We start from the raw sequence: 125,285 nt of genomic DNA on the forward strand, positions 1-125,285 counted from the left end.
GACACCTCTACTGCATTTCAGCTGGAATGGGCTGCCCAGGGAGGTGGTGGAATCACCATTCCTGGAGGTGTTCAAGAAACGTTAAGACGTTGTACTCAGCGACATGGTTTAGTGGGGAAATATTGGTGACAGGTAGATGGTTGGACTGCATGATCTTGGAGGTCTTTTCCAACCTTGGTGATTCTATGATTCTAGGTTCTGTACGCTCCCGTCTCATTTGCTGCTCACACTGACAACTAGGGCATTGCCTTCGGCTTGGTCTTCATCTGTAAGATGTATCTGAGCCTTGGAGTTAAACTGTGTGAGAGACTTCAGAGATAATGTCTGCAGTTCTGGTTAGACCACAAGATCCAATGCACATATTGAGATGCCGCTGGAGTTCTGCAAAGAAAATCTCCCAGCCTAAAAAGGCATTTGAGACTTAGCAAGGCAGTGAAGGACTTCTGTATGTGAAGTCCAGCAATGACAGCTACTGGTTGCTTTGTGTTTTTTCCCTTCTTCCCATATCTGAGGACAGATCCATAAGGAAGACTGAGCTTCCACCTTCCAGGCTAGAACAAGCAGCACAGCAGGAGAGGCTTTAGTGTGCATTCAGGCTTTACTTTCTTTGTAGGCTCCCCAGGGCAGTGGTCATGACACCAGGCCTCATGGAGTTCAGTAAGAATTTAGACAACACTCTCATACATATGGTTTGGTACTTGGGTGATCCTGTGGGGAGCCAGGAGTTGGACTCAAGGATCACTGGGGTTGCTGCCAACTTAGGACATTCTATGATTCTATGATGATCCTATGATTGAGTGCAGCTCAGAATGGATGAATGTGATCCCCCCAAGCTCATTGCAGTCATCTCAGTACATCTTCTCAAGGCCTTTAATCTCTACCTTCATAACTTGAGGTCCCATTTGAGTTCTCAGGATCTTTCCTGCAACATAACATCTTTGAGCTAGATGGATGTTGGTGTTGCTGACAGACCCCCCCCAATAAGGCAGAATGAACAAAATTTACAAGAATCAACACATGTCAACAGAATCAGAAACGGAACAGAGAAAAAGAAGATGATCGCACTGAGAAGATAAATGGCACACTTGACCTCAATGCAAGAATCAAGCCCGTGCTTGTTTTGGGCTACTCAGCAGGTGTTCAGCCACCCCTTAACCCAATTGTGACTCTCCCACTGTGCTCTCTGCTTGAGGAGCTGTCAGAAACAAGCTGGCGTGCTTGTAGCCAAGCCTCGCGTGTTTGTAGGGTTAGCAAACCATGCTAAGTGGATTCTGGCTGTGCTGTTTGTGTTGCTAAAGAGCAGCACATGGGCACATATTCCTCCACTTGGTGAGGAAAGGCTGGAACCCAGCTGCATTTCGAAACATGAGATGTAAACAATGATTTGCCAATGAGAGTAAAAGTAACTGCCTCTCAGCAGATGCTATAAACAGTCTCCTGCACATCGAATCCAGAACCGTGGGGCCATTAGACTTGCTATTGATACCTTGGTAATGAGAACTGGGAGAAACAACTGCCAAATTGCTCTGCTCTATGGCAGCTCTTATACATCCTCTCCTTACAAAGGCCATACCTCTCCTTCTTGACATAGGCAGAAATTGCCTATGGCTTTCTGCAGTGACTAGGGTTGGTTTCTCTATTGCATTTAAAAACTTGGCAAGAGGCCTTATTGAATATAAGCTGAAACTGAACCCAGTGGAGGCACCCACTCCCTCTCAGCGGAAGATCTCTCCTGGGCTTAAGTCATGGGAGCTGAACTTTTCCACAGTGCAGGAGGTTTTACAAAATGACAGAATTTTTGAGGTTGGAAGGGACCTCTGGAGGTCATCTTAACCAGAGTATTCTATAGCCAATAGCTCAGGACCACATTCAGGTGGGTTTTAAAGATCTCCCTGCAAGCAAGGCCTGATGCCTTCTGGCTTTCCTGTAGCACTCAGGGTTGACTGCCCACAGTGCAACCTCATTTATCCTTGTGTTTGGCTGTGAAAGGCAGATTGCTTTCCCAAAAGTCATTGGTCTGTCAGTGGAGGTGACAGCACAGGAGAGGATTTCACAATCAGATGTTCTCTACACTGAGTCCACATGCTAGAGCTACAGGGCTAAGGGAAGCTGCTGATTAGCTCTGATCCCTGACAGATCTCCTTTTGTTGGCTTCTCCTGTTCAACTCTAGATCACAGAATCATGGAATCATGGTATCATAAAGCTTGGAAAAGACCTCTAAGACCACCATGCTCAACCCCAAACCATTCCCACCATGACTACTAACCTTGTCCCTCAGTGCCATGGTTCTGGAACACCTCCAGAGACAGTGACCCCACCACCTCTCTGGGCATCCTGTTCCAACACCCAGCCACAGTTTCAGAGAAGAAATGTTTCCTAATACCAAGCTGAACCTCCACTGGCAGAACTTGAGCCCATCACCTCTCATCCTACCCCTATTACCTGGGAGACCAACACTCACTGCCACAACTTGCTTTCAGGAAGTGATGAGGTCTCCCCTGAGCCTCCTCTTCTCCAGACTGAAACAATCCCTGTTCTCTCAACCACTCCTCATAAGACTTCACAGCTTCATTGCCCTTCTTTGGACAGGGAATGCTCAGCTGAGGAGAGCCCACCAACATGATGAACTTCAAGGTAGCCTTCTGTCCACCTCCTGCTCTCTTCTGCAGGATCTCCATCAGAGCTGGGGCAGTTCCAAGCCTGGCAGAGAGCTCACAGAAGCAAGGGCTGCAAATGCACTTAGGAAACAAAAGAACATGGAGCAAATTGCTAATGAAACAATTCAATACAGAAAGAGACAGCATTGAATCTCAGAGCTCTGAGCAGCTCTGAAATTGTTGGATAAGGCTTATTATGACAAAAAATATCCTTAAAAAAAAAAAAGAAAAACACTGGCTTGGAGCAACCACACCATTCCCAGGAAGCTCCTGGGATTCCTGGAGAAGATGCAGGGAAGGCTGACAGTGAGGACCAACACGTGAGAGTGGCCTACAGAGACGGCTCTTCACATCTGCATTATGCATCTCCTTGCCACCGGATCATGAGGATGCTGACAGTTTATGCCAGCTCATACAAAGAATGGACAAATAAATGGGGGAGAAATTAACTGAGAACTGCTAAATGTGTAGAGACAACACCTCAGCTTGGGAAGTGTCTAAGACGACAAGTCTGGGGGCTGGGAGGATCTTGCCAGGCACGTGTGAAGGTTCTGTTCTTCTGACTTTCCCTAGGATCCTCTGGGCATGGTCAGACATAAGGCACAGGGTAAGATGAATGTTCTGACTAACCCAGCACTTACACTCCTGTATTACATAGCCTTGTCTCTGTCCAGATATGTCAATCAGGATAAATGGAAGGATAGATCTGCTCAGCCTTTGCTCCTACACAGGACTTCATTTAAACATATACGATGACAAGCAAGCCAGAGACCTTGAGACTGTGCTTAGCCAGTAGCACAAACACAGCCCCTGGGATTATGGTACTGAGAGGCCTCAGAGAAAAAAGACAATTACAAGCAATCAGTCTTACGTTGCTGGTTAGGAAGCAACACATTTTGTCAGTGCAGAGAAGGCAGGAGCAGGCTTGGTGCAGAGCACTTTGCCCAGCAGATATGTATCTGAGAACCATGAGGGACGTGGCTCAGTGGGCATGATGGTGAAGGGTTGGCAGTTGGACATGGTGATCTTAGTGGTCTTTTCCAACCTTCATGATTCTATGAACTCCCTTTCCAGTCCCACCTTCCTACCTGCGCTGTTCTACCTCAAACACACAATGCCCCATCAGCCTCGTTGTCCATAGCATCACACTGGGTGTTGGGACTTAACAGATCGACCTCAGATCCTTTTTGGTCATTGCTTCCCAGGCAGCATTGCTCACTGTATGGTCATGGTTTGCCTGATAAAGGCCAACATCACAGCTTTTTGGAAATTCACATATCTCAGCCATGAGCTTCTGTTTCAGTGGCTTTCCTGAGGTATCTAAAGCCAGCCCTCTGAGCAGCAGTATGTGCTGTGTTGTATGACCCCAAACCTTTTGCTTAAGTATGCATTTCATTCCCCTTGTTGCACACACAAATTGCTGCAAGCGTCCGTTCAGGAGAGAAGGATCACTACACAGATGTTATAGAAGTCCAAAAGGGCTCATGACTATTATACGTTTCCTCTGATTCTTTCTTTCTGAGATGGAAAGAAAACAGAAAGATAGAAAGTATAGAACCTTAGAATCGTTAAAGTTGAAAAAGACCACTACAATCATCTAGTCAAACCATCAGCCATCACCAACACTCCCACTTAACCACATCCCTCAAGAGACACATTCTTTGAGTGAGTTGAATCATAGAATCATAGAATCATAGAATCACCAAGGTTGGAAAAGACCTAAAAGATCATCCAGTCCAACCGTTCACCTATTCCCAATAGCTCCCACTAAACCATGTCCCTCAACACAACATCCAGCCTTTCCTTGAACACCCCCAGGCTCGGTGACTCCACCACCTCCCTGGGCATCCATTCCAGTGCCTGACCACCCTTTCTGACAAGTAATACTTCCTCATGTCCAGCCTGAATCTCCCCTGCCGTAGCTTGAAGCCATTCCCTCTGGTCCTATCACTGATGACATGAGAGAAGAGGCCGACCCCCAGCTCACTACAACCTCCCTTCAGGAAGGATTGGATGCATTAAGGGTTGTTTTTAGCAAAAAAAAAACTATTGCTACCTTTATACCTGAGCCCAGATTAACCTCTGCCCACACAGTGCATGTGCTCACACTGCCTTCCGCTTCCACGTGTTTTCTCTTTGCTCATCTGTTAGCAGATCTACCTCCTGCTCAGCAGGACTAAACAAAAGGATTTTCCACCCCCAAAACATGCAGCCAGAAGGAGATTTCCCCAAAGCCACATCTGTTCACAGTGAGGTCCTGTGTCTCCCACAGCCAACAGGCTTTGATTGCCAAACCCCAGGAGATGCTGCCCATTTTCAATGAAACTCACCCTTGGGCTGAGCTCATTTTGGTACCCCAGAAGAGTGAAAGGATTGTGCAAGGAATGAGGTTTGGAGAAATCCATTCATTTATTTCCCCATCTGAAATCTTCAAACGCCAGTGGCAGCTGGGGATGCAGGAAAGGGAACACTTCAAATTCCACTTGCAGGATTTTATTATCATTTGTTTATGGGGAAAAAGAAAAGAAACAATGTTATTTTCTTGCAAGTGTTCAACACGAATAATTACAGCTCCAGTGTACATGCTGATTTGTCCTGGGTGGAGGCCATGAAGACGTTTTCTTTTCCTTTCCTTTCCTCCTCTTCCCCTTTCCTTCTCTTCTCCTTTCCTTTCCTTCTCTTCCCCTTCCTTTCCTTCTCTTCCTCCTTAATTTCCTTTCCTTTTCCCTGATATTCTTTTTTTTTTTTCTTTTTACTTTTACCCTTTTTCTTTCCTCTCCTTTTTCCTTCCCTTCCCTTTCTCCTTTGCTTTTGCCTTTTCCGTTTCTCCCTTCCTTTTCCCTTACTCCTTCCTCCTTCTCCTTCCTCCCACCTCTTTTTTTAAAGAAATACCCATTTATTTCTGGCATCTGAGAGCAGCCCCTCAGCAGGAGAGTACAGCCCCTGGGGGCTGCATGCTCTGTAGCACGGATGTTGCAGAACATCTCTGTCCTCCACCTCCTGTTGATAGCAGACACCCAGGCGAGTGCCAACACCCCTCTGCTAGCAGCACGAATTCATCAGTGGTGGGTTAATTATCTGACAACCAGCCAGTTTCATTCCCTTATCTCACAGCACACAAATGAGGCTGGTGAGGCAATACTGCCTGGGAGTGGGCTTCGTTAGTGCAACATTAAGAAGCCAGCCCTGAAAGGAAAGCATCCAAGGAAATAGAAAATATGAACTCTTCCCCTGGTGTCTGCATCCTTTCTAACTGGGGTGAGAAAATGCAATTCTGCCTCTGTCTGAAAGACTCCTTAATACAAAAGTTATTTGTCATAAGAGCCCACAGAAACCCATCAGTGTGGAGAAAATGTCAATTAAAGAAAATGTGAAGCTCTGAGAAATTCATTAAATCTTACTTTTCACCTCTCCTTTACTAAGGGGTTTCTGGCACTGCCAATTGGTTTGCACCCCTACAAGCATTTCACCAGCATTTGGCATGCACAGAATTTAATATTTTCTTCTTCTGGGGCTACAGAAGAAGAAGGTAAACAGAAGGTTTACCTGGGACTCCAGTTTAAATTCTGAAGTTGCAGTAGGAGTGTTCTCTGTACAGCTGTGCAACATTGAAATGATGTGGGGGGGCTGTAAACATAAAACTGCAGTGCATGTTTTATAGACGTTACATTCATTTATAATGAGCATCAATAAAACCTGCAGGATTCAGAGTGTCTCATTCAAGGCAGGAAGAATCTGAAGAATTGGGTGATACAATTAATTCCCCCAGTCAATAGAATGGAAATCTGCTCATGTGAAAAATCATTAAGGCTGAATTTGGATCAGGACAGGGATGGAGTAGGCTATGAGATGTCCCTGCCTTTAGCAGGGGGGTTGGAACCAGATGATCTTTAAGGTTCCTTCCCACCCAAACCATTCTATGATGCTATGTTTCTGTATTCACCAGCCAAGATGTTTGTTAAGACAGCCTGGAGCAGTTCTTCTCAGCAGCTGCAGCTTTGGTGCTTATGATACAGGGAATAGAATAATCTATGATACAGGGAATAGAATAATCTCTGTCATCGCATCAATAAAACCAGCACTTGGCACAGTGGTTCCAGACCAGTCACATGAAAACTGCCCTTGGAAGATCTCTGACAAGATGGATAGCTTGTGGGCTCATTCTCAGGTGGTGAGAATTCTTCACTGGCACAGCAGCCCAAGGAATGGTAGAACAACCATCCCAGAACTGTGGAGATGTGGCACTGAAGGACGTGGTCAGTGGGCATGGTGGCATGGGTTGGACTTGGTGATCTGAGAGGTCTTTTCCAGCCTTTATGATTCTATGATGATATTTCATTCTTGCATGCATTGAGCCAAAGCAGTTCTCTCTCCTGAGAATGAGAATTTCAAGGCAGCTCTATTGGGTCTTTAATCTGCACCATGGCCTTTAAATCCAAGTAGGATGGATTCTGTTGTGATGGCTGTTGCTCAAAAACTGTCACGTTACCTGAGGGGAGCAGCTGTGGCTGTTCTCCTCCCATACCTCCTCCCCTCACTCACTGCCAGCAAACAGTTTCCCTGGAAAAGCCAAACACAAGAGATCTTTTGTCTCAAAACCTCAGTGAACTATTTGTTAGCATCAAGTCTGGCACTTTATTTACATGGCCCTGAAAAAGAAGATTTTTTTTTAAAACCGTGAAGATGAACAAGCACCAAGCTGGGAACGGGATGGAGACCACAAGAGGGTTTTCCTGGAGAGGAACTGATGGATGGGAATAAAGTTTCTAATGCAGTTCAAAGGGGAGCCCATTGTGACCCTCTTACAAAACACATGTAATAGCTCTGACTAAAGGAAGAGCAGGGAGTTGATGGTTGCTGTAGATATCAGACATAATGACACCGCAGAGGCTGTTATCATAAACCAAAAAAAATACCAGAATTTAAGAGCTAAAAAGGGTTGCATACAATGATGCACAGTACAAGGATGTGCACTGAGGGGATGAAACATAATGTTTCTCTAAACAAGCAGAAATTACAGTTTGGAAGTAATGGAAGAAAGTGTGGGTGCATGGGATATCTATAATGCAAGTAACTGAGCATGTGGGAAAATGTAATCAAGAGTAAGGAGTTTCTACGCCTTGTAAGCTGAGTTACCTGGCTTGGCCATAAGTTCCTGGCAGCAATAACATCTTCACCTCGGACATCATCTACTCTGCAAATGGTTTGTACGCATAGCTCCCATAACAAGGCTTCCTGAAGAAGGTGCTGGTAGCAGAGCTTGAGCAGAAACAAACTCTGCAGTTCAGGGTCTAAGCAAGGGCTGTGGATTTTTATTTTGTTGGTTCTTTCCATTTTTAAGGAAGGAATGGGGTTTTTGTTTGTTTGTTTGTTCATTTTTAAAGCAGTGGGGTTGGAAGTAGATGATATTTGAGGTCTCTTCCAACTTAAGCCATTCTATGATTCTACAAGCTGAGCTCTTGCAAGAGAGGAGCTGCCACATCAACCTCATCTCCCAAAGCAGACACCACCTGGTGATCACTATTATTTATTCCTCCTTCTATGAGAGACAGATGCCCCAAAGAGGAATCTCTAAACCCCCTGAAGAGAGCTGCTTGAAGCTTAAATAATGCTTTTGGGCAGCAGTTCCCACAGGCAGAATGGCTGCAGAGGACTCCACAGGAAAGGCAGCAAGATAGCTCCCTAGGAGTGGCAGGGAAGAGAGATTACAGATATTTCCTCTGTTTGTTAGTCAAACAATATAGAGCCTTTGCTTCTCTCCTAGCAGCAGTGCAGAGCTGCCCTCTATTCATGTGCAGTGTGCACCCTGCTGTCCTCAGTCTCCAGCTGTCCCATGGGGACAGCACTAAGCAGGGATAAAGGACAGGAGAGACATGGAGCTGGGGGGTGGAACACCTCCCCTGCAAGGACAGGGAGAGCTGGGGCTGTGCAGCAGGGAGAGGGGAAGGCTCCAGGGAGACCTGAAGGGGCCATTCAGTATCTAAAAGGTCTGTAAGAAGGAAGGGGACAAAATCTTCAGCAGAGTTCGTTGAGATAAGACACGGGAAATGGTTTCAAACTAAAAGAGGGAAGATTTAGATCGGACATAAGGAAAATGTTTTTTATGATAAGGACAACAAGGCACTGGCACAGGTTGCCCAGAGAGGTTGTGAATGCCCCCATCCCTGCAGACACCCCAGGTTAGGCAGGATGGTGCTCTGAGCACTGATGGAGCTGTGAGTGTCCCTGTTCAGTGCAGGGACTGGGACCAGATGGCCTGCAAAGGTCCCTTCCAAATCAAACCATTTTATGATTCTATGAAAGTGGATGCAATGGTTGCACTTCCAGCCAGGTAAAATAGCTGAGCTGTTCCTCCTACCTGGTTTTTATTCTCAGTCTGGTCCCACAAGTCCTCTGACTTCTCGCTACCCACATCTTTTGCACAAGTGGGTAGAAACTGGCACAGGTTGGAGTAGATCAGGAATCTGTCTTCTTTTCTTTTCTTAGAAAATCTCAGCTTGTCCGAAAGAAAACTGAAAAATAATAATAAATGGTTGTCATGCTCTGGGAGCACTTCTGATCCAAGGCAGAAGCGAAGCTCAGCCCTTGATCACCTCTGCTGCTGGAGCACTCACTGGATACCAAGCTTCAAGTCCTTCTCCCAAAACCCAGCAGATGTCCAGGTCCACTGCAGCAAGCACACCATCACAATCAGTGCTTCAACACTGTATTATCCTATTTTAGACATTTTCCACAACTGTGTCCCTCTAAGGATGGTGCTATTGTCCCATTAGGGACAGCATGCAAGGCTTGGAGAGCCATGGTTCACCTACATCAGGAATATCCTACGAGTCTCCAATTGTTTGCTTGCTCAGAGGGAAGAACGCTATATTGTTCATAAGTTGCTCTTGCTTTAATCTTTGGTTATGTTTAAACTTAAAGTGGGATTTTTTTTTAGATTGTTGTAGTGTATTTACTAGGGACCTCATGCTCCATAGAAGAAATTGCAGTTCTTATGAGTCAGTGATCACAGAATGGCCTGGGTTGAAAAGGACCATGATGATCATCTAGTTTCAACCCCCCTGTTATGTGCAGGGTCTCCAACCACCAGACCATGAAGCACGGAGAAAAATTAAGTCACACCTCAGTCTTCTGATCTATAAAACAGGCAGAAAACTGACTGTGCTCTCCATCTTCTGGGGCTGCACTGTGCTCCACTGCAAAGAGCTTCCCAGTTGGGCATTACCAAGACTGCAGCTGCTCAGAAATAAAACCTTTCAGCAAAACTGAAATTTCTCTTGAAAAATAAAATAAAATAAGATTAATTTGCTAGGAAAGGAATAAAAATGCACCAAATGGTCCCTCTGGGAAAACGGTTGGGTGATTGGGTTTCTCCTACCTGCCTGACTGTTCGGCTCCACATTTTGTCTGCTTTTGTTTAGGCCTGAGATCAGTTTTCTGCAATACTGTGAGCAGCTCCTGCTCAAATGAAACATCTTATCTGCTCGTCTGAGGTGTATCTCACTGCTGGAAGGGAATTGTTTGACACATTGGATTAGATGGTAAAGGAAGCTATTTCACTCAATGCTAATTAAAGTAGCAGCGAATGCAAATTAAAAGAAAGGGAGAAGCTGATCTCTCTTAGAGAATCTTAGACAGCTTTAAAGGAGCCAAGAAGGATAAATTCTGAACTTTTTTTTTTTTTTTTTTCCCCAGGATTCCTATTTTTTTAAAAGTCTGTAATTCTGAATCACTGTTTTCCACAGAATTGGACTTTTCAGCAAGAAGGAATTTCTGCGTTTTGCCCAGTGGTAACGGCAGCACACAGGCACTGCTGTTAATTTTCATGTTCTCCAGGGATCCTGCAGTGTGTCTGTGGAAATTCGTGAAGAATAAGAGCTATGATCACAGCATTGCCAACAAGAGAACATTATCATGGATGCATCTCAGTCCTGAATCTCAGTCCAGCAGCAAAGGGGGTGGTGAGGGGCTCCAGCACTGCTGCCCAGAGGTGTTGTGGGTGCCCCATTCCTGGAGGTGCCCAAGGCCATGGATGGGGACCTAGGCAGCCTGAGCTGGTGCCTGATTTAATGATTGGCAGCCCTGCCCGTGATCTTTGAGGTCCCTTCCAACCCAAGCCATTCTATATGATTCCATGATTCTTTGATTTGTATGTGCTGCCCCTGGTCCCCCAAACCAGGAGAGAAGCAAATCTCCGTTTTCACAGCTCCAAAACTGATGTGTGAGTTCAACCACCATGGCCTTCACCCTTTGCCCAGACATCAGCAAACCACTCACTGTCAAGAAATTGTCCTGTTTTATTGCCCCACTTCCCATGAGGTTTTGACTAGACAGTGTTTACATTGAACATCCCATACTTCAGGCTGTACCCTTTGCCTTATTGCTGTGAGGTAGAGACAAGGCACTTTTATCACCTACCCACTCAAGATGGTAGTACATTTCTGAGGTGCAACAACCAGTCTGTTTGCAGTAGCATATCACCCACACAAACGAAGATAAGCCTGTCTTCTCCCTTCCTACACGTCTCCAATAGATGGCATCCGTGGTCCCTTCTCTGTTATTTTGGGACCACCAGGCCACAAAGCAAACAAAGTCAAACCAATTGCCATACCAACGTGCAAACTCCTGCAGAAGGTGAACTGCACCTTGAAACTCGTGGAGGTGGAGTGGGAACTCATCTCAGAGCTTCCTCCTGCCAGGGTCTGGCAACCAGGCATTTTCCTTGCAAAGCCATCTCTGAGCTCAAAATCCATGTTTTCTCATTTTCAAGCAGGATCATATATTCAAATACCATTTATTTTTTTTCCCTCTATTTAAATCTGTAATGACAGATCATTTGTTCTCCCCACACACTCCATCCTTGCAAAGCAGGGATGAGTGAAAATAAACAAAAGCAACATATTTCTGGAAGTGCACTTCTTAGAACGGCCCGTGCTGCTCACTCCATCTCAGACACGACTACAACAGGTGAAAAGTAGTCAAGAAGCAGTGGAGGACTAGAAGACATGACATGGTGAGCACTGCTTGTGCAGCTGGGATGCTTATTTGCCATTACACACCTTGGGGAATTATGTGGCCTCTTCTGACAGATCTGCATGTAGAAGTATGTGCAGTTTGTTTCTGGTAGACCTGCAGGCAACCTTAGCATCTCCCTGTACATCAGCTGACCCGTGGTTAGGCAGGGGTTGGACTCGATGCCTGTGGGTCCCTTCATACTCAGGATTATTCTACAGTTCTGTGGTGACTTTCTATATCCCAAGGTAGATAACCAAAACCCAAAACGATCTTATTGCTATATTCCCAGACTTCCAGTCTGGGAAGCACTACAAGGGGCCACAGTGAGCTCTGTATGGTAAGATCATGGAATCATTGAGGTTAGAAAAGAAGTCTAAGATCCCCAACTCCAAGTCCAACCCATCCCACCATTGCTCACTGACCACATCCCTCAGTGCTGCATCTGCACAGTTCTTGAACCTCCAGGGATGGTGACTCCACCAGCCCCCTGTGGAAGATATGCAGCAGATAGCCAAGCATGGAAATGCAACCAAGGCAGTGTACACTCTAATCCTTGGCTGCATTTCCCCACTCCACTCCAACACAAAAAGACAACTTACACTGTTCCTTTGCTTTGCAGAAACCTGGCATTTCCAGCACAACAATACCAGACCCAACTCAGTGATGTCAGTTAAATACTTCTCTGAGCTTCAAAGGATTTAGTGGCAGATTGGTGCCAGGAGGCGGCGGCTCTTAGGGTCACCTCAAACACATCTTTGCTGTTGTGAGGTGCCAGGTCTGGGAACTCATGAAGCAGAACGGTGCCCAGTCTCTGTAGGAGATTTTGTGCTTTTGACTCATTTCTGGTTCAAGTGTTCACCTGAAAGGATAGCAAAAGAGAAGGACATTATGGCGTAAGGAACTGTCAAAAGCTTTGTGTTCTTCCTCAGCCTGTGAAAAAATCACCGTTCATTAAAAAGAAAACACTTGAAAAAGCTCAAAGACAGCGATGCATAAGATGAAACAATTCGGTGACAGATCTGTCTGATTATTTCCTCTGTGGTACCTTAAAAAGTACCTTTGCATCACAGCAGCTCCAGCTTTGTGCTGCACATGGGCAAACTCAACCATGCATGCTTAAATCCCGTGTTCTTAATGGTCATTCCAGTGGTGGGGTCCCCATCCATGGAGGTGCTCCAGAACCGTGGAGATGTGGCACTGAGGGATGTGGTCAGTGGGCATGGTGGGATGGGTTGGGGATCTTGGAGCTCTTTTCCAGTTGTAATGATTCTATGATACTGTGTTGTCCTTCAAACACACCCCATCATGCTGGTTTCCAAAGGTCCAAAGCAAAATTCCAAAGCATTTGTGGATTTTCCTGCCTGCTCTGTGCTGGGTTTGCTACATAAGGAAGCCAGCACAGACCTGCATCACTTGAAGGTGCTGGCCTGCAGAATTTTAAAATACAGCCTCTGCTTTATTTCCATGTATTCATCCTCTCTTTCCAGGGAAATAAACTGGAAAAGAGGCTCGCTGCCAACATCTGAAGAGTGAGCAATTCTTCTGCGTCTCTTAAATTCTGGATTCCTGCTGAGTGCTTTATAAAATAAAAAATAATAAAAAAAATAACTTCCAAACCAGCTCCCAGCTTTCCAGCCAAGAGACTCCCTGAGTCTGGAAGCCTTCACAAATAAAATAAAAATTACAATGAAAACGACTTCTCAACCACTCTCTGCAGGAGAAGGCTGCAGAAGGGCTGCCACGATCCCATGCCTTGGCCAGCTTTTGTGAATGCACGGTGCTGGGCTGCCATCCTGCTGATCCCACATTGCTTGTGGTGAGGTGAGCACCATTTAGAGAAAGGTGGGTGCTTTTCTACCAGAAATTTCTCCTTGTTCTCCAATAGTGATGCCATTTTCCAGGGATGCATGTGGCCAAGGGCTACACCCAACCCAACGGGACTATTTGTCAGCCCTATAAGCATGCAGCACAGCCACAGTGAGGACAGCATAGATAAATTTGCCTTGGCCCAGCCCATGAAGACACATCTATAGCTACACCTCCACATAGATATCTGTTCTTCTGCTCTTCGTGAAGATCTAATCAGAAACAGACCTACTTGGAATGGACATTTCTTCTTGAACATCTGGTGCCTGCATTCCTTCCACATGGTGTTTATAATCCATGCTCCTGTCCACCCACACAGCCCTTGTACCCACACAGGGTTATAGCCATTGCCTCTCATCTGGGCTTGGCTGATGCAAATTTGCCTTTATTTCACATGCAAAACAATTCTGCAAGAGTATTTTTAGGTCCTTGCCTTGATTAGGTCAACTCTTTCTAAATCTCAATTCTCTTTCCATTCACTTCTGGAAATAGGCAATAAATGACTGGCCATTGTTATCTAAGGTAACACTAAGTGCCCATTCCTGTCTCATCTAGCAAGAGTCCCACAGCCACATTTATTATCATCCTTTGCCTTCTGGATACTTCTGCAGCACCATCAGTAACCTCTGGATTGGATAGATGGTGATTGGAGAGATGGGTGGAGAGTCACGTTGCAAAGCAGACCCAATTAATGGCCATAAGCAACTGGAAACATCTTTATGCTGTGGCATTGCAGACTCTTATCCCAAAGATCCACCACTGTCTCCTGCAGCTTCCTGGGCCAAGTTCTGCTCCCTGTGAAAATCCCTGTGAAAATTTGAAAATTTTCTACAAATTAGGATGGTCTCAATGCTGGCATACAAATGAAACGTTGTGTGCTCTCCAGCTGCTGGGTGTGGGGTTGGCCACCTCCTAAATGACACCAACCCCACACCAAGTAGGGGAGCAGGGGGAGACAGATGCATGAGGAGGCTGTGGGTTCTGCACCCCAGGCAAAGGGGATGAGCTTGGGAACTGAGATCTCAGCACAGTTTACACAAAATCTCCCCTCTTTTCCAGAAAAAATCTTTTTCTCTCTTTTTTTTTTTTTTCCCTCCCCTCTTTCAGCCAAATACTGGGAATTTTTGTTCCAAGAATAGGCACCCATTCAGCTGGCAATTCTATTTCCCCCCTTATTGTTTCCTGCTTGATCAAGAAAAGTTTCAATATCAGGAGACGGAGCTGAAATGAGAGAGACAGAAACAAGGGATACGATGCCACTTAGTGGAACATAGCTAGATAATAACCAAGAACAATATTCCAACATCCACGCTGCAAATTATTGCTCATCTCCATGAGATGCTGTTCCTGTTCCTGATGTGCACTGAAGATTTCCCAAGGTACCAAGTTATGGAAAAAAACCTACAGAGAAGCAAAAGGTGCCCAGATTAGGAGCAAGGCTGCAGCAACACCCAAACCTACGGGCAGCTGCAAGAGCTGGCAGGCAGTCAGTCCCCGCTGCCCTGCCAAAGCTTGGATGTTGATAAGAGAAAGTCTATTCCCTCTCTATCTCCCTGTAAATACACTCCAGCCCATACATTACAGAAGTGCCAGGCTTTGGCTGGAGGCAGCAACCTTAGCTTGCTTGCAGGCTCTTTATAGTATTTTTAGCCTTCCTGACATGAGCAGGGTGCAAAAAACAGAGCCATCCCTGTGCTGGCACATATATATAAGGGATGGGGCTGCTGGGAGCTGCCTGCCTTCTGCAAGAAGTGGGGAGCTGCGGCCAGTTCGTGAACAGGGTGAGTAGAATCAGCCCCATTTGGGGTTATTTCCCATCTTTTTTTGTCACTCTTCTGCACAAGTTCTCTTTCCTCCATCCATTTCCTCACGTGCCATGTCCTCACCTGATGGGAATGGAGTCTGGCATTGCTTTTCTCTTCTTGTCCTTCTGATTCTTCCCGTCCCCTGACCACCATCACCTCCCCCCGATCCATGGCATTCTCCATCCCCTCTGCATGCCCTGCCAGCCCAGTTCCTATAGGAGAATGCTGCAGAGATGTTGGGTGGCCTCTCTTTGCTCCTATTGTGGAGATTTTCTATTTGACCCTTGATATCTTTAAGCTGCCACGGTTGCAAATTTCCATCCTCCTGACATCGAAACTGCACAGAGCAGCCGGTGATAATGCAATGCTTTAGAGTCACACTCATGGTCAGGGCAGTCCAGGAACAAAGTTGAGAGCCTGCTGATAGCACAACCGTCCCCAGAGTTCTTCTCCCATTCAAATCAGAGAAGATTGCTCTCGTTGCCCCCCGCAGCAGCAACTCGGGAATGAAACGAATGAAACAGCACCTCTAAAGCTGGCTTTTCATGGATTAATGTGGTGGCATCACTGGGGTAATGCTGGATGGAATTTGGGGGAAAAAGTAAGAAAGCAGCACTCCTCTATTCTTTCCTTCCCCAGCTTCCAGTAAGCAATGATTTAGGGATTTCTGAGGTGGGCTGTGTCTGAAGGATACAGTTTAAGGCAAGGGGAGAAAAAACTTCAGAGATGTCAACGTGATGCTTTCCCTTAAATTTCTTTTAAAGCCCTAAATATATGAGTGGTATAGGATTGAAATAAAATGCTTGTTTTTATCCCCAGTGAAAGATCTCTGATATTTTAAAATAAGACTGAGCACGTGGGTAGGTCCATCTTCAGTCCTATGGGCTATTCCACTATTTCTAAGTGGTCGTGCACTGCAGCCCCTCTTGGTTCCCATCCCAAACATGAAGGCATCACAGGGAGGTGTGCTCAGAGTGAGAAAGAAGGGTTGGGGCAAAAAACTGGGCTTAGCAAACCAACCGGTCTCCAAGCCCTGCCAAAGCAAATTGAGAAAGGCTGTAGCTCCCAGGACCTGCTGGGATTTATTTCTTGAGTTGGTCATTGCTGGTTCATGTCAGGTAATGGCCACGAAGGGCTCAGAAGTGGCCTCTTGTTGCTCACTTAAAAAGTGGCAGCTGAAATGCCTTTGTGCCTGTGACAGTGGGTGCCTGCGCATGCACAAGGACAACTCAAAAGTGTCAACAGCTGGGCACTAACAGTTTGTCTCTGTGGACTGGGAGTAAAAAGGGAATGTACAACAGGCAGTACAGAAACCCCACAGCAGCCCTGCAAAGACAAATATCTCATGCACAGAGCATGGAGGACAGACTCATAGAATCATTAAGGTTGGAGAAGATTTCTGAGATCACCACGTCCAACCCCAACCCATCTCTCCATGCCCACTGACCCTCAATGCCACATCTCCACAGTTCTGGAGCATCTCCAGGGATGGTGACCCCACTCAGCAGCCTGTAATTGGTGAGCATGGAGTAGTACCCCATCTGGATGAGGCTGTCCTACACTCACAAGCCTCATCCAAAGCAGAGAGAGGAAAATCAGGGATGAGTGACATCTCGCTTTCCTGGAAGAGCGAGGCCAGCGCCTGGCACAGATGTTGAAAAGCCGGCGTGGGAGAGGCTGGATGTGAAGAGTGACAGTTCTGGACGACACTAAGTGGCTCACAGCAGGCTCTGCTATTTGCATGGCACAAATAGTCATTTCATGATTAAAAACAACAACAGCGAATGGGAGCTAAACCAAGATAAAACCAGAGAGCGCTGTGCAAACATTGAGGGCACGTGAGAGCTGGCTCAGCCCACAGCTTTAACCCAATAATCCCATCAGTCCTGGATTCCACCTCCCACTTTGTCACCTGTTTTCTCCTGCAGGCTTCTCACTCGTCTCAGCTGCATTTCAAGTGCAAAGCGATGAAGTAAAGGGTGACAGTATTTCTGCAGGCCCTGAATGGCAGAAGCAAATCCCAGCAAATAAAAAACACATTGGGTGGGAGGTTGGGGAAAAGGAAAGATTTGCTGAAAGATGAACTTCTTTGGAGCACCGAAACACTAATTACATTAACTCCTTGCTCTCCTTGATTCCTGCTTCTGGGGGCAAGGAGAAATGCTCTGTGATTGGTCTGAGCTGGGCTTTAAATGTCCCTTCCAATTCCATCAATTTTATGATTCTACTTTTGGCTAACTCCCATTGACCAGATCCCCATTCACTATAAACAACCAACCATACTGACTGGTGGGCTTCTTTTGTAAAAAAAACTCATCTGCTCTTCCATCCACAGACTTTGTGATTTCTTCCTCCCTTGCCCACTGCACAAATGAAGACCAGCCATGATGGATCCAAGCCATCCAAAACCCACACCATCAAAGCCAGAGAGCTGATTCTCTCCCCGCACTCCAGGAATGGGGACCACCATAGAAAACAGCCCACACAAATTACATCAGAATGGGCCCATCCTAAGAACCATGAAGAAAACACGATGCCATCCCAGGCAGATGACCTCTTGCCTGGTCAGAGGGGAGCTCAGATGTCGGATGTCTGTAATGGCAGCTTTAGCCTGGGACATGTTTCTGAAGAGATCAACCTCAATAGCTCAGAGAAAATCCCCCACCAGGACAGCAATGCAAACAGGAACAAGGATGGGGTATTAAAGAAAGCCTCAGCTGTGCAAAAAGTGAGAAATGAGCCCAAGGGTTCCCCGTCCAAGGATGTTTTCTTGTTTTGGGCCAATAAAGTTAGCAACAGCAGCAAAGGGAGCAGCACCTTCCCAAAGCTACTGCAGAAATCATCTATGACTGCAGGAAACTCCTCTCCAGCTCTCCTTCCCCAGGAAGGACTCAGCTTAAAAGAGAATCAGACTGAAAAACCCCAAAGAAAGACCAGAAAAGATCTCTTCACTGACACAAATGTTTTCAGCCATGTAGACACTCACGTCCTCCATGTGAGCCAGCAGGTAGGTCCTGCAGTCTCTCAGCAGATCCATGTCCTAATATTCAACTTTCAGCCTATGTTCTGATGACAAGATGGTGCCCAGTGACATCAAGAACCTGGGGGGTGAAGTTACTATGGCCAAAGGTCTCTGTGCCAGGACACCAAGCAGGATTGTATTAGGGTTTTACCTGGAGACCCTTCTGAAGGGCTCAGTGGGGAGAGAAAGGGGCCACGGGATACCCCAAGGCAGGACAGGCTGTGTTTAGCTAGATAGGAACCAGTGACCAGAATGCACAGAAAAACACACACAGCCAACAACAGCCACAGTCGAGCTGTATCCAGCAATCTCTTCATATATGTGGCAGCCTGAGTCTTATTTTTCTTAAGCAGAAGGCTTCAGTTGTGTCCTCATATCAGTCTGTGCCCTGCTATATGATATTCCCCCTTTCTGGGTGCTTGGGAGCCCAGAAGGAGAGCATCAAACTCTTAATTCCTGTTACTTGAGCCACACACTGCTGCTGCAATTTCTCCCCCAGGGGCAGCACAATTTGTCTGGGCAGTGAACTCACAGCTTACACTTCAACTCATTAGTGAGAGTGAAGAGGTACAAGGAATAATTGTGGTCTTCGTTAGAGTTGAAACCTGCAATTTCTACCTAGCCCGAGGCTAATATCCCTTGGGAAGAAGGATGCTGTTGTGTTTCAGAGTCTACCAAGTCTATTAAGAGGAAAAGAGAGGGGGAGGAAGCTGGAAGAGTGGAGAGAGAGGATAATAAACAACTGAAAATACCTGTAAGGCAATGGGAACAGTTTGTTTCCCTGTTTATCCAAGGTTCTTGCTGAATTAAAATCTGATGCACCTGGCCTTTTTTCCCTAGATGGGATTTACAAGTGCCAAGACCAGAAACAGAGCAGCTCACTGAGTATTGCATCTCTGGTGGCGGATGCTGCTTTGCTTGTGGTGCCCTGGGAATGTAGGATTTTCCCCTCTCCCCATGCCTCTATTCATGGGGGATTTGATGGAAGACCCCGGGCAGTACAGGTGCAGAGCTAGATCCCTTTTCTGGACACCTAGGAATAGCCTGGAGACTGTTTCCATGAACCCACATCAGGGCCTGCTACAAATATCTGCAGAGCCAGCAGTTCTCATGAACTGAGATGCTCTGACCCATTCTTCAGGAGTCTTAGGAGTATTCAGGACCAGGATCACCTGGGGATGTTGTAACTCTCCATCTAGGACCTAAGTTTGCCATTTCTGATTGAAACAGAATTTCACAGACTGAATTTTGCACCAAGATGTGCCAACAGGGAAGCAGGTAGCTAGGTACCTAATGGATGAGTACATTTTTTTTTCTTCCTTGGGAGTAATTATCATTACTTGTTTGCCCAGCAGCTGCACAATCATGACAACATGATAATGGAAATGCAAGCGAACAGCAAGAGCACCATCATTTTAAAATAACTGCTCTCTAGTCGCATCTTCATTTTTAAACACAGCATCACAAGGAAAATATTCAGCTGTTACAAATGCAACGTTTCCCATACGCAAAAAGAAAGAGATTTCCAGCTTTGGTTAGGGCAGGAAAGTCATTGAGGAATGAAACAGCAGGGGCAGGAGGTTGTAGAATTGAGCTGGACTAAATATAGCCCAGTGGAAGAAAAATCTACTGCTAAAAATATTTGTGCTAGCACAAAAGAGGGAAGAGCCCAGGAATGTGGATGAGTGAATGGGAGGAAAGGGGCAGAAAAGCTTTCTTTGGATTAAGGAATAGGTGAAATTGTAGTGGTAGAAGCAATTTTTTCCACCCATTTTGGGGCATGAGTTTGACTGCTTTCAGAGTGTCAAGAAGAGGATCTGATACACATAGATGCTTCTCTTCTGCACAAATAGACTCATAGAATCATTCAGGTTGGAAAAGACCTCTAAGATCCCCAAGCCCAACCCCAACCCACCCCTACCATGACCACTGACCATGTCTCTCAGTGCCACATCTCCATGGTTCTTAAATACCTCCAGGGACAACACACTGAAATGTTATTTGGTGTGGGGTTGGAAACCCACTTCCCCCAGAAGATGCAGATTCCCCTAGAATGTTGCAGATTTACACCACTAGAGAAATAGCTACCAGAAGACTTTCTGGGCAAATAAATGGGAAATGCCACCTTCATTTCCACCAAGCAGCAACTTCAGTCCTTAAGGCCAAGCATAGGAAAATGGAGAAATGTTCTACCATTTTTGGATTTCCAGTTCTAGAGGAAGAGAAGTGAAGCTTTGTGGTCTTTGTGATGTGCTTTTCCTTCCAGCAAAGCCATCATCTCAGCAGCCACTGACCCACGCAGTTATGACACCAAGAGTGCCTTTATCTCACCTGTCTTCTCCATTGCAGCTGAAATCGGGGCACGCCACGATGTCGGTCCAGGCCATCGTTCCCCTGATCACTGCCAAATCCCAGAGCAAACTGGAGATGGTGCGGGCCATATGGTTCTGGCTTTGCCATAACATTGGTAAGTCTGGTCCCAGTGTTTCGCAGTCACGTGGTGGAGCTGAGAGCCCTTTCCTTGAATGCAACCTCTTGGATTTTGGCTCTTCGTGTCCTGCAGAATAGATTCTACAATGTTCTTCTTGCAACCACAAATTCCAATATTCCTCTCTCAACTTTGGGAAGGTGCCTGGGATGGGGACTGGTTGCAAACTGAGAGCCTCCATACTGAAAGTGACACCTGCTTTAAGGCACAAGCCACCACGTGAGCACCAAATCCAAAGAGACACCAGTGAAGTTCTCAGCTTCACTGCATTGGAGGGCATTTTCCCAATGCGTGCATGGTGCAAATTCAAGGCAACTGAGCTATGCCTCTAGCAGTCATCTGGGGACAGCGGGGTCTCTGCACAATGCAGTCACTTCGTGCTACTTTACCCTACTACATCCATGTGTGCAAGACAATATGACTGTCACTGTACCTCACTTGAATGGCGCAACCACTGTTTACATGCGCTGAGAACCCAATTCCCCCAAGGCTTTAGCAATTCTTTGCTCATATGGGGAATTGTCAAACTCTTGAATAATGATTGGGAGAAGAGCTGTCATGGCTTCCAGGGAGGGTAGACAGAGAAACAGGGTTGGGCAGGAGAAGGAATGGGATCATTTTGGAACTAATAAATCCTTACATTAGCCTGAAATTGGGTGGTATTCTCCCTTTCCTAGAATATGATGTGGATGGCTTCCTGGGGCTCTCTCAGAAGATCCACATGCCAGAGCAGGTCCTGCAGACGGGGAGAGCTGTGTGTTCTGGATATGCTCATTTATGCTGGGAAATGTGCAGGTAAAACTCGCCTTGGGCTTTCTCCTCCTGCTGCCTTGAAGATATGAGGGGGGAACATTAAGATAGGATGGGCACTACCCCACAACTGGCACAGAATTATAGAGCATCCCAAGTTGGAAGGAACCAGTAAGGATCGCTGTGTCTAGCCCCTGGCTCTGCACAGGACCACCCAAAAATCAGACCATGTATCTGAGAGCACTGTTCAGATACTTTTGAACTCCAGCAGATGCTGAAACCATTTCCCCACCGTGTCTTTGGGCACTGCAGTTGCCTCCCTTCTTTTCTGCTTGAATGGAGGAGCAGAGATATGAGTTTGGCAAATCAACCACAATCAGAGATGCAAGGAATGAGGGTTTGGAGTGAGAAGGGAGGGTTGTTGAAGAGTGAATTTGGCCAACAACTGGCACAAGCGGAGCAGGGCCTTGGCTTTAGGGAGGTTGTACTTACCTCGGAAGTTGGGCTGGTTTCCAAAAAGCAGGTACCAAGCAGTGTTTGGTGTGCTGTTACCTCCCCTATTTTCTCTCCATGGCAGGGAGGCAGGTCTGAGCAGTGTGGAGATCCCGGGGTTCAGCCGAGGCCCGTGTGCCCGTGGAGGTCGGCAGTGCCAGCAACAGAAGAGCAGCCACATGTGGAACGCAGTGCAGCTGGAAGGACAGTGGTGGCTCCTGGATGCCTGTTGGGGCGCAGGCACTGTGGACACAGAGAACAGGTTGTTTGTGCCCAGGTGAGACAACCTCATCCCACCACCTCTGGAGACATGTTTCTCAACGCAAGTGGGCAAGGCTCAACCTGACCTCAGAAATGACCATCCCATACCTTCTAGTAGACCCTTACTTACCAGATTTGCCAGGCCTTGAGCTCTTGTTTCAAGTGCATCCCCAGATACTGCTTGAAGATGGTCCACTTTTTACCATAGTGGTTGCTCAGGAACCCCGTGCAAAAATAGACAGTCTACACATAAACACCTACTACATCCAATGCCTTACTCCCTGAGCTGTAGTGGCAACTTCTCAGGTGATAACCACCTCCACTCCCCACCAACTTATTTTATTTGTGGCCAGTGTCACTTTTGACGTAACAAATCCTTCTTTTTACGGAAACTTTGCTCTGATGTGGCTCCACACATGAGATTTCTTAGCCCATGCTAAGCAAATAATGACTCTTGCAGAGGTTATTTATACAATTTAATAATTTCCATTAACTACATTATGGGCTTGACATTTTTAATTCTTTTTTTCTCCCTAATAATGCATAATGAAATAATTGTGGAATTTCTAGTGGGTAATTATCTTGCTGAGAACAGTTTATAACGCCAGGGAGTATGGGCTGCTTTTAACTGAGCAGAAGCAGACTAAAACATCACCTATGGCAACAGGCAGAGATAACGGCTTCTTGTGGGTCCATCCCTTGGGGGATCTGGTTCTGGCTGGACAGGCTGAATATCAGTGTTCTCAGAACCATCAGATCAACAGATGCAACAAGGCTTCCCACCATGAACCCAACACAGGGGTGAAGGTTGACTCAATAAATGCCTAAGCAGAGGTGGCACCTAGAAGGTCAGGTTGAGCACATTCAACTTGTGAAGCACTTTTTCTTCAAAACAAAACAAAATATGGGTGAACTCTTGGAAGAGGTCACAGGACTGGGTATGTGGAAAGCAAGACTACTAAGTACTATAACGTGGTTAATCTGGAAAGCCTAAACGAAAGCTTGGCCCTTCCTTACTGATGTCGGTTCCACTCTGATGGTGTGGGGGAACTTCTCATACAGAGGTACATCATTATCACTGCCCTGGATGCAAAGTGTTTTCTTGCTCCCTCCATAACATCCCCTTCGCTCCCCTTGCAGGCATGATGATTTCTTCTTCCTCACCGACCCTGAGCACTTCATTGAGACCCACTGGCCGGAGGACCCTGCGTGGCAGCTCCTGCAGCCCCCCATCTCTTGGGAGGACTTTGAGCAGAGAGTGTTTAAAACTTCAGAATTTTTCAGACTTCAGCTCTGCCTCCTTTCTCCGAACACTTCCCTCCTCAGAACAGGTAAATACAGAGCAAGGGGTAAATCTGAGTAATATAAATCCTAGCTTGCTTTTAAGAAGCCCAAATTGAGGATGTTTCTCATTCAAAAATGGACCACCTGTTGATCTTTGGGGTCTCTTCCAATCCAAGCCATTCTATGATCTATTTTTAAGCAAAGGTTTAACATCCAGTAGAGCGGAGGAACATATTTAAGCAATTTCTGGAGTCATGGCCATTGTGTGATACTGCGATTAGTAAACTGGGAATTAGGATTCATAAATCATAGCTAATGGAGCCAAATCACTTAGACCCTTTTGTGCATGGCTTTTCCCCTCTAAATTGGCCAACAGTAGCAAAATAGTTTCAAGATACCTGAGACACAATCCTCATTGTGTTCACCAGATGGGGAGGGACGCTCCCAGACAAAACATGGCCTGAAACAGTCACGTCCCACATTCTGAAAGGGAGGTGGACTTGTTTTTCCTTGATTGTAGTTTTCTGACAGTTTTTCAGGTCAGATGCATCGTGACATGACAGATACATGTATTTTTTGGACACATTTTGTACGTCTATTGCCCTAGATGGTTTCATGTGCATATAGATTTCTCCTGCAGTTTAGTTTATCAGCACAGCCAGACAGGAGGTAAAGCTATCTCAGATTGTAGTCGGGCTTACAGAAAATGAATGTACAGCAAGGCCCACCGGGAGGATTTTGACTAGGAGGATTTATTACTTACCGAGGAGAGAAAATCCTCCAATATTTCCAGGACACTGGACATTGCTGAAATGGGCTGTTGCTACCTTTGGAGCAGCAACAAGCTGCACAAATACAATGAAATTGGGAATAGTTGAGAGGCTGGTGATACCTTTACAAAGAGATCTTATGGTGCCTCTTCACTGCAGAAGCTCAGAGCATGCCAGGGAAGGGACTTGGTCTTCTACCAAGGGCCATACAGCCCCAGTGTGGAAAGCCACTTTCTATCATCTATCAGCGTTCCTGGTCAAGTGGCGAGGACTCAGAGGATTGGAACAGGTTGCCCAAGGAGGTTGTGGATGCCCCATCCCTGGAGGCATTCAAGGCCAGGCTGGATGTGGCTCTGGGCAGCCTAGGCTGCTGGTTGGTGACCTGCACACAGCAGGGGGGTTGAAACTGAATGATCATCGTGGTCCTTTTCAACCCAGGCCATTCTATGATTCTATGATTGTAGGCTTGCCAGTGTGACTCTGGTCTATGAGATAGGTGGTAAGGAGGATGGCTGGGCCCAGAAAGTGATGGTGAATGGAGTCAAATCCAGCTGGCAATCAGTCACAAGTAGTGTTCCCCAGGGGTTGGTACTGGGGCCTGTCCTCTTCAGTATTTTTATTGATGACTTGGATGAGGGCATTGAGTGCACCCTCAGTAACTCCGCAGATGACACCAAGTTGGGAGGTAGTGCCAATCTGCCTGGGGGCCCTTCAGAAGGATCTGGACAGGCTGGATCACAGGGCTGAGGCCAGTGGGATTAAATTCAACAAGACCAAGTGCCAGGTCTTGCACTTTGCCTACAACAACCACAGACAACACTGCGGGCTTGGGGCAGGATGGTTGGAAAGCTGCATGGAGGAAAATGATTCAGGGGTGTTAGCCAACGCTTGGCTGAACATGAGCCAGGAGAGTGCTCAAGTGGCCAAGAAGGCCAATGGCATCCTGGATTGTATCAGAAATAGCATTGCTAGCAAGAGCAGGGAAGTAATCATCCCTCTTTACTCAGCACTGGTGAGGCTACACCTTGAGTACTGTGTTCAGTGTTGGGCCCCTCACTACAGGAAAGACATTGAGGCCCTGGAGCATGTTCTGAGAGAGGCAACAAAGCTGTGAGGGGTCTGCAGAACAAGTCTTATGGGGAACGGCTGAAGGAACTGGGATTATTTACTCTGGAGCAGAGGAGGTCAGGGGAGACCTTATGGCTGCCTACAACTACCTGATGGGAGGTTTTGGCAAGGAGGGGGTCAACCTCCGATCCCATGTAACTAGCAGTAGGACTAGAGGAAACGGCCTCAAGTTGCACCAGAGGAGGTTCAGGTTGGATGTTAGGGAAAACTTCTCTGAAAGAGTGATCAGGTGCTGGAATGGGCTGCTCAGGGAGGTGGTGGAGTCATCAACCCTGGAGGTGTTCAAGAAAGATTTAGTTGTTGTACTGAGGGACGTGCTTATGTGCTTTAGTGGAAAATACTGGGTAGGTGGATGATTAGGCTGGATGATCTGCAGGTCTTTTCCAGCGTTGGTGACCCTATGATTCTAAATGGAAGGATGGGGAGGCTGAAGAACCCCTTTCAGGTCCCAGCCACGAGGGAGCTCTAAGGCACACAACCAAGTAACACAAAGGTTGTAGCCTCAGAGGAAAAACAGGAGATCGAGATCAACAGCCCAACCAGCCCCTTGATCTGCATGCCAAAGTGATAAATTGCAGAACATGGACTCTCACAAAATATCATTAACTGTGGTAGAAAAGCCCAAGTGGAAGAATGAGGAAAAAGAAGTGTCTTGTTATTCTCTCTCCTCCCTTTCTTCAGTTCTTCATAGCCAAAAGACATAGGAATGGAGCCTAGCAGCAGCTGAGGGCTTTGGCCCTTGATGACCCACTAGATGCCATGAACTAAAATTTCCTGGGAAGAATATTTAAGGGTACAAAGTAAAGCACATTCCAGCACACCACTGCTCTACACCCCTTGGAAATCCTGTCCCACAACCATAGAACTCACTGGCCGACCTGGGCTATGGGCAGCTGTCCTTTTTTCCTCTAAAACTGAGACGAAATGAGATTTTCCCATTAGAACATTAAAAAACTGCCAACCCTTTTTTTCCCCCAGTTATTTTTTCATCTTGTGGAGAGAAGAGCTTTCCTGGGCCTAAAGCCTAACTTGAACAGTTTAACCACTGCCATTAGCCTCAACATCCAGAGCCATATCAGAAATGTGCTTAAAACACCAAATTACAAACCCAGATTGCAAATCAAGGCAGAGGTCTGCTTTTGTTGATGCAAAATTATGATTATGTTGATCTAGGTCAATGGCAGGAAACCAGCACCTTAAACATTCAAGACAATCTGAGTACAAGAATGCTCAAGATCTTTGGTGTAAAACCTATTTTCCCTTTTCAGCTACTGTGGATCAATTCCTGCTTTATTACATTTGAACAGCTCCCATCTCTGTAAAATGCTGAAAAGCTTTCAGCCAGGGTTCCTCCCACAAACCACTATCTGATGGGATCTGGAATGGGAACACCTTGCAACAGGACCTGATTTTCAGGAAATATCAGACTCTGTAAACTCAGCCCCTTTAATTGGTAACGTGATTTGAATGTTTAGAGTTGGTAAAACCATAGAACCATTAAGGTCAGAAAAGACAACTAAGATCCCCAAGTACAACCCCAACCAATCCCACCATGCCCACTGACCTCAGTACCACATCTCCACAGTGCTGGAACACCTCCAGGGACAGTGACTCCGCCACTCACTGGGCAGCTCTGCCAATCCACTCCTTTGGAGAAGAGATTTTTTCCTAGTACCCAACCCTGGCACAACTTAAGGCCATCACCTCTCATCCTAAGCTGCAGACCTGGATGGCATTTGGTCCTACGCAATTAGAGCTTTGTAAAACTTTTGTATACAGAAAGGCAGTTGTCAGTGGCAAGCTGTAGATACAAATAGCTAGAGTGGAAGGGGGCAGGGAAGACTTTTAGACAGAACTTTGAGAAATTAGAAACACGCCTGTACTTCAATGGTGTTTTTTCCCCCCAAACAATTAATGCAACATACATTGGCCTCCTGCAATGCTGCTGGTGCTGACATGGGAACCCACCTCCAGCTTCACCTGGCCTCCCTGAAAACCAGGAATCTTTAGCTGATGGCTTGAATTAACCCAATAAAACAAACCAATGTTTGTTTTAAACATAGCCATTAATTATCTCCTCGGGTCCCCTTCCCAAAGCAAAGCACATTGCTGGCTTCCCTATCTCATCATCACTGGCTCTGCTGCATACAATGTTCTGTTCTTTTCTTTCTTCCTAAAGATCCTAATATGATGCAGCCAGCCAGGCCAGCAGCTTCGGAAACTAGCATAGAGGGAATTTAATAACAAGAAAACCTGCAGTTAATAAAGTCTGTCATCAGTAATGTCTCCACTGAACACTTGCCAGGAGAGAATTGTTTGCACTTACTGTGTGAGCCAAGTCACAGCTTCAACAGGCAAGGCACAAATAAAACCCAGCCTTCCCATTCTTTTCACGTCTCTGTTTCAACCTACCAAGAAAGATCTGTGGGGCAAATAATGAAAAAATCCAGATACAAACGGGGTGGGGGGGGGGGGGGGGGGAAGAAAAAAACAACAACAAACAGTCGCCCCATTATTCATTAGATTATGAAACATGTTTCGCAATCCAGTAATTAGCAAGGGACGATTTTTTCAGCATGAAAAAGGAGGCTTTTGTCATGTTGTGTTAGCACCCCAAACAAATGAACATCGCGCACAGCGCGGGTGCCGATTCCACCCCCGGGCTCCCGCAGTGCCATCGCTCCGTACCGCTCGCCTCTCTCCAGCAAAAATGTTGTGGTGAGGACGGGACGACGCGGAGCAGCCACACTCGGGACATGAGATGAGCCCCCCCTGGGCGCTCAGGGGCATGGGGTAATGAGGAGCAGGCTTGATTTCTACAGACCTTGAGGATGGTGGGTTGGAGAACGCATCGCGGTATGCCAGTGTCTGGGAAGCACTCTGAGATGCTCCAGGGGCAGAAGAACTCAATGCCTTGTCATCTATGGTGGTTTTTCTCATCCTCTAGCCTATACCTAGAGCAACAGAGTACAAAATACCATGAAAGTAGGGTTTTATGGCCATGCAGCCCCTGGTACATCCCAGTACATGGGATGATGCAGCTCACCACGTGCTGAAAGCAGCCTGCTGGTTAGATGGCCCCATCTTCTTTGAGGCTTGTGAAACCTTGCCCTGTCCCTGCAAAACCAACCAACCAACCACCCCATCTGCCCAGGAGCAGATGGGAGGCGCTGGGGAGGGTTTCCTGTAGCAAGCAGCAGAGGGCAATTGGAATAGAACAGGCTCCCCAGGGCAGTGGTCAGCAAACCAAGCTGCTGGAGCTCAAGAAGCATTTGAACAATGCTCTTAGACACAAGAGTTTGAATCTTGTGTGGTCTTCTATGGTTGGATTCAGTGATCCTTGCTGGACTCTTCCAACTTGGGATAGTCTACGATTCGAAGATGTGGCACACATGGAGTGGTGACAGCAGTGACTCTGTTCCTCCATAGGGACTTCTCTTGGAGATGCTTCAGTTCTGGGTACGAGCACAGGCTCAGACCAGCTGAAAGCCTCCTCCTGTCACTAGAGGCACCAGAAGGCGATACCTACACTCCCCTCCTGGACTTTCTCTTCTCCTCTTCTACCTGGTTAGGGTTCACTCCAAACCAGAAGCTTGTAGATGTTTGTGATTTACAGCGAGGCCAAATTTTAGAAAGATATTATAATCATTATGAGGGGAAAAAAAAAAGAAAAAAAAAAAAATCAACCCCATGGCAGCATCATGGGATCTCCCACCAACCAAGCTGGGAAATTCTGATCCTCCCAGTTGCTTTGTTGGATTGACACCAGAGTAGAAGACCTGCAGCTTAGAGGAACGACACCAGGTCAAGAAGCAATGCAATGATAGCCTCCGTATGGGACACTGGCTTTGTTCTGAGTGTCTCAGGACCCAAAGTGTAACTCTTTGTTATTCTCTCCAGGCCTAATATTATCAACATTTCTCTTGCAACAATGATAGGAAAATGGTAGGAGGCAAGGAAGGATCTCACTGGTGTCCTTTAGCAGTTAGGGTTAAAATGAGAGGGAGAAACAGGTCTCAGCCTCCTGCACAGATAGTTTTGGTCCATACCCCCAAAGACCTGGGTCTGAGATAAGAATGTACTACACTGCTGATGAAGGATTGTTAAAGGTGTTTTCTTTATCCTCCTACAGCCCATGGAGAGGCATCAGTGATGTTGGGGAGCACTCATCCAACAGAGTTCACCTACCAGCTCTCCAAACTCCAGGGCACTATGACCACAGAGGATGTAGGCACTGCTCATGGGATGATAACAGTGTCTGAGAACAGTGTGACTATCAAGGTGATTCCCCCAACCAAGGGTCTGTATGACCTCATGATCTTTGCACGTCACGCTGACTCTCTGGACCCTTACAACTGGGTGTGCTCCTATCAGATCCTATGCCTGGAGCCACGCACTGCAGAGGCACTGCCTGAAAACCCCTTTCATTTCTGGGGCCTTCACCAAAAGGTGAGAGATTTTGGCATTGAGGAAAGCAGCTACAAAGGGGAGCTGCTTGTTGCTCCACAGGGGACTTTGCTCTTGACTCTCCGGACGTCCCGACCCTTGCTTGCCAGCTATGAGCTGGTGAATAAAGACTTAGATTCCACTCTGAGTAAGAAATGTCTGGCCGCTCAAGCTGAGGACAAGAAACTGAGTTGCCACGTCCTCTGTCCATTCCAGGGTTACTACCGTCTCTCCGTGTTTGTGAAAGATTTAGGAGGCACCTCCTTCAGGAACACAGCCAATTTCCTTATTCGTTGCTTAGGACCCATCAACCAGAACGAGCTCTTCCCCTTGGGGTTGAGCATGCACTGTGGGAGCGGGATCAGCTCCAGTGGCTGCGGCCTCTCCAACCCCAGCCACTCCGACCCCATCATCACCACCAAGCTGGGCAAGTGCAACATCACCTTCCACGCACGGGCTGACGTCGAGGTGACCGCCAGCTTGAGCAAAGACAAAGTCAGCAGCACTGAGTACCCCCTAGAGAGGTACGTGCTGGTCACCCACCTGAAGTCTAAAGTCAGCGTGTGCGTCGTGCTCCCTGAGCCGGGCATGTACAAAGTGGGGCTTTTTGGGAGAAACAAAGACCACAAGGAATTTGTCCATATTTGTGACTACATCGTGCGCTGTTTCTCAGAGCTGTGCTGGCCTCCTTTCCCCAAGGTCTACAGCCTGTGGAGGAGAGGATGCGTGCTGCTAGAGCCACGCACGGGGCTCCTCCAGGAGCAGAGCTGGGTCCGCTTCAGGGTGAAAGTGCCAAAAGCCCACAGAGCTGTCGTCCTAGGGGGGGAGAAGACGGCACTACAGCTGAACCCCAGCTCTGTTTGGGAAGGGGAGGTGTTCAGCGGGGCGGCGGGGATGCGGGTCCGACTGGCAGCCAGCTTCAGCCCTTGCTGCTCCTCCATGGAGGTCCTGCTGGAATTTGAGGTGGGATGCAGCCCACCTGCCTCCACGGGGCGCTCGGGGTAAGCTGGGTGCTCTGCAAAGCATGCAGAAAGCCAAGGGAGGAAGCAGAAGTTCTTAAAACCGAAGGACGTGGAGACACGGACAGAACTCCCAGAACGTTATGGCATGCTGGGGGGAGTCTGGGTGTCACACGCAGAGCTCCTCTTCCCGCAGGATATCCAAATACTTGCTGGGGCCTCCTATCCCTCTTGGAGACCTTACTGCCGCATAAATCAGGATCAACATATGGAAGGCTCCTAATATTTTGCTTCTGTCAGAGGAAACCATTGTTCAGCTTCTCTACAGGAAGGATGTCTCGCTGCTTATTACCAGCTTGAATAATCGTTTGGAATGCTTCGTTTGACATTTATTCAAGAACTTGGAAACCACACAGTTTCTCTCTCTGGAGAGGATGACAACAACAACAATTAAAGAAAAAAAAAGAAAAAAGTCCACGCCGGAGCCAACAGCATCAAAAAAATGTAAATATATAGTAAAGAAAGGAGGACCTCCTTGCAGAGAAAATCTGTGCTTGGGCAGAGAAGAGGGGAAAGGAAGGAAGGACATACTGTATTTTATCAACCACGTCTTCAAAATATCTTCCAGGTCTTCATTATTAAGGCTGACATGTAGATATACACTTAAGAGCAGCAAGGACTCGAAATTAAGAGAGGGAAGAGGCAAGGAAGTGGCTCTGCAGCCAAAGCTTCTAACTGCAGAGTGGAAAGCACAGACAACTGCTCTTAGGTTCTGGCATGTGCTGCAAGGCACCATAAACAGGAGATGGGCAGGGCCCTCACAACATCCAGAGGAGCACATATTCGTCATCTGAAGAAAACATGCTAAAGTAAAAGGCAGGAAAAGCAATTACATCATCCAATGCTTAGAGATGGTGCTACTGTTTGGATAAATTTAGAGCCCATGGGCTGGAAAATACGCAGTAGAAATACTTCTTCATGCTTGCAATGGGGTTTCTGGCTGCAGTAAGGAAGAACTGCTGGTTAATTTTGGATGCACAATAGATGAGGAAGGGAGACTGCTTTCTTCAAGTCCAGCAATTTAAACTTGACCTGTAGCAAAAGCTGAAATAGATTTGAACCTTCTCTGTTTCCTGGAAGTCAGGCAACACAGCTGATGTGCCAGGATCTGCATTTCACAGCAAACTTGCTGGAACCACGCTGATGTGTTGGAAGATTCGTGGCAAAATCCAAGGACTGCTCTGAATGAAGCGAAGCACCTGCAATGGCAAACAAGAGAAATGCTTGCCTGAAATGCTGAAGAGCAATGTAAGCAGCACGGACCCTCTCTCCTCACCTGTAGGGTTGCAGCTCCCTGTTGGGAGCTCCTCAGGGCTCCCCAACCTGCACACTGCCCAGAGATAGCACTGCTCATGAAATTATATCTGCAGAACCAGCAAACTCTCTAAACTATTGCTTTTTCTTTTTTTCTTTATTCTGTGGAAGAATTCTGGCATGGCAAACCAAAATGGTCGACAAGAGAAATTACTCTCAGTCCTTACTGCCATCTTCCCCCCCTCCAGGGAAAACTCAGCTTTAATTAATTCCTCTTTATCCATCATAACGAGGTCCAGATTAGAGTTACTTTGATTTGGGGTCCAAACAATTCATGTCAACATATAATTACCAGAGGTGCTCAGAATTTTAACGATGTTCCCACAGGGGATTTTTTTTTTTTTACTTCAAGGATCTGAAGTCAACCCTCTCACATTTCCCTCTATGCACGCTTGGGTACAGCATGCAACCCATCTTAAATGTCATTCTGATTTAGGTGTACGTACCTCAAAGCCCACAGCCCCAGCTCTGAGTGCCTTCGCAATAAGCACCAGCAGCGCCTCTCCAACAATAACAGCCCTGGAGCAAGCATCACTCATGAAAAAACAATGGGAAGAGAAAGAACGCTCCTGTGTGTCTCTCCTCCTCTCACTCCCTCTGCCCATCAGGATTAAATGAGGTAAGGATGGATTACAACACATACCTGTAGCTACAAAACATGCCTAGCTCTGAGCTAACTTGGTTCAGGAAGCCATTGGAAGGCCTCCAGGTGTACATGGAGCTGTGGACAGCATGAAGACAAACACGAGGGCTGTGCTCAGCTCTACCAGCAAGAGGCTCCTTCATAGCTGAAGTCAAAAGGAAGTAATACCAGGATGGGCTGAACCTGAAATCCCCATACTAAAAATGCTAACTTGTATAGAGTCATGAGGTGTCAACAAAGCACGGTGTCCAAACTCATTGCCTTTACACAATTCCTTGTGCTATGTCTGTGTTAAACTGGTCATCAGGGTGAACCACGTTATGACTCTAGTTTATCCTATGGGGCTGTAACAGTTGAGGTGTCCATACATCCTGTGTATTCTTCAGCTTCTTGTGCTGCTCTTGCAGCTTCAGTAGCAAGAGTAGGACCAATCTGCAGTAGGATATCCACACTGGGGTAGGAATTGATGGCTTTAGAATCATACAATCATATGGGTTGGAAAGGACCTCTAAAAACCATCAAGCCCCAACCCATCCCCACCATGCCCACTGACCATGTCCCTCAGTGCCACATCTCCATGGTTCTTGGACACCTCCAGGGACAGTGACTCCCCCATCTCATGGGCAGTCGTGTCAGTGCCTGACCACTCTTTCAGAGAAGAAATATTTCCTAATATCCAACCTGACCCTTCCCTGGCGCAACCAAGGCCATCACCTCTCGTCCTATTGCTGTTACCTCAGAGAAGAGGCTGATTTTTAAAGGGCCAGACCTGCTGAAATGGCTGCATGTGATCAAAGGAATCCCACAAGTATAGTAATGGCACAAAAACTGCTGTATTTCATTCAATCAGGTCAAAGAATGCGGCTGTAAAAGCAGTCCTTGCAATGCCCAAGCTTCTTCAAAATACAGAAAGATGAAACATCACCGACTTTCAAGGGTAATTTCAAACATTTCCTCCTAGTCTGACAACTGGGATTTTGTGGCAAAGATGAAAGAAAAGAATGGGTATAGGCGAGAAGAATGTATGTAAGAAGGGCATTCCTCAAAGCTGAGCCAAACTCTTTAATGCAGTCACTTGAGACGCATAAGCCAGGGCAATTCTGTTCAGCAAGTCCCCAGGAATACAGCTGGGAGACTGAGTGAGAGGGAAGAAGGGTTCAAAATGTGCTTGAGAGAAAGCTGGGCTGCGTCCTGCTCTCTGCAGGCTGGCATGTGAATGGGACTGGAGATAGACCTGGCTAGAGGTGCAGTCCCCTCCAGGTTGGCACCATTGATAACTGGAAAAGATTAATCTGGGAAATCTTTCAGGAAATGGCACGGGTGACTGTGAAGACCCCTCGCCCCAGGAAAAGGGAGGAGGAGGTGATGAGCAGAGCTTTTTACAGGTATCAGGAGAGAGGACTCGCAGAGATGGAGGCTGGTGGGAAAGCTGCAAAGGGCATTTCTATAATGGCAGAGATTAGCTCCTGGGCAGGCTGAGCACCAGGCAAAACACGTCTCCCAAATCCCACATTATTAAGGATTTAAGCTACTAACCCATTTTACAAAGCTATCCAACCATGGGCACCCTGTTAGCATTTTCATGACAGCAGCCAAAGATGTTCCACCTCCAGGGCTGTGAGAACAAACAGCCACGGGACATGAGCAGGACAAGAACAAAAGAGAGAAGGAACAGCTTCTCATTGTACCAAAGAGCTGAAACCCTTAGCAGACTCACCGAGAGCACCGGAGTGATGCTAAAACCATGACATCATATTTCCAACACTTTCACTTGCTGTACCAAAGTCTTCATTGTTGTGTCTGCTGCTTTACAGCCTTGGGTACACAGCGTACTCAGTACATATATATATATAAGAAAGAGACCTCGGCTATCAGCAATTCTGCTCACCATAAATAAAAGCATGGTAACCAAGGTTACTCAGGTTTTGCTCTTATCATTTTTGTTCCCAGAGAAAGAAATGTTCTCCCTCCTGCATTTGGTGGTGCATTGACAGCAGCCTTCCCATGGAGGATGGGTTCAGGCTCCTTTTGGTGGTGCCCAGCTACAGGACAAGGAGCAACGGGCACCAACTGGACCCCAAGAAGTTCCATCTGAACTGCATCCCAGGCTGCATGGGGCTGTAAGAAACCTGGTCTAGAAAGAGGTGTCCCTGCCTATAGCAGAGTGGTTGGAACTAAATGATCTTAAATGTCCCTTCCAAACCAAACCATTCTATGACTCAGTGAGTGCACAAAGGAGACATGTTGGTTTCTTGTTGTTTGGCACTCAATAACAGCTCCTGGCTCTGCTAGCAGCTGGGCAGCCACAGATCTCATGGCAGACCTCAAGCAGCAACAAGGGAGCCACCAGGAGCAAACAACATCCATGAGGTTGTATCACCCAAACAGACCCCCATCCCAACCTTAAGTCCTCCCTTCCCAGGACACTAGGGAAACACAAGGGAGCATTCAGCCTCTGCACACAGACCCTTTGTTTACCTATGTCAGATAAACACAGCAGAAAGGATATTTTGCATTGCCTCTGTTCAATTTCTCTTTCCTTGCTGAACTCAGTTTGCTGCAGTGCCAGAAGGTGGGACAGCCAGGCTTGGGTGTCCATTTTTGGTCATGTTAGTGTCACAAACCCAGCTCTTGTAAAATATATACACATTCAGATTTAATTTGTCTCTTTATTTTAGAGACATGCTTAAGCAGTATTTTGCTTTCCCCTAAGCTTTCTCCAAGGAGAATCTGAATTGAACAATTCAGGTATCTTAGAACGGGAATAAAGTGCAGCTCAGATCCCCAACGTAGCTGCCATCAAAGAAGCAAAACCAAAGCAAGTGAACAGCTGTGCTTTTGTACTTTGTTTTCTTTCTCCTACCTTCTTTTTACCTCCCCTTGGGAGGAAAACAGAGAGTAACCTCTGCTGATGGCCTGGCTACGCTCTGCTCAATTCAGGAAGGGCTTCATTTCAAGAACCTGCAGTTCCACGTGGCTCCAGGCACACCTTGAGGTCTCGCAGGTGCTTGCACACAGATTTATCACAGTGGCTTCCACCTCCTTATATCCTCAGAGTCAGCTTGAGAGCGGGATCCAGCAGAACCATAGACTATCCCAAGTTAGAAAGGACCCAGATGGGTCATTCCTGGCAGTAGAAGGGTTTTTTTTTTTTGCTTGGGAAACCTGATGCATCCTCAGGAGGTTCTGAAGGTTTGCTGGGTGGTGAAAGGCATCTCTGCTGATACAGCTGTCCATGAAAGGAGACACATCTTGGGGGTGGATGATGGATTTGGCTTTCCCTGGAAGGACACACTAAGATGGCACCTTGTCCTGCTCTGTTGGGCTGCACTCTGTCACGTTCCTTCCTTGAGTTGGTGGAAATCAGCTGGAGAGGAGATCCAGGTCCTTCCATCCAACCAATATCATTTTTTGCTGTGACAGGCAGCAAACAGCTCAAGCACAGCCAGTAGCCTGAAATAAGAGACAGCAAAATGGGATTTCTCCAATCTGAACAGAGACCACGCTCTGAGCAGGCTCTCTGACCTGACCATGCAGAAAAGGCTACAGGTGACCCATGTTCAAAGAGCTGCAAAGCATCTTCCCATGGTTTCCTCCCACGTGAACCCTCTGGTGGCCCATATCAGACATAAAGAAGAACAGAGCTCCTCACAGAAGGTTTCATTAAGGTTGGAAAAGACCTCTGAGATTCCCAATCCATCCACCGTGCCCACTGACCGTGTCCCCCAGTGCCACATCTCCAAGGTCCCTTAATGCCTCCAGGGATGGTGACTCCATCACTCCCCAGGCAGCCTGTGCCAATATATGCAAACATCTAAGCAACCTCACTGCAGCCCCATTTGGCAATATCCTGTTCAAGGGGAAGGCTGAAGCTGCCCCATGACACAATACACTACAGCTGCACCATGTACGGTGACATCAGGTTCAGCTCTCCACTATACAATCTGGCTGCATTTCCCTCTGCCTGCTGTGCTGATCCTTGACTATCATTTCTCACAGCCCCTTGGCTTTTATTTCCAAGCAAGGCTCACCATCTCCCTTTTCCTCCCTTAGAAATGAAAGAGGAAATTTGGCTGCATACGATACGTAATTAATTGAAAGGCTCCAACTTACAGAGACAAAAGGAAAAAAAACAGAAGTCAGTTCAGTTAAAAAATTAATCTGCAGCTGACAAGTTGAGACTGGCTTTCTGCAAGCTAAAATCTTTCCCACATATTGCATAATGCTTTAAGGGCTGCTTGACAGCCTCAAGGCCACTAGAGTGCCTTCCCCAGGTAAAGCTAAGAGCATCTTTCAGATTTACAGAGCTTCCATTTCACCTCCACACGGTGACTTCCAGAAATCCAGTGGTTGGCAAGGCTGCCCATGGCAGGGAGGTTGGAACGAGATGATCTTTAAGGTCCCTTACAACCAAAGCTATTCTATGAAATCACAGCAGGGGACTTTGGGAGCAAGGATTAGATGGATAACGTGGGTAGGGAGAGCACTGCATGGAGAACTGCATGTCTCCCAGCAATAACGTATAAAATCACAAAGAAAAATGATTTTCTCCTCCCCATAGGATGGCAGAGTGGATTGCTGGCTGGGATGGCAATGGGAAGCTCCTGGGAAAGCCCATGCAGAGGACCAAGCAGGTTCATGACCCAGACTGGGCAGATCTTTGCAAGCTGCATGCAGCATGCATTACTTGCATTTGAAATGTCAACTGGGAGCTCAAGAAGTGCTACTGAGTTCAAAAAAAGGGATGAGAGTTATCAGCTTTGAGCAAAACTTGCTGCACATAAATGTTCCCTCACAGTGCAAAGGTCAGCCCAGGACAAGGGGAAAATGCCTTCCTGGCCCCATGCTGGTGTCTGTATTCCCTACAGCAAGCTTTGCCAGAGGAATCCTCCAGACTGCCTAATGCAGATGTACAACTTTGATTGGAAATGATCATTACTTTTCTCTCCTCACCAGCTGCCAAGAAAGCAGCAGAGGGGTGAACTTAGTGCTGTCTGTGAGCCAGCTCCATCAGGAGCTCCTTGAGATGTGATCCCAAAGGGACTGGCGAGCTCACAATGGAGTTGAACATACCCTGGATGGTGCTGATGGGGTCTGCCTCTGCTACCACATCCCAGGCTGCTGAATAGTGCCACCTAGATCCTCAAGGGAGGAAATTCAAAGTTTAAGTCTGGGTGAAGAGGGAAAACCCATAGTTCTAACCATGTTTCTAGACATCAGCCACCTAGGTGTGCAATATTTCTGGTGCTCTTTCCTCCTACTGGAAATGAGCCCTGCCCTTCAGTGCTGCTTTGGGACATCCCATCCATCCCCAGAGGCACAGCCAAGGGATGTTCCCACCAGGCTGATGCTGCATGCCACAGTGCTGCCACCAAGGAATCCCACCACTTTTCCTCATCCAATTTGGCCAAGCAGCCCCACTGGGTTTGCCAGGCTCTACTTCATAGAATGGTTTAGGTTGGAAGGGACCATTCAGTTTCCAACCCCTTGCCATGGGCTGTTTGCCCCCCACCAGATCAGGCCATCCATGGCCTTGTGCACCCACGCTTCTCTGGGCAGCAGTGTGGGTACCTGCAAGGCAGGTGGCTTTTCTCACCTTCTTACCACAGCTTGGGTGCATTGATCCAGGCTTGGCTTTAATTTAATGCCATTGCAAGGCACTGGGTAGATTGGGTAGATGTAGTTATGCTGTCATATCAAGGTAACACCATGCAAACAATAGCCCCTCATATCTCACATGACTCTGATGACTCCTAGCAATCAGTCATGCCTCACTCCCCCTCTCCCCCTGCCCCCGTGGCCAATTTGCCCCTTTTCACTCTAGGGATGTTGCTCTCATCTTTTGCCAGATCTGTACCATCTTCTCACATCTGGAGCACATTTCCACTCTGCTTAATAAATCAAACAATAGTTTGCTCCTTCATGCTGAAGTTGAAGGGAAGTGGGACCACAGTGCTCTTCAAGGTTCCCTGCAAGGACACCAAAATCTGACACACAGACCCATTGCCAGGGGCTTGGAGGGATCACATTACCCTTCCCCAGCCTACATGGTTCATCTATAGGTAATTTCCAGGGAACGAAAGATGACTTTTCATGGGTCTTCCCATCCTTCTGCTCATTCTTTCTCTTCTCCTTTCTACAGTGCTTGAAGTCCACTTAATTTGGGAGAAGAAGCACACAGGGGTGATAGGATAGAGGACACCATGCTTCCTTCTGTGCCCACCCTGTTCTCCCACATCACCCACAGCATCCCATCCCAGGACTGGTGCTGGCTCAATCCCTCTCTTTGACCTCTATGTGAGCCCATCTGTGTTCCCAGGAAAGCTTATTGTTAGAATCTGCACCCACCTATCTTAAACAAACAAACAGCCGCTAGCGGAAGGGACACCCTTCCCAATCCAAGTCAATTTCATAACAGCTGTATCCTATTCACTGTGCAGCAGTGATTTTAATCTGCAGCACAGACTCAGGGAGGGCAGTGGTCCCCTCCCAGCTCCCCTTGCCTATTGTAGGGAAATTTCCCCCTCAAATTATTTCTCTGTTCTTGCAGCCAGAGAGAGAAGGCATCTCCCATATCAATCCTGCTCCATCATAACCACCATCACAAGGGAGAAGTCCTCAAGCAGGGGGACAACGTGGCCTTCAGGCAAAACAATTTCGTTAGGAGGTTGAAGGACACATCACTAAACATGAGAAAGCTGGAGCCAGCTCTCTTGCATCCCTGCCCTGGGCTGGACCAGCAGTTGGAGGCACAAGAAGACGTGAAGATGCTTCAACTAGATAATCTTTAACCTTCCAACCAACCATTCTATGGTTCTGTGCTGACTAAAGGATGGGTGGGTTGGATGGAACAGGTTGCCCAGTGAGGTGTGTGCTCCCTCCCTAGAGGTGTTCAAGGCCAGGCTGGATGGGGCTTTGAGCAACCTGGTCTAGTGAGAGGTGTCCCTGTCTGCAGCAGGGGGTTGGAACTAGATGATCTTAAAGGTCCTTCCAACACAAACCATTCTATGATTCTATGACTTGTCTTTCTGCCTTCCTTCACCTCCTTCCCAAAAAACAAAGCAGAAGTCTTCCATTCCCACCACAGCACCTCCTCGTAGCATCTGTAATCACTGATGCAGATGCACATTAGGAAGATGCGTGTCATCCTGATGGTACATTCAGGATAGAATACACTGAACAGGGGCAGGTCACCTCTGACAGCACAAGGCAGGCACCATCACTTGTAATTCCCTCTTTGTGTTCTTCTTCGTGCCAACAGAGAGAAGGGATGTGTCTGCTGGTACAGGATGAACCTCAGCCCTTATCTCAAGAGGTTCCACGGGGAAATACAACAAAATCCTCTATTGTTATGCAGGAAACACATCTTTCAATAGCTTTCGGCACCAAACCTGTCTCTGGGACCTTCCCTGTCTGCTGCTGACATCCCCTCTGACCTCGAGGACGGCGCTTCCTCCCCATCTCTCCACATCTCTTCTTCTTGCAGTGAAGTTTTGGAGCATCAGGAGGGCAGCAATGCCCAGCCCTGGGCTACAGAAGACAGCATGCACAAATTCTGTGGGCCCTACGCTGGGTCAGGGCAGAAGCAGCTTTCAGGCTGACAAGATAAAGAGTTAAAGCAAAGCAAAAGCTTCGGAAGAAAAACGGTTATGTAATAAATCAGAGATTAGAAGGCAGGAAGGTGTGCTATATAGAGGAATCAAAGTCCGGAACAGGATGTATATAAAGCAAATATTGAACTAACTTTGATAACACAGAAAAATGGAAGATTTTTGGTGGGGTTAACTGAAGGCTCAATTTTAACTATTATAAATTTCCTGTTTTACTCGTGTCGGGTGGTTTTACAGTGATCTATACAATACATTGTGTGCCTAATGATTTCCTAGCCATGAATGGGTCACTCAGATTTTACTTTCCATGCTCTTTTTTTTTTTTTCTTTCTTTTCTGTCTGTCCTGAAGCAATAATGCTATTGAAATCCTCCAGGCCTTGCCCATTGGGTGTTTTCTTTCCTACCAAGACATCAAACTAGCAAGAAGGTTTATTTTAAGCGAATTCAATAGAAGGGATCACACAAGCACCTTGTTGGAGGCGTACAATGGGAGCCGAACCCAGGGCTATTCAATTAACAAGTGTTCCATTTTCATGCAATTCCTGTTGTGAATTCATTACTTTAATTAGGCTGGCAAATTGCGAAGCCAACAAGGCACCATTTGTCTGCAGACACGTAGGCTAAGAAATTCCACATCACAGAAACACAGAATTGCCTGGATTGGAAGGGACCTCAAGGATCATCAAGCTCCAACTGCCCACCACATGCAGGGCCACCAACCTCCCCATTTAAAATCAGACCAGGCTGCCCAGGGCCCCATCCAACCTGGCCTTGAACACCTCCAAGAACGAGACACCCACAACCTCTCTGGGCAGCCTGTTCCTAAAGCTCAGCTTCTTGCACCCATACCGTTAGGCAACACAAGCTTTGGTTTGGCTCTGCCTGCAGATGCCATCAGATGGGATGATGCAACTGAAAAGGAACTCTGCAGGGCACACCTGCAAAGCCCTTAACAGGTGTTAGAGAAGGGGTGTTCTTTGGCCTGTGGTAAATATTCAGAAAACTGATGGCAAAAGGAACAGAGTTGTTCTCCATGAGCACTGCTGGCTCATCACAACTCAAAGCGTATTACTTATGGCCAACATTTTCTGAAAGTTTCCAGCTAAATACTCTTGGGATAAGAAAAAGCTGTTTTCCCTAACTTTTGCCCATGGAAAAGTAATTCTATAAGATGGAGCATCCCGGGATTACCACCTCTTTTATAAACCTAATAAGACGATGATTTTTACACTTTAACAATCAATCGCAAACTGATTTCAGGTTAAGTCTTAGTTCCACTTGAGAAGTGACATCAGTAAACCCATAAGCTGAGGCTGTAGATTCCCCTACTCAAGCATCGAAGGCATGGTGGAAACCCTCCTTATTACTTGGTCAGCACTAAGATAACAACAGAATCATAGAATGGCTTGGGTTGGAAGGGACCCTAAGGATCATCAAGCTCCACAGGCAGGGCTCCTAACCTCCAGATCTGGTTTTAGACCAAGTTCTAGCCCAAGGGCTTGACTTAAGAATGCATGCCCCCATTAAGAACAGGGCCACAACACTCTTGGGAAAGCTAACGTAAATGATTGTGTGCAGCCTGTGCAGAAAAAGGCAGGCAAGGTGGGACTGTTCATTTGTCCCCGTTCGTTGCAGAGGAGTTGGACCAGATGACCTTTAAGGATCCCTTCCAACTCAAATGATTCTATGATTCTATGACAGCCCTCTTAATAGCAGCCTGATTTTAGACCAACAGAAGCCAAGGATGCAGTTTCAAGATCAGTTACGAACACAAGGAGCAGGATTTAGCTCTTGCATTTGGGTATGTGCAACTATCAACTTACGGTAAAGCAGAGCTGGTTGAAGGACTGAGACAGCAAGCGTGAAGTCAGTTAACATCCCTCCTCCAACTCATCATTAGAAGTCCATGTAAGAAGGTCTAAAAGAGCAGCTTAAAAAATAAAAACACACAACAATTTTGTTAAATGTTCAGATTTTTGTTGAGTATGAACTAGTCACCTTTCTGATCTTCTATATTCCTCTTAACTTTACCAGCTTAGAAAAGTAATAAATTAAAAGTAAAGGGGGGTTGGATGATCGATGATCTCTGGAGGTCCCTCCCAACCTCTACAATTCTGTGATTCAATTCTGTAATACACTTTTAAAGGAAACTTCAACAATCAGCAATCCAAGGTGAGGAAATAACGAGCATAATTGAAGGAGCCAACCAGACAGCAGATGGATACTGTTTATTGGTTCTTTCCATCACATCTGAGTTACAGGTGTAAAAGTCACACAAACTGCAGGTATAAACATGTAAAACAATACAAAAATAAATGGAAAGGTCATTTCATATTTACCGAATCAAGTTGTGTAATAAATACAATAGGCAAAAAAAGCTTCACTCACACCATTCAGTTTGACTGAAGTTACAGTAGTGTTTGAAAAGACAAGTTTTTAACTTAACGCTGCAAATATTAAAGCATTGAGAACTAGTATCAAAGTGAATTTTGGCACGTTGTAAAGTGAGAAGTGTTACATCAGCGTCGGACTCGTGTAAAAACGAAGCAATTTCTCACTAGCTTTCTGAGGTACGTTTTTAAACAATCTAAAATTAGATCAGCAATGTAGTTCTAACAGCTCACAGTTCACAATTCACTATACTAGTTACAATTTTTCCCTTTTAAGAATACCAACGTATTCCAGAGCTTAAATCTGTGCAAATTCTGAAAAAAATTTCAATTAAAAAACAGTAATAATTAAAAAAAAAAAAAAAAAGCAACTTAGTAGGGAACTCCTACATGCAACTTAAGTCCTCCCTGCAATCAGTCTCGTGAATTGCAAAGCATAACACCAGGCTAACAGCACACTGCATGGCTTCGTATCAAACACTGCCCAAGTTGCAGACGTTCCTCTCCTAAGTTGGTCACATTTTTTTTTCTCCCTATAACTTCAGTAACTTCTGATCGCACTCATTCTCCGTGAGGGGGAAGAAAAACAAACAACACATCACCACCACGAGCTGCTAACATGAAGGTCAGCAAAGCATGTAAACCCCTTGAGGACTCTCAGCATTTCTTTCCCATCTCAGAAATGCCTGGACACAAAGTTACTGTTACCATATTGGTTTGTTTTTGTTTCTCTTTTTTTTTTCCCTAAAATACAGTAAAAGATAACGGAACAGTGTTTAATGGCACTTTTTCTGTATCCAAACATTTGTGGTTTAGAAACGGTGCTTTTTGTGTTCTATTTTAGTTTTACAGTAGCTAAAAAGTTTTCAAAACTAGATCCTTAGGAGTAACTCCATCCTTACCCCGACTCCAAAAGAGTGAGGAAACCACATTTCCAGCTTATAAACATCTCTGATCAGAGTACAAAAGTTATGCTTTTCTAAAAAACAAAACAAGAAAGAAAAGTGCTGCTGACTGTTACAAATAACCCCCAAATAATCAGCAACTGCTAGCAGCAGCATCAGGCGTTTACACCTCTGAGTCCTCAAAGAGCTTCCTTTTAAACAGTATTTGTGCTAATATTCTTCACTAGGTTAAATTTTAAGTCCTTTCACCAAAACTGTTTTTCTTTTTAAAAAAAAAACAAAGAGGTTGCAAGCAATGCAACCCACGATGTCCATTTATTTTAGGCTTTGGGCATAAATGGCATCGTCTGCAAGGCACTGCTCTGTTTCAAGGATACCTCTGTCACAGTTTCACTGTTTCAGTAATTTTTCAGTTTTGAAGTCACAGTTAAAAGCAAAAAGAAAAAAAATAATAACAATAAATTGAGGTAATCGAATCGTTTCAATACCAAAATATCATCGTTGAAATAGTACCAGTATGGTGAAAGGTCTTCCTAATACACAGCTATCCTCACATAGCATGCAGTATGGTATATCTGTATACTAGGCCTTCGTTCTGAGCTCTTCTGATCTGGTTTTTGAAGAACACCTCCATGTGCACACGCTGCACACTTATTTCACTTGAGTTCACGGAGCATTTTTTGTTTGTGATGGAGAGCTCCAGGCCCATCAGCCCCATATGAACCTTCGTGTTCAAGCGCTGCACAAATCAGGGCTCTTAAAAAGAGTTCAGCAGAGCAAAGCAAGCTACAGCATCTTCATCTATGGTTCAATCAATTGCACTTAAACCTACACGGTTGCTGACTTACAGCCATTCAGCCCCCGTTGTTTCTTCTGACGTCGCGCCGTCATTCCGCTATCCTAGATATATGGCTTTGCAGGTTAGATAACTGGTACTGAAAAGGAGCACGCTGGGTTTACGCTAAGTTGGCTGGCAAAGAATCCGACCTCACGAATCTTCCTAATGCCCCTTTTGTTGCAGTGTTAGCTCCAGAATTCTGTTCCCTCCTAACCCTGGTCTAATACGTCGCATTGTGCTGCCAACTGCACTTAGTTCTGTAAACACCTGCTGGCCCCCTACATCCACTGCTAGCTACATTTCTCTACCAGGCACTACAGTATATTAAGACTAAACCCATAGCCATGCATAGATAAACTCACGAGCCTTATCACGATGCTCTATACCTGTAATAGGGTTACCCAGAAAGCCTAGATACACAACTATAGCTGGCTTTCACTGGCCTTAACAGGATACAAGTCGTTTATAAAGCCTCATGGTGTGCAAAGAAAAAGAATTCTTACGTTCAGACGACTTCTTAAATCTAGGAGGAAAGCTAGAACGAAACCTTATCAACATCTATATCCCAGTCTGCAGCACCTGGAATTCCACACCTGCACCATGGGACCACCACAGAGCAGGCATGGAGCCAGCTAGTAGCAACTCACACTGAAACCTCGCCAATGAAGTGTTTCAGGTTCTGATAGGCTTCTTGAAGTTTTGGCCATGTCAGATTCCAAAGGTAAAAAATAAATTCCATAAGCCACGTGCAGCCATACGTTTTCATGGCGAGAGATAAATCTCATTTTTCTCCCATGGAAAGAAGCTGGGTTAGGTATAGGTATTTCCTGTAAGAGATCATTCAATTTCTTACCATATTGTATACAACTGACCTAAGACAGAACTATTTCTAAGGACCTGGAATGTCTTCACTTGACTAAATTCTGAATGCACAGCATACTACGATAATCTGCTCATTCAGTAAGCTTCAATAATGATGTTCAAGTAGCTTGCTAGTGTACCACATATTGATATTCCTACAATGAGCTATGAGGCCTCGCTTCAAGTTGCACCAAATTCAGTTAAAGGACACATCGCCCAGGTTCTCATTACAGAACCCTTTGGCGACTGTAAATGTCTGGGTGCATCAGTTCAGTGTTACAGTGTGCAAAGCTTCCCAAATTCTTTCCTACTTCAAGTACATCTTTTGATATCTATTTTTTTTTTTACCTTTGGAAACAAGAAGAGCAATTCTTTAGCTAAAGAATCCTGGCTTTTCATGCTCTCCTCCTTTGCTTGCTCTGCTTAGTCTTTACTACTCAAGTAGGAATCGTTTAAGCAACAGCAAGTTGTACATTCTAGAAAACACGACATCAATTGCTAGAACAGCACTGGAAAGGAAGAGGTATCTCCACCTGTCTCTCCTTTCACCTTGAAATGTATAAACATCTTTTCTTTAAATAGTCAAAATTTTGACTGCAGATTCAGACCGTGCAGAAGGTTTTGTAGGACACCCTTGGGAGCAGAGCAGAGGTTTGTGTGTCCCCCCATTTCTCGCTTTAGGAACACCCTTACAGCAGCAGGATTGGGAACTCCTCAGAGCTTTGGACGTCCCCCCATCTCTCGCTTTGGGAACATCCCCCCAATCCCACATACTGAAGTATACCACTGCTCTTCAGTGCCCGTGGGCAACATGGTTCAAGGGACATCCAAGAGATTAAAGCAGATTGATTCTCTGCATTTTGGACCAATTCCACACTTACATTCTGACCTGCTAGGAAATACAGCTTTCTTTTTTTTTTTTTTTTGTCTTCTTTTCAAGACATTTCCACTACTAGCCAGAGATTCCAGGTGATGCTTTTTACAGTCTGGAATTAAGGTGAAGTGGAAGCAAACCTGACAGTACAAACAGCTAAGCAGTTACCATAGTAAAAATGCCAACCTTACAGGAATGATCTTAGTTTCAAAAGGAGTGCAGAAAACTGATATTTCACTTAATTTTCTAGTTAACCAGCAAGGACAACAGCATTTTTGGTTACTGACAATAAGTGGTCTAGAAGTCCACAGAATACACGTGCTTATGTCTTCTGCTCAAAGAGATCGTGATACTCTTGCTCTTCTAGTTCTCTGTTGTACTTCTCTATCTCCCTGTTGGCTTCTTCCAAGTAATCGTTCATGAATTGGTCCATCACTGATTTTGAAAAGCTAAGGAAAATAAGAACATTAGTGCCAACAGTGTTTGTTACAAAAGAACAGATTGGAAGGATCTGCCAGCTTAGGGACACTGACTGAAAATAAATCCAATGCAATACTTTCCAGGAGTCCCACAGTCAGACCCAACCACAGCTACTCTTCATTAATGCAGAATAAAGGAGCTTCCCATGAGAAAGAAAACATGACAGCAGAATTACAGCAGGTTTGCAGATGTTGATAGGTACTTTAGTAAGTGAAAGTCAATAAAATCAGCCCAACGCAGACCTGCCAGAAGTGCCTGCACAAACACCATCTCCTCCCCAACCCCTGGATCCTGATGGTGTAAAGGTTGAGTAAAGAGTGGAGATGAAGTTCACTGTTACCTCATTTTCTGCCAGTGTTACATAGCCAGAAGTCTGCTGATAGAAAATGTAACCTCGTCTCATAGGAACATAGACATATCTGTTCTTAATCCCAACCAGAAGCCACTCATGTTTTTGTGATGTTTACCTCAGTTAAAGTGAGGTCAATAGGGAATTTAAGACCACTGTAAGACTGAAATTTCAGTGATAAAACAAAGGCAAATAAAACAACAATGGAGGTGCAGAGAAACAAGAAGAATAGAAATACATTGGAAGATGAGTGTTACTATGGAGTTTCTTGCCAGAGACAAGAATACAGTCAGATTTAAATAAAAATTAAAAAAGAAAGAAAATCAATATGGTTCTAGAAAGAAAACCAGAAGACTCTGCTTTGGCTCTAGCTCTTTTTGTAACTGATATCCAACAATACCAGTAAGGACAAAGCATTTGCAAACAAACATGTATCACCATTAGATAAGTGCATCATACTGCTTCCTAAGCTGAAGTACTTTTAAAATAAGATTTTAAATGTTCAAACGAGTTTAAAAAGTGATTACAGAAAATGCACCACTGCACATGGGTCATATTTCTGCTCTGCATCCAGAGAAGGCTCTGGGGAGGCTTCATTGTGGCCTTCCAATGCTTGATGGGAGCGTATAAACAGGAGGGGGAATGGCTGTTTACAAAGGTGGATGGTGATAGGACAAGGGGGAATGGTTTTAAACTGAGACAGGGGAGGTTTAGCTTGGATATTAGGAGTAAGTTTTTCACACAGAGGTGGTGATGCACTGGAACAGGTTGCCCAAGGAGGCTGTGGATGCCCCATCCCTGCAGGCATTCAAGGCCAGGCTGGATGTGGCTCTGGGCAGCCTGGTCTGCTGGTTGGTGACCCTGCACACAGCAGGGGGTTGGAAATGGATGATCACTGTGCTCCTTTTCAACCCAGGCCATTCTATGATTCCACAATCTGAATTCCAGCTTCGCCACAAAGACACAGGCAAAGCAAGAATGATACCACAGCAAAACAAACCAACCTGATTGCTTTTACTTTGGTGCAAAAATGTCCATTTGGAAATGTCATCAGCTGTAGCCAAGAATTAAGCAACGCTGCACAACTAATTGGTTTGAGAAACATTCTTTTGACAAGCTGGGGTCCACAAATCATCCACTGCATATGATCACATGCAGCAATTTAGGGGATTGGGTTGTTTCGGTTCGACTTTGCTTCCCAGACTGTACCTCCAAAGAAAAAAAAAAGGTGATTTAAAAAGTTTTAAGTGGCAAATATTTGTAAACAAACTGGCTCTCCAGTGCATCACCTGGTTTGGCAGCTTACAAGTCAGATCTGCAGTCTGTAGCCTTCCTACCTAATCCTTCACCAAAAAATGCATTTTAAAGGATACATGGATGGTAATCCATTTTGTCACCAAAAAAGTTCACAAACTGTGTGCCGTTGTAAAAATAACCAGCTGGAAGTGGATCCAAGTGGCGTTTCACCTGAAGAAAGAAAGAATATACTGCATATTAAACACTTATACGTGAAAATTGCTTAGATACAGACCTAACAAGCATAAACAGAGAGGAAAAATTCCTTCTTCAGCAGCCAGGCAAGAAGTTACAGCACCTGGCTAAAAAGTAGCACTCTGAAAAGGCTGTATGAGAAATGATATTTACACAAAGGGAATTCAGTACAGCAACACTCATCACAGCCATGCCAAACTTTTAGAACTCCAACTCCAGAGATAGCACTTACATCCCAAAGATAGTTGATAAAGGCAGGATAAGGCTTTTGGGATCCTAATTTGGACATGATAATCTGTACAATACAGTGCAGGAAGAAAAGATGGGTAAAGCAGACCATTACATCCTATAGTTTCCCCCACTTTTCAGGGCTTACTGAGATAAATGCCTACACAACACCAAGATTTCTCTCTCAATTCCCTCCTGGACAGACTCATCTATGTTCTGAGTATATAAAGAGACAGTAAATGCTATAATTTAGTGTTCAGCACACTTGTTATGGCAGATATGGGAGGTGCTCTATCCTACAAATGGATACTTGAGAAAAATCACCCAAAAGGACCTGTTATTAATTGCTTCTACTTACGTGAATGTTTTTTATTTCCTGAAGGGTTAGCATTCCTCTGGTTTTCAGGGCTTTCCTCTGAGGTTTCTGTATAAAGGATTAGACCCCAGTTATACACCTTCTGTACAACAACATGCCATTACAGTTCAGCTACATTAGAAAAACAGCAAAGTACTTCCTTGAAAATGCAGATTAACTCACGCTTGAGACACACAATTCATTTTAAGTTCCAAGCTTTAAGAAGATTAAAACAGTATTTCAGAGAGTGCTCTCTTATGTGGACAAAAAAATCTGTCTCCATATATTACCTGTGTGATATATGCAGAGCACGAGATATCATTACAGAAAATGCATACCTCCTTGAAGTAACCTGCAGGAAACTTATTTCCCTTCCCACACAGTGTTCTTGAGATACTATGCAAATCCTAACCCATTAAAAAAAGTAATTAGGAGCATCTTTAATTAAGGTGTTCCAAAATGGCATCATAAAAGGGCAGAGTTGGAACTACAGATTCAGGATCCAGCTGAAGTACTAAAATAAACTATCTGTATGGTTCAACTATTTCCCAAGACCTTCACCTTCAGTCTGACGAAACTGCTGGTACTACTTGGCTTTGCAGGAGAAAACTTCTCATCCCACACTCCTGCTCAGGCTGTGCCTGTGTCTGAGAAGTTAGAAAGAGACCACTGCTGCAAAATGTGCTTCCAAAGCTTCTTATGGCACATACCCCATTCCCTACCTGTGTTGTGTATGTACACTAACCATGCAGGATCACAAATGCACACATTTAGTGTGCATAGCTGTACATTAAAATATAGCAAGAACAAATGAAAAAGCTAGACCCTCTGTTTTAGTGCATTATTTGCCAAGGAGGTTTAATTTAAGGACTCAAAACATGTTTTCAGCATCGTTCAGCTACTCCAAGATTTATTTCATACTACATTTTAGCTTTGGGCAATCACATCTCAGCTTAATCATCTCGTGCTTATTCTGGAAATACTCCATTTACTCAAGTGTTCAAAAGCAGATCAATCCATGAATATGCTATAGCAGTTATTAAAACAACAAGCATTTGCAAACTATTAGTCCTCTCTTTGAAATACAGCTTGCACTCTGGAATGCTAATAACACCTTGGCAGAAGAGAAAGGAGATTAATGAAAAGGTTTCATCAAGACACTCAGATTTCACCTTTCATTGTTTAGAAATACCAAACAGGTCACGCTCAATAGAAGTAAACATGCCCACGAACCTGTTTTGCAGTTTCTCTGAGCCAGTCTTTTATATCCTCTTCCTTAAGGGAGCAGCCAATGAACACAAGGAAGTACTCCTGTTGACCGCTGCAATCTCTGCTATCATGTCTTGAATCAGGAGGAGTTGGCCCCTCCTGAACAGGCACAAGGCTTAGCGAGTTGGATGACGTGTTGTGACAAACCTCAATCACTTTGTCAGAATCTATTGAGGAGAAGACAGAAGAAAAAGGCGCCTCGATAACTTGCTCATCTAATTTAACACCAATGCATTGGTGTGTTTCCAAATACAACCGCATGCAATACAACCCTAAAACACTGCAGAAGTAATATCTTGCCCTTACCTGAAAACTTCACTTTGCCCATGATGTGATATATGTTTCCAGAAAAGGGACTTGGCTTGAGCAGTGACTTAATTGCTGTTAGAAATGGAGGACAAACACGTTATGTCACTTCTTGCTCTTCTCCCTGGCGCAGTTTCTCATCAGTCCTATGCTACAGGTCTCTAATCCACATCCTAATGCTTCAGGGGGAAAAGCTGCAGTGTCCCCCCAGAGCTCCCACTACAGAACATTTCTACACGTTCAACTCTCCTCTATGGGGTAGGTGGGAAATAATGTGTTCAAGCATAGTGAACGCTTACAGTGCGTGTGGAAAGTAAAGAGGTGCTCCTTAACACTGCTTTGCTATGGAAAGAAGGAAGGGCATGGTTATACATCTGATCTAGGAGCCTAACATGCAGCTGAGCCTATTTTCTAGTAACTACAAATAACTGTTGGGCACAAATAGTAGGAATTGATCCTCTCTTACAAACTGCAGTTCCATACCAATAAATGAATGTGAATTTAAAATAAAAAGCAAAACACATGAAGATAACTGTCTCAGCCTTCAGACTTTACATCTTTATCTGAACAAAATCACGGGTCAGTTTTCTAGGGCAGATGCTAAAGGTCATTTACTGTACTTCAAGGAAGGAAAGCTGCATATTCAATTAAAAGTTTGCTTCAGCAGTAATTAAAGTGCTACGTCAGTGTCTTCCTTTCCTTCTACTCCTCAGCCTTTCAAACTTGGATTTAAGTCAAGTCAGTCAAAGTTCACTCGTACCTTTACATTTGGTCACAAATCGTGTTTTTTCCAGAGGACGGCTAAACCACACACAGATCTGAACCATGGGAGGAAAGACAGACCCAGCTCCGTATTTACCTTCATACCTTGAGACAAAAGGAACAGATTTCAAGAATGAAAACACACATCTGTGGTTTTCACCTAGCAAATCTCTTAAAAAGAACCTTCATTATTTCACTACAAGTGGCTTTTTCTCATTGCAAGAAAAACACCAGGGTTTTTTTTCCTACAAAGAAATCCATGTAAGGCACTGGAACAGGTTGCCCAGAGATGTGGTTGATGCCCAATCCCTGGATACACTCAAGGCCAGGCTGGATCAGGTCCTGGGCAGCCTGATGTAGTCATGGTTTCCCTGTTCATTGCAGGGGAGTTGGACTGATGGCCCTCAGAGGTTCTTTCCAACTCTAAGGGTTCTATGATTCTACGAAAGGGTGATATGAAGCCTGAGATTGTTCAAAGAGCTTAGGAATCATTCTGATGTTCTTCTGCTACTAGTTTTTTTCCCCTTACATGCTATCTACTTACTGTTCTTGCGTACTATCAAATACATTAACTGTTATCTAAAGGTCTTCTCTCTTTTCTTTGGTCCCCATGCAATTTGCACACTCCCAGCCTTGTGCCAATCCACTTTAGGAACCCTGCTCATTCCAGATTTTGAGTAAGAATTATGAACAAAGAATATACACGTGTATAAAGGACTGGCAAGGCAAGGCACATAAATCATACTTCCAAAGCTATCAGCATTACTGGGAAAACAGTCAGCCAGGACTTCTAACAGCTGACAAGTTTACATTTCCTGCCAAATAGGTGTAGCAGATAACTACAACAAGATGTGCAAAGCACCCCAAATAATGAAAACTATCACTATGAATTAAAAGCAAAGCTTGGTACAACTTATTATTGAGCCCTCAAGCCTTTGCCAAGACTGTCAATAAAGATGCAGCTTTTCCTTTTTTTTTTTTTAAAATAAATAATTGTTCTGCTAATAGCAAGTTCATTCCAGTAAAGCTGAATAGCTGTCAGAATGAAATTACTCTCATCATTATTGGCCTCACCCATCCCAAGCCTTCCCAGCTTATTCCCAGAGGGTACTTTTCTATTCTTCTTAAAAGCAACAGTAATCTGCCATTGATTTAAATGGTGTCCAGAAAGGATCCTGTTCCCCTTAAAAGGACAGCAGTTGTGTATCTGCTATGAATACTCATCAGCTCTCTTTCAAAAATGATTTACAAAGCTATTTTCTGTTCCAAATGAGTAGTCTTAAAAAGAGTATAAATTAAGTTAGAGAGACTTTTTAATCTTCAAGTTAATTAGAAAAATAGTTTTAATATTTCTCAGTCTAGATACTTGCCAGCCAGGATACATTAAATATCGAGCTCTAATCTTCTGAGGATTTGAGAAACTGCTTTCTGAGAGAATTAATTCAATATCTTCATTCCTACAGAGGGATAAAGACGAACATTTTTAATTTATGACCTCAATAAAACGGACACTATCTGTATTCTGCTTAAATAAAACAGAATATGTTAGCCACAGTAAATTAGAGTATCTTCCCACCAGTGTGACAGTGACAGTGAGATAAATCACACTCTACAAGCAAAAACATACGTTTCCTAATCTCTATATTTATACAACCATGAAAGTAAGGGGAAGGTGCCTTTTGCATTAGAAGCAATTAAGAAAAATAGGCATCTGTCTAAGTTACCAGAGTAAAACAAGAGAATACAAGCTTCTAAAGGCATGTGCCCCATCTGCCAAGAGTGACAAACGTTGGATGGTGATTAACATTACCTCGTTACAATCCCATTTTCCGCCAGGATGAATGAAACAGCAGGATTTGCTGCTCGGATGAGGCTCTGCAGTTGCACAAGGAGTGGATGCCTCTGCTCTGTAGCATGACTTGTGAAAATCACATTACTCACCAGCCCTGTGTAAGGAAATCAGAAGACAGTATACACAAGTCAGGTGCACAGCAGTGACTAAGAAATGGTTAAGAGATTTAACAGCCATTTCTCTCTTAACAGCCATTTCTCTCTTATTCTCCCTCTACCTTACCGCATGAAAGTTACTGAGGAAAACAAACAAACTCACAAGCAAGGAAACATCTCTCTCTTGCCTGCCCGAAGGAACCCAGAAGCCCATCTAACTTCACACTGGAACAGTGAACAACCACCACACACAGAATTATTAACTATTTTGCTGCAACACTGAGGGCGGCCAGCTCAGAAGCCCATTTAACACAACTGTAAGCATGAGGGGATGGCACCTCCTGAAGGAGAGGATTCTTTTCAGTCACTGCAATGACTCAAAGAAGAGCTCTGATAATCTTGTGTTTCAGTGAAAATAATCTTACAAGACAGCCTTAAAAAATTAGCCTACCAAACACCAGGGGTTGGCCTCTTCTCCCAGTTAACGAGAGATAGGATAAGAAGCGATGGCCTTAAGTTGTGCCATGGGAAGTTCAGGTTGGATATTAGAAAACATTTCTTCTCTGAAAGAGTGGTCAGGCACTGGCACAGCTGCCCAGAGAGTGGTGGGGTCACTGTCCATGGAGGTGAGAAGAGTGAAGATGTGTCATAGAGGGTCATGGGCAGTGGGCACTGTTGGGGTTGGACTCGGTCATCTCTTTTCCAACCTTAAAGATTCTGCTAATACCAATCATCAAAGACGACTTGACTGATGAGGAAGAAATACTCAAGGATTTATCATCCAACTAATTTCAGTGTTCCAGGATCTCTACTTCACAATTACGTTGAGGCAGTGTTACACCAGAATGAATTTCAGGCCAGCAAATTTCTTCAGCAAAGAGGAGCTCCAAGTTTTTCAGATATCCCTGGGATGTCAATAATTGTCCACAATGTAGAAGAAATGCTATTCCTTTGCTCAAAAAAGTGCGTGTGCAGCTTGAATCAAACACTCCCCTCTAAGTGCAGGTATAGCATGAGGCAGCCCAGTAAACTCTTCAACTACCCATGAATGTTTGAACCAGCACACATTCCACCTTATCACCATTAAAACAGAACACGTAATGAAGTTCACCTCGTCGTCTGCTGCCTGAAGTTATTCCTATAGAATAGTCTATAGAAGTGATAGAAGTCTTCAGACTACACTTATCCTGGCGGTGGTTTCCTTGCACAGAAATCTGGAGTTGAACTCAATGATCCTTGTGGGCCCCTTCCAGCTCAAGATTTTCCATATCTCTGTGGTTCTGTGGATTTCTATGCCAACCATTCTAGGTTACCATTATGCCATATGCTCCCATTAACTGTTACTTGCATCACTGACCTTTCCAAGCTAAGATTTTAATAACATATGCCAACTACCACCATTAGTATTTCTGTTTCTTAATCCTCCACAGAATTTTCCACTCCAATTTCAGAAACATCTATAATCTTCTGCACTACACAGTTCCCTTGAGAGAGACTAGGGAAAAGAACAGCAAGCACATTTAGGAATTTAAGTCACATAAATGCTTGAAATTACTACGTAGATCATGCAATTAAGATGAAAATTATGAATCAGCTCATCAACAACCACCACAATGTGGGTGTGCTAAATGCAGTGTGGTTTTTTTCTTTTTTTTTTTCCCCTTTTAGCATCTTCGAAATTGATACTGATTTAAAAGCAAAGCTTAATTAAAATGCTAGTTACACTTTCTGTGAGGTTGGGACAATAAACAGTCTGTGTCACAAGTGCTATGGAGAATATCTTACAATTAGAATAGCTGTGCCTGGGAGAGAAAAGGTAATTGTTAGCATCTAAGCTGGCAAAGCCTGAAGTTCAGAAGATTCAAGGAACAAAATATCCAGCAAATCCAAGAACTGCAGAAATCTCATCCTATCCTTCTCACTCATACTCTTCTCCACCTGCTTCCATTGCTTGTCTCTAAAGCAGACAGCTCTAAGGTGCTAGCTGTCATTCCTGTTGTAAGCTCCCACACAGCCTTGCAGGAAACAAAATCTGTGGAACTTGCAGGCTTCAGCTGCACACACCTATGGATATAACTTGGAGGCTTCCTGGGTTAACTGGCAACGGTCAACAACGCTGCGTTGATGGACAGGTGGTGCAACCCCAGACTGTTTGAAGCAGCCCACACAGCTTTATTACTGATCATTTTGGTCTTTTCTATTTGAATTGTCATTGCCATCTGTATTTCTTGCCTGTAGTCACATGTATCTTTTCTTTATGCTTGTACAACACCCAGTGCAATGCTGCTTCGGCCCATAAGTGCTGCAGTAACACTAACACTACTGGGGTGCAGAAGACAAAAAGGTGAGGACAAGCATCTCCCAGTGAAGGTCTTGTTGAGCATTGCTCCTGTTGAGCCAGCAGCCAAGTCTCTGAGCTGTGCATAAAGCTGGATCTTGCATTCCCTCTCGCTCTTCCTTACTCCTCTGCAGTGACACATCTATAGTGTTTGCATTTCCACAACCTACAATACCTCCTGATTTTTCAGAAGGGGTGCTGGAAATAAAAGCTTTGTTCATTCCAAGCCACTTCACGTCTATTCTACTATAAATGTGATCACAGGATGGCTTGGGTTGGAAGGGATCCCAAGGGTCATCAAGTTCCAACCCTCCTGCTGCAGGCAGGGCCACCAACCTCCAGACCTGGTGCAGATCAGGCTGCCCAGGGCCCAATTCTGTATGTGTGTCACACTCTCAAACTTTCCAGACATCTCAGTTCAAAGCAGTTTTCCTCCTAAAACTTTTTAGACAAAGATTTGCTTTGAATGAACTGATCTCTGGGCTATCTGATGCCACGTTTTCTATCTGCCAACTAGATGACAAAACCTTGCAACATGCAGAAACAATTTGCTGCCAAAAGAACATTTTTCTAAGTCTCAATACTTCTTCTATTCAGCACTGGGTTCATAGGGAAAATTAGCTATTCTTGTTCTAAGCATTTCTTTTTATTTTAATTTTTAAATTGCTAAACTAACAAATGAGAACAAAGCACTGATCTATGTAATTGCACCTACATACTTTCCAGTCTGCTCATGACTTCATTCTTTTGGGTTTCATTTTTCGGGGGGCTCCCTTCACACACACAAATAAAAAGTGGCATAATTCTGGCAGCAAATCAGAGTGGTACAGAGTCTGAACAGCCACAAGAAGAGAATGCAGCAGAATCTTGCTTTGACAACTGCATTTAAAACAAAAACATAGTCATGGAGTTGAGACAAGATCAGAAAGTCATGCCATGGTAACAGTGGTCTGAATGTGTCTTCAAATCCCCGCTGTTCCTGGTTTATCTGATTTCAGGCTGCTTAAAATAAAGATTACTTGACCTGTGAAGGTGCTACTGCTATTGCAAATTAAAACTACTTGATGGTAGGTCAGGAAGCCCACTGACACTAGTAAGTGCCCTAGGTTCCAAGTCTGACAAAGAAAATGATGCAGTAAACGTTTCATTTCAAGAGTCAGGACATAAAACTGAATACACAGGTAAGAAACAGCTCTTTTGCAGGTGTGCTTGTCTGTTGCAATGTCAAATGAAACTCAAAAGGATCCCCCATATGGTATGAAGAACTGGTTATGGGCAAGAAGCTACCCAGCTCATTCTTAGTTTTTTAAAACAGGAAGAATGGAAGGAGAGCTCCATTTCCTCATACTTAGCCATAGAAAAGATGGGTAAGTATGAGGAAGCAGGGCTCTCCTTTCAAACCCCATCCATTTGGCAGCTAGATTAGCAACACATAAGGAGTTACAGCAGCTTCAAGGAAACAGTTTGACTTATGGCCTTCAGAAATCCATTCTCCAGGAGAGAACAGTTGGAATGTATCAACGTACAGGTTATTATATCTTCTCCATGCACCTACATAGAGAGAAATTGTCACTTCTGCACAGATGGTTCTTACTGAAAGAGCTCATCACCACCTCTGACTGCGTGCATTTGCAGTGTATTTATCCGGCCTCACCACTCACTACTGGCTCAGCTACTTGTTCTGCATAGCTTACAGTCAAGAGCAATGACACATACCTTGCGAGCACTGGTCCAAGAACTTGGGAAAAAGCAGCCTGCAATACAAGAACAAAAGTTTACATACAGGCAGTTGGTATTACTTCTGCATGTCCAAATGAATGGAAGCATTCGAATCGAAGGGACACTGACAGCTGGAGTCTTACCACTCAACCCACTGTCATGTTGCCCTTCCCATATCAATATGTAGGGATGTTCCAGTTATGTTAGCATTTTGAAGAGCTCTTCCCCCAGAACTTGCTGAAAAGCAAGTTGCCACCATGCAATCTATTCTGCATTCTAGGAACTCAGAAAGAAATTGAAGTAATATTGAAGTCTGTTTAAAAAAAAAAACAAACAACAAAAACAGGAATTGTGTTCAGCTTGCCCTAAAGGATTGTGCCTTCTGAATACAGGAGTGAATTCCTTCTGAGAAGATATTACATAATGCTTTCTGACCATTTTAGGCCACATCTGCTATTGTATCAGACAAGTGGCAATTATTTTTATTAACTTTTTCCCACAGAGAAATGCTGTGAACAGGAGACAGTACCTTATCTGTTTGTATTTAGCAACCTATCCCCTGTCCTGGCTTGCTGTTCAACGCTTTACCCTAGCAAATGAAAGAATCCAATCTCCAGAGCCATAAGCTTTCTGGGGCCAGGAAAGGATTTTGCTCCTCTTGACTGCAAAAGTTGTAAGTCAAACATCAAAAAATCACTCTTTTTGACACTCATGGTGAAACTGCCAAAGTTTTCCAACTGAAAGATTTGTCATTGGCAGTCCGTGGCTCATTTGTAAGCTCTTATCAGCACAAACTTCAAAGTGAGACATAAATAGTCTACAGCCTCGGCTAAGCCTCTTCCTTCAATTGCTACTGCACTTCAGTAGGCAAACAATGTTAGTCAAAGGCTTGCAGGCTATTGCTGCTATAAATACCACACTCAGTGCCATGACCACAAAACACTGAGGGAAGGAATTGGTCTCTACTATAACTTGGAAAAGAACAAGTTTGAAGAGCAACTCCAGCATCCATTCACCAACATTTTATGTAGTTCCTATAGCTAACAATCTTGGCTATGAAAATCCCAAAAAGCAGCAAGGTAGCACGTATTATTGGCTAGTGTAAAGCACAGAAGTTAATGGTTCATGTTTTGAGAACCACACTATTTTAAAATGTTACCTATTTGGCTTTCTAATGGATTTATTCCCAACCTGCCTCTGGGGTAATCCAGGATATCAGATTTTTAATACTTGCAATGCTTTTGCCTCTCTGCTTTGCCATTCTTTTTCACTACGTTTGACTGCTTTCCTTACGTTCCACGCTTTAAATACAGGAAATCTTCATTTAATATTCCAAAACAGTGATAGAAACAATAACCCCAAATGAGATGTGTATCCCACTTACACAACACTCATAAGAAAAAGAATGACTACAAAAAAAAAAAACAAACACAAAGCAGGACAACTGTCCAGATTTAACAAAATATTATTCACATTCATTACACATTATTGGAGGAGTATGCTAATGCCTCGTTCATCCTTCCACACAATAAAGTTCTATTAATATTGTGTATAATTACACACCTAATCCAACTCAAATTTCATTATTATGAACCCAATGCTGAAAGTTCATCCAAGACCAACCACCTAAATCACCTAACAGTTTTGAGGGATTTAAGACAGTTATGGCATTTAGCCATCACACAGCCTGTTATCATAACAGTGACCCCAAACTCATAAATAACCCATTCTCAGACTGCTAATAATATTCTGCAGTATACCTGTGCTCTATATAGCAGCTCAGTGGCTCAACACAAGTATTAACTGCCCCAATGATGAAAGAAGACTTCACATCTGGGTCAGGATGAGTTTGTAGAGCCTGCACAACATCAATAACGTCAGTATATCTGTAAGAAAACAAAACAAAACAAGGTTTCAGAGGAACAGAGCAAAATCTTTCAGCATCACCTCTCCTTCCTATCTCTCATCATCTAGAAGGTTGAAAACTCATGTCACTTTTTTTTTTTTGTAGCTAAAAAAGAATTAAAGTAAGGACTGCCATGTTGGATGGGGCCCTGGGCAACTTGACCACTGGTGGCCCCCTGACCCACAGCAGGGATGAGGAATGATACCATTATTTAACATCTTTTCCAATCTAAAACTATTCTTTTTTCTACGAAATGGAAGGAGAAAAAATACAAAAAGGTGGTAAATACTGAAGGGAAAAAAAATAAGGATTGGTCCTTATCCTTATTGCAGCATGTTCATTCTCTGTTTAAAAAAAAAATAATCAAGACATGCAGCACCTCAGGCTTTCAAGTTTCTATTTTGAGGGAAAAAACACAGCAAACGGAATGGGCATTTACTTCTAAAAACTACAAATTTGTTCATTAATGATTATCTAGCATTCACTGATCTTTCAAAAGTTGATGGCACCGTTCGTAGCCGAGAGAGATGATTATAGCCTGTATTTCATACCATATCACACTTCTTGAAATTAAATTCCGTTCTGAAGCTGCACAAATTAGAAGTTACCAAAATGTTCTCAGTCATCTAATGCCTCAAACACAATGGATCTTCCTCTGAAAGAAATAGGGAGGTGCTCCACCCTCATTTTTCACCAAAACAATTTCAGTATTTTTGCAACCTTACAAAGAAAACGGTACGTGAAAGGTACAACATGAAGCCAGCTAATGCTTTTCTGCATTCTTTAACAATTACAACATTTATTGTGTATTTTACTATTTTGTTAGTTGCAAAGTATAGGTCTGTTGCCAATAATTCATCTGTGTACCAACAGGAACTACAATATGCAACCCTCCCTCTATGCGTTACAGTAATGCTACAGAGAGACATTCAAGAATATTCACCTGCAGCTCTAGAGTGCAGCTGGCAACATAATCTCATGTTGTCTGTGCTCTATTGTCCCTGCCTAAATCTATGGCTTTAAATATGGGCAACCAGGGCTTTTATAGGTCTGAAGGAGATGTGAGAATACAAACATGAGGACAAAACTGATGAATGTGAGCATGAAACAGCCTTGGAAGGACCATCACCTCTCTATCTAGGATGTCTGGGGCTGTTGTGGGGGAACAGGAATATCTGTTCCAGTGGAGTGCTATTTAACAACAGAATCACACAATGAACAGGTTGGAAGGGACCTCAAGGATCATGAAGCTCCAACCCCCTGCCACAGCCAGGGCCACCAACCTCCACATTTCATAGCAGCCCAGGCTGCCCAGGGCCCCATCCAACCTGGCCTTCAACACCTCCAGGGATGGACGGGGCATCCACAGCCTCTCTGGGCAGCTGTTCCAGCACCTCACCACTCTCTCTGTCAAGAACCTCCCCCTGACATCCAAACGAAATCTTCCCTTCTCCAACTTAAAACCATTTAGTCAACAGACTAGGGTACAGCTGGAAAGGATAAGAGGCCAAAAGCCAATCTCTCAAACAGAGGATACAGACCAAATTCAGTCCTTTCTCCCATGTCAAGAAAGGAAGACTTTGTATATTTGTGGGTATTTCTTCCTGCAATGGAGCAGCAAGCAATAAAATTAACAAGCAGCAGGAAAGTTGAGTTTAGTGTGTACATTAAACAGAATTAAGAGAGAACCACGCATTAGAACTGAAACGTGAATGCCTGCAAGTGATGGAAGTACACTAAAAACACCTTGGAAACAGGAAGTGAACAGAAAATCCCCTCCTCTGTGCTACAGTCCAAACAAAATTCAAACACTTACCCTTGCAAGACCACTAACAGCCGCTTGTTCCTCCTGGCATAGGTGGACAGACGGACGCTGTGCTTTTGCTGAGCCTCCAGGACACCAGAGAGATAACGCTGGAAGTGGGCTGCACTAAAACACTCAGGGCTATCCATAGTCTGTCGATAAACTAGCCACCTGAAACAACAGAAAACAACAACAAAATAAGTGTTCTGACATCATGTTTCCATTTACTTTTTGTTTCAACCCACCAAAAAGAAATCCGACAATCCTCAAGGCTCCACGTCTCTCATAACACATGGGAAAGAGGAATTTACTTAGTTTTCTATCATTTCAGCATGAACACATTCCTTCAATCAGTGCCAAAAGGGTTTGTGCTTTCTCCTTGTTGTGTTTTTGTTTCTGTGTTTTTCTTTTTTTTACACAAATGATGCACATCATCACATGAGCAATTCTGATCTTCATTCACAATGCAGTTATCAGAACTTAAATTAATGTGATTTAAGAACTCTGGGCATGAAAATATTTCACTGCGAGATGTAATAACAGCGTTTGTGTGGAAAACTTACTGAAAGTTGGCATTACAGACCATTCAAAACTCACCTGAAGCGCTCACCCTAGAAAAACAACCACCAAGATATTCCACATCAGCTTGCTAATACGAAGACTCTGAGTTAAAAGTGACACAAGACAACAGTCCAGAACCTTACAGAGATTCAACTCTCTATGGTGCTTGGCTGTAAGATTTAAAATGCCTTGTTTCCCAGATCAAAGATCTATATTAACACATAGAATGGTAAATCCCTACAGCGGATTTGTCTTTTTGCAATACATGTCCTGAATACACCTCCCTGCTGCACATACAGAATGGAAAGTAGGGCAGATTAAAAACAATGCTGTTGAAAGGATCATTAATACAGTCTTTTCTCCAAGAAGAAATGATGCATTACCACGTAAGTCAGTAAATGGAAGCTCCTAACATTGTGACAAGTTCGCTTCCATGCTTCAGACAGGATTCATTTGGCCCTTTTATGATTCAGCTGCCCACAGCATCAGTGGCAGTTCCAGATAGATCAGATCTATAATGACACCTCTGATATTTGGAATAAGGAATATCAACAAAGAAATTTTGTGGTGTTTTTTTTCCTCTGAATCTACCTTGCATTGCAGTTAAATGAGATACCTGAAATAATTGAGTTGTACTCATTTAGTTCCTCCCCATCAAAAATAGACCCTAGCCTGTGCTGTGCAGAAACTATTTAAAAGTCCCTGGTAATAATTACAAGAATAAATTCAATAATACACCTAATTACAAGTCAGAAACCGAGATATTCTTTTTAAAAAAGTGAAGCATTCCTAATTCTATTTCCTTCACATCGAGCAGCTCTGATGATACACACCACCACTGCTATGGACACTGAAACCAGAACCATACGAACCTCCCATGCTCCTTGTTAAAAGTGATGAGAAAAGCACACAGATCACTGGAGCGACATCCTGGAAGACCTGTTATGATGGTGATAACCACCTGAAACACAGGGGAGGAAAGGGAAGAACTTGAAAGATCAGAAATGAGCCAGCAACGTATGCACATAATGCTCTATCTCCATAAAACCTCAAATCAAAATACAAAAATCAAGTGGCATTAACTCACACAAACAGCAAGGCAGTGAACAACGAGTGTAAAGCATTTACATATTCAATCAGATAATAGATCATTTAAGAAAGATGTTTTATCATTGTTTTCATACCTTAAATACAATGAAAGGATAATCAAATACAACAGACTATTATCAAAACCATTACATCAAAACCTTACCTTAAAATCTACACTAATGTAAATATCAATGCAAATGTGAGACAGAACACTGCAGACACCAAACAGATTATGATGAAAAGGGTAAATTTAAATACATACAACAGTGTTTGAGAAAACAGCTCCAAGGAAGTGATGATGTATTTTCAACAGCCCTGCTGTCAAACACAGAGAAACACCAGGTTTCTGAAACTGAATGCTGAGTGTGTCGTAAGGAAAACTGATGACAGCTTTAAGCAAAACTCTGTGCAGCTTTGAGGAGGACTGGGAAGAGGCTGCACACTAACAGCTCCAACATGGCAAGAGTTTTCCTGCATACAGCAGCCTTGCTGCCATTCTTTGCATTCTTTGAGGTGTTCAGAGAGGGATCAGAGCAGAGAAACACAGAGAAAGAGCCAGAGTGCAACTCCAAAGCATATATAGCTCTAAACCATGCGGTACAGAGGCAAGCAAATGAGCTCTGGAAATGTGGTTAAAAACCACTCTGTGCTGTGCTGAAGGAAATTACTCTGGTAATGGTTCCTATTACTAACAGATTAATTACCTCTTCCAGATTCTAGCCACATTATTGCTGAAGACAGTCACCTGTACATTATTTGTATCCTGTTTTATTTTGGATGCTCACAGGCATCGAGTATATATAATAAATATAGAGGAAAAGATTGAGTGCTTTATAGAAACTGGTATGAATGTTAAAAGAATCTTTAACCATTCACAAAGACATTTAAACCAACTTTAAAATCAGATCTAAAACCAGAAGGAAGGGCTTATTATTTAATACTTAAATTAAGTGTCAGTATGGTGGCTGAGCTAGACCCTAGGAAATAAGGCTGTCATCATATTACAGTATTCAGAGAAAAAGGCCATATTCCTGCTGCCTTGGTTTTCTTGCTGACAGCAGACTTCAAATGCTGGAAAGTTACAAAGAAATAATTTCTACTGAAATCCTATTTAAAGCACCCCGTAAGTTTGACAATTGTTGCTGCCCCTATAGAGAACAGAATGTTCCACAGATAATATCAGCAAATGTTAAATATCATGTGCTACCTCCATGCTATTTAAAGGACTTATGTTCCAGAGAACAATTCCATTAAATTATTCAGCAATTCATAAAAACAAACTAGTGCTTCGGGGCTGAATCTCTGGACATGAGAGAAAAATGTTCAGTTGAAGATCTGCTCCTCATTTTCTGCCTCTATTTTATCAGGTTGAAGGGCCATCAGCACTTCCAAAAGATTGTTTATATGAAAAAGACACATAAACAGGGAAACAGGACAGGGCAATTTATTCTAAGGAACAGACTTGAAGCAAGCTCAGGATGAACTGGTGATACTGGAAAGGAGGCAGAGAGGGTTTACATCTGTCTTGCAATGGATGACACTGCATCATAGAATGGCTTGGGTTGGAAGGGACCTCAAGCATCACCAAGCTCCAACCTCCCTGCCACATGCAGGGCCACCAACCTCCACATTTAATACCAGACCAGGCTGCCCAGGGCCCCATCCAACCTGGCCTTGGACACCTCCAGGGATGGACGGGGCATCACAGCCTCTCTGGACAGTTATGTAGTAAACAGGACTAGGGATGGGAGGCAATGCTGTACTGCTTGCTTACCTTATCGCTTTCGGCTCTGCTGTCAGGAATGGTTTCTGACTGTTGCAATAAAATAGGAAGATGTGCTGACATTACTGGCTCACGACTGACACTGCTGACAGCAAAGTGCTGCATGAACCTTTCAGGAAAGAAAAGATATGTTCTCCCAGTTAAGAGCAAAATACTTCATTTGTATAACTAGCTGGGAAATTACTCCAGTAGCATTGTGAAAAGGTCAAACAGAAGCTTCCCAGGGAGGAAATAATTCAAAATAATTCAAAAACATATCAAGTGGGAAGACAGGCTTAGTACATAAGCAATTTCTAGACAAGCATTACGTGTACCAAAATATTTTTTGCACTGTTCCTTTTGAGCCTAATCCCTTAGAAATAGAAATCATTTCTCACCTCTCTAACTCTGGGAGGGCAGCAGATATTTTCAGCTCATTGCATCTTTCCCCAGAAGGAAAAGACAAAGAACTGAACAGCTTCTGAACACTGGAATGCCTAAAAAAGCACAGAATTAATTGGTTAGTTGAAAGAAAAGCCTAGAAGTTTTTCTTCTTTAAACCAGATGGCACAAAAAAAAAAAAACAACAAAAGAGCATTGCATTAAGAATGCAGCAATTTCTTTTTGAATCATTATCAAAATCTGTGTCAGCATTTTTCTGATGACAGCACATAGTTAACCTACAATTACACGTAGCACGAACTTACAGTCTCTTTTGTTCCACAGACAGGAATTCTTCCTGGACAACCCTTAAAGATAATCCTGAGTTTGTCTGGTTTTGCCACGAAGAGAAAACCTGCAATAGCAAAGGACAACTCATAAGAATCATTAGTTTGCAAAATTTGTGTTAAGACTTGCCTTCACTCACCTATAAGATACATTCATTTTAGCTAGCCATTACAACTGTCTTTCACAATACTGGTTTTGTTGAAAGTATTCAAAACACGGAGTAAGTCTCCACAGATTAGATTTGAAAGCTTTACCAGACTGGAATTATTTTAAGAAATAACTTGATTGAAGCAGCCCAGTTTCACATTTATCACTCGGTCCTGGCATGCCTAACTACTACAAATGCAAAGCACTTATAGTCCAACTGCAGCACAGCAGGAACTGAATTCATATATATCTCCTTTAATTACTGTTCTAATTACCATTAGGTAAGACTGCAGCAACCTTATTTCTAGAAATTTAAGAAAAAATGTCTTTTCACAACCTACTAAGTCCTCATTTCTCTAGGGAACAGTATTTTGGCTGACATCCTATTGCTCTGGCCAAGTCACATTAATATGAATGGCATTCTGAAACTAGAAATCAGATTCAGATGAATCATGCAGTCGTTTAAGCATTCAGTATTTCCCTTCTTCTCCTAAGTAAAGGCAACTGCCATTGTCATTTTTCACAATAATTTTCTACAAGACGAAACAATTTGGGCAGAGTGTGAGGAGGAAGACTGCTTGCCATTAACAAATAGGCATCCCAAGCACAATGAACACCGAGACAAAACACATGAAAATAAAATAAAGTTTTGATATTAACAAAAGCCTGAATTGCTTCTGCAGAACGAGCTGTGCAGCCAAAGAAATAATGGCTTCAAGAAACGTGTAGAAGAGACCAAGGAAAATGTCTACGAGGGATGGGAAGAGGGACTGGTAAACAGAAAAATGTCCTCTTTAGAAGTCAAAGGGCTGGCTGAAAACGCAGGTCAGATTGGGTGAGAACTTGTAAAAAGAAACCAAGAAAACTGGTTTACAAAAAGTGTCCCTTTTGTATGACTGAAAAGAGAGGAAAAAAGCTGCTACAGTATTATAAAATACGAAAAAACAACAGAGAAAATCCCAAAGCCTAAGCAAAGCCACCTCAACTATCAATTACAGTGAAGATGTGAGAGAAATTGCTGCCTCTTTGCAGGATCCTCCAACCAGATTCCATTGCTGCGTGCTTTAAGTCTTGCAACCAACACTGCAGTTACAAGGAATAGAAAGCACTGAGATCTGAAGGGACAGGGAACTGCTGTTTTCTATTTCAAGGGGGGCTTAAAGTAATTAGATCATACTTACATGAAGCCTGTTAAACAAGGCACCACATGTGATACAACTGCAGAAGAGTAAAACCACGAGCTGCAGTTCAGTGAATCCTTGCAGCTACTGGTCTGTCGAGCAACAAACGTGTCTACATAACTCCAGTTGTACATGGTTTTAGAATAGATTTTGGAGAAACGCAATAAACAGCTGAAGAAAGACACTAACAAAATATAATACCTGATTCACATGGCTTACATACTGAGGAACACCTGGTCTCATGCACAGTCTTCGTTCATGAGATACCACCTCCTAGACAAACGATACGTTTCATCCACTTGAACCCGAGCAAAGTTTGATGCCAGATCAGAAACTGATAAATCCTAAAAACTGTGACTTGGTTACTTAAGAGTAGGTTCCATGACACCATCTGCAATGATCTGATATGAACTGAAGTGAATCAACAGGATTGTGAAGAAACTAAGTTGGATGACCATCGTGGAGCGCTGTGATGCTTTATAGAACAACTATCTAATGAATAACAGTGGAATGCACCAGACAAAAGTATGAGGCAGGCAAGAAAGAAAGCAAAAATGAAGACACAAGCACTACTAGAATCAGCTGGAGTGTCAATGGTGAAATAACTGAATCATTACAGTTTGAAAAGACCACAAGGATCATCAAGTCCAACCGCCAATGCATCACCGCCGTGCCTACTAAACATGCCCCAGTAGAGGGGGACCTGAAGGTGTTCCTCAGAAAAAAGGTCTGCTATCTGTTAACTCTAGACAATATCACAGAATCATAGAATGGCCTGGGTTGAAAAGAACCACAATGATCATCTGGTTCCAACCCCCTTGCTGTGTGCAGGGTCACCAACCAGCAGACCAGGCTGCCCAGAGCCACATCCAGCCTGGCCTCGAATGCCTCCAGGGATGGGGCATCCAAAACCTCCTTGGGCAGCCTGTTCCAATGAAGTAGTAGTGCAAATTCAAACTACAGGCAACTCTGAACTACTGATGAGCACTGTTATTTTGTCTATAGAAGAAACAAATACCCCTCTCTACAATACTGCACACAGTTTGGATGTCTACAGTCAAAAAAGAAACAAATCAAAAGAAAACTATTACAATGATTAGAGGAAAGGAGAACATTTTTATAACGGCAGACTAAAAAGGATCTGGTTTTATTTCATCAGGCCAAATAAGCCAGAAAGAATAGGTCTGAAATCTCTGAATAGCTCAAACATTCCCACTGGGAAAACTAAATAAAACCAGGTTTAAAAGTAGACCTAATAAAATCAGTTAGAAATTCAAAACCAAACAAAACATCCCCAGCCAAACATAGTGGGAGAAGTCAAAGCACTTAAGATAAAAGAAGGAGAAATTTTATGGAGTCATTAATGCTACCAGTGGGGACTGTACACATTGATCTAGGTGGTCTTTTCCAGTCCGCCTGGAAAAGCGGTAAAACCCCTGTGAACTCCTAAAATCTCCAGACTCACTTCCTCAAAAGCTATTGTTATAAAGTTTTGCTCATTAAAAGCCTCTGCATTCGAATGCATGAGGCCAATTTACTCAGAAAATAGTACAATGCCATATGGGACACTTAAAGACTTAAACCAAACTTCCCAAAGGATCACAATCCGAACGTGTCTAACCACAAGAAACACAATAGAACCTCTGCCACTACATGCAATTGCTGTAGCCAATTATACACCAGCACTACATTTAAAATGCAACCACTAGAAAACAAGCCTTAGAGCAATCACTGACTTCAGAAGACAAAATGAAAGCACATGGTGACCATTAAGCCCTAACAAGCTGCACAATCACTAGAAATGCACACTAAGTTGAAGTTTCTCAGACTTAGTGCAAATTCCTAAGACCAGGAGCAATCAGCTCTTGGGAAGGACTACAGGGCAGGGCGGCCTGAAGCCGTTTCAAATCTGCAGAAGAGTTGCCACAGCTCTTGCAGAAAAGCCAGATTCCTGGCTAGAAGAGATCCTCTGGAAGTCTCCATACCAACCTTCTGATGAAAGCAGGACAGACCAGCTTAGCCATTCATTTCCCCAACCAAGTTTCAAAAACCTTCAAAGCTGGAGATTTGCTTTCTGAGTTCCCTATTCCATTGCTGCAGCTCTCTCTGCTGAATACCACTCTCCTAATATTCAGTTTGCACCTTCAAAGCTGCAGTCTGTGCTTACCTCCCCTTGTTATCTGCCACTAATGAATAAGATCTCTGCAAAAGCCCTTCCTACAGTTGTAGGCTGCTATACCTTGGAAAAAGCTGAAATATGAAAGACAACAAGCAATTTCTAAAATCACAGCCCCCTTTCAATACCCTCCATCCATTTTCACAGAAGTTTTCAATCTATTTTCTAACCTGTTGCTCCATCAGTATTAACCACCTCTTCTCCCTTCCAAAGTGTGAGCATGGAGTTGCAAGGAAAGGTTTTGCTTGTGATAAACAACTGAAGAACGATTCCATATCTTAAACTTTTCTGCACCTACTTACCAGATGACAAGCTTTAGCAGCTCTTTAATGTGAAAAACAAATCCCTTTTTCTTTGTAAACGCAGTTACTCAAGGCAGATGTTAACACATTCAACTCTTGTCTCTCAAACATGAAGGATAATTGTTTTGAGTGGGGAGAAGAAAAAAAAAAAGTTTCTAACCTTTATCTACTTTACCTGTGAATAAAAAGCTTTATAAATCTTGGTTTTGGGAAAAAGTGCAATCATCAAAAAGTTGTCTCGGGTATGGAATTCAATTGGTAGATGAGCGAGCAAGGAGCTTTTGAAGTCTACAAAGAGAGCAGCAACAATGCCAGTCGAATCCTAGAAAAGGAATAAACAAGATAATTTGTGAATAACAGTTATGAAAGTGAGGAAAAAAAAAATCTTAAAATGTTAAACATATCAAGAAAGAAAAGTGAAAGTCACAGCTGGCACTCATAAAGGTCTTAATGGCTTAGCTTCCATAAAAGTGGTGTGCAGCAAGAATTACCTGCAGCCACTTGCACAACTTCTCAGTTTCTACCTTGCAGCAATTAGCAATATCATAAACTTTAAAAGAAAGCATCTGAGATTGTTCCTACAAGCTTTGAATCCTTAAAAGCACTCACAGAAAAAAAAAAAACAAAAAAAAAAAAACAACAAACAAAACACTTTTTGTTTTAATATAGTTTAGTTTAATAGTTTTAATATCTATTCCTTCCCCCAAAAGCTAGAATTCTAGGCCTGCTGAAGCGTTACAACAGAGCCACCCTTATCTCATAGAGTCATAATATCATCAAGGTTGGAAAACATCTCTAAGATCATCCAGTCCAACCATCCCCTATGACCAAAATTCCCCACTTAGCCATGTCCCCAAGTTCAACATCTAAACATTGAACAACTCTGTATCTACATCCATCCATCTCCTTTGACACAGGCACTCCAGAAGAGTAATGTCAACCTGACAGCAAGAGGATGGCATGGTGCTATTGCAAACTGAGCTGAAAGAACTCTCCTCACTGATTTTAAAAGAAGGCTCAAATTGGGGAACATTTACACAAGTAAATCAATTCAATGGTATCAATTCAGTGACATCTGCAAACAGGACCTCTACCCTTTGCTGACTCAGAGATGAATTACACCCTTTGCTGACTCAGGGTTTAACTATAAAAGTCATCTCCTGAAGTCACTGAGGTTACTGAACAACAATAAGAAGGCATTCTAGGAGGAGAATTTCTCTTAAGAAAAAATGCTTTTAGCTTTTGGGCCCACAGACTTAGATCTGAATTCCACAGGGTAACAAAGATGTCATGAAGAGCAACTGAAAAGCAAACTCACACGCTGCAATCTACATGTGAAATGCCCAATCTAATTATCACTCCATAATATTTATTCACTTGATGACTAACGACCAAAGCAAATACTAGATTCAAGTACTTACAAACATCAATACTTAGTAGAAATTAACTAAGTGTCTCTAAGCTTCATACAGTTAGGATGCCTTGCTAAACTTTACTGAGACATTGAACACTACAGAAGAGAACTAAACCTGGAAGTTTGGAGACTGGGGGGCAAAGCAGCCTGCTGGATATTTTATCCTCTTTTACCCCCTAGGATGGCTGCTATTATGCTAGAACAGAGCAGAGTGGTGCTTCACATCCCAGGAAAGTAGAGATTGTGTCTAGCTCTCACAAGATTGGAACAGGATGTTATTTGCTTTCAACCTTCACAGCAAAGCTTTGCGAGCAGTCTGCCCTATCCTCCAGTGCTGGATGTCTATGATCCCCAATGACCAGTGCTGGATGTCTGTGATCCCCAATGACCACTGCTGGATGTCTGTGAATCCCAACGACTCCAGGAGCATAGCTGGCAGCTAGATGCTCAGACTCCCAGAACAGAGAAGCTTACAACACGTTAGAGGCAGAAATGCAAACTTTTGCAAGTCAGGGAGAGAAGCATCTTGAGACAGCTGCTAAGAAACTGTAGCTCTTTGTATCTTTTACTTGAATCCCAGCATTTAATTATCCTCCACTTTTCATCAATACTGTGGTCGCAATAACCTGAAGAAAAAACATGCTAACAATTACCCTTCTTCTCCTGACACTTCTCAACATTTAAGCTCCCCACCCTTGCATTACGCCAAGTCAGTTGAACAATAAAATGCTCCCTTGTCAAGGTTTAACTTGACACAAAAATCTGGCACCAGGTCAAGAATGATATCCAGGTCCCATAAATAGCAAGTTTTATGAAAGTGAGTGTCTTGACTCAAACAATAGAAGGAAGGTCAGTGTTAAAATAGCTTCTTAAACGACCACGGGGCAAGCAATACGATGTACAAGACAAGGCAGCTAAGGTAAGATTCTCTCCATCGTTTTGAATAACACACTTTTATTGTATTTTACTGTTTTCTTCCATTATATGATGAAATGGAGGCTACACAATGCCTTCTGGAGGTCACTGAACAAAAGTGTAAAGCTGCACCTGAAGAGAACAGAAATTATAGGAAACAAAGATTTTTTTTGAGGGTGCTTAGCAAACAATAATCTACCCAAATAATCTCTTTTCCACCCTTGAAAAGCAATGGTTAAGGCAGCGTGCCTGCCTTGAAGAGGAAAGCAAAAAGCTTTGCAGCCATGGACCTAACTTAATTTCACTAAGCCAGAAAGGCAGACTGTTAGGTGGCAAGAGTTAGCAAACTCAAAAAAAAACTCAAAAAAGCAAACTCAAAAAAACAAACTCAAAAAAACAAACTCAAAAAAAAGTGGAGAGACATAAATTGATCATGAGAATGGCAGAAGTATGCGCCTCACAGCGTGTCTTTTAGCACCATTACTTGGCATGTGCACAATCACAAGCAGCACGTCGTTCTGTTTCACCTCTCAGCCTGGAGAACACGGAGCAATCCCTCCCTGCACCCTGTCAGTTACACAACACCCTACGACATGAGACAGACGCTCTCGTGACCCTTGGAGATAAGGAGTGCACTGCCACAAATGTTTGGCTGAAGGTTAAATGTATTTTGAACAGAATGCAGAATTTCACCCTCTGATACAACACAGGATTTCACAATGCCTTGAGCTTCTCTCTGCCTGGTCTATCTAGGTGTTTTGTGAATGCTACATTCAGCTTTTTCTCTTTCATTAAAGAGCAATTTTACACAGTTAAAACATTGTCTAATAACTCACCTCTATTCCTTAAAGCTTCATGGACCAATAACAGACTTAGCCAACCAATGCTAAAACTATAGATCCTTGAATCATGGAATGGCCTGGGTTGAAAAGGACCACAATGATCATCTAGTTTCAACCCCCCTGCTATGTACAGGGTCACCAATCAGCAGACCAGGCTGCCCAGAGCCACATCCAGCCTGGGGATATGTTTGCATCACTTACTAGTTTTATACACACTCAAAAACACAACTAACGTTGAACACTTTGAATCAGTACCCTCGAAGCAAGGCTAAAATTTGATTTAAAAGTTTATGATAGAAGGAACAAACAAAACCACTCACCCCATCATACAGAGAAACGGAATTGATATGGTCCTTTGAAATGGAAATGCTGCCATGGTGGGGATCGCAGAATAGAATGCCATCTGAGAAGAAGTACAATTTGCCTGCCATTTCAAAGGAAAAAAACAAGAGTTGTTTAGAGATATATCAGTATCTCAGCACTGTGTGAAGAATGTCTCTTCTGTCTGAGGAACAAACTCTGTTCTTGCAGGATCTTATCATATTTTCTGTGGAATATACCTCAGTAAAATTTTGCAGTAGCTTTCAGGCAGCACTCAGCACGGTTATCTGTTGCTCACTGGGTCTCACTGAAGAGAGAAGTAATCATGGCTATGTTTATGTCTGCATTTGCTTTAGTCTTACCCCTTGAATCTCACTGATCATGAAAATCATCAAATCAGAAAGGCTTGCAGGCATACAGCAAAGTGACAAAATGATAACAACTATCATGCAGACATTAAAAAGATAGATGTTTGAGGCGATGGTTTCCCTTTACTTTCTCATTAAGAGGAATCCTCTGCCTGCAGACTCGTCTTGTTTCTCTCACATACACCAAAACACCCATCTCACACCCACTCCAAACACACGCCACGCACACGCTGCCTAAACACTTCATCACTGTCTCAGATGCATAACAGCACTGTCAGGATGGCCGAGCGGTCTAAGGCGCTGCGTTCAGGTCGCAGTCTCCCCTGGAGGCGTGGGTTCGAATCCCACTTCTGACAAGTTCTCATTTTTCTCAGCGGGCCCCCAGCAACTCACTCTGGGCTGCTCTGCTTGAGCAGCAGTTGGACCGCAGGACCCCTTCCTAACACTGACTGTGCTGGAGTTCTGAGACAGCTTCCTGCAGCAGCAATTTTCCTGCATGCCACTGCATGCTATAGCAGAGAGGAGACACAGAATTCATTTGTCTCCTTTTTTCATGATGTCTTACAGAATCACAGAACGGCCAGGGTCAGAAGGGACCTCAAGGATCATGAAGCTCCAACCCCCTGCCACAGGCAGGGCCACCAACCTCCACATTTCATAGCAGCCCAGGCTGCCCAGGGCCCCATCCAACCTGGCCTTGAACACCTCCAGGGATGGACGGGGCATCCACAGCCTCTCTGGGCAGCTGTTCCAGCACCTCACCACTCTCTCTGTCAAGAACTTCCCCCTCACATCCAACCTCAATCTTCCCTCCCTCAACTTCAAACCATTTCCCCTCATCCTGCTGTTATCTACCCTTTCACAGAGTTGATTCCCCTACTGTCTATAGGCTCCCTTTAGGTACTGCAGGCTGCAATGAGGTCACCCCACAGCCTTCTCTTCTCCAGGCTGAACAAACCCAGCTCCCTCAGCCTGTCTTATAGGGGAGATGCTCCAGCCCTCTGCTCATCTTTGTGGCTCTCCTCTGGACCCTCTCCAACAGCTCCCTGTCTTTCTTGTACTGGGGGCTCCAGACCTGGACCTGGCCAGACCTGGCCGCAGAAGGGCAGAGTAGAAAGGGACAATCACCTCCCTGTCCCTGCTGGCCACCCCTCTTCTGATGGAGCCCAAGATACCATTTGCATTCTGAGCTGCAAGAGCACACTGCTGGCTCATGTTCAGCTTTTCATCCATCAAGATCCCCAGATCCTTCTCTGCAGGGCCGAGAACAGACTGGCTTCTGGCAGGGAGAACCAGCTGGAAAAACAAGTAGCAGCAAGGCTCAGCAGCGTCACGGATAAAAAGCCAGCTCCATCCAAGTCCTAGAAACTGATACAGCAAACAGCTAGTTTCTGGTTGGCATAGGGAAGCCATAAGCTGGGGCTGTTCACTGGACCTCTGCTACCTGTGCTACGTTATGCACTGAAAGCAGGATCACATCCCATAAAGGGAAGCACACGATGGAAAGGTTTTCTTATTTGATAGAGCAGCATTGCTCGGAGCTATGCTCTAAGAAAAAGCAAAGCTGAGCAGCAGAACAGCTATGAGATACAGTTACAAATGACTGTACACACAGCTCCATCTATCAAACAACATTTAGGTAAACAATGAAGAATTAGACCATTTTTCTCTTGAAAAGGTAACTCAGAGTGAGATCTTCAAAACTGCTCATTTTTTTTATTAAGCCATAACACTGAGAAGAGCTTGATATGACTCAAGTCACAACGTTTAGGTAGTGATTCTATCAGGCACCTAAAAAGCAGAGTCTGTGAGCTGTGAACACAGCTGTTTTAGAGTGAAGCTTTCAGTTAACACTAAAGCTGCATTGGAAAGATGACTATTATATAACACACTGCTATTCTAAGTAGGGCAATGCTAGCAACACGAATTCAAGATCTGAATTCAGAGCAAGTAAAATGGAGACAAAGCTTAGGTGTCAACAAATCCGCCACGTTGTTCACGACACCAGAAAGCTGTACCTCATGAAACTGATGTGGAGAGGAATAAGGATGGCAAAACCCAGCACTTGGGACAGTGTTTTTATCAGATCCCAAAGAAAAATCACACAGTTTGGAATACGTGTTGAGGGACACGGTTTAGTGAGAGCTATTGGTGAGAGGTGGATAGTTGGACTGGATGATCTTGAAGGTCTTTTCCAACCTCGGTGATTCTGTGAACGTGTCAGTTAGGAAAAGAGGCAGAAGCCAGATTTAGTTCTTTTTTTCCTATTTTAGAAAAGGAAGCCCAGAAGAACAGTAATTAATCAAAAGCAAAATGGCCTCTTCTAGCAGTAAAGACAGTCAAAAGAACAACTTGGCGTGCTATGTATGTATTTTTCATGTGTCATCAATCTCAGAAGCGACAGCTTAATTGGTAAGAGTGATTGACTCACCCTACAAAAGCACAGCATAGATATATTAACATGCCAAAGAAAAGGGTTAAAAGCCTGTATTTTTTTTTTTCCACATGACTTTTCAACATATAAAGCTTAATATAGCAAGGCACAAATGATAGAGAGACGTGTGCCCATGCCAGCACCTTTTTTCACCTAACCTTTCCTATCTACATGGCTGCAACACCAGCAGGGCTCCAATGGGAGCACAGCAAACTGAGCTGCACATGAAAGGGAATGGCATCAAGTTGATTTTCACTTGACACCTAAGGAAATATCTCCCTCGTTGAAGTGTTACACAGCGGTCTTTCTATCACCTACTTATAACCCTCCAACCCAAAAGTTACAGAAACATTTAAGTCAAATGTACCAAAACAGGGAAAAAACAGACAGCTCAAGTGGAACAGACAGCAAGTTTTCATGTAGCAAAAAGGGAAAATTCACCATTCAGCCTTCTGGTTTTACTGAGTGAGCTTGCACAGCCAGCAGTGTGCTGCAAAGTTGCTAAGTATGTTATTTTACGTTAACCTCTCCCTTAAAATCCTTAGAGTGCAAATAAACTCCACCGTGTGAAAGCTGTTTAATTGCCTGGCATGTCATTTATCCTCAGTCCTCACCCTCTGTAGTTACGAAAATGAAAGCTGAGTATTTTCTCTGAAAGTCTGTCAGCTTATATAAAGCACTTAGATTTCAAATAGTAGTCATTGTACTGGATTGCTGTACAACTACACTGTGACAGCAGCACCTTCTCTGGACAGAGGAACATAGAAGTGCTATCCCCTAATAAAAAAAGTTATGAAAAAACATTTATTCTGCTCTGAGTTTTCTGAAAGCAAAGCGAGGGACATTATTGCAATGAGTGTGAAGTGAGGGCAAATCCAGCTAACAGTTCTTCAGAGTTGTCTTTAGTCATTATTACTGGGATACTTGTGCTACTTGAGCTCTTAAAGGAGAAGGCACAGCCTGTTCAAGGCCAGGTTGGATGGGGCCCTGGGCAGCCTGGTCTAGTACTAAATGTGGAGGTTGGTGGCTCTGCTTCTGGTAGGGGGGTTGGAGCTTGGTGATCCTTGAGGTCCCTTCCAACCCCAGCCATTCTAAGCTTCTATGGTACAAACAGACACCAGATTTGTGAATCCCAACACGTGTGCATCTCTCATACTTAAAAACACACCAAAAAATGAACTGATGCTGCATGCAAGTAAAAATGCACTCACCTTCTGCAGGCATGGCCTGTGGGTTGCTAGAATAAATATAAGCTCCATCATCTCCAGTAAGTAAAGTGCCCAGAAAGGATTTGTCTTCCTAAACAGGAAAAACAAACAGTAGTATCACAGACCACATCATGGAGTATAATTCAGATAGAAATATTCTCTTATGGTTTTGCTTTAAGAATTCTTCAACAGCAGCTGTCAGAACTTTTCAAGAGTTTGAAACTGCGCTGATGCAGAAGCAGTGAAAGACACAGCATGTCAAGAGCATAATTTCTCAAAGAACTTCCTGGGGCCATATGGTTTTGCCAACAGCTATTAAGTTGCAAGTTACTGTCACAACCACAAGGCACAGCTTTTGGTTTTTAGATTGTCAGTCCACTGAACTTAAAGTATACGCTACAGGAAAATAAATCTATTTGTAATGAAGATCCTTGGAAACCGCAAATGAAGCCAGAAATGTGAAACTCGTGTGGTTTAAGATGTTCCCAGATCCCAAATTCTTTTATTTTTCATACTGCTTGAAGTGTTTTCCTTTAGACATTTTAGCATCCTAATTAAGTTACAAGGAAGTTGCACGTAGAGCAGCACTGAGGTTCGGCTCTGTTGTCTTTTTATTTTGGAACACATGAAGCCCATGGGTAATACCTTGCAAGACTTCCATGCAATCTCAGCCTTGTTAAAGCTTTGTGCTCTTGGGTTTTGTCATTCCTTCAATGAAAGAAAACTACCAACTCTTACATACAGTATATTTACTTCTTTTGTAGGTCAAAGCTTGAAAAACACAACTCTGACATAGAAGAGGAAGAAGCAGCATGCTCAATGCCTATTTTACTAGCAGTCAAAATTTCTAGAATATTAGTTCTTGAGAAAAATAATCTCATTATCTCATAATCTCATCACAAAAATGTTCAATTTTACCTTCAATATTAGCTGTGCCTTTTCAGACAGTTTCACATCGCTATCTTCAACCTGTAGCCAGAAAACATTCCCATGTGCACAGTTAGTAGATAAAACAAGGTTAATTTAAAGGAAAATCATTAAAGAAGGTTCAGGGAAAACAAGAATCACAGTTAAAAGTCCAGAGATCAGACTGCTTCAAAGGCAGCTCTATGCTTTTTGATACCATAGGGCTGAAGCAGCTCTTAGAAATATATTCAAGGGGATATTCCCCACTGAACTCTTCCACACAGACTAAAACTGAGTTGCATAGGCAAACAAAAGTGCATCCTATTCAGTCTTTTTAAACACACTATTACTAAAGTGGTTCAGAAGTAGGGATCATGTCATCCATCTTCTGAACATTCATAATGTCAGAGGAAATATATCTCTAACAGTTCCTACAGTACAGGTCAAGAAACAGACCTTGAGGTTGAGGCAGGCACTGAATTGACCTTAAGTGCCCTCACAATAAACACATTTCTCTTAAGTTACATGTTCTTGCCTCCACACAGCTCAAAATTGAAGCAGTGATGAAAAGAAAAGGATTTCATCTTGTAATGAATGGAAACAACAGCCTGTTTCCACTTACAAGTCACACACTCCTTGTCCAAACATAGAAACCATAGCATCACAGAATTTGGTTTCAATGCATGGGTCCTATACTTTTTCCTCCATGCACCCATACATTTAAAACAAGTTCTCAGTTGTCAATTTGTATTTACAGACAAAAATTGGAACAAGTTTTTGCATACTAACCAGCCAAGATGCGTATCGTGGGATAGCTGCAGTCAGAATTATGTGGCTGGTTTCTGAATTAATACTGCCATCTGCAGGGAAGTAAATGGAAAGCAAAGTAGTATACACCATCCATATACTTCAGACTGTTTAATGTTAATGACTGGCACTTTCTCTGTAAAATACAAGTTGCCTCATTACGACTCATTTTTAAATGAAGTTTTCCCAGGGGAGCAGCTCTCAGTCTTCCTGTGTTGTAACACAACCAGAACCACCACACAATACAAAAAAGAACCCTGGTGCACCTCTTACCAAAACCAGCTTTTTGGCTATTTGCTACCCCTTTCTAGCTCACAGTATGGCCTGAGATACAGATTTACCTTCTCAATCCTTGCCTGCAACCTATCCCAAACTGCAGCTGAAGACTTCTATTTGAAGATGGACTACAAAGTTTTAACCAATATCTTCATAATAGTAGTTTTTCAACAGGATATGCTTCCTCCTCTGCTCTGTTCTCTACCAAAAACATCCCATCTCACACAGTTAAAAACCTCACAGCATGTCTGGATACAAGAATTCATAGATATTATCCAGACAATCTTAACAACTATGCTTCTCTGACACGGGTAAACAGTCTGAGAAACATGCACTTGGTAAAGCTATCACACAGTACTCTGTATGTTAAATCTAAGACTATTCCAAAACCAAGTGAGGGGTTATGACTGTTTACAAGGATGGACAGTGATAGGACAAGGGGGAATGGTTTTAAACTGAGACAGGGGAGGTTTAGGTTGGATATTAGGAGGAAGTTTTTCACTCAGAGGGTGTTGAAGCACTGGAACAGGTTGCCCAAGGACGCTGTGGATGCCCCATCCCTGCAGGCATTCAAGGCCAGGCTGGATGTGGCTCTGGGCAGCCCGGTCTGCTGGTTGGTGACCCTGCACACAGCAGGGGGTTGAAACTACATCATCATTGTGTTCCTTTTCAACCCAGGCCATTCTGTGACTATATAGTTTTGTCTCATTTTAACTTTCAAGCACAAAAACAACTGAAATTAAAGCACATTTTAGTTAATATAAGAGTGTAACAGAGTGATGAAAGTGAGCTACAATAGCAAACAATCACTAAGACTGAAGGAAATTTGGGAAGATTACCACCACACTTCAATTCTGACACCCCAGCTCTGTCATAGGACAAAGCAGCTACAAAACCAAAGCTCTTTCAGTGAGCTCAGAGAAAACTGTCTTGACAATAGATTCTCATTACTGCAAGCTAAAACATTCATGATCTTTGAATTAACAAAGGCTTAAAAACATAATAGCAATAACACCCATCAGAAGCCCTTTTGCTATTCTTCAGCAAGAAAGTTCAGAGTATGACAATGTCAGCATTAGAATTAATTAGAATTAATTAGAATCAAAGTAGTTACCTTTTTCTTTTACATGTATCTGTGATGTTAGGAATGACTCTGAAAAGACAACAGATCCCAAGCATCCTCTTCCTGCGAGCAAGTCTGGAATGTCAAACACCATCATAGAGGCCTGCAGCAATCAAACAGTTGGACAGGAAAGGAAGAGAAAGCAGAATTTAAAGTATTTCAAGGAATGCAGCAGATCCTGTGTATTATTATTATTATTTTTTTTTACTTCCTTGAACACAACGCTTCTATTTTGAAATGGAAAGACAGATTTTAACTATACGTTAATGCTTTCCTTCAAAGTCCACTGTCTGAGTTCACACTCAAAGTTCATCTTGTCTCAGGTTCGGCATCTGAAATTATCTCTCCTCCTACATTACTTCCACCCAAAGAGCCACTCAAGCTCTGCTTTCTAATAGAAATATATAAGGCAAATATTGAACTGCTTACTTACCGTTTTAATCAAACTCAGGCTATCCTCATTGTTCAATGGAGTAACTCTAGAACAAAAAAGGATAATTAAATATTTAATGACTGATCATTTTGAGTGACTTTATAACAGTCACTGTTTCATCTTAACATATGTTCTTATCTGTGTCGGCCATTTGGGTTAATTAGACAACATGGGGATCAAAAGCACAACCTTGTAACGCTAAACAAGTTAAAAGCACTGTTTTAAATGGAAACTCATGATGGGCTCGTGCTGCTTCTACTGATTAAGGGAGTTAATAAAAATATTCTGCTCACTTGTTTTTTTTTTGTTTTTTTTTTTAAAGAGGTTTCTAAGATTTGATGGGATTGGAGACATTGCAAAAAAGCAACTGAGGCATCTCGTACAAAATAATCAACTGCAATGCTTTCTCAGTCTCCAGAAAAGAACAACAAACTCACTGGATTAAGCAAAAACCACAAGCTTAATCTATTGATAACAATTATTATTATATAACAATCTATTGATAACATTAATAACAAGAAGTGATACAAACCTTCCATGATTATTCACAGCCTGAATTTGAAAAGCAACTTTGGAGCTGTAGAACAAAAAGCAGTAACAGATTAATAATTGTTGGAGTGATTGAATAAACAGGGAAAGAAAAACAAAGCACTTATCACGATTGTAAGAGGTTTTGAACACTTTATGAAGTCTCAAAATTCACCAGTTATGCAAATTCCATTAACATTTTGTCTGTTTTCTTCCCCCAAAAGAAGCTAACACACTCACATGATTTGTAGATCAGCAAGTATTTGAAAATCCTTACCGTAGCACAGTTTTCATTTGTGTTAAATGCAGGCTGTCCAACACAGACATCAGCATCTGCTCTGCTGCCTCCTTGGCCTGAAAAAAGGAAATTGGGAATAAAACATCTTTTCCTGTGCTTCAACATTCCAGCAATTGCAAGAGCACCTCTAAAATAGAGACCACACAGTAAATAATAACACATCAAGGCACCCAAGAAAATTTGTTCACATCTCCCAGTTTTCTTACTGTAAATTAAGGGAAACTCATGGAAGATGAAAAAACTGTTACATAGTAAGATACTCTGAAGTTTCTCTAACAAAAAGCCTGGCTGGAAGCCACAGTATTAACCTTATTTATGTTATGCAGTTGACTGAAGTGTTTGTGAAATATTTTGGGTTCTGGGGAGGTGAGGTGGGGGGTGTCTGCATGTGATCTTACATTGCAAGTAATCCAAATCAACAATGACAACGTACAGAATCAGTGCTTCATTTACCTTGGATTCAGTGGAAGTTTTAGCATAGCACTCAATGCCAGCAAGCACAGCCTCTACAACAGCAGTATATATTTGCGACAACAGCATACTGAAGAGAAACACAAACACAGCATTTACTAGATGGAGAGAATTTGGTTTCTTCCACTGTTCAAAAGGAACATTTTTTTATATGTTGTTAGCAGTCTTTCAGTACAGGGGGACTGTAAGAAAGAAGGGGGAAGGCTCTTTAGCAGGGTCTGTTGTGACAGGACAGGGGGAAACGGTTTCAAACAAGAAAAGAGGAGATTTAGACTGGATATAAAGAAAAAGTTCCTTCCAAAAAGGGCAGTGAGGCACTGGCACAGGTTGCCTACAGAGGTGGCAGATGTCCCATCCCTGGAGACACTCAAGGTCAGGCTGGACATGGCTCTGAGCACCAGATGGAGCTGCAGGTGTCCCTGCTCACTGCAGGGCAGTTGGTCCAGCTGACTTCTAGAGGTCCCTTCCAACTCACACAATTTCATCATTCTCCAATTCCTCTTAACTCTCCAACTCCCTCACGTGGAAGCAGTCCTCATTCAAATGACTACAGATGTAGCTTGTGCTAAATATCTCAGTTTAAAAAAAAAAAAAAAAAATAAGCAAAACCTGGTGTTGCTCAAACTGTACAATATCTCAACAAAAAACTCTTGGCAGAAAAACAGCCCTGCTCTTTTCAAGGGAAAAAGATGTCTTATTACTGTTTTCCATTGGGATTGTGTTGAAGATCACACCATAAATACTCAAACAAAACAGAATGGTAGCCCCATGTTCTGCAAAAACCAGGCTGGTAAACACATGGAACCAACTTTGGAGACTGTCTCCTTCTGGTGAATGTCAAACAAAAGATAAATCTACAATGAGCCAGTCACCACCTTTCGAGAGCACCTACATCAGGCTTAGGCCAATTCTCTCTGGAGAGAATACTACACTGAAGTAAACAAAGATTATGTGAAGCCAGAAGTGATTTACAATTCCTGACGTGTTTGTAGCCACAGAGCTAATGAAAACAAAAATCTATGCCCAACTAAGAAGCATCGGCCTCTTGTCTTGCAGCTAAGCTGGAAAAGCATCAGCCTCTTGTCTTGGACCCAAGTTGGAGTATAAAGATGTAGAGGTCAACAACACATCCCTACTTCTCTGAACTTGTACTCTTCTGCAACTGCTGCATTATGAGGGAAGGATGGAGGGGAAAAGAAAGAAAACAATACAGTGTATAAGCCTATGCAAAGCATTTCTGAAGGACAGGAAGAAAGAATCTGAAGCTCCCAAGCATAGTCTAATATGAAGAAACCTCAAAACACACCAAAACTTGCCCAGACAGACAGTGGCCGATTCAAACAATCCCTATTAGAGGTACTCTTCTTCTAACTAACCTCAGAACAGTTCCAAGAAATCATCTCACAAGGGGCTGCAATTCAAACTAACATGCTTTAGATCTCCTAACCTTCTGCTCATTTTAAAACTGTAACACTAAAGGCAAAAATGTGTGCTAGCTCCCTCCAGCACATCTTTTCTTTCTTGCTAAAACCAGGTTCCTGAAAATATCCTATCTAGTAAGGAGGAGAAAGCTTCTATGGCAAGACCTGGTTTGTTAGCAGTCCCAAAGTAGATTATCTACTATCTTCTATGGAAAAAAAGCAGGAATCGGTGTGGATAAATCATGTTATTTTCTTAAGGTCAACATCACTGAAAGCTCTGTAGCTTACTAAAAAAAAAAAGAAATACAAAAAACAGAAGTTCACTTTACTTCCCACTCAACATGTTTGCAAAGGACACAAAACAAGGAGTGCCAAGGGGTGGTGCTGCCATCCAGAGGATCTCAACAGGCTGTAGGAATGGGCTGCCAGGAACCTCAGAGAAGTCCATAAGGGAGAAATGCAGAGCCCTACCACTGAGGAGGAACAACTCCAGGCACCAGCATGTACCAGAGGCACCCAGCTGGGAAGCAGCCCAGCAGGAAAGGACCTGTGGGTTCTGGTGGGTTGAAGATAAGCCAGCATTGTGCCCTTGCTACTAAAAACTCCACCAGCACTCTGGGCAGCATTAGCCACAGTCAAGGGAGGGAAGCCTTCCCCTCTATGTAGCACTGGTGAGGGGACAGTTTCCATCTAGAGGTAGTCCATGTTGGAATTTTCACTAAGAAATACAAACCTCAGCTTGATGAAACTAGTTTAAGAATGACTTTTACTTCCATGAAACCCACTCCCAGTTCTACATATTTCCACCCTCGGTTTAAGGTGCATTTTGAAGTAATTCAAATGAAGTGAACTTTGCTAACACTGCCTTTAACATCTCACTGTAGAGCTGGTGGAATGTCACACCATGTAGCAATTCCTGTTTTGCTCATCAGCATCCTTAGCAATCTTCTCACATTCACACCATTCTAAATTTAAAAAGTAGCTCTGAAAATGCCTATGGCCACTGCTGACTAAAAGGGGTTTGAGCTACTGCAACAAAGCTGAAAGAGCAAAGGAGTTAAGGAATAAAGTTGGAGCTTACACTTGTTCAGGTTTCTTGTGTATCTCGTTGTCGTTTCCTGTAAAGAAAAAGAAAAAGTTTATTCTGAGCACCTTTGGAAGGCATTTACACAGAACCTCTTGGACATACAGTTCTGCTGCATATTTTTTGTGTCATTATCCAACACTTTGTATAATTTCAACTTGTTTGTAGATTCAAAGATCAAAGCACAGACGAACTCACGGCAGTAGAACCTGTACATACAATGGCTAAAATTAAGACCCAGCAGAGCTCCACTGGGTCAGAACAAAGACGACTCTCATGCTGGGTCCTTTCTCCCAAAGGTGCTATTAATGGATGCCCAGGAAAAAGCATGACTAGTGCAAACACATGCTACAGTTCTTTTGGTCTTCAGTGTTTCTGACAACCTTCTAACACTTAGTGAGCTGGATCAATTTGAAGATGTATACTAACACTAAGGAGACTGAATTTATTTACAGATCCCTCCCTAGACCCTAAGCTAATTCAATTTTTTTTCATTTGGCTTGCTTTTATTAGGGAAGATTAATATTACATTTCAATCATAGAAAGATGACTGAAACTGACTCAAATAATTTTCTATTCTTTCAAAAAAATCCTTGGACAACACTTCACTTTTGCTCTCCATGAAAAACCCACATAATCAACCACTGAGCAAAGACTACATGGCCTAACACTCATAAAGGAATCAAAGCCAACTTTTAATAACTGGAAGTCTTAAATAATCAAAGAGAAGCACTACCTTAGAATACCAGCCGGTGTGCTTAACATACTTACCCAGGAAAGGAATGTGAGTGGTTCCAAAGAAATAGGTCCTTGAACAAGCCAAAGGTCCCTTTGGAGATACACACTGCACTACCTGGTGGTCAGTATTAATGAGACATAGAGAGACCTTAGTGAAATAAAGAATTGGTGTAATAACGAACAATAAACTAAGTTCCCCTTAAGTATTCTAATAACTGATATACTACAAGAAGCATACAACACAGACTTCACTGGTTTAAAAAGAACTACTTACGTTTTCAAAGGTCTATTTCATTTTTTACTTGACCTGAACGATTCAAAGGCTTTGGAAAGGAGATGAGCTCTGACTTCCATAAGTGTTAACAATGTGTTTTCAGCTTCCTATGCCAACTGCTCTTCTCATGAAAAGGGAAGTGTGTCAGGTTCCAATAACTATGCTTGCACTTGGCTTTATTTACTAGTTTCATGGTACCCTATTAAAACAGTTTCACCTGTACCTGTAAACAAACCATCTTTTTAAGAACAACGTCAGAATCGTGAGACAAGAGATGGAGCAGGTACTGCATCATAAGAAAATTGTACTTGCATTCTGAGAGATCACACATGGACTCAACTGGAACGTTAACATGGGGAGAAAAAACAAAATTGGAGGTGTCTTCAGAGAAATAAAGTCACGGCAGCAAATGGTGAATGAGATTTCACTGGAATGCTAACACAACTCTTTCTTTCTCAGGCCTCTGACACACGTGAAGTGTCCGGAGTACCCATATTCATCCATCCATCAGGCAGCTACGTGTGAAATGTCGTGACAAGATCATAACATCAATCCCTCAATCACACGTTCACTCCGCATGACCTGTACTCAACCACATCCACCTCCTCAACAGCACAAACTCTGGACTCGCACAACTGACGGACACTCCCAGGGGCACAGAGATGAGCCAGCAGGGAGAACTACACAACACAAGCTGCACTCTACCTCTCCTCCTTCGCTGTGAGTTACCTTCTTGATGCACCCAGCCCAGCCAGGCAAAGGATCTGAATTCCCTGGGGCCGCTTCCCCACTTACGTCCCCTGCGCAGTAGTGCAACAAGCCATCGACCTCATCATATGTTTTACAACTAAGCTTTTACTTGGAAATGGAAACAAGTTAATCTTACAGCTTAATCTTAACATTCGTTGAACACCAGAAAGATTTTCAAAGTTAGGAACTGTTCAGCTCCTGAAGCATATGCTGGAATTTGGATGTACATACTGGATATACATATGTATTCTTGTGTACTTACAAAGCCATTATAAAAGAAAAAGCCCAAAACAACTTGCTGTTTCTTAAAAGAAACAGCTAAATAACCGAGATTCAATCAAACTCCGTGTGTCAGAGTTAACTGTATATGTATGTATATGTATGAGTTAACTGTAGTGTATGCCACTATGATAAAGATTTTACTTCTAGGATGAGCATCAGCTATAATTCGCTCTCCCTCATCCACACATATACAGCACCACAAGTTTAAAAGAAATAAAAAGTAGCCTTTAAAGGACTGCTTTCAGGAGTCCATGATTAAACATCCACATATTCTGAATTGGAAAGAGGGAAAAAAAAGCATCTGATTGTTAAGAATCATAGAATGGCTTGGGTTGGAAGGGACCTCAAGGATCACCAAGCTCCAACCCCCCTGCCACAGGCAGAGCCACCAACGTTCACATTTAATACTAGACTAGGCTACCCAGGTCCCCATCCAACCTGGCCTTGAACACCTCCAGGGATGGGGTATCCACAACCTCTCTGGGCAGCCTGTTCCAGCATTAAGGTAACATATGTTCTTCTGCATTAAGGTCTTTAATGGAAAGCAAGTGTTTTAAGGGCACAAAAATATATAAAGGCAACAATATACCCCCCCCCCTTAAAGTGTTGGATAATTACTGAAAAACCTTACCATGTGTTTAGCTGTGCTCCCACCAAGGCCAGTGTTTCGAACAAGGTGTCCTTCTGATGGAAAATTGAAATTACCAGAGTTCAAGTTTTCTTTTGTTGAGTGGCTACCAAACAGAACGAAAGGCTGCCGGCTGGGGCTGAGAAAACAAAATAAAAAAGAAGCCATTACTACCCAGATACTGGAGGAAAACTGGAAGCAACAAACGAAATCCAAGCTTTCAAGTATGATGGACAAACTGTTCAATTCCTCATGCTTAGAATAGGACAAACAACTTGATACAGCTACACTGATAAAAGTCATAAACCTTCCCACTGAAAAGACCAAGTTCCAAAGGAAAAAGGACTCGAATAAATCAGACTTATTTATTTAGTACACAACAGCACACCTCAAAACCCTGAAATAAGTACAGTAGAATTCAACAAACTCAGTTTGGTTTTAGTTTCTGGCTTGGGGCCCATGAGCCAGCTGCTGAGATCAAGGCTTTTCATTATTTAAATGAATAATAACACACAATTCTGAAAACAATCAACAGTGGGGTTAGTTCAACATCATGGAATTCCAAATAAAGAAGAATCTGCACAGACGCTGAGGAGCTAAGCAACCTTTATTTAGCTCAAAACAGCAGAATGCTTGCTTTTGCAACACAAACCTCCCTCCTCTCTTTGGTGAAGATTCTGGGCCGAAACAAACTTAAGATGACCTAAATTCCACCACTTACGTAGGCCAAGATTGAGTTTTTAAACTGTCTTGTTTTAAACGTTGGTTTCGTGTGTTGTGACATGAAGTAGTAAACTGACTCCTTCAACCTTCCTATTTTAGCTGTTTGTATCATAAACAGAAGATCCAAATTTTCAAGTAAGTTCTTGAGTTTATTTTGATACGCGACCATGAAGAAATTGATCATATTGGAAAGAAGACTTGATCTTATAGTGACATTCTCCATGTAGCATCTACAGAATTAAAACCCAAGAAAATCTGAGGTATCCCTTGTAAAAGTGCCTCTGCACAAATGCAAAGACAAGATGTAATATTGGAACAGACCTAAAAGGAATTACAAGCATCCTTCTGGCATCAGAAACATGGAAATAACCTTCAAGAAACTCACACCACCACAATTTCACAAGGAATAATGACTAATACCTGTTATCTGTTATATGGCTTGAGATCATTCCGTGACTGAAATAACTTCTGAAAGGCTGTGAAAAAGAAAAAAAAAAAAGCATTCTGATTAAAGAGCAAATGAATAGAATGCGATTTGTTCTCTTTATTATCAAGATCCAATCCGAATTTTCTTCTAAGTTTCCTCAACCTTCAAAAACTACTTCCCTTCTATGTAAACAAACCTAGACACCATTAAGTTCTATATAAGCTTAAAAAAAAAGCAGCCACTACCAAAAAAGCAAGAAGCAAATGCACTGCATTATTTTTATCCATATTCTATGTTATAACCAGTCATGCCTGAGATTCAACTTGTGAAGCCTCAACTTGTCAGTGCACAAAGAGGAGCTCCCATTGAAATGACACTTGATCCACCTACAGAGACGTGCTGTGCAGATCTAAGGCAACTAAGCTGTACTATCAGTGAGCACTCTCAATGACATCATGCAGTCCCGTGCCATGTACAGATAAGATGAGTGGTGATCTTGAAGTACAGGTTTTGATTCCTCAAACATAAAAGGTGAGATGGGGTAGGCAGGGGAAATAAACACAGCAACAACTTGGAATGCTTATTATTACTTCTATATAGATGACACCAGTATTTCAAAGAGTAACTGAAGTAGGCATACCTCCCCTGCCTGAGATTCTGATAGTTCCAGAATGAAGGGAATTTCAGTGTCAAAATTAGCAAAAAAGTTGGTCCACTGATGTTCAAAAGTCATTAAATCCTAGAAGAAAAATATTCAACATTAACTGTTGAGTGCTACACCAGAGTAAGAAGTCACTGATGTTACTCAATGAACCCAAATTACATTTCTGTATGCAGTACAGAATAGAGTCTGTAAAATGACACAGAAAGAACAAAAACATGTAAATATCCTCTAGCTGTTAAATAAAAAAGTAAAAATAAATATGAAATATTCTAAGTTCACTCGACTTTGTCCTTACTAAGAAAACCAGGCATTTTTAAAATCAAGGTCTACAAAATCAGAATTGTACAAACAGTTTGTTCATTCATTTCAATGTTCTAGAGAAAGTTTCAAGTCAATAATTTTCATGCTGAAGACTTATAAGAAAACAGAAGGGTAAGTAACCGTGCTTCAGAATAGACTTATGTCCTACAAAATGGTCCCAGGTGTTTATCTCCCTTCCAAATAGGCAACAATTACTGATGATTATTAATAGAGAATACTCACTGCCTAAGCTGCGACATATTACAAGCTTATTTTGCTGCCAAACTAGAAACTGAAGAATAAATTAGCAACCTTGATCCCTGAAAATCTGACCTACATTTAGAGATGGGATTGCCATCAATGCAGAAGTTGGTGTGCAAGCTGTCCCAGCTGAAATAACATCCTATTTTGAACGCCTGAACACATACAAGGGGTATTTTAAACTAAGATGGGAGACTTAGGTTACATGTGAGCAGGAAGTTTTTTCCACACAGAGGGTGGTGAAGCACTGGAACAGGTTGCCCAAGGAGGTTGTGGATGCCCCATCCCTGCAGGCATTCAAGGTTGGTGACCCTGCACATAGCAGGGGGAATTGAAACCAGATGATCATTGTGGTCCTTTTCAACCCAAGCCATTCTATGATTCTATGGTAGGTCAGAGATGCAGGAAGTTCATTGTGAGAATTCATGTAAAGACAAACAATGTTCATGGCTCCATTTTCAAGCACTGAGATCTGCCCTCCTTCAACTGAGAAATCACTTTACAGTGTGTGTTTGTATTTCACAGAGCTCCAGGGTAACCACTATGTGTCACTGTTATCCACTTAAAGCAATTATGAAGCAATCATGGAAGTGTTCTTTCCTTGAAAAACGGCTGCATGTATGGCAGTTTTTCCCCTTACTACAAAGGAAGGATTAATGCACACAAACATACAGCCCTCTGTACTTCGTACACAGTCCTGTGACCTGAATAATGCCATTTAGGGACTCTTTTTTTAAGACTTTCTGGCATCTTCCTATGAAAAAAGGTTGAGGGAATTGGGTTTGCTTAGCTTACAGAATAGGACTGGGGAGCCCTCCTTGTGAGCTTCCAATATTTGAAGGGTGCATGTAAGCAGGAGGGGGAACAGCTGTTTACAAGAGTGGATACTGATAAGACAAGGGGGAATGGTTTTAAACTGAGACAGGGGAGGTTTAGGTTGGATATTAGGAGGAAGTTTTTCACTCAGAGGGTGGTGAAGCACTGGAACAGGTTGCCCAAGGAGGCTGTGGATGCCCCATCCTTGCAGGCATTCGAGGCCAGGCTGGATGTGGCTCTGGGCAGCCTGGTCTGCTGGTTGGTAACCCTGCACACAGCAAGGGGTTGAAACTACATCATCGTGCTCCTTTTCAACCCAGGCCATTCTGTGATTTTAAGAGTTACAAGGAACCCATGTCTAGCTATTTTCAAGTTCTGTAGGCTCTGCAGCTGTTTGCAGTATTACCTCAAAGAGCAAATCCTCCAAGGAAACAGGATCCATCTTGCTGTATGTTTTCCACAAATCAACGCTGACATCCATTAACTGAAAAATATTTTAAATGTAATTCTGTGAGAAGTGCCACGAGAAACATCCCATATACAGGTCTGAGATGCATTGAAAACAGACCTACAGCATACTGCCCAGCCACAGCCCTCCTTAACTCTGCATTTAGAAGTATTTTTCCATTACTGGTTACAAAGGAATGGACTGGAAAGGATGCAAATATTCTGAATGCTCACCAGCTTCAATATGCACAAAGCCTTGCTCCCATCTTTCAAACAAAACTCTTTTGAAAACTCAATTAAACAGTTAGGAATAATGGCAGCTGGTGCAACCAGAAGGGAAAAGTCCATTTTCTGCTGATTTCAGGTGCTATACAATTGCCCATTCACATTGCATGCAAAGTTGACATTTAGACAAAGCTGGCTGAACCTGGCAATTAGCACTGCATTCTTCCAAGCATTAAAAGGATGCATACAACAACACTCTTCAAAAACACACTGCTGAAGGACACCTGCATCTGAATGACTTCTGCTTGTACTCTGTCCCCTCTAAGCCTCACTGTTTTACAGAGTTGTTTCAACTACTAATATGAAGACAACCATTTCCCAAACAAAACCAGATAACAGTATCTCAAGCAAATCGTATAACATTTATTCTACCACATAACACCCACGACATTTCTTATAGTTCCTACAGTGTTGTTGTGTAAGAGAACAAGTGCCCTAAAAATACTGAAAAAAGGTTAGCAAGCTCTCAGTGGATTTAAGATATTCTAATTTAGCAGCATTGAACGCACAGCAGAGGGAAGCTAAGTTTGAGGATCAAGAAAAGCCATTCCATTTTAATAATGGAGAAAGTATTAATTTATAGACCATTTACAGCAATCCCAAATGCACTTCCCTCCACAGATCGTTTCTCCTTTCCCTGCCTGTGACACACAGCAGCTGCTTGACAGAGAACCATGCAAAAGCAGTTATGTAAAAAGCTAAGAATGCTACTTCCCACTTGAAATCCCCTTATGACTTGGAGGAGGAAGGAAGCAAGAAGTCATGCTGGAACATGGCTCAGAGGTGAAGTAACATGCTCACTGCTCCAATTTTCTCAGCAACAGCCATTTTCTCAGCTCATTCTACAGCATTCATTACTAAGCAGCTTCTCTTACAGCACTCATAAAGATCTGCTCCCAACTAGCAAAGCTGAAGGAGTTGTGCGTCTGCTATTAGGATACCACAGAACATAAAGAAAAGCATTCTAAATCACAGCAGAAGGCTCCAGGTGAAATAACAACCATTTAGCCAGGACTGAGCATTGGGCAGCTCATAACAGTCTTTTGGTGAGTCTTGTGTCTCCATCCTTGGACATTCAAAACACAGCTTGGAAAAACACCCAATTTAAAAGCTGAGCCTACTGTGAGCAACAAGTCAAATGATCTCATTTTTGGCTAAAAATGATTCCATGAATCTACTTCTGTTTCAAAAAGGATGACGTAGGAAAATGAAAAACTGAAGTACTCACTTCATACTTCATGGTAAAGAAGCCATCACCACCAATTCCTTCCAGTGCAAAAGCCTGCACTATCGGCCACTTCTCGACAATGAACATATCAAAGATCTGTAGATGACCTGCAAAAGAGAAGATTCACATAACCATTCTCTCACAGACACTGTCAGCTCCTGTACAACCTTAGAGTGCTCTGAGATTCTAATAAGGGCTGGCTCTTGATTATCTTATTTGTCCAACTTCAAATATGTGCGTTTTTGTGAGGAAGGCAGCTTTTGAAGACTTTTCCTTCTCTACACCTCAAGTTTACCCCTTTTTCCAGTTATCAGCCTAAGAAAAGGTATTACTCCTCCTTGAAAATCTGTTTCCGAGAGCATTTTTCTCATTCAAACTCTAGATAACAGGCAAGAAGCAGTGCTTATCCCACAATCTTCTATTCCTTGGCCATAAGTTCAATATAGTCATCACTGCCCCCATTTTAGTCAGAATTTTAGGTTGGGGAAGGGGAAACTGTTCATTCTGGCATAGCAAAACTCACCAGTGGAGCTCTAAGTCATCTGAATTGAAGAATAATCACTGTCCTTAAGACACACACTTCCTGTAGGGATTTCCTAACAAAGGGTCTCCATCCTTCCCCCTGCCCCAATTCATTAAGGATTTCACAGGCAATGAGAGCATATCACCTTTTCCTTAGGGGAAGCAAAGAATCATAGAATGGCTTAGACTGGAAGGGACTCCAAAGATCATCAAGTCCCAACCTCCTGCCACGGGCAGGGCCACCAACCTCCAGATGTGGCACTAGACCAAATAGCCCAGGGCCTCATCCAACCTGGTCACGAACACCTACAAAGTTTCCAGATGCTGCTGTTTAAACTTCAAGAACACCAGCAGAGAGAAAACGTAGTACTGTTACTGAGAAAACAAAGCTAATGAAAGTACTCTGCTTCGAATCTGAACAGTTAAAAAAAAAAGCCAGTTTCTTTTTAGGAGAAAAAAAAACCCAAACCAAGAAAACTACTTGTCTTTCACCTACTGTACCACAGATGAAAAACCCCACAGTGAGTAAGCACATGCATTGCTTTGCTTCAGTATTACTCACTGTTAGGGATACAGCAAAATACACTTTACTGAACAATGTAAGATTAAATTGCTCAGAATGCAAGGCTGGCTACAGATCATAACAGGAAGCCACCACACAGCCCAGTTTCTTCAGTGCTAAAATAGGAAACCTGCATAACGAAATGTTTATTCTTTCTTTACATAAAGGGGCATTTATCAAGCTCCCATCTCAACAGAGAACTTCTGTAGCAGCAGAACACACTCCTCTGAATGCAAATCACTTCTCTGCCTCACACTGAGAGCATTCACTCTTCACATGAAGTCTATGGGCTAACGTTTTTCAGAAAGAAACCTAACTCCTAAGCAGGAAAAAAAGGCCAGAACAATCCTTATTTCTTACCAAGGGCAAAGAAATCTTCATTTCTTGAACTGCTCGACTTGCATGCTGCAGAGCATTTATGTTAAGCATAAAGCAAACCAACCTACCTTGGCAGCTGTATGGAATACCAATGCGACTGCAATCTCGAACCATGTCTACAAAGCTGGAAATCTTGAATTCTTCTGCAGCTTCTTCATCTTCATACTGAAAGACAACGTTCAAATTAGTTGGACTGTTAGTTTTACCATGAAGAGGACATATATTGTAGAGCTTTAATGCTTTAATCTCACAGCAAGCGTCATATCATGTAATCCACCAAAATACTACCTACAGCTCCCAAAAACTAAAAGAACCTCTTCAACCTCTCTGTTTTGAAGACTACATCATGGCACGGACACATTCAAGCCAATGGAGACTTTTCCTATTTTTTAATCCAGCTTTACAGCAAGGTTTTTAATAAGGCTGTATGAAGGCATAAATGCATACCGTATTTTTCAGTTATTGGTGAAATATTTTCAAAGTCAACTGTTTGATCCTGGACAATTTTTCAACAGTGAAAGATATTTTGAGAGTACACCTGGTGTGCCACAAAGAAAACAGTGGGGAAAAAAGCAAGTAGATCAACAGCATTAATAGAGGACAACAGACTGACTAGTTATGCCTCAGGTCACAAGCAAGCAATGAGAACTAATTCATGACTGCAGGAGCAGCATATGTAAGAAAAGCAGGAGGAAAAAAGTCACAGCCAACCTCATTTCATGAGACACTTGCCTTTCAGGGCATGATCAAAAGGCAGAGGTGCTTTGCTTACCTTTTATCCTATTTTACTTTACATTGCCTAAGGTAAATTACTCGATCAAGAACTTTCTATATGCAGCTCTTGGGAGCTTCAGGCTACACCCAAGACATTTATTTTAAGAACAAGTTCATTTCAGACAAGCCTGAACTTAAGATGCAGCCTAAGTTCCTCCATGATGTGTTCTTTACTCAGTCCCAGAAAACCAGATCAAAGTTTCAGGTCAAAGCCAAGCACTAAAGAACTGCCAATTTCTCAAAACTTAAAATGCCATCAGAACAGGAACTGGTTTTCTGGCAGGATGCTAAAGGCTTGCTATCTATTATTGCAGACATATAAGAACCAGTGCAGTATATAACCAGTACAGTCATGATACTCAGAAAGCTTATACAATTCCTATCTTACTTGGCAATAAACTCGTGTCTTACTCAGCCATTTTGAAAACAAGCATTCCTCAGTTGTATGCTTCTCCTTTCACTAAGACAGAATATCCTCTTAAATTAGAGTAATAGAATGGTTTGAGCTGGATGGGGACCCTTAAAGACCACCTAATCCAGTTCCCTTGCAATGAACAGGGACACCCACAGCTCAGAGCCCTGGCTACATTTCTTTGGATGCAGCCCAGGATCCAGTTGGCTTTCTGGGCTGTAAGGGTACACTGCTGGCTCACATCCAGCTGCCACCCCACCATTATCCCCAGGTCCTTTGCAGCAAGGCTGTGCTCTGTCTCCATCTCCCCCAGCCTGCACTGATAGCAGGGATTGTCACAACCCAGCTTGGATTCACTGAACTGCTTGAAATTCCTGTGGTCCAGTTACAGAAAAATAGGAAAGAAGGAAGGAAGGAGAAACAAAGGTTTTGCCAGATTTATCAAGAGCTACAGAGCCAGGTATGGCATTACTTGCTGTATTTCCAGAGCAGTGTTTCACTTTTTAGAAAAGCAAGCAAAAATTATTTCTATCACTGGCAAAAAAAAGAAGGCTGCTTGAAAGCCACTCCAGGCAATCTTTGTGTAAACAGGATGTATCTAAAGATTGACACAGCAGCATTCTTTTAATTGTGTGGGGTTTTTAGTAATTCAGAAGTAATCTAGGAAACTGGCAATTCTTATACATAAGAAATGAGAGGAAGTGCTGCTGCATGAATGAGCAGTGTGATGCAATGAAATAAACCCTGTATTTTCAGCATTAGAAGTCCCAAAGTTTCCCATTTGTTTCTGTACAGTTTACCTTTGCAGCTGGATCATTATTTCAAGCTACCACTGTGTGATTAAGGTGACTGCTTACCAGGACAAATCATACAAAAGCCCATAAGCAGATGCAGCTTATTTTAAAATAGCTTAGACTGCAGTTATGCTAGCAGCAGTGTGTTAAGAATGCCTCCATTCCTCATTCCAAAATGCATGGTTGACTGCCTCCAGGCATGCTGCAAGATTGGTCCTTTCAGCAGTGTGTTTCACAACATGAAAACCTTAGGAGGTCAAGGTTTAAGATTTTGCTATGGTGTGTTTTAACTGTTGCTCAACTGTTTCCATCTTAACAGCAAGCAGCTAACCACGCAGAACTCATAGGACCCTATCCAGAAGACTGTTTGGGACTGGTATAAAAGCTCAGTGGAAGGCCACCAAGCACAACAAGGGGCTGGAGAACTCATCCTGTGGGGAGAGGCTGAGATTCTGCTATTGCTCAGAGGCTGTGGTTGCACCTCATAGCTTCCTTTCAACATCTAGGAAACAGTTACTGAGATGGCAAAGACAGGCTCTTCACAGTGCTATGCACTGGCAGGTTGTATGACAAAGAGCAAGGTTTGAAACAAAAGGCATACAGATTGGATAAGAGGAAACACCTTCTGTCATCAGGACAGCCAACTAATGGTAAGACAGGCAACCAAGAGAAGTTTTGCTGTCATCATCCTTGGAGGTTTTCAACACCCAGCTATAAAAACTTGATCTGATCTCACTGCTGACCCTGCATTAAGCAAAGGGTTAGACAAGATTATTTCTGAAGGTCCTTTCTAACCTAGATTATTTCATAGTTCTGGGATATAATCTCACTAGAAAGCAGCCCCACAAAAACATTGTTAATTGTAACCCCCATCACTTTCAAGCTGGAAGCAGAAGGGAACAAAATGATTGCCTCCCTGACCTCCCCATTTATTCTTCCACTAGTTTCACCCTTTTTCATCAAGGCTCCTAAGACACCATTCGCAGATTTCAGCATCACTCTAATTTAGAAAAGAAACAGAACTTAATGGAGAAATTTGCCCTCGTAGGACTGAATAAACACTACTCCAGTCTCAACTGGAATACAAAGGCTCATACTCTGCACCTCAGTAAGCACCAGAACTAGCTGCAGAGTAGCACACAGTGGCAACAGTGCTGCTCTGTAATCCTACAAACATAAAGAAGTGGCACAGTCCTTGGCAGCTAAGCAACTGATTGTCTGCAAGCACCTTCCCTGGTGTCATTCACTGCAAAAAATAAGAATGGGCAACTATTTCCATTCTTTACTCCTCTATCATTACTAGAATAACTACAATACACGTAGCTCTTCTAAGAATACCTTGGCTTTTAAGTGCAAGATGAAACTCTTATCCAGTAGCCGCATTCTGATTGAAGTGAGTGGCACAACCCAGCCTTTCTCATTACTGAGATAAATACCACTTGAAAGGAACAGTTGAAAGTTAAAACCAAGACAGATAATAGAGTTTACTGATTTTAAATGCCTAACTAAGCCAATCTTTTCTAATATTCCAAAACTATTGGCATACAATGCATTAAAACACTGCTTTGATAGCAAACACAGCCATCATTGGAAACCACAATGCTGACTGATGTATGTGATTCAGATCCTGCATTTTTTCTAGCCCACGTTTTTCCTCATTGAAAGATCACTGAGTCATATCAAAACAAGAGTAAATTAGTGGGGGAGCAATTTCTTTTTACGTGCCAGCAAATACAGAGTACTCAAAACATATTTTTCTTGCAAACACTTGCAAAGCAAAATTAAAATGATACATAAATTCAGATCATTCCCTGTGGAATATGAAATAGAAAAGGAATTCCAGAGAGAATGTAAAAGTTCCATTTTGAATGAGTTCATTAGAAAGGTATTACTAAAATGCAAGTCTTATCTGCACCCCTTTTCCACTTACCTCATTTTCAGTTAGGCAGTGAAAATGCAAGTTCCTCCAGCAAGCCACGTATGGCAGAAGATGATTGTAATTCACAGGGTTACAGTACAGATGGACACTATCAGGTTTGATTAGTATGATTATGTCTGCAACAACCAGAACAAGCATTATTTTCCAGCACCAGGACTCCATAACTGTACAACCACAAAACGAACACAGGAACTGAACAGAAAACACTTTCCCTATACTGTACCTCATTAAAAGAAACTGTTTAACTATTTAAATAAACAATCATCCCCCACTTCTCTTTTTTCTCAAAAGGAACAGTTGGCAGCCATACACTGCTCCAACTACAACAGTACTTTTCACTGGAACAACTGTGGGTTTATTCTGAAGTCTTGCAAAGAACTTGCATCAGCCTGTCCTTTGACAAGCCAAGAGTGTCAGAGATGAGCACTCACAGAGCACTCAGAACTGTAAACTACAGCTGCTCTTGCCTGATATTACATCAGGAGGTTGCTCCAACTGAAAACCAGCCTTGCAGCACACAGGATGGAGACTTAGAGCTTCATAAAAAGAAAATAAGGGAATAATGCACACAGTGATTGGCTGCCTTTCAACTATTACAAAAATGAGTAAATATGTTCAAGTAAAAGCGAAAAACAACCAAGAGTATTTTAAAACTCCATTGGTTTATCACACACTGATTGATATCAAATGAACAAACATACCATGACTGAACCAGGACTTCTCATAGTCATTTCTCCACGTTCATAACATCTGAGTGGGGTATATTTGAAAACAAGAGCTCTTTGGGAGTGCTCTCCATCAAGTTTTCATACAATTAGAGCGAGGTGTGTCCCTTTTCCCAGCTCATTCCATCTCCAGAAAGAGGAAAGAATGGGTGAAAATGCTAAACTTACCATCAAGAACTTCTTCAGGAAAACCAGTTCTTTCAAAGTCATTGTTACTCTGATTATACAAGCCAAAAAGCAGATAGTTGGCCAGCTCCCTGCAGCCTTCATTGTATCGACTGTCTATTCCTGCAAAAGCAAAATCATAAGTGAGATGTTCTGCATTAATACAGTACACTTGAAACATTTGGGTTCTTCCCAAATAAGAAAGCTTTTTAAATAGGAGTTTTATCTGAACACTTTCTCACGGTCAGGGAGCATTCTGCTTTAACATAGTGGAAAAGCAGGGGAGGGAAAAGGGAGTTTTTCAAGTTTGTTGCTACACACTCTCACTCCTCCCTTGACCTAAATCTACAGGATCTGCTTTAAATAAAGTTTGCAGTGTTCTGAAGCAACAGAATTTCAACCTTAGTGATACAAACGTGACATCTGTCGCATGCAGTGTTCATTTTAACAAATATGTTCTTGATTGAAGCCTCCTAACAAACTAATCCTGTGACCTAAATCTCCTGCTTTGGAATACATGATTAAACACTATCTTGCAAGTATTACAGTATAATCCCTGAGTCACCAGAAAGCCACTGCAAACTTCAAACAAATAATCAAAAAGGTATTCTGTCCAAATGGTACACAAATTGGAATTATGTGACCTGACTGAAACCATTCCACGATGCTCCAATTCTGCACATTAGGAGGTGTTCCCTGACAAACATCTGCATTGGCAGCTCATCTGGAACTCAGGTCACAGCACAAACACGACTCAGCTAAACAATCCTCAGACTCAGTCCTCTGTGCTCCCTCCCAGGAAGCAACCAGCCCTCTGCTCTTGAGAACTATTGAAATGTAATCAGTCACCTTGAAATCCAGGATAGCATTTGAAAGCTGGCACACACAATGCGCTGAAGATAATCTGGTTTACTGCTGACTTGCCTAACTGAAGCATCTTTTGAAGGCAATCAGATGAGCGATCAATTGAGAACAAAGCAAGAGTTAGGATGGTCCCCTTCAGTGACAGCAAGCTGTTAGATCAGTTGTTCTGCAAGGAGGTTACTGATGTTCCACAAGCAAACATCTCTTACCATACCCAACACTAATCTGACAAGACATCACCAACTGTGGGCTGAGCAAAGGAAAAGGGGCAAAAGTCACAGCCACTTCCATCCAGCCAGGCTCATGACTGTGGTCTACAAGGCCTAAGGAGCCCAGGTGCTGAGCGGCAGGGACAGGCAAAGAAAGTAACAGAGTTAGTAGGAAAAAGGAGGAATAAGAAATCTGGGAGAAAAATTAAAAAAAAAAAATCAGAGGAAAAATGAGAAATGCCCTTATTAAAAAGGTGTAGTAATCATTGGAAGAGTTTGAGAGAAGCATCCATATGCACCAGCTCTTTTTTAGCCAGGATTTTTCATACTGTGGATTTAGCGCTATTCTACAGATGGAGTTAAAGGAACATTACGTACAGTGGAAAATAAACAGGAAACGAGACAATGACAAAGATAAGATGCATCCAAAAAGTCTATCAGGAGCCCTCAAGAGAACAATGGGGAAGGCCAGCAACTAGGAAACCCACCGTCTGGCTCCAGCAGAGCTGCAAATTTAGTAATCTCTGTTCCCAACTCATCACAAGGGCGTTGCTAGACAGTGACTCAGGCCAGCAGCCCACCGCTGCCCAACAGCCAGTGCTGCAACCAGTGCTTATCTGGCCTCTCCAAGCTGATTCAGTTCATCAAACAGGCTGAGGGCCAGGCAGGTATGGAAAGCCTGTCAGCTCAGCAAGATGTACTGCGTGCAAGATATCAGAAGAACACCAGAACTGATGCAAAAAAAAATAAAGAGGAGCAGACTAGGGACAGATTCAGACACCTTCTTCAGCAACAAAAGGTTACTCAGCCCTGCCATCTCACATATTTGCCATTTCCCAGTTGCTAAGCTGACAAAAACAACCTAGAGGGAGAAGAAGTGCTGCTTTCTGTGTCCTAGCCAAGCATTTGTGGCATGCCCTCCTGCAGCAAAACCAAGAGCTGCTCTGTAACATGCTGAATGCCCTCAGGAGTACAGGAAGGTGATGCTGGAGAAAATGGACAGATCACCTTTTGCCAGCCATTCAAAATCATCACATAGCTGTGGAACTGCCATGCAAGATTTACTGTCCCTGAAGGGGATAGGAAAAGTAAACGTCAAAGTCCATTAAAATGTATTATCTACACGATAGATCAAACTACAGATCAATCAGAAGAGCTACAACCCACAGACAGATTTACAGATACAACCTACTGAAACCAAACACACATCCTTGGGAATCAGATCAATTTAACAGAGAGCTAAAAGGTAAACTGTGAGCAACACAGTTTATTTTTAAAAGTGACAGTGTAATTTAGGTAGGTCAATATTTCTTAACAGACTAAACAGCAACACAGCCCCACTGAGGTTTCTGAAAGACACATCTGACACACATCTCTTCTCCCCTGACCTCCACGTTCCTTTTTACTGTCACTTGCAATGCCTTTGTCCCCAGCAAAGAGTGCACAATGCCACCGTTCAATACTTTAAAATATCAGACCCAGGATTATTTGTAATTAGCCAAACTAAAGCTGGGGCAAGAGAAATCCATTAAGCCCAGATCATTAAATATAGCCAGGAAAAATATAACATGTGCTGACTGCTGAAAAAGTGTAAGATTATCTGCTTTGTACAAATGTCAGGAGGAATCAAGACATTTTTGTCAAGCCAAATATGAATTCGAAGACTGTTTTAAAGCATTTGTAAGAAAGACATTCTTGCTTAACCAGAAGTTATGTGAGAAATTCTTCAGACTACATTAGTCAGGTCAGATTAGACAACAGTCTCATTGTGGATGCAGAAACAGATTAATGCAGAGCACAAGTTTAACAACAAAACACTTCCTATACTTCCATAAGAGAAAGGCTTATTAAGAGGTATGGTCTTATGCATGGTCTTAAACATTCCACATTACTCTGGGGCTTACTCAAAGAGATTCCTTTTAACTGATGTTTTTCATAAAACAGGTCAATCTTTTGCTTGGGACTTAGTGCACCTTCAGCACTACCAATAGTCAGGGAGTAATGCAGAGCCAATGGCAGAGATGGCACAACTTGATGCATTTTATGAAGTTAGGCTGGCATCAAAAGCAAAACCAAGATCTTTATCTTGTATAATTAAATTCCATTGACACAAATACCTTTATAGATCTTCTAGCTGTGAAGCTATTACTAACCTTAGATCTCAAACTATTACAGTAGGAAATGTGGGTTAGGAAGAGTTATAATATACAGACAACATCAATCTAAAAAGAAGTAGGTTCTACTATTTCTTTTGTGGCCCAAGAAAACTTCAAGTCTTCTGCACAGAATCACAGAATGACCAGGGCTGGACCTCAAGGATCACAAAGCTCCAACCCCCTGCCACATGCAGGGCCACCAACCTCCACATTTCATAGCAGCCCAGGCTGCCCAGGGCCCCATCCAACCTGGCCTTCAACACCTCCAGGGATGGACGGGGCATCCACAGCCTCTCTGGGCAGCTGTTCCAGCACCTCACCACTCTCTCTGTCAAGAACTTCCCCCTCACATCCAACCTTAATCTTCCCTCCCTCAACTTCAAACCATTTCCCCTTGTCCTGCTGTTATCTACCCTTCCACAGAGTTGACTCCCCTCCTGTTTGTAGGCTCCCTTCAGGTACTGAAGGCTGCAATGAGGTCACCCCACAGCCTTCTTTTCTCCAGGCTGAACAAGCCCAGCTCCCTCAGGGTGGTCTTTATAGGGAAGATGCTCCAGCCCCCTGATCATCTTTGTGGCTCTCTTCTGAACCCTCCCCAACAGCTCCCTGTCTTTCTTGTACTGGGGGCTCCAGACCTGGATGCAGTGCTGCAGATGGGGCCTCAGAAGGGCAGAGTAGAAGGGGACAATGACCTCCCTGTCCCTGCTGTCCACTCTTCCTCTGACGGAGCCCAGGATACCATTTGCTTTCTGAGCTGCAAGGACATACTGCTGGCTCATGTTAAGCTTTTCATCTACCAAGACCCCCAGGTCTTTCTCTGCAGGGCTGCTCTCAAGGACCGCCCCTTCCAGTCTGTGTTCTTCTGTTCTTGCTGCACCATTAAAAAATATATATCCATATATATAGATAGATAGATAGACAGACAGATATATATATTAAACAGGCTATGGCAGGAAATTCTGCCTAGTATCACTTCTTAATGCAAATCATGTAACCCATTTCCCTCTGTAAGCCAAGCAGGGTGAAAAGCCATGCTTGTTCTCAACCACTGCTCTCCATAACCAAGCACATCATCATTACTAACGCTGGCACTCATAGGGTCCTCTCCAATCCCTTTACTTCCCTGCATTCATGGAATAACCAGCCTGCAACACACCAGCCTTCACCTCTTACACCAAGAAACACAACGTCGTCTGGATAGCTGACTTTTTGTCCCAAATAGATTAAGTTCTCCCATCTTTCTTCCAGTGTGGAGATGGAGAAAGATTCCCTCTTTCCTCCAGCCACTGAATTTTCTCAAGGCTTAGAAAAGAGCATTGATAATGTTATTATTGCACTAAGCACGCCCAAAATTAGTAAATAGACCTAAGAACTCTTTTAGGGATCAGAGAGTTTAATTATCAGATCGATGTCTGCTTGCTGAAGAACAATGGGCAACAAAAGTAGATTATGTTACTGTTTCTGAAATTCATGGCATCTTAATACAATGAGAAGAAGAAAGAGGGGGGAAAAAAAATAACACTAACCTAAAATGCAAAGGATTCCATCAGGTTGAGATTTGCTGCTTTGTGTCAGGATGCTCTGGATGTTTCGCAGGCGGCTGCAGCTGCAAAAGAAAGAGAATTGGTCCTTAAAGAGAAAACTATGACCTATAACTTTTGTTTTTAAGCACGTGCCCTGGTTAATCTCTCACCTCCAGCAAGAACTTCTGTTCATGTTTGCCTGCACCAAGCCAGCAGTGCTCCTTGCTCTACCTTACAAGCAGGTAGCAAAGCACTGCTGGACAGGTGAAGCCCAGGTAGAGGTGATGAGAAAAGGGATTGCAGTGGTTCTGACAGCCCAAAAGGGGTTTGCAGAAGCTGGGAGAGAACTCAAACACCCCCAGCACCATCAGACCATTTCCACCCTGTGTTACTACATACACAGACACACTCCAGATTTACTTAGTCCACACTGGGGAAAGTGGAAACCACTACTCTCATAACAAAAACTCAACTCAAAAAGAGTCAAACTTTTTACTACAGATTTGCGTCTGCACGACACATTAACAGACATCACTTACATGGCTGGGTTTCCAGCTCATATAAAACCCAGCACAAAACACGTCCAGAATGAATAATACTTAACACAAGTTTACAGGAACTTTCCCCTCCTATACCAAATGAGACACCTGGAACATTTCCCTCACCTTTCCCAAGTAACCTTTAGCTCTTCAACTGAACTAAATTTATGGTATACAGAAATAAGCAAGAAAGCAACATGGAGTATTCCTGTTTTCACAGTTACTTAAGTAAAAAGCAAATATATCTATTTAGTGAGACTACAATTATCACGCCCTACTTTCTCTGAAAGACAGGAAAGAGATGAAAAATGTCATTAGATGACATTATAGCTCATCTAAATGCCATTCAAACACTAAGATGAACAGTAAAGGAGAGAGATTAGGAGGAAGTTTTTCACTCAGAGGGTGGAGAGGCACTGAACAGGTTGCCCAAGGAGGTTGTGGATGCCCCATCCCTGCAGGCATTCAAGGCCAGGCTGGATGTGGCTCTGGGCAGCCTGGGCTGCTGGTTGGTGACCCTGCACATAGCAGGGGGTTGGAACTGGATGAGCACTGTGCTCCTTTTCAACCCAGGCCATTCTATGATCAATTGACACACTCAGCTCCAACAAAAGGCAGACCTGACCAAATAGGTTCATCCTCTGTCAAGAAAAAGCAGCATTACGTGCCCATGCAATGAGCAGAGAAGAGCACGAAAGGGAAACATACAGGTCAGACTCTATGTTGCTTCATAACAAAATATAAGACCATAGACACATTTATTTCAACCTTTAACATTCAACAGTCTTTGGCAGGACGTTTTTCCTTGCCTCAGTTAAAGAGGTGGTTTCTATGAAAGAAATCTTTGAAAAAGCTTCTGAGATATTTTCGACGTCATTTGAAGTGTGCATCAATCGTTACATTGAAAGGCTGACATTAAAAACAGGCAACTTCTGTGTCTGAAGAAAGATGTTATTCAGAAACACTGAAGGGAATCGTTAGAAATCTTCACTACACGCTTTTAAACAATACAGGCTGGACTGGGTATGAAGTCAGAGAAAAAAAAATGGCAGTTTCTTGCATTTCACATTAAGCAGTCATCTGGCAAAAACACAGCAATGGCCCTGGGAACAAAACCCCTGACTTTTCCCACCTCCAAAGGGAGTGCTGTACATAGGGAACTGAGTCTTCCATTTTGCCCCAGTAACACGATTCCAAACAGAATCATAGAACGGCCTGGGTTGCAAAGGACCACAATGCTCATCCAGTTCCAACCCCCTGCTATGTGCAGGGTCACCAACCAGCAGCCCAGGCTGCCCAGAGCCACATCCAGCCTGGCCTCGAATGCCTCCAGGGATGGGGCATCCACAATTCCTTGGGTTGTAATGAAGAATGTCCTTTGAAAAGCAGTAGGACCCCTTTGGGTTTTGGGATGCTCTCCTTGAAGACTCTGATCTCCACATAGAATCACAGAATCCTTAGAATTGGAAGGATCCTCTGAAGGCCATCAGTCCAACTCCCCTGCAATGAACAGGGAAACCATGACTACATCAGGCTGCCCAGGGCCTGACCCAGCCTGGCCTTGAAAGTCTCCAGGGATGGAGCACCCACATCTCTGGGCAACTTGTTCCAGTGCCTTGCAGAATCACAGAATCACCAAGGCTGGAAGAAACCTTCAAGATCATCCAGTCCAACCATCTACCTATCATCAATAGCTCTCACTAAACCACTAAACCACTCACTAAACCAATAACTCTCAATACAAAATGCAAACGTTCCTTGAATGCCTCCAGGGTCTGTGACTCCACCACCTTCCTGGGCAGCCCGTTCCAGTGAGCTCCTCACCACCCTCACTGTTAAAGATTTTTATTGATATGCGACCGCAGCTTCATGTTACAGCAGCTCAAGGCTGAAGATGAGCATCAGACACGTTTGAAAGCACAACTTACTGAGCTCTTCTAGGGCAATCCATAATTCTTGGACTTCAGCAAGCTTCGGACAAGATCTGAGCTGCAAGTTACTTAACTATGTCTACTATAAACACACCCAGAAAGCAAGCACAGGCAGCCAAGGTTGCCTTCAAAGCAGGTAAGGAATTGATGTAGGTGAAGGGAGAATGCTTCCACCACATAATTTTTAACAGCAGATGCAATTTCTACCTTGCTTTACGCCAGAATAAGAGCCCTGGTTGCTGCAAGGCTCTGTCCCTCCCTTTGTATCTGTGCTAACAATCTTGAAGCCACGTGTCAAGTCAGATGAGCTTATGGATCCAAACAAACGCTAAAGCAGGGATTAAAAAATATATAATGCTTTCAGTCATCAGCAAGCTGACCTGACTGCTGATGTAGGGGGGGTCAAAAGGCAAACCACAGTGCAGGGCAGCATCTGGCAACAACGCGTGCTTAGGCCAATTAAGAAATTGTTTGTTACCGTAGTGGCTTGATCTTGGAGTAGATGCCAAAAAGGGGGGGAAGAATGATAATCATTAACTTCTAAGAATTAGAAATGCTCGTCTGTTCACACGTCTTCATACTGATTATGCAAAATGCCTTTGTAACAGCACTGCCTCTCACAACCTACTGAGAGACACAAGCTGTGCGTGCCAGCAAATGAACACAATTAACAACTGTGCCTTTCTCAATCAGAAAAAAAAAACCCACAAATTTTTAAAATGATGCCACACCGTATTTAACATCCATTTAATTCATGTTTCCACGGTGCTTTATTGCACTCCTTGCTACCAGCTGAATTCATTCTGTGCACAAGCTTCTTTTCTTGTTGTGACCCTATGGCACAAATGCAGCACCATCAGCATCGATCTCCTATCAGTTCCAGGTTCATCTCTGTTAGTGTCTGGGATGGCACAGCTGTGGTTTCTGTGCTGTCGGGGTGATGGATGTGATTTCAGGGCAGCACTGAGCTGAGCATGTTTTGCTCCATATTGGCAGATGTTACACTCCTCCCCCACAAAGGCTAAAAACCCACACGTGATAAAGCCTGAACAGAGAGCAGCCAACATGGGGGAACACCGAGACTCCCCCTGGCAAGACCCAGCAAACCTTCACATTAGCAATCAGAGAACGATTTGAATAGATACAGGCTGGCTACCTAAGAAAGATACAGTTTTAACTCAATTAAATACAAAGGAAAGAAGGAACGGCTCCTCCTTTCTCCCAGCTCTCGCTCCCAGTGAGCTGGCTGCTACCACCATCTGTTTCCACTCTAGTCGCCAGAAATAAAATAAATCAAGTTTGTTCTTTGCAAGGTTTCTTTGCTGACCTTCCAATGCTGTTATTTTCTGTGCAGAGCAGAGCACTGCATTTCCCACAGTCTGACACGATCCCCAGCTTAAAACATTTACGAAAAGAGAAACCAGAAGCAAGGCTGTGCTAAAGGCTCTCAGAAATCCATCAATTTCCAAAGCAGTCTATTTTAAATTTAATATCCAGCTTCAGTAAGACTTGTGGCTTTTTTTCTCTTCTTAATCCACAAAAATAATTCTGTTTTACTGCACAAAAGACAATGGAGCTCGCTCACCTTCAACTCAACACGATTTCCCACCTATTTTCAGAGTTTACCTACAACGAACACAGGCAATTTCATCGCAAGTAGGAGACCCACCACCTTTAGAAACAGTATACCCAGCAATGTTAATTAATTAGTATTTAAACTGGATCTGGAGGAACAAACTTCAACTCAGCGTGCATTATACAGGACCAAACTCCTTGCTTCTCGACTTCTGTTGTGCTCTTCTACTTATGTTATGTGGACGAATCCAACCCAAACACTTATTCACTGTAAGCAGACAGAAGACCATGCTTTATCATGTTCTGAAATCAGAAGTGCTACAAAACTAAATTTACTTTCCTAAGACTGAATTCACTTTCAGAGCCCATTATTGGACCACCAGCACTGCAGCCATGTGGCCACACAGTACCAAACCAGAATGTTCTCCATCATCTTGAGCCCAATGACCTCCAAGAGCTAATGGTAGCAGGAGCACCACATACAGCTGAGTTCATCTCACAGCTCTACTCCTTTCCTTGATGACTTTTCCTTTTTGCTCTATCTTTCCACTTCTATCAACCACACAGCACCACATCCTTTCCAACTTTGGTCTCAGCCTGGTAGTCAACAGACCCTAAAATACCTTAGTTCTCCAGTAAGGTAGGAAGCACCTAAATTTGGGAACTTCTCATCTTCTTCATCACCCCTTAAATCATAGAATGGCCTGGGTTGAAAAGGACCACAATGATCATCCAGTTCCAACCCCCTGCTATGTGCAGGGTCACCAACCAGCAGACCAGGCTGCCCAGAGCCACATCCAGCCTTGAATGCCTGCAGGGATGGGGCATCCACAGCCTCCTTGGGCAACCTGTTCCAGTGCTTCAACACCCTCTGAGTGAAAAACTTCCTCCTAATATCCAACCTAAACCTCCCCTGTCTCAGTTTAAAACCATTCCCCCTTGTCCTATCACTATCCACCCTCACAAACAGCCGTTCCCCCTCCTGTTTATATGATCCCTTCAAGTACTGGAAGGCCACAACGAAGGAGAAGAGAAGGCTCTGGGGAGACCTCAACTTGAGGTCCTTCTCTGCATAACTAAAAAAGAGAGAGCTCCTTTAAATAAAAACCTCTCTGGAGGTTGGTGGCCTATAGCAGAGGGGTTGGAACGTGATGATCTGTGGGGTCCCTTCCAACCCAAAACGTTCTGTGATTACAAATAATTAGGTGAGACAAGCTATTACAAATCCTGAACCCCGGTGTAAGTACACGAGGAACACATGGATACAAACTGTTAATCTTTCAACACAGAGATGTCCCCAGCTACAATTGGTTGGGAAACCACAGCAGCTCTTCCACTCCTGCAGCACTACTCTCCCAAACACCCCACTGACTGCTCCTCTGAAGCTGTAGGAAAAAAACCCACACACTTCACCACTCGGTGATTAAAACCAGAACGGTTTAATATTAGGTATACAGGCAGAGACAATGTAAAATGAGCCCAAGTACTCATTTTGCCCTTCCCCACACATAACACAGATTAGTTCTTGCTGTGCATCTGTTGCAAACGTGGGTAACTAACAACAGGGATCTGCCCACTCTATTTCACACAAAGGTAATGCAAAATTAACAAGCTCACACGGCTTTTAGATGGTGCTATCTAACGGAGGCTTTGTTCAGAAACGCATGTATTCTCAATTAAAACACTCATTCACTGCAAAACACAGACATATGAAGCATGACATCATCTTCTAAAAAGGCATATCCTTCTTTGGGCATTACTCATCTTTTAGTTAAGGGGTGATTTTTCCTCTTTTCTTTTCTTTTTTTTTTTTTTTTTTTTTTTTTGCAGAACTTTCATTCTTCCTTTCGTTGTTGCAATGCTGAGGGTCCTTGTGGTCAACCAGCTCCCAGCACATCATACAGTACACCAGAACTCCGAACCACCAGGTGGAAGAACTCCAAGAATCATCTCCGTCCGTTTCCCTATTCTTTATATAGTCTTAAGAATTTTTCCATTCCTGTTTGGGACTCGGAGGGGGGGGAGGGAGGAGGAAGGGAGGGTAACGGATTGTTTTGTTTTAAGTTATTTTTATTAACTGTCTGGTATCTGCTGACTGCTGGGGAAATTTATTGCAAACACCGACCTCCCTGCCTCCATCTGGGCTGCAAAAAGGCAGCATAAGAACCAATGCTGGAGAGGGAAAGAAAAAAAGAGAGAGAACAGATGACATGCCTCCTACAAACACACCAAATTGCAGATGCTGTCCGGATCTCCCAGCGGAGCTCGAAAGCTTGCAGATGTTCACTGAACGTTCTCATGACAACTCTGAAACAGGATCTCAAATTACAGAAATGGCTCAGAAAAGAAAGGGGCTTGAGTGGAAACCATTTTCTCTTCCAGTTTCTGCTGGGTTTTTGTTTTTTTTTTTCCTGCCTGTTGGGTGCTTTGCTACCAATTATGAATTGCAAGATGCTCTCCAAATTCTAAGCTCTTTCTAAACAAGCAAGCAATAGATTTATTAAATATATATATATGCTTGAAAACAGTCGATCCTCCTTTTTTTCTTTCCCTCCTGTGATCAATTTGCTTTCTAAGCACAGGCTGAGAAGGAACACAGCCATCACCCAGCAGCCATATTCACCTATCTCAGGCAAACAGAACGACTTCCATTTCTCTTAGTGCCCAATTTCTCTCTTCACATGCATGTTGTCTGCGAAGCAAAATCACTTTTATTCCCTCCTTGAGCAAAACCAAAAGCCTGCAGTTCCTACATAGCCATTTAGCATGGCCAGCTGGTTGTTTGCTGGCAACCTGCAGCATATCACTTGATTTTACACCAGTGGGTGCTTCCACACCCACTATACTACATTATACTACACTATAAATGTTTGCTGTCCTCGTTGCCCTGGGCTGCAACCTGTGACAGCGAAATACTGCAGGTAATGCACTACAGCTTAACACACACACACACACACACACACCTTGAGCCTTTAAAAAGAAACACTGCTCTAGTGACCGACCGACACCTGAGCTGACACCTGAACTCCAGGCAAGCCAACACCATCACCAAACACAGCCCCGCATCCCTCTCCTGTTCAGAAACAGGACGGCAGAGCTAAAAGAGCGAATATCCCTGCCTTCCTGCCCCCACCTGCCTCTGCTTCTGCTCCCCAAATCACCGTCCCCATCTCCCGGCGTTCACCAAACGCCCCCCAAACCCGTCGCTAGCACATCCCTGCGGAGTGCCCGCTACCTGACGAACGCCTCGGCGGCCCTGGGGCGGCGCGTTGAGGGACGCGGGGACGGCCGGAGGAGAAGCGAGCGGCCGCACAGCGCCATAGCGACGGCGATGCAGCGCTCGGGCGGCGGAGCCGGCAGCACTGCGGCCACTGCGCCTGGCGCGTACCACCTCAGAACGGGGGAGTGAAGGGGGGGGAAGAGAGCGGGAAGGCAGATAAGCCGCTCCCCGCAGCACCGCACCGCAGCAGCCTCGATTTCCATGTAGAACTCAGCACAGCCTTAAGTTCGATGCAGAACTGGCAAGATTTCGTCAGCTTGGCAGAAACGCTGCGGGAAAGATGGCTTCTTTCCTCACATCCTCTCCCCCCCCCACGGGGAGAATGGACTCATCCAACGCTTGCCCTCGGCGCAGCGCCCGTTCCGCCTCACAGGGGCGCGTCTCACCACACACACAGACCTCCCCTCCTGTCTACTTCCCCCCCTCCGGTCCCCCGCGGGCTGCTGGGCCGCTTGGGCACCGATTGGCTGCGGCTGCGGTTTCTCCATCCCCTTGGGCACGGGTTTTGGTTTGGTTTTTTTTTTTTTTTTTTGAAAAGAAACAAACGGCGGCGTGTTTTGGAACCCGTCAGCTGTGCGTCCCTGCGCTGCGCGGAGCGCGTCCTCCTCTTCCTCTGTGAGCCGAGCTCTTGGTCCTGAGCAGAGAGCGAGACGAGACCACTTCTCTGCGCTGTGTTTTTATTCCTCTCTTTGATTTTATTCGCTTTTTTTTTTTTTTTTTTTGTTTTGTTTTGTTTTGTTTTTTGGATGCAAGCAGCATAAATCCCTAAATGTACAGCAACCGGGTGCAGGCGTGGGGTGGTGAGATGTCCTCAGCTTCTCCTCAGCCATGTCACTGCGATCTCCTCAGCCATGACAGGGGATGTTCTCAGTTGTAGCACAAAAATGTCCTCAGCTGTGCTAGGGAGATGTCCTCAGCCATGTCAGATATCTTCAACCACATCCCAGAGATTTCCTTGGCTGTGTCACTGAGATGCCCTCAGCCATGTTAAGGGTCAGGCTGGCTGTGAGGAAAAGGCTCTGACCCATAGGGCTGCCCAGGGCAGTGGGCACAGCCCCGAACTGCAGGAGCTCAGGGAGCAATATCGAGACAATGCTCTCAGCCATAGGGTTTTGGGCTTGAGGGTGCAGTGCAGACCTTCAATGATCCTTGTGGGTCGTTTCCAACTTGGGATATTCTATGATTCTCTGCTCTCCCCAGCCTGGGCCATAGAGGGAGCAATCGGGGCTCCAAACCCCACTCTTACCTCACACAAGTGATGGCTTGTTTTGCAGAGGTGTTTCCTTCTTTCCTCAAAAACCAAACTGGACTTCGCTCACTACCACAGGGCAGAGAATACAAGATAAATATGCTGGGCTGTGACCCAGCTTCCCTGGGCCAACAGAGAAATGCTTTCACTGGCCTCACTGGTACAGCTCAGGTGGCTTGGATGGACCCACGTCCTCAAGTTGTGTCACATCTCCCAGCCCCTCCTCGGATGCTGACAGCGAGATCATGGGCTCTTCCCATGATGGAGACTGCTTCTGTTTTGTCCCAAAATCTTACAGCCAGCAAGAGAAGATTTGGGTTGTTTGGACCACAGTAAAGGTGGCTGAGGGGAAGAGGCCTCATGGCTGTCTACAGCTCACAAAGAATCACGCATACAGAATGGTCTGGGTTGGAAGGCATCTCAAGGATCACGAAGCTCCTACCCCCTGCCACATGCAGGGCCACCAACCTCCACATTTAATACCAGACCAGGCTGCCCAGGGCCCCATCCAACCTGGCCTTCAACACCTCCAGGGATGGACGGGGCATCCACAGCCTCTCTGGGCAGCTGTTCCAGCACCTCACCACTCTCTCTGTCAAGAACTTCCCCCTCACATCCAACCTAAATCTCCCCTCCCTCAACTTCAAACCATTTCCCCTCATCCTGCTGTTATCTGCCCTTTCACAGAGTTGATTCCCCTCCTGTCTACAGGCTGCAATGAGGTCACCCCGTAGCCTTCTTTTCTCCAGGCTGAACAAACCCAGCTCCCTCAGCCTGTCTTCATAGGGAGGTGCTCCAGTCCCCTGATCATCTTTGTAGCTTTCCTCTGGACCCTCTCCAACAGCTCCCTGTCTTGTGCTGGAGGCTCCAGACCTGGATTCTCCTCACAGGGAGCAGAGGGACAGCGCTGAGCTCTGATCTCTGATGCCAGTGATGGAACAGAATGGTGCTGTGTGAGGAGAGGGATTGTGAGGAGAGGGACAGGTGGGGGTTAGAGAAAGGGTCTGCTCCATAGGGCATGGAACAGGCTGTCCAGGGCTGTGGGCATGGCCCCAATCTGCTGGAGCTCAGGGAGCAATATTGGGACATTGCTCTCAGCCATAGGGTTTGGGTGGTGCTGTGTGGAGCCAGGGGTTGGACTCGATGGTCCCTTCCAGATTGGGATATTCTATCATTCTAGGAATACTTCCTGGAGAAGGAGTGAAGGGGGGAGAGGAAGGGGGGTGTCTGGCAGCATGGCTGCAGCGGACACAACATAAGCTGCTGTTCCTGAGTTTCCTGAGCTTCACTGTCCCTCTATTGTTCCAAGTTTTGAAGGCTACAAAAACTGAATGAAATCCGTAACAGCTGCCAAAGAAAGGATGATGAATGCAAAGTGATGGGGAAAGAGGGCAAGCTGCTGCTGACGTTCTTTGGAGGGTTCTCCTGCCCTAAATTGCATCCAACAATAAAGCACAAAATCTGGGTAAAGTCTCTGTTTGCTTGGCCTGGATAGAGCTTTCTCATTATGCTTTCAGCCTGTGTAGCTCCACATTGGCATCTGCCTGTGGAAACAGCTGCCTTCGTACCATCTCTTGTGAATACATCCTTATTTTTAGTAAATCCCTTCTGCACCAATGGAGAAAACAATGCTGGAATGAACACTAGAGTCCAAAAATAGCTTTTGTTTGACTCGATATACGCACCTGGGGAGATCCTTCTTTCCTCCTTTTAGGGAACATCTCAGCTTTTCACCCCAAACTGGTGGCCGCTGAGGAGTCTGGAGGCTGCATCTGATAGAAAAACTAATTACCTGTATATCATGCTACTGGGATTTCCCATGCCAAACACTTCCCACCAAAATGTGTGCTGCTCATTCTGTTGGCATGGAAGATGGTGGCCATGGGAAGGCTTGGATATCCTTGCCCGTGCCAGCCATGATTCATCATGGACAACTTTCTAGGATGGTGGAAGCCCCATTTTGTAGCTGGAAGACGTTTCTCCATCCCTTGTGTTCAGGCAGGCACAACCAGGCAGATGCAGCTCCAGAAACAAAGCTGGAGGGCAGAGCTCTGGCTCTGCTTCTCTCTATGGTGCCAGGCACAGCTGATGTCTGGTGGCACTGACAGTGCAACTGTTGCAAGTAACAGCGTACAGAAAAGCTTTATGGCTTACACAGATCTAGCAGTCAGCCTCCTATAAGCCAAGGCTACGTCTTTCAAGGCTCTCAGTTTTATTACTTCATTTTATTTTATTTTTTTTATCCCTGTGTTGCATCAGAAATACAAGGAGCAGCTCTCCTGCTGTAGCAGCACGTTTAAGGAAACGATTCAAACTTCCTAGAGAGAAAAAGCAAAGAGTGCCATACTTCATGCTAAACAAACAAGGCAGCCACCTGCTGTGTTCTGCAACAATTGCTTTTCCTCCCTTCCATTCCGATTTCTGGGACCCTGGGGTCTTTCTGGGATCCCATAAATGTTTCAGCAGAGTCCACCTTTCGGGCAGTGTCCTCAGAGCAGCATTTGTGTTCATGCCACAAACAGATGCTCTGCCTAAAGAGCTCTTGATGAAACATTTATGAATAGCATCAGCCAGGGATAGAACAAGACTCAGGGGGGAAAATTAAATCATAAGCAGTGCTGGTGATAAATACTTCCTACTCCATTTATCCAAGTTCTCCAGGCTAGAAGATCTTAGTTCTACCCAAGTGTTATTTTGGGAAGACAGATATGAAGATTTCCTCTACCCTGAAGTCATTGTTTTGCTCTCCTTGCAAAAGGCAGCCCTCAAGTCAAAGACAATAAAAAGGCAAGTTTATTCTCCACCAAGATGAAGACTGTGTGTTTATAGCACCGGGAATCTGGCGCCCATGAAATACAGGGTGGGGACACAGGAGATGATGGAGACGTGGCACACCAAGATCCTGCAAACAAAGACAGTGCAAAAATAGCATTGCTGACCCCGACTTACCTGGGTGTCTTTGATGCTGCTTTTTGTTAGCGAAGAGTTTAGCTAAGAGAGATGTGAGGTTGAGGGTGACTGCAAGCTGGAAGAGATTTATGGGATGTACTGTGGCACGGAATCGTAGAGTACAATGGGTTGGAAGGGACTCATTACCCCACGTAGGCATGGAAAGCTGAATTTGGGGCTGTTGGTGCTAACTGCTCAAGTTGCCTTGCACTTTTTCATGGGTAGTTGGAGCAGAGAAATGTATGCTGCTGAATGGGGGAAGCACTGTCCCTGGGGTAGTTCAGTGCCATGGCTTCTTCATCCCCACGTGGTCTGGGACGTCTCCAGGTGCTGTACTTCTTGATGAAAGAAATGTCAACTCTTTTTTTTTTCTCTTTCTTTCTTTTAATCTGTTCACCTTCAGTTCTGTGGTGCTGTTCTGTCTGGCTCCGTGAAATAAAATTCAGATCTCTGTTTACTCACAGCGTGACCCTGGAAGTTGGGGGCAGCATTTTGACAATGTCAGATTTACATTGTGGGATTTTGTTTTTTCTTTTCTGATGAAAAACAGGAAATAATTGTCAGGAATGGTGTGCTAACTTCCTTCCTGTAACCTCTGGATGCTCTGGAAAGACTCTACAAGTGGAGAACACTCTGGATATGCCTTAAGAGTTGTATGGAAATTCAGATTGAAGGAACCTTATGAGGTCTCTATCCCAACCTCCTGCTCTCAGCAAAGTCAGCTATGAGGCCAGACCGGGTTGCTGAGGGCTTTATCCAATCTTGTCTTGAAAACTTCCAAGGATGGAAACAGCGTAGCCTCTCTGAGTCCCACAACCCCAAACCTCTGAGACCTGCTCCTTCCCAGCTACTTGACCACATCCACCGCCATCTCAGCACTAGAGATGTCCTCCTGCTGGGTGGCCTTCGCTCCTGGAAGCAACCGACCCTACACCCAACTCCTTCCTTCCCTTTGACACAGTTATTCCAGCCTCAGATGCACCAAGGAAGCCAGGACCTGCTGTGCTTGCTGTGTGGCCTCCCTGCACCTTGTTATCTCAAGGAACAGCTTCCCACCTCTCCCAGCCCGCTTCCTCCAGGGCTCAAATCCTTCCCTGCACCGTGCTTCGCCCTTCCAGGAGTCTCCTCTGAATGCTGCCTGGGGAAACACTTCCTAATACATGATCTAAGTCAGCAGCAGCAGTTCCTAAAGCTTTCCAGCTTGTTCTCAAGTCTCTACCTGTTGGCCTCGACCATCAGACCGGGGAGAAGCTGCAACTCCAGGCAACGTACTGCCTTCAAAGGCAAAATGTGTGGGCCAAGAGCATCCCTGTGCACAGCAGAGCTCCTCAGCTGGTGGTCCTGGAGAGCACAAACGGTGCCTGAAGAAAGCAAATTTGTCAGCATGCTTAAATCTGCTTTAACTTCATTGCATCATACTGGAAAATTTTACAGGGCTTTTCAATGATATCATAGAATCATAGAATAATGAGAGAGCTGTGTTGGTGTTGGTGCACCTCTCTTAATTTTGTTCTGCTGAACGGACTCCCAGGAGATGTTTCTGTCTCTCTGAAACCATTTCCTTCCTCTTGTCCTGCACTTTTCCTCCAAAATAGCCAGAATTTCTCTGGCATTTCCACTGATGGACTCTGTTTCCAGCTTGCAAAGGTTTCTGGCTCAGTGAGGCTGTGAGCTGACAAGGCCAGGGATGTCAGCAAGGGAAAATCTGCCTAAGCTTTACATCTCCTTTGCCAACATTTCATATAACTGATGTATTCATGCTGCCAATGCCAACATCTTCAGCTGCTTCCAACCCACCACCACACTCAGTCCAGTGCTGCCCCTTTCCTACACAAGAAGAAATCAGAAATGGTGCAGTGATAACAGAGACCCGATTCCTCTTAATCCCTTGCTTCTCCTACAAAGGACTTCTGTACCTTCAGACCCTCCCATCACTCGTTTCCAACCTGCAGTCACCACTGCCTTTCTATTCCCTTTCGGACCCCTTGTATGACATGACCACATACCCACCAGGTTTCCCAGCTTTCAGCAAAGCAGCACCACACTCTGTTTGTCAGCAGCTGGGGTCAGGGGAAGGAAACAACAATGACATCATTTGGAAAGCTATTTTTTTCTGATTCGGCTTGCTCAGTGGGAAGCCAGGGGGCTGATCAGCAAATGCTGAGCTGCAATTTCCTTCACCTTCTATGAGAAATTAAACTTAATCTCACAGGACATCATCTGTGAAAGCACAGGTGATAATGCAAGCCAGCAGTGGTCTGGTTTTTCTTCCTCCATCCTGCTTTGGTGCACAGGAGGAAGGCTGAGCTCGCAGCCCCGTTCCATGGTGGGGCCTTGGGAACCAGTGGGGGTCCCTGAGTGGGACAAAGCCAACAGCCAACATCCTGCACCAGGCTCAGCTCCCAGCTTTTGTTCAGTGATGTATGGGTTTGAACACTTTGTACCCCCTGAGCCGTTTATTCACTGGTTTGATTTTGGGCACGGATCCTCATGATCTACAGCACTCGGCCGTGCGCTCAGCAAGCTTCTCTGCGTGTCTGCATTCAGCGCTCACGAGCTGCCATGTCCCACTGTTACCAAGACAAATCAGAGGAATATAGCTCATTTTACAGCTTGCTCTACCTTGATCAGCTGTGAAACCACCCAGAAAAGGATTCCTTGCAAATCAAATATGTGGTTCCAAAGATTTGGAAGGGGGAAAATGTATTTGGTCAATGTGCTGCCCCTTGGCCTAGGGCAAAATAAAGCTTGAAATCCAACCTTGGGAAGAAAAGCTTCTCCATTCCAAGCTATTCTTGTGAACTATGCAGCAAAGGGGTGTAACAAGCCATAAATCTTGATTCACTAATAATTTCTCCCTACCTCTAGGACAGTTGCAGCTGGAGAGCGAAACTCTGCCGCGTGTTGTATAAAGGCTGGGGAAATCTCCACCAGAAATCAGAGCTGCTGGGCAGGCTTCAGAGAAACTCTGCTTCAACCCCAGCGAGCAGTCTTTCAGCTGTTCATGAACTGAGCAGCCTTAAGAGACTTGGGAGAGAGCATCTGGAAGCAAGATCCAGTCATGGAGAGCCCATGGGGAAGGCACAGCGTTGGTGTTGCACACAGGCAGCTGCTGAGTCTCCCTGTAGGAGGTGCTTTGGCCACAGGTCTTACACAACAGTGACTTGAAATCAGTCATTTTGGCCCCAAATCTGCTTTTTGGCTGGTGTACGCTGCAGGACTTCATGTGCTGAATGCTGAGCATTGGAGGGGTTTGGCTGGAGCCGACTTCTCCATGACTTAAGCACCTCCAGGTCTTGCATCATCCCCAGCCTCTTCCAGCATTCATTTCCCTTCCAAAATGACCCTGGGGCTTAGGGAATGGGACACCTAGAGCATCTTTGCAGCAGGGGGTCAGGAGGAGGGTAGAGGGGAAGGAATGAGAAATGGGGAGTTGCTGAGCTGGGGGAGAGCGGTGGGATTTGGTGTGCAGGCCTGGGTTTCAACTCTGCTTTGTCTCAAACCTCGCTTGCATCAACCTAAGGAATTGTGTAACTGTATTGCAATAAACCAGCACCATCCTCCTCTAAAGGACCATGATTTACTGCCCACTGGCGTGACAGCAGTGGCAGCAGGAACAGAATTTCTCAGCGGGTGTCTCAGCACTAAATGCAACAGTGCAATACCTTAGTGGGGATCCCCTAGGCACTAATTTATTCATCATCAGTAAGAGCAGTAATACCAATACACCAGCAGAGAGATTAAAACACCCGGTGCACAGGCATAAAACCCTCCCCAGACCCCACAGACGGGCTGGCTGGGCTGTGCTGCTGGTTCTTTCACACCGAGTGATGCTTTTTCCTATTTCACCCCAAACACAACAGCCGTCTCATCGCCCACAAGCCATCCGAGCCGAGTTAAATCCCACGGAGCAAATGCGCTTTGCGCTGTCACCCGAGGTCAGCAGTGTTTGACTGGCGGCTGCTTTGCCCGTTCCCCCAGAAACGAGGCATGGAGCAGAGCAGGCAGCCTGTTCCCAAGGGTTTTCCCAGCGCTCCGGCTTGCCCTCTCCAGCTTTAAGTGAGGAAGGGGCTTTGTCAGCCCTTTCCTGGCAGTCATGCGTAGCAGCAGCTGGGTTATTTATGCGGCTCTGCCTGTCAGCTGGCAGCACAATGCACAAAATGGTCCCTGGGAGTTCCTCGTGCAGGGAAGCAGGGCACGCAGGCGAAGCTGGAATTTAAATTCCATCTGAGCAGCAGCTCTGCATGCCTCTGAATAATAGTAATAATAATAAATCTTTAAGAAGCTCGCGGCCTTTTCTACTCAGCTTCTTACAAACCTCCTTCAAAGGGAGACTGTGGTGAATGAGCAGCAGCTATTGCAATCTTTCCTCACGTAAAAGCTTTCTTTCCCACAGATATTTTAAATGAAAACAGAAAAGGCGTCTATCAGCTCTTTTCCCCAGCATCAGATGCAGCTGTATCTCAGCTGACACGTGTGGTCACTCAGCTAAACGCCCCCCAAAACTCAGCCTAAAGACTTTACGATGTATTTGAGGTGCAGTGCTGAATGCACAGAGGACATTTGGGGATGGGACAAGAGGAGATGATTTCAAACTAAAAGAGGGGAAATTTAGACTGTGTATAAGGAAAATGGCTCTTAGTGATAAGGGCAGTGAGGGACTGGCACAGGTTGCCAAGAGAGGTGATGGATGCCCCATCCCTGGAGACATCAGGTCAGGCCGGATGGGGCTCTGAGCAGCTGATGGAGCTGTGGGTGTCCCTGTTCACTGCAGAGAATCAGATCAGGTGACCTTTAAGGGTCTCTTCCAACTCGAATCATTGTATGATTCTATGGAAGTGCCTACTGAGCTCACTCTGCCATCAGCCTTGGGGCCAAACCTGGCCAAGGTGACACGGACACGTTCAAAGTGGATCTGGGAGAATGGGAAGGAGAAGGATGCCAGCTCACAGCATCACTGATACACTCTCAGATGCATCAAGGAAGCAAAATCCATCACCTCCGTGTAATGAGAGCACAGCAGGATCTGAGAGACTCAGTGCTCCTGTGCAAAAAGCTCTGGATGCTCCAACAGAGGGGCTGGTTGGTAATGGCTTTTAGGTGGAAGAGTGCCCAGTGTGCTGCATTTCACTGTTGGTCCCCTGCGGTTCGATCCCCTGAATCAAAATCATTTCTCCAGCTTTTGGGGCAGTTTTGCTGCCAATTTGCCTGGCAATAAAGCTTCTTGCCAATAGCCCTCGGCAGGCAGCACAGAAGGGGAATTTTGTCTGTAAGCCTAATAAACAGGCAAAAAAATGTCTTGGTCTTATTGTACAGTGCTTTTTCGTGGCTTCCTTCTCCTTCTTCACTCAAAAGAGCCCTTTGTATTCATTTTTCCCCCAAAATAATATCGCTCATCTTGGTTATTACCAGCATTGTGAAGCTGGTAATTACCCCAGAACCATAGAATGACAGCATGGTTGTGTTGGAAGGGGCCCTAAAGTCTCCCCAGCCTCATCTCCTCCCGTGGGCTGGCTGCTCCTTACCAGCTCAGGTTGCCCAGGGCCCCATCCATGGCCTTGGACACCCCCAGGGATGGAACACTCCAACCTATGCCATGATACGGCTGTAGGACCCCAAAGAAGGATCAGGATCTGTGCACCCTGCGATCCGGGTGATGATGCTTCTCTCTCTGTCCTCAGCAATGGGGACAACAATGGGGCCAGACTCTGCAATAAGGGCTGGAGCTCAGGTAGAGCTGCAACAGCTTTCCCAAAACGAAGCGAATGGACGCAAACAGTGCCCAGGCCTGAACCCCTGGGCTTTGCTGATGTACTGCAAGAAACATATGGGGACAGAAAGGCAACCTCCAGTGTCATTAGCTGGGAAAACAAATAAACCATAGGTGTCTTGCCTCCGTTGTCTGGTTTTATATCTGGAACTAATTTTGTCATCGTTCTGATGAGTGACGAGATAATTGCCGCAGCTGCGCTATTCAGCCCCATCCAAAGAAACCCCATTTTGTCATTAATTCGGGCGGTGATTACACACTCCGAGCCAAATTTCTTCTGCATGTCACTCCATTAAGGCAGCGCCTTTACCCTGGGGATGGCTCGGCCCTCCCTGTTCAAACAGTGCGCTCACGTTTTCTTTGTTCTCCTGGAGACAAAAGAAACGCTTTTTTCCTACACAGAAAATATTAAGGAAACCTGTTGTCTTTCCTGCACAAAACAAGACACTTGAGATGCAATCAGAGACAATGAGAAATGAGATATTCCTGCCCCAGAGACAGCGATCTGGCCTGATCTTCAAAATGCATGTGAAATATTCTGTTTTCGGAGGAAGGAGGAGGAGGAGTGGCGAGGACAGCGGGCGTCTGCATGACAGCTATTGGAAAATGTCCCCTGGCCAGCTGGGAGAGCTTTGTGCAGAGGAGGGGCTGCATAAGGCAAGAAAAGAGATGAAAAGGAAGGAGGGGTGAAGCCCCCAGCGCCAATCGCTTCGACAGCATGTGTGGAAATGCCTGCAAAACCCCCTCGGTGGGCTCTGCGCTTTCCTCTGTGCTTGAGCAGCGCTGCTCTGCCGGTAATTTAGCAAAGATTGAACAGTTTGACAAAGACAAAATTTAGCAAAACCGTTGGAGGTTCGGCTGGTGCAAAAAGAGGTTTCGTTGCTGATTGCTTTCCGCAATGTAAAATAATGATCAGAGGAGTTCAGACTGCGTGTGGAATTGGAGACTGGGAGACTGACTCGATGATCTTGGTGGCCTTTTCCCACCTTAATGGTTCTGTGATTCGATGAAAATAGGTGTGGGTTTAATGGGAATGCAGATCCTGCTTAACCAGCGCAATGATACTCACAACATTGTGGCTAAAAGAGGCTCAAATGCAGATTGAAAGCAAAGTCCTGTGCTCTCAGCACAGAAATGAAGCTGTCCCACTGGCAGAGATGAGGAATCTCCTGTCTTTGACCTTGACGTTCACCTCGTCTGCCTTCTGCTTTATTGTACCCAGAGCTTTTCATCTGGGCTTCCCCTGGCTTTGCCCTTGAATGGGAACAATAGGAAGCAGGCTGGCCAGTTAAACTCAATTTATAGCTGTTACCCACCTCCAAAACAAAGCAGATTGGCTTTTCCTGCCACTGATTGCAAGCAAACTGCTTTCTGGGCAGCCCATGAAACACAACTGGTTTCAGCAGCATAGCCAGCTTGTGCTCCCAAGGCCAACAACACGAATCTCACAAAGACCAAAAATCTCTTCTTTTTGTTTGCTACAGGGGATGTTCTTGCAATCAGATGGCTTGCTGGAGATAGCTGGAGTTAGACAGCCTCCATCAGAACGCTGTGTTCATTTTCAGCCCGAATCCCAACGTTATTTCCCCTTCCATGAAAACCAGGACAGTGTCTTGGGAATCTGGGTTGAAATTGAAACTCGGCACAAAATCCCAACAGCTCCAAACTGCTTATGGAACTGGAAACCCACAGAGTGTGCCTTCAGATCATTGCTTGGCAAAGACGTGAAACTCATTTCTTCTTTGAAATGGACCTTACACTTCGATTGGAATCCTAGAATACAATCATAGAAGCGTTTGAGTTGGAAGGGACCCTTCAAGGCCGCCTGGTCCAACTCCCCTGCAATGAACAGGGACACCCACAGCTCCATCAGGTGCTCAGAGCCCATTCAGCCTGACCTGAATGTCTCCAGGGATGGAGCGTGACTTTGCTGGCATGGGTTTAAGAGATGAAACCAGAACGATAACATGTGTAGTTTCACATGGGAAGGTCCATCTTTAGCCTGGAGATGTGGTTGATGCCCCATCCCTGGAGAATGTCAAGGCAATGCTGGATCAGGTCCTGATTTAGCCATGTATGTCCCTGTTTGTTGCAGGAGAGTTGGACCAGATGACCTTTAAAACTCCCTTTCAACTCTAAGGATTTTATGATTCTATGATCCACTGCTTTCACTGAACTCAGGCTGCAGAGAGGGGCTACGGGTCACCCCTAACTTCTTACTTCAAGGCAAAAATCATTCGATGCCTTACCTACAATGGAATGACACGGCAGCCTTTGTAAAGCTCTTGAGGCAGATGATTTGGAACTATCCAAGGGCACGCTGTGGTGGGTCATAAATCCACGACCAGCCACCAACAGCCAGTAGGGACAACTCAATGTCCTCAGCCAAAGCATGGAGAAGGGCAGCAGCTCACCAGGAGGAGCTCTGAGCTCTGCTGCCCATGATTTTCTCCCTGGTTGCTGCTGGGGAATCTTGGGCTACAAAATAGTTTGTGGTTATTAAGTACCGTTATTAACTTGAAAAACGTTATTAACTGAGTAAAAATTATTAACTTAAACGCCGTTATTAACTTAAATATATATCTCATCTCTGTGCATTCACGGGCAGGGATGCTCCTGGTGGTTGGCTCCACCAATATGCTATCGGATAGCCCCAAATGTCTGAGACTGGATATGTGGCAGGTGGGAAATGGCATGTCTGGATCTCAGTGCCTGTGCTGCCTGTGCAGAGGAAAACTGCGGCAGTTCCTCACTTTGCAGGCACCAGGAGGCAGCAAACGCACAGTAAAGGTACAGAGCTGTGGAACAGCCCTGCTGTTGCTTTCCCTCCTTCTCGCTGTTGCACAGCTAGAAAAAAAAAAAAGTAGCAAAACGTGTCCTGTTCCCGTGTTTAACTTGCAGACCCACGGATCCGGGCAGAACGTGGCGTTGCTTCCACCTGCAGTGTGAAAAGCAGCACGACCCCAACAGGAGCACCGTGGCATGAAGAAAAGGCTGGAAACCGCAGGGAAGTGACCACCTCCCCCGAGTTCTGCACGGCTGTGGTGCTCACAGTGAGGGCTCGTCGACCGTTTGGTGCCTTAAAAATCAGCAATGGGATTCGTTGTAGTAGGGTCACTGCATCCTCAAAGTGATGCAACTCTCACTGACTGTTATTTCTGACATCCCTGAAGTCCTTGCAGTGTGTTGGGTTTGTCCTCTCAGCACAGATGTGGCACAGACATTCAAATCTTCCAGAGCTGGCTCAGAGGTGTTGGAAATAAATACCACCTTTATTGAAGTGTCAACCCATGGATTCCCTTGGGAATTTTGCACTTGTGTGCTGTAAGGGGTAAGGCCCTATGTGTCCTGCTGTGGCTGGGTGCTGAGCTTCTACTGCCAGACTAATTGGAGATTAAAATCACCTGGGCCAGATCTGTACCTCTGCAGGAGCTTTGCAGGGATTGAAAATCCAATTTCAAGTTATTCAAGCACTGTAAAGCCTTTAATGCTTGCAAAATTCAAGTTAAAAAAAAATTAAAACGAGAGAAAGAAAAAAATAAAAACAACAACAGAAAAAGCAAATAAACCCAGAACAACACACCATCAGCATCTCTACTGGCACGGCAGGATAAACAAATCCAGCAAGGTAATGCAATCAGGTTCATGTCTGACAGGCCACAGAGAGCTGCATGCCAAAAAGACTCAGAAACTCACATTTGGCATTGATCTCTTGTAATTCCTCCAGGATAAAAGAAGCTTTTCCCCATCCTTGAGTCGCAAGCTTGTGTAGGATGCAGAAGAGATGGGGCTCCATTTTGCAGTGGGGCAGAACAGCCCATGCTTTAATCCCGATGTGAGTTTCAGGTTTGAGGGGTGGATTCTCAGCTGCTGGAGCAATGCAGGAAAGCAACGACTCACAGTGCCTAAGACAAGGAGGCAAGCAGTTTCTGGTTTGGAAGGAAAACCAATTCCCCAAAAAGGTCCCTTCAATTCCCCAAGTAATCATGGAATCATAGAATCACTAAGGTTGGAAAAGTCTAGTCCATCTAGTCCAACCATCAACGCTGGTCCGCACTAAATTATGTCAATCCCTTTTAGCTCTGCATGGACGTCATGTTGAAATGGCTCATTTGCTGTGGGATGGCAGAAGGTAAAGCTGCCAAACATGACCTGTGCATCTCTCCTCTCCGGTGTTGGGCTGAAGCTGTGTGGTGGCAGATCTGAGCCATCTTGATGACTCCAGACCAGATCACAGAGCAGAAGGAGCTGGACTGCATCTCTCCATTTAGGAGTAAGGACAGCTCAGAACTCAGTCGTTCTCCACTTTGGTTCTCTGATGCTGTTTGAAGACCACTTGTAAAATAAAACAGCAGTAGGCACCCTGTCTGTGCCTCAGCCACCCAGCCAGCAGGGAGAACCACAGTAAGCTTGACTCTGTAGCATCCAACAGCACCCAGCAGACCATGGTGAGCTCTTGCATTCATGCTGAGATGAGTAAAGGCATTGCACAGCCTGGAAAAATGGAGAATATTGCTTTTCCACGTAGATTAGGTAATTCAGGATTTGGTTCTGAAGCTTGTGATTGGACTTTGGATTCTTGCCTTGTTTGTCCTTACTGCGGTGTGGAGAAAGCAGAACAATTCCATCTTTAGTTGATGAGGTTTGGGTCCTTTCTCTGCTCACTGCGCCAACCTTTGTCAGCACCTGAACAGTGAAGGACCCATAACTGCCTGGCACAAGGCTCAGCTGTGATCCTCGCTTTGAATTTGAGACCAAGTCCTGCCAACAGCTGGGAGTGCGAGCATCAAATATGGGCTGTGTGTGTGAGACATGCACCTCTCTGGACCAGAGCCCTGATACCATGAAGCCTTCAGCAGCAGCACGACAGCTGCTGTTCCAGCAAGTACCAACAAGCAGAACCTAAAAGCCCCAGCGCAGCATGAGCTCCAGCAATCCCACCCTGCACTGCCACGA

At 44.1% G+C, this 125,285-nt stretch overlaps 1 protein-coding gene across 1 annotated transcript; it reads right to left on the reverse strand.

The window, feature by feature from the left end:
• Positions 1 to 46,762: 46,762 nt before the first annotated feature.
• On the reverse strand, positions 46,763 to 110,402 carry DNAAF9 (dynein axonemal assembly factor 9; the record flags this gene model as incomplete). The annotated part of the gene is made up of 37 exons (XM_079534860.1): positions 46,763 to 46,875; positions 48,643 to 48,736; positions 49,347 to 49,412; positions 50,577 to 50,779; positions 50,919 to 50,993; positions 51,679 to 51,785; positions 53,051 to 53,137; positions 53,491 to 53,626; positions 57,682 to 57,719; positions 59,445 to 59,570; positions 61,407 to 61,565; positions 62,828 to 62,916; positions 64,819 to 64,936; positions 65,205 to 65,303; positions 65,514 to 65,602; positions 69,517 to 69,663; positions 72,833 to 72,936; positions 76,847 to 76,934; positions 77,762 to 77,812; positions 78,539 to 78,609; positions 79,947 to 80,058; positions 80,389 to 80,434; positions 80,921 to 80,965; positions 81,194 to 81,270; positions 81,668 to 81,755; positions 84,188 to 84,224; positions 84,962 to 85,043; positions 86,866 to 87,001; positions 88,006 to 88,061; positions 88,653 to 88,751; positions 90,460 to 90,537; positions 92,014 to 92,120; positions 93,544 to 93,640; positions 97,386 to 97,510; positions 98,288 to 98,407; positions 103,040 to 103,119; positions 110,317 to 110,402. 37 exons carry the CDS (start codon positions 110,400 to 110,402, stop codon positions 46,763 to 46,765), a joined length of 3,531 nt encoding a protein of 1,176 aa, XP_079390986.1.
• Positions 110,403 to 125,285: the final 14,883 nt, after the last annotated feature.

This window comes from Tetrao urogallus, assembly GCF_951394365.1.
Source record: "Tetrao urogallus genome assembly, chromosome: 4".
Lineage (NCBI taxonomy): Eukaryota > Metazoa > Chordata > Aves > Galliformes > Phasianidae > Tetrao > Tetrao urogallus.